At 45.0% G+C, this 120000-nt stretch overlaps 2 protein-coding genes and 2 long non-coding RNA genes across 6 annotated transcripts in view; 2 read left to right on the top strand and 2 right to left on the bottom strand.

Moving 5' to 3' along the window:
* Positions 1 to 5468: 5468 nt before the first annotated feature.
* LOC147018362 (uncharacterized) lies at positions 5469 to 41364 on the top strand. The gene is made up of 3 exons (XR_015062349.1): positions 5469 to 5547; positions 16372 to 16465; positions 40998 to 41364. It is a non-coding gene; the product is annotated as an uncharacterized LOC147018362 (long non-coding RNA).
* Positions 41365 to 41549: 185 nt separating this feature from the next.
* LOC147018363 (uncharacterized) lies at positions 41550 to 45117 on the bottom strand. 3 transcript variants are annotated; one of them, XR_015062347.1, is made up of 3 exons: positions 44965 to 45117; positions 42019 to 42112; positions 41550 to 41787 (listed from the first exon to the last, which is right to left on the bottom strand). It is a non-coding gene; the product is annotated as an uncharacterized LOC147018363 (long non-coding RNA). The 3 variants fall into 3 exon arrangements; XR_015062346.1 differs by lacking the exon at positions 44965 to 45117 and adding an exon at positions 43039 to 43073; XR_015062348.1 differs by lacking the exon at positions 44965 to 45117 and adding an exon at positions 42983 to 43020.
* Positions 45118 to 69854: 24737 nt separating this feature from the next.
* LOC147018364 (F-box/LRR-repeat protein 14-like) lies at positions 69855 to 72851 on the bottom strand. Its single transcript, XM_085897944.1, has one exon. The coding sequence runs from the start codon at positions 72826 to 72828 to the stop codon at positions 71551 to 71553; it is 1278 nt and encodes a 425-aa protein (XP_085754070.1). The 5' UTR covers positions 72829 to 72851; the 3' UTR covers positions 69855 to 71550.
* Positions 72852 to 117320: 44469 nt separating this feature from the next.
* LOC147018365 (protein Wnt-5b-like) overlaps positions 117321 to 120000 on the top strand; it is a 49756-nt gene continuing 47076 nt past the window's right edge. Inside the window, exon 1 of the mRNA XM_085897945.1 lies at positions 117321 to 117359. The gene's annotated coding sequence lies outside the window, so the exon portion shown is untranslated. The remainder of the gene's footprint in view (positions 117360 to 120000) is intronic.

The following is a 120000-nucleotide window of genomic DNA, read 5'->3' on the forward strand; positions in this document are numbered from 1 at the left end:
ACGCACCAAAAGCAATTGCAACAAAAGAAACACAATGCAGATCTACTACCGACTACGCGAGCACACGGCAACACTTACACAGTTTTACTTCACAGACGGCGCCGACAACACATATACTCCAAAGCAAAATAAAAAGGGGCCACCCTCAACGATAAGGGGGCAGACGGGCCTGGGGCCGAGACCGCGTCGAGCCTACCCGTCTGGTGATGAGCCGCAAAATGGCGGCAGCGCCCCGACTCCGCGGACCTCGCTGGCACTGCCTGGAATGGGATGGGAACGGGGCCCCCTTCTCACACTATCTCAGCGCGGGGGGAAGCAGGGGGGGGTTGTTGATGCTCGGGGGAAAGAGGATATCTGGCTGGCTTGGGTCCCGCGACGAGCGACTCCACTGCGACCTCGACCGCATTCCCGGCCTCCCCTCTCCGCAGCTCCCCGACTCTGACACGAGCGCAGACCTCCACAAAGCTCCTTGGCTTCTCCAGACTCTCCGGACCCCGACAGACACTCTCTCGACTGATTTCGCCGCCGCCACAACTCTCCAACTCTTCCGATCCGCTCCGCGCTCGGCGCTTTCAATCTCGTTCCGCCGCTCTCGTCATGACCGTCCCAGGGAGCTCGCCGCCAGAGAGCCAGAGCGCGCGCGACCCAGCAAGCGCGCAATGCAGAGCCCAGAGAGAGACAAAAACCTCAGCGTACGCACACACCAGAGCCTGCACCTCCTCCTTATATCTCGAGCTCCGCCTTGGCTGCTGCGCTGCTGCTGCCACGCTTCGCCGCCGCCCCTTCTTCCAGCAAGCGCAGGAAACTTCCAGAAGAACGGCGTTTTTTCTCCTGGATCGGGGCCTTTCTTTTGCCTTTTCCAGAGCTTTTTGTTCCTCTCGCAGGGTTATTCGTTGGGAGGAGGGGGTGAGGCCGTCGTCCATTCAACCTCGATGAATGCCAGGCTTCTGGAAACCATGTGCTGAGATGGAAATGCGATGGCGGTTGTGGTCGAGGCGGTTGTGATGGTGGTATGATTGGGCGGTTTTGGTTAAAGTGGTTGTTGTGAAAGCGGTTGTGGAGAAGGTGGATGTTGTGAAGGCGGTTCTGGAGAAGGTGGCTGTGGTTGTCGAGATGCGGTTGGTGGTGGTTGTGGTGGTAGTAATGGCGGTTGGTCCAAAATAAAGATAGTAAAAGAAAAACGGCTATCTTGAAGGGTCGCAGCCCGAATGAATGACATTTATTCCCTCTAAACAACGGGTTTGGGCTAACTACACATATACTTACAGAGATATCTCACCTATGGGACCTGAATGGTGGTTTGCGAATTTCCTCAACCACAACAATATATATATATATATATATATATATATATATATATATATATATATATATATATATATATATATATATATATATATATATGTATACAGTGGGGAGAACAAGTATTTGATACACTGCTGATTTTGCAGGTTTTCCCACTTACAAAGCACGTAGAGGTCTGAAATTTTTATCATAGGTACACTTCAACTGTGAAAGATGGAATCTAAAACAAAAATCCTGAAAATCACATTGTATGATTTTTAAATAATTAATTTGCATTTTATTGCATGAAATAAGTATTTGATCACCTGCCAACCAGGAAGAATTCTGGCTCTGACAGACCTGTTAGTTTTGTATTTAAGAAGCCCTCCCATTCTCCACTCATTACTTGTATTAACTGAACCTGTTTGAACTCGTTATCTGATTGAGTGTGGACAGCTGTCTTTTATGCAATCAGACTCCAACCTCTCCACAATGGGCAAGACCAGAGAGCTGTCTTAGGACATCAGGGACAAAATTGTAGACTTGCACAAGGCTGGGATGGGCGACAAGACAATAGGCAAGCAGCTTGGTGAGAAGGCAACAACTGTTGGTGAAATTATTAGAAAATGGAAGAAGTTCAAGATAACAGTCAATCTCCCTCAGTCTGGGGCTCCATGCAAGATCTCACCTCGTGGAGCCTCAATGATCATGAGAAAGGTGAGGGATCAGCCCAGAACTACACAGCAGGACCTGGTCAATGACCTGAAGAGAGCTGGGACCACAGTATCAAAGAAAACCATAAGTAACACACTACGCCGTCATGGATTAAAATCCTGCAGTGCACGCAAGGTCCCTCTGCTCAAGCCAGCGCATGTCCAGGCCCGTCTGAAGTTTGCCAATGACCATCTGGATGATCCAGAGGAGGAATGGGAGAAGGTCATGTGGTCTGATGAGACCAAAATAGAGCTTTTTGGTTTAAACTCCACTCGCCGTGTTTGGAGGAAGAAGAAGGGATGAGTACAACACCATGAACACCATCCCAACCGTGAAGCATGGAGGTGGAAACATTCTTTGGGGATGCTTTTCTGCAATGGGGACAGGATGACTGCACCGTATTGAGGGGAGGATGGATGGGGCCATGTATCGTGAGATCTTGGCCAACAACCTCCTTCCCTCAACAAGAGCATTGAAGATGGGGCGTGGCTGGGTCTTCCAGCATGACAACGACCCGAAACACACAGCCAGGGCAACTAAGGAGTGGCTCCGTAAGAAGCATCTCAAGGTACTTATTTCATGCAATAAAATGCAAATTAATTATTTAAAAATCATACAATGTGATTTTCAGGATTTTTGTTTTAGATTCTGTCTTTCACAGTTGAAGTGTACCTGTCATAAAAATTACAGACCTCTACATGCTTTGTAAGTGGGAAAACCTGCAAAATCGGCAGTGTATCAAATACTTGTTCTCCCCACTGTATGTATATGTATATATATATATATATATATATATATATATATATATATATATATATATATATATATATATATATATATAAACATATATAGAGGGTGTCCCAAAAAAAGTACTCACTCTTTAAATGATAATAAATGCGTTGTTTATTGACTTAGAAACAAGTTTAATGGTTAAATGTATAAATGCCTGTTTATAAATGTTCAAACTGATGACCATCACGTTCCAAACACAGCCGATAACGCGGACCAATACGAAAGCTGCGACGAGATTGCTCGTTCGGTGGGCGCGCGTGGCCGCAATTGAGCTAAAGGCGGTCGCCCGCATGCCGGACATGCGAAAATCTACAACAATATATATATATATATATATATATATATATATATATATATATATATATATATATTTGACTGCAATTAAGGTAGCTTGGTCCTCATACTTGCATAGATTAAAACGTTCTGTAACCATGGACCCGTTGGAGTGAAATTGTCCTGTTTGTGTATTTGCCATGGAAGGCGGTATACAGTGGAATCTGGATAAGTGTATGCTTAAACATAAGCACAAATGAAAAAATGCACACACGGGCCTCCCTATTTGATTCCTCCATTAACAATAAGCACATATAAAAACGTCATTGTAAGGCTTTGAAAACTGAAAATATTATCAACTCAAACACAACAATATTGTCGCGAATTTGCGCCCGCCGGCGTGCGATCGGCCGCTTGACTCGAATGGCAGCCGCCTCACCCACTGGAACGGACAATTCAGTCGTGACCCTCCGGGAACTACCGCCCGGAGCCAGTCACGGGTGGGGGTTTAACCTCACCACAACTCAGTCCGCATTCTACCCGCGCGAAATAGGGTCCGATCGCCGAATGGTCGATTTACATAAGTACTCGCGCGGATAGCGCACCGAGGAGTTGTACCACGCCACAGGTCGAATCCGGACATGAACCGCTTGAGCGGCCCGTTCCGTACTACAGGGATAACCGAGCGGAGTTATCCTCGACCTTGATGGTTCCGATTAATTACCGGGATGTTGAAAACAATCAAAATCAAAATGGGCACGGCAGTGAAACGTCGATCATACACCGTGAAAAGAAGATTGAGATTATCGCATTTTACAACTCTTGTAAGAAGCAGTAGCGGACGTGTAATAAATTCAGACTTCACACGAGGACTTTGCTGTGCATGGTGAAGATTAAGGAAAAAATGGTTCAGAGTGAGAAAGGTTCGAAGAAGATATGGGGCAGAAGACGGGCTTTTTACTCGGACATGGAAAACGAACTTGTTGCGAAGTTTAAAAGGATACGTGCTCGAGGACTGAAAGAAAGTGTATTTAGAATCTGCTTCCGAGGTACGGGCAATTAAAATTGCAATGATTTAAAAACTGACATCTGTACAGCCAATCAGAAGAACAGGTAGCATTATATAATATACGCATGTGGAAAATAAGCGCATATGTGCTCCACCAAATCTAAAAATAGGCGCATACCCTTATTATCTAGATTCTACTACAGTAAATTGCACAGGGGAGAGAGAGGGAAATGTGATTCTTACATGTCTACATTGTACAACCAGGTAAGGCTCAGGCAAGATAAGGAGGGGGGATTGGAGACAGGGAAACTCATAATAGACATGTTGACATACCGTCTGCAGTTTCATAAGCCACACCACCACCCCTGCCCCCAATGGTAGCCTGCACTCTGAGAACAGGAGTTCCAGTGTGGCATTGGCCAGAATGTCATCCTGAAAGGAGTGCTGCCATTGGCGGCCTGCAAGACACCGAATCATTGGTTCAGGCGGTGCCATGAACATCACCTTGCTTGCGAGACAGTGGCGAAAATCTGTGATGTCATTGACCGGTGTTCGGCAACAAACACAGAATACTTGAGGGAGCGGGGTGTGGCCATGGGGGAGATGGGGTAAATGCCGAGCACGAACACCGACGGGCCTGGTGCAGTAAAGAGGTTGAGAGTCGGGCAGCCGAGGTTAGTCAAGAGCAGTCGGGGGTGGAATACAGAATCAGCAGAAGGGTCGGTAACCATGAACCGTAGTCACAGTTGGGACTGTCTAAGGTCCGAGTCTTGTTGCCTGAGACAGGAATCATATCCTTTGAAGTCCTTACTTGCCTCCCATTTGTCTGGAGTGACTGGATGTCCATTGCACCTTAGGTTCCTGTCTTCCGTAGTTATTTCTCCATTTATTGTCAAAATCAATCTTTCATCAAGGATTCTTCATTTGCGTTATCTCATCCCAATAAACCTATGATATTTCAGAAGAGTACACGACTGCCTCATTCACACCTCCCGGGCATGCAAATCATTTCAGAATTTTGACAGGTAATCCCTGGGGTGGGGATGAGTGAGAAGGGTCCTAAGTTGCGATAACATATTTGTAGAAACCAGTGGGATACAGATTAGAATTGTGCTTCCTGCTCGAATATAGTTTCCATTCATTTTGTCTATTCTCAAGGCACATTGCTTTGGCGTGGTGGGCCGCATCAGTGAGCACCCTGTCAATGTGACAACTGGAGTCAGGAGTGGATATCAGACCAAATTAAATTTTTAACAATTGGCATTTGAGTGGGATTTTGATCTATGCCCCATTGGTGTCAGGAGCTCCCACAGGGTTGCATTTTCAAAAATGTATGTGTGAAAAATGCATGTTTGTTGATCTCAGTTTTGAAGTTTTTCCCAATTTTGTGTTTTTAGTGCATGTGTGAAAACAGTTGAAGATGGTGGCCGAGAAAAATAAAATGGTGGTGGTCACCGCCAAAATGCCAAGCAATGGTGAGCACGTGGCTGAACGTGAGCACAAAAAGCGTCCTCGTGAGGATAAAAGTGGTGTTGGCACCATCACACACGGAGTCGGCCCTCCACGGGCTCTAGGAGCGTGGTTCAGGAGATGGGCTCGGCGTAGCTTCGCGCCGTGATGCAAAAATCAATGGGACAAATGGAGAAGAAACTGCCAATATAATTCTCTAGAAATTGCATGAAAGCATTCCAAAAGTAATATGCCCTATTTTGCATGAAAAAGATCACACCAAATATTGAAACTTGTAATATGAAATACAATTCATTTTGTTCTTTAATAAAACTAGATTATTATAACACCTTTTACTTGTATCAAAATATGCCAATGTAACAATAAAAAAATTAAGCTGGCAAGATGGCCACGAGGTATGCAAACTCACCTCTAAGAATCCCAACCCAGCTATAAACTGTCGTCCAGTTGTTTCACAGGCAGGGTGATTCATCAATGTGTGTCGGACGTTAAACTGGGTGTCGCGTCTGCCAGAATTAGTTGGTGGGCAATAAAGATCCCACGGTGTCCTTCGTGAAGAGTAGACAAGCTACCACCATGAGCAAATTCCAAATTCCTGCCCTAACTACTGCTGGGAAGGCAATGGCAAACCACCCACTGAACCCTTGCCAGGAAACTGCTTCGGTAGCATTGACACTCTGAAACAAAGTACATCAAAAGATATATATATATATATATATATATATTTTTTTTTTTGAGAAAATTGTGATCAAGCCTTTCAAAATTTTATATAAATTAAATGTAAACTGCTTAAAGTACAAATTCATTTATCAGGTTGTAACAATTGAAAAAACAATTCTTGTTGCAATTTTCGAATAATTGACCATGTACAAAGTCTCCATTTTCGCAGAAGTTGCAAAATTACACAATTATTGTATGCTCGTACCGAATTAGCATCAAGTATGCTTGAAAAGCACGCACACGGTTATATGGCGAGACGGATGAAGACGTACAACCCTGCAATGCGCCAAAGCTCACAAAGAGAAAAACGCAATTAATCAGCATGAAGTGTGTCACACGCAGACACTTTGATGTTCCAATGGAACCGACAGCCTTGTCGTCGCCAGGGAAACCTGCATTTGCAGTGGATAATTTTGATATAACTACCCACAGAGATAGTGAAATGGTCCGCTGGCTGAGTGCTTTTAAAGGTTTTAATTACAGTGAAATCTGGAAACGGTCAGAAAAATGAGGACATTTCTAAATGAGCGGATGTTTGAGGGTATGTCTGCACAATCTGAAAACGAAAATTTGGGTTATAATAATGACAACACACAAAGGCATTTGCATGAGGATGTGGGGTGGGGTCGGGGGGGGGAGGGAGGGGTCAGGGTGGAATAACAAATGTCTTTCTGCTTAAAGAACTAGCCACCATCATTTCCACCAAACCTGTACATCTGTCATTTATACCACCAACTTTGTGGTCAAAATTGATGACAATCTGTCTGCTGTGGTTTCGTGAACTGTGACATTGATACTTTGTGCATAATGCGGAGTAAAATAAATAAAATGCAAGGATCACCTCACAATATAGATAGCCCTGTGAGGTGATCCTTGTTCTTTCAGCTGTCTGGGTGAAAATGCATTTGCATCATGAAGTATCCTCCACCCAACCCAACATGCTCCACAAGCCACACCACAACTTGCGTCGCAAACAGTATGGTAAGAACAAGTCAACATACAGTATCATCACTTGTATGATTGGTCAAAGACTTCAACACTCCTCAAATAGATTTTTTTTAATTTAATAACAGTGATCAAAGGCTCATGGAGGAGATTCTACATGTATCACATGTAGTGCAAGGACATTGGCAGCTTTAAATAAATTAATGCATAAATTGCAAGGGCATTTGTAAACAATTGGGGTGTAATAACAGGAGCTTATTTCTACTCATCCTCTCTTTTTTACCTGCCTGTGGAACCAACTTCCACATTCTCTTCAATCTCATTCTTCCCTCCCAGTCTTCAAGACAGCTCTTCACCACCATCTCAGATCACCCCCTCTCCCCCCCCCCCCACACACCTCCATTGAAAACCATAAAATATTCTACCCCCATTAACCATACCTAAGTCGACATTTTTCTAAATTTGCAGGTTTTCCTTCCTGAAAATTTGCTTCTGTATCTAGCTTATCCACCCCATGCATCCTTCCCTACCTCTCATTCTTCCCCACATCCCTTATTTGTCCAATTCTCACTCTATTTTGTCCCTCCTCCCTGCTGTTGGTGTGCTTCCCCCTGCTCCCTCTCTCCTATACTGTTCCTTTTGTTCTGTTCATCCTAATCTGTTCTGTGTTCTATCTCCCCTACAAGCCTCGACTTTGTATACAAAAACATTGAAAAATTAAAACATTATTTGGGATTTGAGCAGGGATTTCAGGCTGACAAGGAAATTAAGTGTTCAGATGGGAATGCCAAACAACCCAACCCAAAAGATTTTCTAAAATGTTGCATCAGATTTTTAGAATTGTCTCCCACGCATTTGATCCCTCATGTTGCAGATGCACGGAAAGTGCTGTCAATTCTCAAATACATGTGAAAGATGGCCACTTGAGAATGATCCATACATATATGGCAACAAAAACAAAGACCATGGCACAGTGAAGGTTTCCAAAAATATTTAGAAGCAGCCTCTTTGAAAACAGCATCCATCAATGAAAATGAAAAACAATACTTTTTCACCAAATGCACAAAATTTGTTTATTTGTATTTCAGAGCTGCTTGTCTTATTCGACTGTAAATAATGAATGCAGTCCATACCAACCAATAATTCCAACTTTTTACTACTTCATACAAAATTGGTACACAGTGTTATCGGCATGGCTGGAACTCTACTGTGTTGTAACTCCATCTTCACTGTGGCCAAAATTTTGGCTCGGCCTACCCAAGACTTCAGAGCCCATGAATATATTTTGATTGCTATGATACAGTACCAACAAGTAAAAAAAAAAGACAGAAAATGTCAGAGCCACTGTTGTTTTAGTAATTTTGCTGTATGGAGTTAAAGGGCTTGCTCATATTTATACACAACTAAAATGGGCACCAGTCTACCAATTGGCCATCTTTAATCAGATCAAAAAAATTAAGTGAGGTGCACGTGTATGCCATCATGTACTATGTTTTTCCCAAGTTTGAACAAAATTGGACCATTCACGTCTGAGAAATGGTTGGGGACCCACTTAAGTAACAAAATGACCATCAGTCGGCCATCTTGGATCTCATCTCAAAAAATATGACATGCATATGTCAGCCATCATTCATTATGTGTGCCAAGTTTAAACAACATCGGTAAATGCATGTCCGAGAAATGGTTGAGGACGTGTTCAACATTGGGGTTTAAAAAAAAAAAAAAAATGGCTGCCAGTCAGCCATCTTGGATCTGATGTAGAAAAAACAAGCTCAAATGAGCTAAGATACTCGTCCTCTTAATGATGACGTCATAAAAACGAATATGACGTCATTGTGATGTATCAGGTTTGCGATAAATTATCTGTGCTAATGCCCAGCTTGATTCCCGCAAACAAAATTCAAACAGCTTGCCTAGTTTCGGAGATAATGGTATAGGCGATTCCCATTAGCGGCGATATTATGACATCAACGTTTTTTCTCGGAAGAATTTCCAAAATCAGAGATGGTTACTGCCTGCGTGTGGGCTTTCTGCATATACATGGCAAGTTTCACGAAGATCCGATGAAAACTCTGGGTTGTGAAACAAAAAATGTCAAAAAATAGGAATGACGTCATAAAAATTGATACGACGTCATAGTGATGTTTCATATGTGCGGTAATTCATCTCTGCTAATGCCCTGTTCGATACCTGCAAACAGAATTCAAAAAGCTTGCCTAGTTTCGGAGATAATTTTTTAGGCGATTTCCATTAGCGGAGATATTTTGACGTCATAACTTTTTTATCGGAGGAATTTTCAAAATCGGAGATGGTTACTGTCTGCGCAGGGTATTTTTACATATATATGCCAAGTTTCAGGAAGTTTCGATGAAAACTGCGGGTTGTGAAACAAAAAAGTCCACAAGAAGAAGATAAAGAACAACAACGTGAGTAAGACTTGGAGATCCTCCACAAGGATCTAAAAATGATGTGCTTATGTAAGCCATCATTCCTTGTCTGTGTGCCAAGTTTGAACAACATCGGTGGTTGAGGACGTATTTGCCAAGAAATGGTTGAGGACGTGTTTGACACTGGGGTTTGTTTTTTTATAACTAAAATGGCCACCAGTCTGCCATGTTGAACGATGTGCATATGCTTCCTATCATGTGTTGTCTTTTTGCCAAGTACAAATAAAATTGGTCTATACATGTCCGAGATATGGTTTCAGACCCACGCGTGCACACAAAAATCGATACCAAATCCATAAGCCCCTGTTTCGGATCAAGTCCAACGGGGGCCAATGAAGTCTTTTCTAGTTTTATTGTATTCTTCATTAATGAGGGATATTTATACAGAAACATATATATATATATATATATATATATATATATATATATATATATATATATATATATATATATATATATATATGTGATGGAGTATTCTTTGATTTTCCAAACCTTTGACTATCTCATTGTCCTACCTAAAAAGTTTTGAGGTCAATCCAAAAATCTGCCTTTAGTTATGCCCTGGTTATAGGCAAGGTTTTCCTTAGAAGCTGGATGCACTTGCAGCTTCCGGTACCACTGGTCACACGAATAATTAGAAAGGCACTCGGAAGAGTGTATACCTCTGCCAGGCTGAACAATTTACATTTTTATCCCATTGATATGCCGGATCTGGATCCAGACCTGAACCAAAATTGAATTGGCTTGTTATTGTCATTTAACCAACTCGTCCACAACTTTTTGAAATATCATGCTATATATTGTTTTGGACCCATGCCTCAATGGTGAAGAGTCTCTTAAAATGTATTTTAAAAATTCTCAGATTCGGATCCAGTTTTAACCCATTCACTCAATGGTGAAGACTCACTTTTAGAATTCTAGTGTCCGGATTTGGATCTTCACCAAAATTGAATCAATTCTGAGTTGTCACACATCCAACCTGTCCACCAAGTTTCGTCTGAATCAGTCTCTAACATTTTGAGATATTGTGTTATATATCGTTTTTGGCCCTATCTCTCAATGGTGAAGAATCACATACAATTCTAGAATCCACATCTGGAATTTCACCAAAATGTAATCATTTCTTCGTTGTCACCCTCCAACGTCTCTACCAAATTTTGTCCGAATCCTTCCACAACTTTTTGAGATATCCTGTTTACAGACAGACAGGGGTGAAAATATAGCCACCATCCATATTAGGTGGCGGAGGTGATTATAAAAATAAGTCATTAGACAATAAAAATTAAGAAGTATATAGGAGAATGGATAATGGAAAGAAAAAAACAAAGATTGAAGAAAGTTTTGGATTTACAGGATTAAGACATTAGGCGGGGGCTTGTATAGCATTCCCATTCGAACTGCTGGCTTATGGTACACTGAATCCAGGTTCAAATCACATACACTATATGCATTTGTCCAATGTCAATAATTGTCCCAAGTAATTAATATTAATGTACACCGTTATCTACTTATGCCTTTGTTCTGCATGCGATCCATGTACAAGCTTAGATAAATGCAAACAAAAAAACCCCAAATACTGACACCTCCATGGAGCTATTAATTCAGTCACTTGTGAAACAGAAATTCCTTCAACCCGATTCAAGCACCGATTCAAGCACCGATTCAAGCACCGGTTGCAAGATGTATGATAGATGATGGTACTGATTTGAGGTAGGCCACAGAAATATTGCCATCAAGGATTGATCGCCAATTCATTTTCCAACGCTAATGAAATTTACTGGAGGGATAAAGAAAACATTCTTGATAAGTTGAATGCCTACCATGCATGCAAAAGTCACTGTTTTGAGGGAAAGAACCCTTGGAGCTAGTCGCCAGTTCTGACATTCCCTCGATGAGAACTGTGCAGCAAATCTCTGGTTGATACAAGAAAATTCCTCGATAAACAAAACATTCACCAAATTGGACCAAAAATCAAGAAAACTGAAATTTCTGGGATCCAAGTAATTTCGACTCTTTTTAAATCTGTGAAAGTGAAAGATGTCATTTATTCAACTTGTCGTCTGCAAACTTGATTAAAAAGCCAATGTCATCACAATTACTGGGAGATATTCCTTTACATATAGTTATTAAATACTACTACGGTGACTACTATCAATGATTTCTCGGGCATTCTTTCACAACACCAATAATTATAATTCTTCAAACCTTCTTGTGGAGTCAGTGGGGGAAGGTTGAGCTGACAGGATAGCCTCGAAATATACACACTCGCCTCTAAGCTGTCTATCTTGGGTTCAAATCTCAATCCAACTATAAACGGTCATCGTGGTGTTTCACAGGCAGGACCAGGTATCAATGTGTGTGCTGAGCTGTCCCTCGGATTTATGTTAAACTGCGTGGCCTGTCTGCTGGCATTAGTTGGTGGATGTTAAAGATCCCATGATATACTTCACGAAGAGGAGGTGAGCCATCACCGGCATCCTGAACAAATTATAAATTTCTGTTCAAATCTACAGGGGGCACTGCATCATTGGCACAGCCACACCCCTCATCGTTCTTCCCACCTCCCAGCAAATGATGCTACCCACAGCCATGTGCTGCACATAAAGGATTAAGAAGTGGAAGGTTTTTGGGCCAAATCTTTGACGAATCAGCTGTTCACATCTGACATTCAACCAAAGTTGGCAGTAATTTAGTACACCGGAAATCACTCCCCTGCTATTCGCTGAAGAAAATGTGGCATCTTTAACATTGAGAAACCAATGCTGACAGACAGGACACTCGGCTTACGGTCTATTTGAAAGACACACAAGGAAGTCAGACACAGGTGGAGGCCATTCAGCCCATCATGCCAGCGCCAAATCAACACCACACAAATTTATCAACACCAGATCAAAAGAAGAAAATGCAAAATGTTTATTATTATTTTTTTGATTATTGTTTTTTTTTTGTAGTTTTTGTCTTCCTCCCCCCCCCCCAGGGGGAGGGGGCATTGGCTTGGTTAAAACACACATCAAGCACACAACACCCCTTGACGAGACCCCCACCAACAGCACTCCGTACACATGCACACAATCACACATCAATGCTCAAACTACCTTACAGTCCTGCCAACATCCCTATACCCCTCTACCTCCATAGCTTCCAGGTATCTATGTAATTCTAATTTAAACTTATCTACTTTTTTCTGCTGCCACTACCTTTCCAGGGAGGCCATTCCATGTATTCACTACACTTTGAGTAAAAGTCCTCTACCTTACTACCATCTTAACTCTCCTCTTCTTTACTCTCAGGCTATGGCCCCTGGTCCTAACACTGTTTACTCTGATGAATAATTAATCTGCACTTAATTTATCTATACCTTGTCCGAAACATCTCTATCATATCTCCTCATAACCACCTCCTTTCCAGTGTATAGCCCTGTCTCCTTCAGCCGCTCCTCATAGCTAAGTCTAGCTCGGCCCGGAATCACTCTGGTAGTCCTGCGCTGAACACTCTCTATGGCAGCTGTGTCATTCCTAAGTTGTGGTAGGCTAAGCGCAAGTAAGTTGTTACCACTCTGCACTCCCCCTCTTGGGCTTATCTACAAACTGGGTTAAAAAGCAATCCTGGACTAAAAATCGGAAATCCTCATCCGCTCTGCTCTTTCCCTGTTCCTGAACCCAATCTTTCCCTGGCAAGTTAAAATCCCCCATAATCAATGGTCTTCCCTTACCACATGCCCCTTTGAACTCTTCATGTACTCCTCCTTCCTCCTCTTCCTTCACACCCAGAGCTTTATAAAAGCATCCCACCAGTATCTTACTGTTTTTACAATCTCTAATCTCTTCCCATACAGAATTCTCTATATTAATTCCCTCCCTAATGTCATAATCATCCCTTTCTCTTGATGCATTGCTGTCCTTTACCCAGATTGCTACTCCTCCTCCTATTCTCTCCTTCCTATCACACCGATACACCTTGTGGCCTTCTACTCCCGTCCTCTAGTTACTCTCCTCCTCAAACCATGTCTCACTCACTGCAACTACATCGTACTCCTCGCGATCGACTTTGGCTTCAAGCTTTTCCATCTTCTGATTTAAACTTCTGGCATTGGTATAGAATATATTTAACTTTTCCTTTCCTGAAATTCTATTTTCTTGCCTGGCCTTACTCATCACAATTACTTCATCCGTTCCTTGCTTAATACCTTCTCCACCATCCCCTGACCGAAAAAAGCCTGAATTCCTTCCTAAATTCCCACTGCAAACCTTGCTGCCCCTTTCTATTTAACATTCGGCCATCACTGCTGAAACACTCTCCTTGTCTCTGAAATGATTCCCACTGCTTCTTAAATGTAAAACCTTCCTCCCTACACCATTCTTCCAGCCATTGGTTGAGGTCTATTGCTCTGCTCATTATTTCTATATCGTTTCCTAATCTTGGGAGAATCCCAGAAAACATGACCTCACAACCCTTTGCTTTTAGCCTCTTACCCAATATCCTGTATCTATTTTTCAAAACCTCTGAGTAAACTTTCCCTATATCATTCGGACAGAGGTGTACCACAACCAACTTCTTCCTGCCATGACCTGATACAATATTGTTTACCCTTCCTTCAATGTCCCAAACTCCCGCTCCTTCAAAACTACACAGAATTCTGTGTCTACAATCCTTCCTGCAGAATGAAGAATCTACATATTTAATTGTCTCATTACCCACAAAAACTGTCTCCCATACCTCATTTCGACCAATTTATATTGCTGCACATACATCACCAGTGACACCCGCTGCACCTCCACAACTGCCTGCACCCACTGCACATCCACCACCGCCTGCACCAGCTGCACTTCCACCCCCACCTGCACATGCTGCGCCGTCACCACCACCTGCCCTCGCTGTGCAGTCACCGCCGCTTGCCCCCGATGCACCGTCACCGCCGCCTGCCCTCGCTGTGCCGTCACCGCCGCTTGCCCCCGATGCACCGTCACCGCCGCCTGCCCTCGCTGTGCCGTCACCGCCGCTTGCCCCCGGTGCACCGTCACCGCCGCTTGCCCCCGCTGCACCGTCACCACCGCCTGCCCTCGCTGTGCCGTCACCGCCGCCTGCCCTCGCTGTGCCGTCACCTCCGCCTGCCATCGCTGTGCCGTCACCGCCGCTTGCCCCGTCACCACCGCCTGCCCTCGCTGTGCCGTCACCGCCGCTTGCCCCCGATGCACTGTCACCGCCACTTGCCCCTGCTGCACTGTCACCACTTCCAATATCCTCAGCAACCTCACTGCACAACCGTAATCAACGATTATCTCCAAATTTCTCACATTTTGCTACTTGCTGCAAATTATCTATCTGTTCCTTCAACGTAGTCATGACAATTCTCAAGTGGGCGATTTCCTCACACTTCCTGTAACAGTAAAAACCCTCTGCTTCCCCTCTTGTTGATCTGGCCCACATTGAGCATCTATCACATTTTATGAACTCCTCTTCCTTTCTCCTTCCATCTCTATTCATACCCTTTTTCACACCCGCACTCCCAAGGCCCCAACTGACTTAAATGCTAAACTTAACACGAATTCTCCCCCTGCTTCTTTCAATAAACTAACACAAATACCCACAAAACTGTTATGAACACAATTACATCCTTTATAAGTACAGTCCCACACCCACTGACACAAATCACAATGACAAAATACGCAAAACAACACATACACAAAAAAACACTTGTTTTGTTCTGGTTGAGCTTATCCTCTTCTGAAGTACATCAGGTGACATCCTCACAGTTGTTCAAACCTTGTGATGCAACGCCCTGCTAGATAGGGCCCAGCCAAGGAAAACCTACCACCTTTTCCTGTCAAAGTCATCTCAATGGTTCAATCACCCTCATACCATATACTTTCAATATAGCAGAGGGGCCACCTTAGATTTTGCCTCAAATCCAATATGATGGCCAAAATCCAAAATTACAAGGAAATTTTTGCACAGGAGGAGGCCATTCGGCCCATCATGCCTGCACCACACAAATACCAGATTTCATAAATCGGTCAATACCCCTTCCCTTCATGTGCAGCCTTTTGGCTGCTACTCTGGTACTCATTTCACCGACCTCGGAAGGATGACAGGCTGAGTCAACCCCTGCCCCTGGTGTTAGTTAATTCATCAGCCAACAGGGCTTGAACCCAGGTCCCTAGGATCCCAAGCTGCCACCCTAACTGCCAAGCCAACACCAGGTTATAAACAATACTATATTTATAAATGGTTATAAATTTTATAAATGGCCACCAAATGCCTTCAATTTGATTTTTAAAGTGTTTGTTCAGCTCGGATAGCTATTCTGTGTGTCTGAAATCAATTATTTGCCAACCATATGCTGAACTTATGCACAATATCTCATTTTGGAGTAAATTTGCACTCGATCACAATCCAATATGGTCACCATGATGTCAAATGGCCACCTGGAAGCCTTATACATTTCCTTCTGTTTGCATAGAAAATGACTGTCTCTAAATGTTGTTTATATTGCTTACCCAACCCAACCCCCAACCCAATTACATCCCCAGGTGCTGCACCTGGGGAAAATAAAGTTCATGTTTTAAAATAGTTATTGACCACAAATTTAACATGGCCACCAATATGTAAAAAAAATGGTCGTCAATTTTGTGTCATTTTGCCGCATATCTGTTCGTATAAAATTAATTATTGTACTTGGAGTGCCAACTAACTCCTTAGCACTGTTTTCTTTTACAGTGTCCTTGGGACTGGTGTGTAAAGAAGATAACCAGTTGTTCCAGTGCCAGATAATAAATAGAAGCTTCGCGATCATTGGATAAATACTCAACAGGTACAGTAGTAGCCTGTCGTGTCTCAATATCTGTATGTCGTATATGCATTAGTCTTACAAAAATCATTGTTTCATCATCCCATGTGCTTTCTTCTCTCACCTGAATGCTAAAACACCACCAGAAATTAAAAAAACTGTCTGTTGCTTTTAATCATCTTACAGCAGTATGGCAGCCAGTCCCTTTACGAACACCGGATCATATGACAGAAGCAGGTGTCAGCTTTTGTAATGAGCATTTCATTACGAGGAAGATGTCTCGAGAGTTGATCCAACTTGGTTTCACTCAGTCAAGGAACTTAGAGATGGAAACTGTTGATATGACTATGCTTAGAACCACGTTATTCTGAATTCCAATTAGCTAGATCAAGACTGTGGACGAACATGTCAATGTGGTGGATGGACAAAAGTTTCCGAATAACATTCAGAAAATCGATTGAAACATAAAGAAACCCAACCTGGTCAAATTCACCAGTCAAATCGGGAACTTGTTGCTGGGTCCAGTGATATGAAGAGTGCAACATATCGACTTCCAAGAGAACCAGTAATAAAGAAGGACATATGCTTTGTCTGTGATATGGTGATGGCTGCTGACAGGGAACAGTAGAACAATGGTGGACTTGGACAGTGCTCGGGAGAAAATGCTTTCAAGAAGCTCAAGAGCCAGATGGATTTAAAACTGAATGGTGAGGAGGAGAAGTATCATGCTGCAACCAAGCGATTGCACATTTTGCTCAGTGGAGCATCCTATGATGTCTTCGCCATCGACCTTTACTATCACAAAACATGTTATAGTACCTTAAAATATGTTTATATTATGATCCCAGGACACCCACCACGGATGACATCGAGAATGAAGAGCAAATATTACAAGTTACAGAAAAGTTTCGAAGGTTCTTTGCCCACAAAGTTAAAGGATAAGGAGGCCTACATGATGACGGAATAGCTGTAGGATATAAAGGAGATGAGCCGAGACCATGACCTCGATGATCCACCAATCAGTAACTAACACGTCAACACTAAGACGGAGGCTGATAAAGAAATTTGGTGATTCCATCGGTTTTCATTCGTCTGGTAGGCAGCTTGTTGTATACTCCACTGGTGCCAATCCCATGATTTATTCAGAAGCACCTCTCCTTGGACATGGACTCCGAGAAGATGACTTAACAAAAGCATTTTCAATGTTAATTCGACGTAAACTTTCAGAGAGGGAACCTGCAAAATGGCCTCTCAATGCATAAGATCTCCCTCCAGCAAGACAATGTCAAAACCAGGTACTGGCTAATGCAATTGTATTCGTTTGAATGGGTGTAGAGCTTGTTGATGATTATTGTTTCTTTGTTGGTCTTTAGTATTGCACATCAATCCTCAGTGATATTTGATCAACAATATCTATACAGCAAAACTAATTCATATTACACAGGAGATGTGGATTATGATGCAGGCAAAGAAACGAGATAGTCAGCACATCCCCCAAAGAAGAAGAGGAGGAAGGGCTCCAGACGCACTGAGGACCAGGGAGGGGACTACCTACTCGGGGATGAAGAATGCTCAGAAAAATGACAGCAAGAGTCGATAAGACCAGATTTTTGGCCAACACAAAAACACCAACACAGCCACAAAAGGCCCATCTACATCTTACAAAAACACAGGCAAGGGGAAGGAGGAATCGGGCATGGTGAGATGAGAATGGACTGGAAAAAAATTCTGACATTCCAGATGGATGATATTCATCGGACAATCAGACTGACACCGATTTGGATATCAGTGAAAAATAGATTTCTCGACTAATTCTTGACGTGAGTGGAAGATTCTTAGTCTGAAATTGCCTTGACTTAATATTGCAGAACATTTACCCATTGTGAGTTCTCATTATTTACCATGTAAGTTAAAAATGGAAGATATTAAATTTTTGGACTTTTGGTGACCATATAAGATCATGGCAGCCATACTGGATCTGTGATTGACTGCAAATTCACTCCAAAATGAGCTACTTGTGCATAATTACAGCATATGGTTGGCAAATAGCTGATTCCAGGCACACAAAATAGATATCCAAGCCAAACAAATAATTTAAAAGTCGAATTTAATGGCATTTGGTGGCAATTTTGTATTTTGGCTGCCATATTGGATTAGAGGCAAAATCCATGTTTTTTGGGCAAAAAAAAATAAAAAACTCCACTGCTAAAATGAAAGTATATGGTGTTTGGGTGACAGAATCATTGAGATAACGTTCACAGGAAAAGATGGTAGTTTTTCCTTGGCTGGGCCCTGTCTATGCTTGAGAAGCACCAATCTGACAGTTTATAGTCAGTTTGGGAATCAAACCAAGTCTCGACAGCCTCAAGGCAAATACACTACTGCTGAAGCCATTTGGTGATCAAGCATTCTTCAGGCTATGAAATTAATTTTTTTCAAGTTCTCAGAAGGGGTTTGCTGGCAGACTGTGTGCCCTGCAGAAAACTGGGGGTGGGAGGGGAGGGAGGGGACAGATCATGGAAAGAGCAGATGGTGCAACACCAGAAAGGAGGAGGGGGTGGTAGAAGACAGAGACCACCGACCTGTCTGCAATATGAAACAATATGAATCTGCAAACAGCTTCTTTAAACGGCTTGAATTATGGGCAAGGAATCTGAAGCGTTGGGGTTTAAGATCTTGACATGAAAGGCGCCTTTAACCTTTTGATTTAAAGGTCATTGAAGATTTCAACTATAAATAGGATTGTGTACTTCATAAGAACCAATACTGCATTGATAACTTTTCAAACTTCTGGACTAAATTCAGTTAATCTCTGAATAACCCTCCCTATTCTTGTCATAATAAATCAAGCACATTTCGTTCTGGCGTTGTCCCATTCTGACACAAAGAATAACAAGTGAGCACAATATATGCCCGAACAAGAAGGTATATACAGAATTGTGCTACTACATGGAAAACAGCATCCTGGTTGCCATGGCAACCACTTTAGATGACGAACGGATGTCGCGACACACCGTCTCCACAGTCTGGAGCTATGTACCAAATATGAAACGTGAAAGTTGAAAACTTTGGGAGTTAGAGTGCGGACAGGAACGGACGGACAGACGGACGAACAGTATCACATAATACGTATATATATAAATATATATATATAAATATATATATATATATATATATATATATATATAGATGAGTCTGGTGTTGGCGCAGTGGTGAGGGCAGCGGCTTGGGATCCAAAAGGTCGTGAGTTCAAGCCCCGTTGGGCCACTGAATTAATACACCAGGGGGTTGACTCAGCCTGTCATCCTTCCGAGGTCGGCGAAATGAGTACCAGTATACTGGACCGGTGTATACCCCGGTTAAATAGGTGTACCATATCCCTGTGTCGTAAGAGGCGACCAGGGTTGCGTCAGGAAGGGCATCCGGCGTAAAACATGTGCCAAATCACTATGCGGATCATTCAGATGATCCGCTGTGGCGACCCCTAACGGGAGCAGCCTAAAGAAGAAGAAGATATATATATATATATATACATATATATATATATATATATATATATATATATATATATATATATATATATATATATACATACATACATACATATATAAATATGGCGTATAAAAAAGTACAACTGTGCATGTTCATGATGCAAGAGCTATGCCTTCTTTCAACATGTCCCTTTCGTGGAGCTGTAATTTAACACTTCAACGATTTACCCAATAATTAGTTATCTTTTTTTATCTATGAGATTGCCAGTTCATCGAGAAAACATCAACACAGCCACTAAGGGCCCATTTACATCTTACATAAACACAGGCAAGGGGAAGGAGGAATCAGGCATGGTGAATTGAGAATGGACTGGAAAAAAGGGATGGTTGGGGGTGGTTGGTTGAAAACTCCACCACTCTTGCATACACAATTTATATATGATCGCTTACATTGTTTTGCCTTGACATGTACAACTATAAATTCTCTCCTCCACTGCACACTCACCCCAAACTACGACAACTCCCTCTTTTACCTCCCATTCTAACTCTTCACCATATTTCGAGGCCTCTTGTTGTCTTAATGGTTAAGGTGGCTGGCTGAAGATCCTACGGTCTTGAGTGCGTCTTGAGTTCAAGCCCCTGTCAGGCTGTTGTGTTAACATCAGGTAGCGTTGACTTAGCCTGCCATCCTTCTGATGTCGGCAAAATGAGTACCAGTGTGCTGGTAACAGAGGCATTGCATCAGTGGCACAGCTGCACCCCCAGAAAATGATGCAGCCAAACAGCCACAGGCTGCATACAAAAAATTAAAAAAACATTTCGACTGTTCATCTCCCATAACAGAACATAAGCCCAAATGCCACCTCCTTCCATCAGATTCTTACTCTTATATTTGTTTTTTATTCTTCCATCGATATCCCCAACCCAATTACATCCCCACCACCTATTTGTCCATCATGCACAGCATTCTAGCATTCCTTCAACCCCTGACATTCTTTTACCGGTGTTTTTCCAAACACAAATAATAGTTTCACGTTTAATTATTTCACTGCATGACAATTAATGAGCTACAATGCAGTTTAAGTATCCAGATAAACATAACACTGATATTGCTGCTCTCTCCTTGTATTCATTTGAAGGTGCCTTGTGACTTTGACTTAAATGTGACTCATCAGAATGAGAATTGCAAAACACACACACACACACTCTAGTGCGAATACATAAATCATCAATGGGATGCATCGGCCTTCCATCCAGAACAAATAAATCAACCAGTTCTCCCAGCTGTCAAACAGCTTCTTTAAACGGCTTGAATTATGGGCAAGGAATCTGAAGCGTTGGGGTTTAAGATCTTGACATGAAAGGCGCCTTTAACCTTTTGATTCAAAGGTCATTTTGGCCATGTGCCATGTCTTTGCACATGCCACCATGGCCTTGATCAGCCTGAATGCCTTTGAAATCCGAGACGGACTCTCGTGCTGCTGTGAGACGTGTCTTGAAGCAGCCTCCGAGTCAATTATCCAAATGATGTCAGCGAGACACAACTCAAACCTGCAATGTCCCCCATCTTCTCAGTGGCTTGTCATTAGCATCAGGGATTAATTAAGGGTCTCTATCCTCAGCCCTCCCCCAATGTGCCTGCCCCAAGTGGCATTCCTTTCTTAATTATCTGGAATTTGCATGCAATGGGGATTCGGCTTCCCCTGCTCATTCATTTGGCGGTTAATGTTGTGACTACATTTGCATATTTGTGCGATTTTTACACTAATACTTGCAAGCTGGAGGTGTGCCTCAATTAAGGAAATAGTCCATAAAAGGTCGATCTTCAAACTTATTATGCTCACAAAGAATAATAGTCCTTATTGAGAAAACCCTGTTTTTTCAATGATTAATAAATACATCATTATGGAAGCAAAAAAATCTCAAAAAATTTAAAAAAAATCCAGTTTGTTCATAATGAGAGAATGAGATGATGTTTGTGCAAGGTAAAACAGCAACCACACAAAGGGATTTCTAACAAGGCTACGCCGAACAGCTTGCCGATCTACGTAGGCAGCTGTCTCTCCTTGCCAAATTCTCCTGATTGTTGAGAGGTCGGCAAGGTGCAGCCTTGCCTAATTGTTTCCAATTTTAGCACTCGTCATCAAAACAAAATCTGACCTGGTATGGGCAACTTGAGCAACAACACCACTTTTACTGATTCATAGGCAAAGACAGTAGTTTTTGCACTACTCCTGGGGAGTATTCCTTTAGCAAGTGGATTGCTGTTGCTTGCTAAGCCAGCCTTTCCATATCAACCGCTTTGCGAGCCAGTTGCCAAGCTACTTGGCTGGCAGAGGAAGCGATTGAGAGAGGTGCTTGGCATGTGGTAAGCGAGCTGCCTGCGAATGGAAACACCTCCTCATGTTAGCAAAAAAAGACCATGGTAGTCAAATTCAAAAAGGTTGGTGGCCATTTCAATTTTGCTAATCGCAAAGGATGATATTTAAGCGTGCGTTTCATATTGTAATTGTTACTTCTACTTTTCATCTTCATTCTTTAAAAACTACAAACATGCAAAACGTCTCCACTCCCCTCCCCAAAATGCACATTGGCAGCTCTCGAGATAAGCTTGGCATGGGGCTCCACTTTCTAGCTCTCCATTTATTTGTCTTTCTTTTCCTCTTCCTAATACCCTCTGTAGCCACAACTGACACAATAAATTTGTTTGGAAAAGTTGTCATAGGAGGATTCAATAAAACTGAAAATGACAGTCCAGACAGCATTTGCTCAAATACCATGATAGCACTGTTTACATGGAGACTGCCATGTTGTCAAGCGGTACCGAGCACTCCGATCCGTTGGAGTGCAAGATTCAGCACCTTGAATCAAGTGAGCCACTCGCTAAGGGAACGCACCCCAGGTCTCTTCTCTTTCATTTTCTTCTTCCTCAGGAGACTGGCTACATAAGTGGCCAATAAATAACAAAAAGGAACTGCCTAAGCTAAAAAGGTAACTGTAAATGGTCAAAATAATAGTTCATTAAGCATTTGTAACATCACAAGAGTGAAACTCTTTTGAGAGCAGCAGAAATGCAGCATTCTATCATTCTTCTAAATGGTTTAATCTTGAGCCTAATTACACACTGAAGTGAACAAGTAACACCAACTTAATTACCTTAATTATCTTATATCAGCTAAGTTGGTATTGAGATGCATGAAGAGAAACTAAATGACACAAAATCTCTATAATACACTTGTTCGTCCGTCCGTCTGTGTGGAACATTCCACTTCACCCATTGGTTGGACAGCTGGACTGACACCAACCGCAATATAAACCTCAAAAAATCATACAGCCACCATGTTGGTGTTTTGCGAAGTCAAAGACATCTTCGGAGCTGTCATATTCATAATCGCCATGCCCTCCCTATAAGTTTTCCCTTCAGTGTAAACAATTAAAGCGCCTGTTAAAATGATCATCAAATATTAAAAGGTTGGAGCCGATATGCATCATGGGTCTTGTAAAGGCCACAGTAAGTATAGCCCTCATCCCTCAGTCATTTGGCTTCAAGCCTCTGGATAAGTGTAATTGGAATCTATCCATATCTATATCTATATCTATATCTATATCTGTCTCTGTCTCTGTCTCTGTCTCTGTCTCTGTCTCTGTCTCTGTCTCTGTCTCTGTCTCTGTCTCTGTCTCTGTCTCTGTCTCTGTCTCTGTCTCTGTCTCTGTCTCTGTCTCTGTCTCTGTCTCTGTCTCTGTCTCTGTCTCTGTCTCTGTCTCTGTCTCTCTCTCTCTCTCTCTCTCTCTCTCTCTCTCTCTCTCTCTCTCTCTCTCTCTCGCAACCTGTGGCTGCTGGTTGCATCATTGGTTGGGACGCGGCGATGCCGCTGATGCAGTGTCCCCCTTACCAGTGCACTGGTACTCATTTTGCCGACCTCGGAAGGATGACAGGCTGAGTCAACCTCCTGGTGTATTAATTCAGCGGCCCAACGGGGCTTGAACTCAGGACCCTAGGATCCCAAGCTGCTACCTTAACCACAAAGCCAACACCAGACTTTCAATCCAAGCTATTAAACCACAATGTTTTATGTATATATACAGGTAGTAGACAAAAAAAAAATGGAAACACCAATGTAAAGTCACATAATAGGGTGTTGGGCCACCACATGCGGCCAGCACGGCCTGTATGCATTGTGGCATAGAGTCCACCAGCATCTGGAATTCTGTAGGTGGGATGCGGCACCATTCTTCCACGAGAAAGTCAATCAACTCGCACCTTTTTCATGGAGGTGGAAAACGTTGTCTCAGGTGTCGTTCCAGAATATCCCATAAATGCTCGATTGTATTCAGATCTGGTGACTGAGAAAGCCATGACAGATGGATGACATCAGTGTCATGCTCATCAAACCATTGGGTGACCACACATGCTCTGTGGATGGGGGCATTGTTGGGCCTCCTCTTGCAGCAATGCGAGCCATAATTATAGGCATCCAGGCTTGTGCAGCATTTTTATACATGACCCTAAGCATGCTGGGATGTTATTTGCTTAATTAACACAGGAGCCCCACCGATGTGGAAGCTGTTGCTTGGTGTCTGTAATTTAGCCAGGTGTTTCCATTTTTGTGTCCACTACCTGTACATTGGCAGTGGACATGTTTTTGCCTCAAACCCGGGTTACTTTTTAAATTATTTTTGGGAGCGATCGAGACAGCGGTCCGTTCCCAACTATATTCTCTAAAACGGCTCGACCAGGGACCATAAAAACCATGTCATTATAAAAGGTCTTTGTCCGAGGAATTCCAGGAATCTCCCAAGATCGTGAAAGAAAACATCCATCGTTAATTTATTTTCACAATGTGTATAAAGCAAGTCGCCAATTTGCATTGTGGATGCATTCCTAAAAACAGCGATGACATACGAAACTACATTATTTGGATACGATTTTCCCACAAGTCATGAGCATCAGTGGATTCTACACATTTGTGCTGAATATAGTAAAACATGAGTTTTCGCAACATCTATTCATCTCTCCACTTTAATATCAACTTTAATATAAGCATATGCATATCAGTGGTGTTTCCACAATCCATTGTGACAAAATGGCTGTCAACGACATTGTTTCGCCAATGTGCAGCGATTGAATTCCTCATGAAGGACAACTCAGCTGCAGATATCTACGGCAGATCAAGTCAGGTGTGATAGGCTGCATGCCTATATTTGAGATGCCTGCATGGGCACTAGCAGTATCAGAAAGTGGGTGAAACACTTCAAAGACTAAAACACGGACATCATCGATCAGCCACACTGTGGTTGGTGAAGAAGTGCCACAACTGAACACAATGAGCAAAACGTTGAGGCACTCATCAGTGAGGACCGTAGGGTGATGGTTAGGGAGATCGCAGCGCAGCTTGGCATAGGACGCCATGCTGTACAGGCGATGATAGTGACCTTGGGATATCAGAATTGTTGTTTCCGTTGGGTTCCCCATTTGCTTACGGAGGAACTCAAAAACACGCGCATGGATGTGTCATCACAGTTGACTTGCTACCGAGGGCGATGATTTCCTGCTCCGTATCATGACTGGAGAATAAAGCTGGTGGACTGGTTCCACCATTTCGATGATGATACCACTCTGTTGGCAGAAAGTAAAGAGGACTTAATGAAACTGTCGCAGACAGTGAAGAAGGATAGTGAAAAAACATAAAATAAAGACAAATCTCATCAACCGAGAAGATCAACATGTTCAGATTTGGAGACCATCGTGTGAAAAGTTTCATCTTCCTGGGTTCTAAGATTGAAGTGAGTAGAGAATGTGAAGGGGAAATTAATAGATGGATAGTGATGGGGAGAACAGCCATCTCAGGACTGACAACGAGCTGGGAAGACAAATATGTGACAATACAAATCAAGGGGCTGGTGAATTCTCTGGCATTTCCAGTTGCAATGTATGGATAGTAGTCATGGGCAGTGAAACAGGAAGGAAGGATGTTGACAGTTTTTAAATGTAGTGTTGGAGATTAATTTTAATTCCATTAATTGCAAGAAGAACGAACAAATCGGTGTTTGAAGAAATTAGTCCACCATGTACATTATAAGCACTGATGCTAAAACAGAAACTGTCATACTTTGGACATATCATGCGTGCAGAAAATGAAAGTCTGGAGAAGTCAATCATGCTGGGTATGTTTGAGGGAAGAGAGATAGAAGCAGAGCTTGCATATACCTGGGGTGTGTTCCATTACCAATCAGCTTGAAGAGCGCTCGCCAAGTTGCTCGCTTGATTTTAAGCATTCAAGCAGACACTCCAACGAACCGGTTGATAAGGAACAGCTGGCTTGGCAAGTAATAGCAATCTGATTGGGAATGGAACACACCCCCAATGGATAGGGGTAAAGGCTGCAACCAAGCTGTCTCTGCCAGCGCTTCGAAAAGCAGTGAAGGATAGGGATGTTTGAGCACAAATCATCATGAATGTCACCAAAAATCAGCCACGACTTAACGCAACTCGATAACTGGTTATAATATTATTTATTTCTGATAGGTGCGTGAATCAGCGACTGTTACTCGATACACATCCCATGCGTAAGTACGTCCAATTTTCTCCAAATTTCCCTCTGGCGAGCATTCACCGATGCTAACAAACCTTCGGAATATGGTTATGCATCAAATAAAGGTCACAATTGGGCCGTAATGGTGTCGGTGGCAATATCACACATCACACGTGAAACCATGGCTGGGAGAAATCACATATGAGGCCCCAATATATGTTATAAACAATCCATACACAATCCACATAAAATATTGTCGTGTCCAGGGGGTTAACCCCTAACCTTGACAGATGGCTAAACATCTCCCTTGGAGGCTTTACAGCCGAGAATCGGACATTAATGCGCATGCCGGAAAGAAATGGCGGTGAAGGGACGGAGGCACACGGGTTGTACTCAACCCACGACAGATACACGGACACAAGCAAATGAAATAGAACAAATAATAATTTAACAACAATAATAATCAAATATGTACAATGACAACAATTCAAATTGCATTAATGAAGAAAGAAAAACGGGAGGTGAACTAAATCTAAATGCAATCGAGGCACCTCCACAAAGACTTAAATACAGACGAGGGAACAGAATAATAAAAGAAAAATCCCTCCTTTATCCCAACACTTAGCTGTGTGCCCAGGACTGGGCTTCTCAAGCTTGAAGGTCACCAAAACCGCTTTGTCACTGCACGGGAAAAATGCATTCAAAATGGCGCCGTCGCTCTGGGCGAGAAGACATATAGGAGGCAATTCGGAGACAATTCCCCCGTGATCAGGCCACGAGGCACACTCTTCTTCCCTCCTCAGAAACGCACACTCTTCACAGCTCAGCCGAACAGTTAGCGCCTTGCTCAGCACGCTGCAAATTCACACAGCACGAGTACGAGAATCACGCAGCCTTCATCGTGCCGAGAGGAAAGCAAAGCGAGATCCTCCGTGTAGCCACGTTCCTCCCTCGACTACTCGCCTCCTCCGCGCTCCTGACGTCACGCCCATCAATCATCAGCCTTGGGGTGTGACTTTGCCCGACATCCCCTTGGAGGCGGGGCTTCTCCCAACCTAGTCATGCAGCTCGGCTGCAATGGCCATTGCCGTTATGAAAACGTAATTCTATCATTGCTGGTTGGCAATACAAAAACAAAGGAAAAAAGTCACAGAAGGGTGATTACATATTGTGGGAATTATACTTAATCCCTATCTAATTAGAACCACCACCCACGTGTGGTGACAAGTAACACTGAAGCTCACAGTTTCCCTACTTGGTTACATGGAGATGTATCCTACGCATCCACGGGCCAAGCAACTCTATACAATCATATCTTTCCTTTGAAATTCCTCAATCTATCCCACAAACATAACAATATGATGGCTAGGAAATTGAACAGGCAGTGGGATTCATCATTCATGCCAGAGGACTCATTTAAGCAGCCTTGTTAGCTAAAGATCAATGCCACTTACCTTGGCCTAATCAAGTCGAGACGGCTCTGACCCGTTCATCTGTGGGGGACGCAAAAAGCATAAATTGTCGGGGGGAACATCGGGTTTCCTCCAAATTTCTTCCAGTTTTGTAGCAACTGTTTAAAAAGGTAATTGCACACTGGACAGAATGAAGTGAATTGTGGTTATATTTTTAAGACTGGTAGATGTGCTCCATGAAACGCTGCGCAGAGCTATTTAGACACCTTAACACGGAGTTCGTCCAAGGTGGAAATCCGCCTTGGCGGAAGAAGGCAAGTTAATTCACTACAACCTCCACCGTGTGACCCTTAGTCTCCCTGGAAAGTTTGGTTGAGATTGGATAAGTAACGACTGAATGTACCGTGGTCAAAAACACAAGAGAGAGACAGATACCAAATTGCGTAATTTATTATAATGATTGGAAGTGTGTTTTGGATCATTATCTTGTTGGAAAATGAATCCTCTTCCGATTAAACAATGTCCATGAGGAACTGCATGGTGCTGTCGAATGTGCTTGTACTGTACTTCTCTTTTGTTAGCGTCCGATTGAGTTTAACAGGTTTTCCTTCACCAAAAAAATGAGATGCAACCATAGACAGTCACAGAGCCTCTCGCGTGTTGAACCATAAGCTGAAAATATTTCGTGTCATAACGTTCTCCTGGTCTTCGATTATATGAACTGGCATCTCCTCGATCCAAAAAGTTGAACCTTTGATTCATCAAACCAGAGTAGACTACCTGATTCCATTGTTGTCACCCAATCTTGGAGTAGCCTTGCAAATTTCAGTCTTTTCACCTTAAATTAAGTGGTCTCAGCAGTGGTTTCTTTACTGTAACTCTGCTATGAAGACATGCTGCCATCAGCAATCTGCACACAATGCTGGATGAGATGTTAATGTTCAGGCCTGCTCTCGTTTCATTTGTCAGCTGCTGACTTGATTACCTCCGCCACTGAAGATGAAGGAGGTTGTTTTCACCCTGTTTCTGTCTGTTTGTTTGTGTTCAGGATATCTCAAAAAGTTGTGGACAGATCTGGATGAAATTTGGTGGACAGGTTGGTTGTGTGATGACGAACTGATTAGATTTTGGTTAAGATCTGGATCCGGATCCGACTACTAGAATTTTTAAAGTGATTTTTCACCGTTGAGAGATAGGGCCAAAACCGATATGTAGCACGATATCTCAAAAAGTTGTCGATTAATTCGGATTTAACTTGGTGGACACGTTGGGTGTGTGACAAGGAAAAATTGATTCAATTTTGGTGAAGATCTAGATCCGGATCTGATAACTTTTTAAGTCATTCTTCACCGTTGAAAGTCAGGGCTAAAAATGATATTTAGCACGATATCTCAAAAAGTTGCAAACGGATTTGGACAAAACTTGGTGGACAGGTTGGGTGTGTTGCATGGACGAACTAATTCAATTTTGGTGAAGATCCGAAGCCGGATTTGGATACGAGAATTATTTAATTGTTAAAGTGATTCTTCACCATTGAGAGATTGGGCCAAAAACGAAATAGTACTGTATGGCATATTTCAAAAATGTATTGGGCCCGATATGTTCTCGTGGATCAGGCATTACGTGGTGAAGGTATGCGCTCTACCGAGTGTCCTTCTAGTTTTCTTCTGTCGTGCAAACTGATCAACTTCAAATGCTCGTCCTACCTTGGGGAGGTTCTTCGGGTCTTCCTGGCCTTCTCTTGTCTTTTACCGACCGAGTTGGTTTCTTTAAATTTTAGCAAAGTGTACCTCAGACCATTGGAGGAGATTTTCAGCTTTTCTACCATTTTCTTCATCGTGTGCCCTTCTTCTCACAGAGTTTGGATCTTCACATGCTATTCTGTTTAAAGTCACTTCCTTGGTGCCATTCTGACCTTCAAGCAAGGGAACAAGCTGATGAAAACTAATTTCACATATTCACTAATTCACAACTTTTATTGTGGTTTCTTGTCATTTGTATTAATACTAGTATGTGCCCGTAAAAAATAATAATAAATAAATAAATATTCCAACCGCGCGCAAGAAACAACAACCACACAGGCCGTTTCTTCGCTCTCGCGTGCCCGTACGTGCGTGGCGCGGAAGTTCGCATATCACAGTTACGATGATTCGCAATTTAGGTTTCAATGGCCATAATGATTATTGTTTCCATAATTAAAAAAAAAACATTCAATTAGCGCCAACGTATTTTACCTTTTCGCAATGTCGTCACAAGGAAAAACAAAAACAGAAGAGAAGAGAGACAAAAAATTTACTTCCTGGTTCGGAGCATACCAACACTCTGATGTTACTGAAATTTATGCACCGTCTAATATGAAAACGATCATAACTTGCGGCATTGTGTTTATCTATAAATGCGCATAAGAAATCGAGAAATTATGATAATACACAAAGTCATCATTCTCCGGAAGTCCGTACGTTGTAACCTGTAATGGCAAACGCGGCTGAGCTTCCCTTCCCCATCGGCCACGCCCACGCAACAACGTGTCTCGTCATTGGTTTGATAAATAAATGGCCATAACTTGGGAAGCACTTGTCCGATTAATATCAAACGTTGAAAAGGCACATCCTCAGGTCCCCAGCAATATACCTGGCAAGTTTCAATTCGATCGGACCAGTGGTTGTCGAGAAACAGCGGTCGCAGACACACACACACACACACACACACACACACACACACACACACACACACACACACACACACACACACACACACACACACACACACACACACACACACACATTGCTGGAATTATAGATAGATAACTGATGTTGATTACTTTAATAATTTATTATTCACTGAAGAAAAATCCACAAAATGTTTCCTGTATATTTCCTTTGTGGGAAGTGGATAATACTAACACATGATAATAAACGATGTATACATTTTTTTTTTCAATTTCCTAATTTATTTTATACACTTAAGGATAACTGTGATATTAAATTGACTTTCACAGGAGATCAATCGGCTATGTCCGTGTCACGTGTCTGTTCAACCAGAACTGGCCAGGACTAATCAACAAGAAGAAGAAGAAGAAAATTGTTGTTTCCAGCTGCAGAAAAAAATTAACTCAGGAGTGCAACACAGCAATATTAGTTCAAATGGCCTCATTTCCTCGTCTCAGGCTCGAAAGCATAGGTTCTTAGCCAGGGGTACCTGTACCCCCTGGGGGGGGGGGGGTACGAAACCTCCAAGCTGGATGTACGAGACACGCTGCCCCAAAATAAATTTCAATTCAAAAATAAGGGCACAACAGTGTTTAAAGAAAACAAGAAGCGAATACTTCGATATCGCGCAGCTGGGGGCAGTAAAATTCTAGGTTAAGAATGATGAAACAATTTTGCAGTGAAATAATTTTAACGTAGACACGGTGAATTAGCATGCATGATGGGAAGAGTTGTGACATTGGACAAATTTCTATTTATAGCCCTCAGATCAAAGGGACGTACGCGGCCATAAGTGTGACAGAAGACGTGACAGAAGACACAGGACAGAATAGCCAATTATATAACAGCGCGATGTCGCCGCACTATAAAAAAGGGTTAAAATGTTTTTAATAAAAAATTACAAGGTTTGGGTTTTTTTTCAATAATTTTATTTTAATCGCGAACGTAGTGAGCTTCATACTCAACGCGTGCACATGAGAGAATAGGAAACAACAACAACACAATACCCTGGCAATTTGGAATCCGTGTCGTCGGCTTTGACCCTTTTGCTTCCGGTTTTTGTCATGGGGAATGATGCGACCCGGGAGATAAAGGCATCGTCGGAGACATAAAAGATCCAAATAATATCAGACATGGTGTATATTTCCTCCACTGATTTTAATAAAGATAACTCCCGCATCATCAAAAAAAATTTTTTAATCGTGATTTACATTATTTGATTGCTGATCCCGAAATCCAGGCTGAAGTAACCGGAAATTGCAGCAACTCTGCTATGCACCTGACTGACCTCAGATCTGTCAAAATCATCAGCTGTGCGTCGCTTTACATGTACCATGGTATAATTGGCAAGTATACAGTTGTGAACAAGTTGTATGCACAAATGTCCGAAAAATCATAGCAAAAAGACGGTTTAATTTGATATATTGAAGAAGCGAATGTAAGAAGAATTCTACGTTCGCTTCTAGGCTTTGCCTATTCCATATTATATTCAATTATAAGCAAATATTATATCATAAAAATAGTTGAATGAGCACTTACAATTTTAAAAAATGACAACATGTATTATTTTCTGAAGTAATAACCATTCACGATGGCAGCTTCTCTCAGGGGTCTCTGCCGACTTTCTCAAAGTTAAGTTTCCGGTCGTTATTTTTTTTTTTTGTATACCTTGGTCGAGGCTCGTATGAGAGCTAACACACAACTCACAGCAAGGAGGCATGAGACAAGAGGGGCGGGAGTGGAAGGGACAAGACAGTGGGGAACAGACACATTAGGTGAACTGTGGAAGGGAGAGGGATGGGGATGGGACGGGGAACATGGCGAAGAGAAGATGGACATTACAGGGACTTTCAGGAAGGAAAGCAGGGGAATTGAAGGAAGTGGGCTTGGGTGGATTATCGGGGTAGAAAAGATCGAGGATTTGGATGGGGGAAGATAAGAGGTGGTGGTGAACAGCTGTTTTGAAAGCCTGGAGGGAAGAATGAGAAAGAATAGAGTGAGGAAGTTTATTCCAAAGGCGGGAAAAAAAGAGGAATGAAAGAGTGAAGATGAGCAGTGATTCGTGATTTTGGTAGTTTTACCAGAAGGGGGTTGTTGGCGGACCTTGAGCGCCCTGTGGAAATGTCGTGGGGACAAATCGCAGAGAGAGCAGGGGGGGCAAGGCTGGAGAGGAGTCGGGAGAAGACAGAAAGACCACCGACCAACCTGCGGTGATTGAGTGAGAGGCCCAAAGACTCAGCTTCATTACGGGAGATACCAATGATCCTAAATGCCCTGGTTTTGACAGCGTGAAGCCGAGAAAGGTGGGAGGCAGGAGCACCAGCCCAGAGGGGAGAGCAGTACTCCATCAGGCTACGGACAAAAGCTTTGTAAGTGGTCAGGAACTCAAGAGGGCCGAGGAAGGACTTTGCACGATGGAGGATTCCCAGTCGGCGACTGGCTTTTGAGGCGAGGTTGGAAATGTGACTTTCCCAGGAAAGGTCATGGCAGATAGTGAGACCCAGAAGCTTGAAAGAAAACACTTCTTCCAGAGGATTGTTGAGAAAGTGGATGGGGGGGGGTTTCTAAACGGTCCTTTCGAAGAGACATAGTGAGAGTGTGAGATTTGTCTGGATTGAAAGACATGTTCCACGTGTTGGACCAGTTTGTGATTTTATCCAGATCTGCAGTGAGCGAAGAAGCCGCTGCTTGCCGGTCTGAGGGATGACAGATGGTACGGCAGAGGGTGGAGTCGTCGGCAAAGAGAAATAGAGGATTTTCCAGAGAGTCCGAGAGATCATTGATGAAAACCAGAAAAAGAACAGGGCCCAGAACGCTACCTTGAGGAACTCCAGCCTGCACAGGAAGAGGGGATGAAAGAACTCCATTTAGGGCCACACGTTGACTGCGACAGGAGAGGAAGTCTGTGAGCCATGAGTGGAGATGGCCTTGAATACCATGGGAAGAGAGTTTGGTGAGTAGTGCAGGGTGCCAGACTGTGTCAAAAGCACGTGATATGTCCAGGGATACGGCTCGGATTTCCTGTCTGGCATTGAGGACCTCCATCCATTGATGGGAGAGCAGAAGCAGCATATCCAGGGTAGAGTGACCTTGTCTGAAACCAAATTGATGATTAGAAATCAAGCCATTGGAGAAGACGAAGGATTTCATGTCTGAAGCGATGATGGATTCCATCACCTTGCTGATGATTGGGAGAAGGCTGATTGGTCTGTAGTTACAGGGATCTGTTTTTGCACCTTTTTTATGCAGGGCAGTGATGTTAGCAGATTTCCAAGCAGATGGCAGATGACCTTGGGCAAATGAGAGGGTGAATAGAACAGAGAGAGGGTGAGCAAGAGCAGAAGAGCAGGCTTTGAGGACACGTGGGCTGATGCCGTCTGGACCGGTTGCAGAATCTGACTCGAGGTTTGAAAGCAAGCTCTCCACCTTGTCAGGAGAAAAGGATACAGAGTCCAGGGACAGTTGGGTGCGACTGGGTAAAGTGGGTAGAGATAGTGATGGATTTAGGACACAAGATTTAGCTGCAAACACTGAGTTTAGACATTCAGCTTTATCACGTGTGGAATCAGCAGTGCGGCCATTTGAGGTAAGGGAGGGGATGGAGGGGGAACATACACCAGAAACAGATTTGATTAAACGCCACCAGGATTTTGAGGAGGGAGAGAGGTTTGAGAGTTCAGACTTGAGATGAGAAAGATGTTGTTTTCTGGCTCTCCTGAGGGTAGATACACACTTGTTCCGAGCTTTGTGGAAAGAACTGAGATTGCCCTCAGTTGGGTTTGCTTTCCATGAGGCAAAGGCAAGTTGTTTCAGGTCAACTGCCTCGCCACAAGCTTCAGTAAACCAAGGGCGGGAGGAAGGGTAAGACAACTGAACACGAGAGGGGATAAATCTGTGCATGAAGGAGAGCAAGTTTCTTTGAAAGAATTCCCAGGATGAGTTGATGTTTGAGAAAGTAGTGATAGACCAGTCTGTAATTTTGATGGCTGCTCGGAGACCCTGCCAGTCGGCTTGAGTGAAATGCCAGACTCAACGGCGGTGAGGTGGTTCTCTGATAACAGCCAGAGAGATGTCCACTTTAACAAGGACGTGGTCAGAAGAACCAATTGGAGCGAAGGAAGAGCAGCAGATTTTGTCAGGGAAATTTGTTAAAATCAGATCCAGAAGAGATGGAGTACCATTGGTTGAGATCCGGGTCGGGAAGTTGACGGATTGAGTCAGTCCCAATGAGTCGCAGAAAGCTTTTGCTGAGGTGCCATGGCAGGTGAGAGAGGTACCCACACCTAGCCAACTGGCGTGATTACAATTGAAGTCACCACATAAGAGGAAGAGAGAGTTTGGATGAGAAAATAGAAGATGGTCCATGTTTTCGGATAGTGAGGTGTAGATGGAGTCATCACTGTTTGGTGGACGGTACAGTACACATGTAAACATGAGGTAGGAGTGGAGGGGAAGCCGAAGCCAGAGGTATTCCTGGGGGTGTGGGGGAGTGAGAGCAGTGCATGGAGAGTGAGGAATGGACTCTTTGATGAAGAGAGCAACACCTCCACCAGGACGAGGCTCAGGTCTGTCATACCGTAAGAGGGAGTAACCAGGGAGAGATACTTGGGAGTCAGACACGTCTTGGGAGAGGAAAGTTTCTGTTAGGCAGATAATGTCTGGTTTGTCAGTGGCAACCTGTATGGAAAGATCTGAAAGGTTTGAGCGAAGGCCCCGGATATTTGAGGTCCACACTATTAATGAAGAGGTAGGGGAGGAGGCTTTGAGTGCAAGAGGTGGAGGGGGAGGGTAGGACAAGGGACGAGGGGGGGAGGTAAGGAGGGTTGCTGAAAGAGTGTGGGGTATTGCAGAATAGCGAGGGGAGGGGGCCGAATGAGGAGGAGAAAAGGCTCTGTGGTGCTGGGGGAGAGGGGGGGGACAAGAGACAAGGAAGAAGGCAGTTGAGGATTTGAGGAGATGGAGTGAAGAGATGGAGGTGAGAGGGCAGTGGAGGGAGGCAGGTTGGTGGATGAGAAGGGGGGCAACTTCGAGAAGGAAGAGAAGGGTGGCAATTTGTCATGGTTTAACTGTTTATTTCCTCACCTACATGTTTACTGTGTGTTCCTAGTTCGGTTTTGTTTCAAAAATCGTGCTATTTTGTGAGTTTTCGTCGACCTTGTCTTATCAGGCTCCTTGAGGCCTACCCGTCCTTCCCGTCTCGGTGTGCAATCGTTTATTTGTATTCTCTCCTTACTACCATCAATTCCTATTTTCCCCACTTTTCCCAATGCCCGCCATCTATCCCTCCCAATAACTCACTCTCTTTGGTGTCTTAAATTAAAAAAATTAACAAAAAAAACAACCCTTTCTTCCCCCATACCCACGAGTACTCATCCTTCTTCTTCTTCTTCCTCCTGCTGGCACACCATCTTTCTTCTATTTGAGCTGACCACTCTCACCATTACCTTCACGATTTCTTCCTACAACCATCTACTCTCCAATCTTTCCTAATCTTCAAAAATCCATCAAAAAAGAGACTTTTTTTGTCTTGTATCCTTCCTAACTATACACCTCCTGTAACCACGTGTCTCTCTTCCCTCTTCCTGTTACTTTTCGTTGATCCATCAGTTTCGCTCTGCGTTTACCGTTCCAAATTCACCATATACCTCCACAATTTTACTTCAACCTTTCCTTTTCCAAAACGTACAAAATTCTAAACAAAAAAATAACAACAACAAAGAAATTCACTTTTAACAATACACCTCCCATAACCACATGGTTCTCCCGTAACCACATGATCTGTTTGGAATAACCTCCCACACTCTGTTCAATCCCACTCTTCCCTCCACACATTCAAAATAGCTCTTCTCCACCACCTCTTATCTTCCCCCATCCAAAACCTTGATCTTTTCTACCCCCATTAATCCACCCCAAATGCACCTAATTCAAATTTCCTGCTTTCCTTCCTGAAAGTCCCTATAATGTCCATCTTGTATACCTCGTGTTCCCCACCCCATCCCTCTCCCTTCCACAGATCTCCTAATGTCTCTGTTCCCCACTGTTTTGTCCTCCCCTCTTGTCTCATGCCCCCCTTGCTGTGCATTGTGTGTTAGCTGTGATACGAGCCTCGACACTATACAAAAAAAGTGTAGCTAATTTTAATTTTCTGTCTTTTTTATATAGAATCAAATCTGACTTTCCATGTACAAGAAATGCAAGTGGAATGATGACTACGTTAGTTACGGTTTCACCTGTCTGACGGAAAAAGTTGGAACTCAGCGACCGCAGTGCGTACTGTGCAACACAGTATTTACAAAAGCAAATCTCAAACCTTCAAGACTTAGTGAGCATTTCAACATTCGGCATGGAGGTACAAATTCTGGGCATGACTTCAACAGCTTGAAGATCAAGAGGGAACGATTTGATCGTGGCAGTACCCTGCCGATGCAAGGATTGATGCCGATTGAGAAGCCATTGTTGCACACATCTTATCAAGTTGCTTTCTTGTGTGCTTCAAAAAAAGCCTCATACAATTGCTGAAGAACTGGCAAAAGTAGTGCTGGGGACCGAGGCACAAAAGAAACTTCAACAGGTACCCTTGTCAAACGACATTATCCGTTCCAGGATTGGTGACATGAGTATAGATATCTTTCAGCAGGTGATCGCAGACATCAAAGTTGGTGTTCAGTTCGATGAGTCAATTCGCGTCAGCTTTTGTAGTCAGTTGTTGGTATTTATGCGATACGTGAAGGAGAAAGAAGTGATGGAAGAATTCTTGTTTTGTGAACCGCTGACAACAACTACAAAATCAATCGATGTGTTCAATCTTGTGAAAGATTTCTTCTTCAAGCATGGGATGACTCTTAACGTGCGTGGGTCACTTCGCACTGATAGAGCTCCCGCCATGCTAGAAAACAAATCAGGCTTTGCTACCCTTGTGAAGAAGGAGATGCCCCATGTCACTGGCATGCACTGTGTGTTGCGTCGTCATGCACTTGCCATGAAGACGCTGTCAGAACACCTGAAGAATGCTTTGTCAATTTCTGTGAGTGCAGTAAATTTTATCAGAGGACGAGCCCTGAATCACCGTCTCTTCAAAGTTTTTTGTGAAAAAATTGGAGCTGAACATAGTGTTGTTCTTTTCCACACGGAAGTGAGATGGCTTTTCTGTGGCCGGATGCTTACTCGTGTCTTCGAACTGCATGAAGAAATCAAGCAGTTTCCTTAGAAAGCAGGATAGTGACATTGCTGACCATTTTGAAAATCGTGAGTTCATTTTGTCCCTGGCATACCTGGCAGATATATTCACACACCTAAAGGCCCGGTCACACCTTGACGTTTTAGCCAGCGATGGCAACGTATTAAAATGTATGTAAAACGCTGGCTTACGTTGAACTTTTGATGTTTTTTTTTAAAGATTCGGACGTATTCATAGCGACTTGGTCTTATGTATAACGCATTGGTAACGGACACAGAACGTTTTGTTGTGTTATAGATAACTTATACCAACGAATGCTGAACCTGTTGTCGGTCTACACAACCGATGCCCAACGATAGTCTAACTTAGGCATAGCGCGTTGCACGCATCGCCGACGATGTCGTGACGTAGCCTATTAAAAGGCTGACGCACAACGATTCGAATCATAACTGCCGTAGAAATGGAAGTGTCAACATCGTAGTCACACCTTGGCGATCTTGCCAGCATATGCCGACCTAAGAAAAATGTGTCTAAAACGTTGGGGCACGTCAAATACGGTATGATTAAGTTTGGTATACGTGAGGAGAACGCTAAAGTACGCTATCATACGTCGTAGTAAGTAGAGTACGTCACGAAATTTTAAACATGTTCAAAATTTTACGACGTACTCGGCGTATGACACACGTTCCGCATGCGATGGGGATAAATTTTACACACGATATGTGGACGCGTACACACGTCCACAAAGGCTACTTATAAGCTACTCATAAGTCGAAACACGTCGCGGTAATGTCTTTTTTACGCGAAACTTATTTCTAACTTGTGTTTGACGTGCTTTGAACCAATTCTTTACGTAGTCCCAACACACATCGACGTATGTAGACGTATTCCAATGACGTCTTCCGGTCGACAAAAAAAAAAAATGAATGTGTTTTTAGCTTACAACTGCCATATAAAGACGTGTTCCCAGCGGTTTTGGGAATTGGTATATAAAAATGCTGCTCATAAAAGGGGAACCCAACAGTGTTTTCGAGTCCTTTTTGAGTCGATGTCCATGTCAGCAGTAACAGTATCAGTATTAGTATTAGTATTAGTAGTAGTTTGTTCATGTTGGCAGTAGTAGGTGAGTGTGAGGGGGAGGGTGTGGGTTATGATGGATCGTCCTTGCGTCCGCGTGTCCACGGGTAGGAGACATCTTTTCACCATTGTTCGAAGTTCTTTGCGGCTAATTTTTTATGGGGCTTTTTCAACAATGAGCTATAGCTTGTTTTTACGATTTAGGTCTATTCGTAACGGGTTGGACAAATGCACAATGAACTAATAATGTGCATACAGCGCTTTGATTACTTATAGATACGGTATACCAACGAATAATTATCGTGAAGCCGGCGTTCACAAACTATGCCCAACGATAGCCTAACTTATCCATATCGTGCGGCAGTTTATCTTTGCCGGTGACGTGGGGTTTGCTATTCCTAGGCTGCCACTCAACGATTTAAATGGCTGCATCTCCACTATTGAAAGTAGACGCTTGCGCTCAACAATTGGATTTTTTTTTTACACTCAACGACTTTTAAACGGTACCACTCAGCTATTTTCATTGTTTACAATGAACGATTTAAATTGCTGTCACTCGCCTTTGTTTTTTGACGCTGGCGCTCGGAAATTTTAATCGTTTCTATTGAACGTGCTAAATCGCTCAAACTCCACTATTGAAAGTAGACGCTTGCGCTCAACAATTGGATTTTTTTTACACTCAACGACTTTTAAACGGTACCACTCAGCTATTTTCATTGTTTACAATGAACGATTTAAATTGCTGTCACTCGCCTTTGTTTTTTGACGCTGGGGTTTGGAAATTTGAAGCGTTTCTTCTGAACGTGTTAAAACCCTCAAACTCGACTATTTTAAATAGACGCTGCCGATGGACAATTGGAATCATAGCCAAGCTAGACATCGAAGTGTGAACATCCTCGTCATGCCGAAGAAAAGTTTGAAGAATGCTGAAAATAAGTGTCCTGGCCGTGGCCGTGGACGCTGACACAAGAACGATCCATTATACCGACGTCTTTCAGCCTATGAGTAACTTAAAAGTAACGTCTGTCGATGTGTGGCAACGATCGCGTAACGTGCCAACAACACGTTAATCATAGGTTAGAAATAAGTTTCGGGTACGCTAAACATTACCTCGGTGTGTCTCAACTTATGATTAACTTACAAGTAGCATGTGTTGACGTCTGTCAACGATCGCAGACTGTGCATACAACTTGTGGCCAGCGTAGCGGAACGTGTGAGTCAGACGCCGGCATACGTCATGAAATTTCAAGCATGAAAAAAATTGAGGACAACCAAAAAGTACAACGTTTAAAGCCAACGTACAACGACGTATGGCAGTGTTTTTCAGCGTGCTCTCAATGTTATCAAAACTTACCCATAACGTATTCAACGTGTGCCAGCGTTTTAGAAAAAAAATTCAAAAATCGGCATACGTTGGCTAAAACGTCAACGTGTGACCGGGCCTTAAACGATTTGAACACCTGCATCCAAGGAACGTGGATGAACATGATCACTGCCAGGGAAAAAGGTGTCCGTCTTCACCCAAAAAACTTCCAATTTGGATGAAGTGCATTGAGAATGGAAATTTTGCAAACTTTGCTGAACTTGACGAGGCTGCTAATGCGGAAAAAGAACAATCCATCATGACTGAAGTGAAAGAACATTTGCAGGTGCTGATTCAGTCCTTCCAAGGATACTTTCACCATGGAGAGGTTTCTATTGCACAGAGATGGATATGGGATCCATTTCTTTTCAACCTGGATTCCATGTATGATCGTGATACAATGAAAGATGATCTTGTTGAGCTGGAGAGAGAGAGAGAGAGAGAGAGAGAGAGAGAGAGAGAGAGAGAGAGAGAGAGAGAGAGAGAGAGAGAGAGAGAGAGAGAGAGAGAGAGAGAGAGAGAGAGAGAGAGAGAGAGAGAGAGAGAGAGAGAGAGAGAGAGAGAGAGAGAGAGAGAGAGAGAGAGAGAGAGAGAGAGAGAGAGAGAGAGAGAGAGAGAGAGAGAGAGAGAGATATATAGAGATATATAGAGATATATAGAGATATATAGAGATATATAGAGATATATAGAGATATATAGAGATATATAGAGATATATAGAGATATATAGAGATAGAGAGATATCTTGAAATCTGGAGATCCTCGTGCCATTTGCGACCACCTATTTGTGTGACAGGTTTTTCAACACTCCTACACATCAAAACAAAGGCCAGGAACCGTTTGGATGCAAGTGACGACATGCGTGTGGCTATTTCAAAGAAAGAACCTCGTTTCTGCATCATCATTGATGAAAAACAACATCAAAAGAGCCACTAGAAATGTGTCTGTGTGTACTGTGTCGTATGTTTTTTCTACAAAAGTTATTATCATACTGTAACCTACTTCAACAAAGTGACTGTTCAGCAAACATGATGCATTATGATTACTGTTTCCATAAATGTGTTTTTTTATATTTTTTTGTGAAAATAAAGAAACTTTATTCATTTATTATTGTCGTTTGAAGTCGTTTTAGATGGGGGTATGGGAAAATATTATGAAAACTCAAAGGGTACGGGCACTTAAAAAGGTTAAGAACCACTGCTCTAAAGGATCGAGCGACCACTCTGTACTCTATGTAGTCTCTAGCAGAGACTGTAGACCTCTTCGACATGTAGAGAAAGCCTGATGATCATACAAGATACACAACAACCTGGTTGCCTTTGACAATAGACTTTGACAATCACTCCTGTGCAATGTGGTGTGTTTTATTCATGAACTAGGTTGCCCTTGAAGACCAAGAAGGCGTGTGCATACACATGGCTATCAGATTCCACGATCGAGGGCCGATTATCACAAACATTCCTTTTTCCCCAAGACGGTGAAGGAATACAATGGCCGACCCCTTGATTCTTGAAGTGATGACAGCACCATCCGTCGAAGCCTTTCACTTGTATTTGACAAGAGTCCGTAACTAAGTTTGACGCATCCTGCACAAGAAAACAATTAAGTTCCACAAAAATCTTCAGGATTGATGAAGGAGGCTGACCGACCAGAAGAAGAAGCAGAAGAAGACCATATGCAGATTCATTTACATTTGGTAAACGTTCAATAGATATTTAAATGCAATAGGTTCGATTGCTGACATTGCATCAACCCGATTCCAGTACTGCATTTAAAAAATAATTTTCCCCATGCAGAATGGAAATTAATTAATATACCTCGCACGATGGGTCCTCGGTGTCCGCGGGAATATGCGCTGGGTCATGTACACGCACGTGCAAAAGGAAGGGTGGTCGAATGATCTTGTCAGACCTGAAGGACACGAGGAGGTCATTTGGCCCATCATTGACGTGCTGCACTCGAAAGTTAATTTTTGCTCGAGATGTAAACAACAATCTTCTTGATGTTTTACTTACATCTAAGTAAGGCAATCTTCATCGGGTATCAGAGAATGCGCTAGCACTCTCGATATGGGGATGGCACGGAAGATAAAGTAGGAATAAAATAAAAATCAGTCCCACCCGCAATGTACAAAATTTAAGTTGGAGTATCTTCTCTGAAATCTTGCTTTGGGGACATACAACAGCCCAGCTGGTCTGTTCAGCTGACTGTCTGGGCAGGAATCACTTTTCAGTACTCCAGACCATGGCAAAAAGCAAAAAACTGAGATCGGCCAAAACCAGCAAATTTTCTTCTCGGTCATCGTAATCAATCAATCATCATCATCGTAATCATCATCATCATCATCATCATCACCATCATCATCACCTTCATCATCATCATCATCATTCGGCGTATTTCCGAGCTGCCTCTCTCAATGGCAATGACTCCGGAACCATCCGATAGGGAGTTTTACTTGGTGCAACATGCTTTGTTATTGTAATATCAATCGCTTCAAAGGATTCCACGAAAAGTCGGCAAAACTGGATTCCTTTGCAAAGGAATGGGAATGGAACAGAGGGATGGACGGGGCTACAACTGTCAATCAGCCTGATGATGGCGGAACTGCGAGACACATTACCAATCAGACCGATAGGGGTGTACTTTACGGTGCAATATTAACAGGAAGCCGGTGAGAGCAACAACTCAAACATATTTCTATAAAGTACCTACTATTTACAATGTTAGATCGTCTAATATGGAATAGGCAAAGCCGAGAAGCGAACGTAGTATTCTTCTTACATTCGCTTCTGACTTTACATAAAACTTGTTCACAACTGTATACTTGCCAACAACACCGTGGTACGTGTAAGCGCCGCACAGCTGATGATTTGACGCAATTTCCGGTTACTTCAGCCTGGATTCGGGATCAGCGATCAAATAATGTAAATCACGATTAAAAATTATTTTTGATGATGTGGGAGATATCTTTATTAAAATTAACTTTGGGGAAAAAATAATTGAATAAATAAATAAATAAATAAACGATCACTTCCAGTCAAGAATAAAAGAAAATATAAGTTCCAGAAAGAGTTTCAAAATCACTCCCGGTAATGTTAAATACAAAATAAACACTTCCTGTCATGAAAAAAAATCACTTTCGGAAGAATAAAATTAACTTTGGGAAAAAATAATTGAATAAATAAATAAACACTTCCGGTCATGATCTCCCGGCATGCATCATTCCCCATGACAAAAACCGGAAACAAAAAAAAAAAACCTGAAACAAAACAAAAACTGAAGCAAAATGGTCATAGCCAACGACACGGATTCACAATTGCCAGGGTATTGTGTTGTTTTTGTTGTTTCCTATTCTCTCATGTGCACACGTTAAGTAATATTCACAAGATAGAAATAAAACCCAATCGTGTTTATACACCGCACAGCGTTAAACAACAACCGGAAGCAAAAAGTAACAGCTAACGACACGGATTCCCAATAGCCAGGGGTGTTGTTGTTGTTGTTGTTGTTGTTGTTGTTGTTGTTGTTGTTGTTGTTGTTGTTGTTGTTGTTGTTGTTGTTGTTGTTGTTGTTGTTGTTGTTGTTGTTGTTGTTGTTGTTGTTGTTGTTGTTGTTGTTGTTGTTGTTGTTGTTGTTGTTGTTGTTGTTGTTGTTGTTTCCTATTCTCTCACGTGCAAGCGTTAAGTATGAAGCTCACTGCGTTCGCTATAAACATATGTAGGGTACCATTACAATGTGAGGATGTCTATAAAGTTTGTACTTTGAAACACCAAAGAACCCGAAAACCACTAATACCCACAAAACCCTTAAAGACCCCAAAGACCCCGATAACCCATGAGACCCCAAAAACCGATGAGACCCAACCATCCATCCATTGGGACCACACTCTGTGCAGGGTGTTAGTGCTGCCGAAGCAGTTTCCTTGGCTATTGGGATCAATCCTGGACGGGTCGCCACTCCGACACAGGATACCAGCAAGCTGGCACTCATCGAGGGTAGGGAATGGGAAGGCAGTGTGAGGAGAGGGAATAGGAAGGCAGTGTAAGGGGAGGGAATGGGAAGGCAGTGTGAGGGGAGGGAATGGGAAGGCAGTGTGAAGGAAAGGGAATGGGAAGGCAGTGTGAGGGGAGGGAATGGGAAGGCAGTGTGAGGGGAGGGAATGGGAAGGCAGTGTGAAGGAAAGGGAATGGGAAGGCAGTGTGAGGGGAGGGGATGAGAAGGCAGTGTGAGGGGAGGGAATGGGAGGCAGTGTGAGGGGAGAGAATGGGAAGGCAGTGTGAGGGATGCGAATGGGAAGGCAGTGTGAGGGGAGGGAATGGGAAGGCAGTGTGAAGGAAAGGGAATGGGAAGGCACTGTGAGGGGAGGGAATGGGAAGGCAGTGTGAGGGGAGGGAATGGGAAGGCAGTGTGAAGGAAAGGGAATGGGAAGGCAGTGTGAGGGGAGGGAATGGGAAGGCAGTGTGAGGGGAGGGAATGGGAGGCAGTGTGAGGGGAGAGAATGGGAAGGCAGTGTGAGGGATGGGAATGGGAAGGCAGTGTGAGGGGAGGGAATGGGAAGGCAGTGTGAGGGGAGGGAATGGGAAGGCAGTTTGAAGGAAAGGGAATGGGAAGGCAGTGTGAGGGATGGGAATGGGAAGGCATTGTGAGGGGAGGGAATGGGAAGGCAGTGTGAGGGGAGGGAATGGGAAGGCAGTGTGAAGGAAAGGGAATGGGAAGGCAGTGTGATGGTCAAACTTTAACTTGAAGAAAATTTGAGCATTTACCTCAGGAGTCATCGTTCGGCCAACCGGTTTCTCGAGGTAAATCAACACATTCTCTATGGTTTGTCCTTGCGCTTTATGGATAGTCATACCAAAACTTGACTGAATCGGGAATTTATTTTTTTAATAATTGTTTCGTTGCCAGATCCTGATTTGAGCAAAACTTGATACTGCACACCACAGGTGAATGCTGAGTAAGGTGGCCCTAAAATTTTTGCGCTGTCGTGTTCATATATATATATATATATATATATATATATATATATATATATATATATATATATATATATATATATATATATATATATATATATATATATATATATATATATATATATACACACACAAGATGAGAGTTTTAGGAGTATACTAGACGACCCGTGAACGTGTTGGGCTCCCGTTGTAACAGCAGTTGATAAAAAAATCATTAAAAAAAAAGATAGCTCCAGCGAACTATACCGCCGAGGTTGTTTGCATTGATCAAATTCTCCCAAAGGAGTACTTGACTGAATCGGGAATTGATTTTATCATAATTTTTGTTGCCCGATTTTAACGAAACTTGATACTGCACAACGCGGGAGAATGATGCGTCAGGTGGGCCAATATTTTTGTACTATCGTGTACCGTTTTAGCCGTATTTCGGGAACATACATACATATATACAAGATGAGAGTTTTCGTAATATATAGATAGATAGATAGATAGATAGATAGATAGATAGATAGATAGATGCAGATTCTTCATTTTGCAGGAATGTTTGTTGACATAGAATTCCATGTAGTTTTGAAGGAGCAGGAGTTGGGGACATTTAAGGAAGGGTAAACAATATTGTATCGGGTGTTGACAGGAATAAGTTGGTTGTGGTACAGCTAGGTGCGAATGATACAGGGAAAGTTTACTCAGAGGTTTTGAAAAATAAATACAGGATATTGGGTAAGAGGCTAAAAGCAAAGGGTTGTGTGGTCATGTGTCCGTGATTCTCCCTTGATTAGGAAACGATGTAGAAATTATGAGCAGTGCAATAGACGTCAACTAATGGCTGGAAGAATGGTGTAGGGAGAAAGGTTTTCCATTGAAGAAGTAGTGGGAGTCATTTCAGGGACAAAGGGAGTGTTTCCAGAATGATGGCCGTATGTTAAATAGAAAGGGGGCAGCAAGGTTTGCAGTGGGAATTTAGGAAGGAATTCAGGCTTTTTTCGGTCAGGGGATGGTGGAGAAGGTATTAAGCAAGGAACGGATGAAGTAATTGTGATTCGTAAGGCCAGGCAAGAAAATAGAATTTCAGGAAAGGAAAAGTTAAATATATTCTATACCAATGCCAGAAGTTTAAATCAGAAGATGGAAAAGCTTGAAGCCAAAGTCGATCGCGAGGAGTACGATGTAGTTGCAGTGAGTGAGACATGGTTTGAGGAGGAGAGTAACTGGAGGACGGGTTCCAGGTGTGAAGGAAGAGGAGGAAGGAGGAGTACATGAAGAGTTCAAAAGGGCATGTGGTAAGGGAAGAGTATTGATTATGGGGAATTTTAACTTGCCAGGGATAGATTGGGTCCAGGAACAGGGAAAGGGTAGAGCGGATGAAAATTTCCTAGTTTTAGTGCAAGATTGCTTTTTAACCCAGTTTGTAGATAAGTCCACGAGGGGGAGTGCAGTGTTAGACCTCCTTTTAAGTAACGATCCCAATATGGTGGAGGAGGTGGAGGTCCAGCATGGTTCGAATCTGAGTTTCGCCGGGTTTTTATTCCCGACAATCCGTTCCTTCTAGCCGGTACATCCTTGGCAGTGCCGCTCGACTGCATCCAATCCGGAAAGGTAGTCGGTAGTTGGTAAAGTGATCTAATCCGGTTCGGGCAAGGCGTACCGAGGGCGTGGTTCCCTGGTAGTCAAAACCATTTGGTTAATTAGGTAATTGATTCTAGACAGGAGGACCCTACACCACGTGGTTGAGATATTGGCGTCCACAGTCGGTTAAGCGACCCACTGCGTCATGGAATTATCCGTGAGCGACGGCCTACAATTCCAGGGAGTCTGGTGGGAATCGACGTAGCTTTCCCCCACCTAGTGGTCTTCTCACCCGACCCCGCCGGCCCTCAACAGTATATAACAATGTAAAATTATAATGCACTGAACAATATGGTTCCCAAGGAAAAACATAAACCATTACACACAAGAATATTATAATATGTAAATGATATTGTCACAAAAAGTGCAGAAGTTTAAACCATCCTGATAGATTGGACATTTGATGCACTCCTTGAGTCCTTGGCATGACATAACAAAAGCAAAGAACACATGGATGAGCTCGCTGCAAACATCATGGAAAAAGTACATACAGAGCAGTTTTACAGCTCGATGCAGTATTGCATATCACAAGGCTCTTTCATTCAATAGGGAGAAAAGTTTTCCGAGTTACATTTTTTCAAAAGTACATATGTCTAAAGGAGAGGAGAAATCGAGTAACTGGGGAAAAGAAAGAAAGAAGGGGAAAAGATGACAGACAAAGGAGAGGACGCTGTGTGATGGGAGGATGGCAGTGGGGGAGAAAGGAAATGTTCGGATGCAATTGGAGTAAAGCAAGGGAGGAGAGAAAGGTGCAAAATTGCTCCATTTTGTGTAGTACATCAAAATGTAGAAGCTGTAGCTCATGATATGTATGACACGAACATACAGGATCATGATCACTGCGTCAGTTTGCTAGTATGGAATACATATGTGTAAGGTTGCGAAGCATTTGGGGGGAGAGCAAAACTGGAGGAGAGATTTTAAAAAGACGTTTCACAAGCACAGGAAAAGGCCATTGGGACCATCTTCTCTCTCGTTCTCTCTCGCATGGGTGTACGTGTGGTGGGGGTTGGGGGAAACTTTTAGAAAGGAGGTAGGGTGTGTGAGAATGGAAAAAGGGAATAGGGAGGGAAGACAAAGAGGTACATGACGGGCAAGACACCACCCTTCACAACATCATGGAAACGAGGGGTTTTGTGGAGGGAGAAGGTTGGAAGTTGAGTGACAGGCAAATTGAAATGGACGACACATTCATGCTTGATAAGACCTTCACTTTTTATTAGAATCCGAATATTTCACCCTTCATTTTTCCTTTCCTCTGTTGTGCATTTGTTTCAGCAGAAACCAATTCTTCCCTGCTGTTTTTACAAGTCATACTCCTTCCTGATTGAAAGTTTACATACGGGCTGGTGTCTAGTCTGGGGTCTATCCGCAACCCGACGATCAACTGTCAGTCTGTCACCCAGGCGTTTGGCAGGCAGGCCGTTGTAGTTGTACCAATGAATGCGCTGTTAAGCTGGGGACCAGTCTAACAGAAGTGGTGCTTGGTGGTCGTTAAAGATCCCACGGTGTCTTTCATAAACAGTTGGCCATTGTGTGCTGGCACCGTCAACAAATTACAAATTCCTGCCCGAACCGTGTGATAATGACCAGCTATAGCAAAAGCTCAACGTCATAGAAGTTTAATTGTTAACTTTTGAATCTTACTTAAGGCCCGGTCACACCTTGACGTTTTAGCCAGCGATGGCAACGTATTAAAATGTATGTAAAACGCTGGCTGACGTTGAACTTTTGATGTTTTTTTTTTAAGATTCGGACGTATTCATAACGAGTTGGTCGTATGCATAACATATTAGTAATGGACACAGAACGTTTCGTTGTGTTATAGATAACTTATACCAACGAATGCTGAACCTGTTGTTCGCCTACACAACCTATGCCCAACGATAGTCTAACTTCAGCATAGCGCGTTGCACGCATCGCCGACGATGTCGTGACGTAGCCTATTAAAAGGCTGACGCACAACGATTCGAATCATAACTGCCGTAGAAATTGAAGTGACAACATCGCGGTCACACCTTGGCGATCTTGCCAGCGTATGCCGACCTAAGAAAAATGTGTCTAAAACGTTGGGGCACGTCAAATACGGTATGAGTAAGTTTGGTATACGTGAGTAGAACGCTAAAGTACGCTATCATACGTCGTAGTAAGTAGAGTACGTCAAGAAATTTTAAACATGTTCAAAATTTTACGACGTACTCGGCGTATGACACACGTTCTGCATGCGATGGGGATAAGTTTTACACACGATATGTGGACGCTTACACACGTCCACAAACGCTACTTATAAGCTACTCATAAGTCGAAACACGTCGCGGTAATGTCTTTTTTACGCGAAACTTATTTCTAACTTATGTTTGACGTGCTTTGAACCAATTCTTTACGTAGTCCCAACACACATCGACGTATGTAGACGTATTCCAATGACGTCTTCCGGTCGACAAAAAAAAAAATGAATGTGTTTCTAGCTTACAACTGCCATATAAAGACGTGTTCCCAGCGGTTTTGGGAATTGGTATATAAAAATGGTGTTCATAAAAGGGGAACCCAACAGTGTTTTCGAGTCCTTTTTGAGTCGATGTCCATGTCAGCAGTAACAGCATCAGTATTAGTATCAGTATTAGTATCAGTATTAGTATTAGTATTAGTATTAGTAGTAGTTTGTTCATGTTGGCAGTAGTAGGTGAGTGTGAGGGGGAGGGTGTGGGTTATGATGGATCGTCCTTGCGTCCGCGTGTCCATGGGTAGGTTCATAGGCTGCCACTCAACGATTTAAATAGCTACATCTCCACTATTGAAAGTAGACGCTTGCGCTCAACAATTGGATTTTTTTTTACACTCAACGACTTTTAAACGGTACCACTCAGCTATTTTCATTGTTTACAATGAACGATTTAAATTGCTGTCACTCGCCTTTGTTTTTTGACGCTGGGGTTTTGAAATTTGAAGCGTTTCTTCTGAACGTGTTAAAACGCTCAAACTCGACTATTTTAAATAGACGCTGCCGATGGACAATTGGAATCATAGCCAAGCTAGACATCGAAGTGTGAACATCCTCGTCATGCCGAAGAAAAGTTTGAAGAATGCTGCAAATAAGTGTCCTGGCCGTGGCCGTGGACGCTGAAGCAAGGACGATCCATTATACCGACGTCTTTCAGCCTATGAGTAACTTAAAAGTAACGTCTGTCGACGTGTGGCAACGATCGCGTAACGTGCCAACAACACGTTAATCATAGGTTAGAAATAAGTTTCGGGTACGCTAAACATTACCTCGGCGTGTCTCAACTTATGATTAACTTACAAGTAGCATGTGTTGACGTCTGTCAACGATCGCAGACCGTGCATACAACTTGTGGCCAGCGTAGCGGAACGTGTGAGTCATACGCCGGCATACGTCGTGAAATTTCAAGCATGAAAAAATTTGAGGACAACCGAAAAGTACAACGTTTAAAGCCAGCGTACAACGACGTATGGCAGTGTTTTTCAGCGTGCTCTCAATGTTATCAAAACTTACCCATAACGTATTCAACGTGTGCCAGCGTTTTAGAAAAAAAATTCAAAAATCGGCATACGTTGGCTAAAACGTCAAGGTGTGACCGGGCCTTTACTTAGCGTCTTTCTTATCCGAACACTCCAGACTGTCACGTTAACGTCATGATGTTTTATGTTTTTCCATGGGAACAATTTTGTTCAGTAAATTTTCTTTTGCATTGTCATTGTACTGTCCCCCTGTTGGTTGTTATCTCCATTTGTAGGTTTCAGAAGGTGGGAAGAAGTTCTCCCAGAACTCAAAATCTCTACCTCCTTTTCGTTAAAGGATTGTAACTAACTGCATGTATTTAGACAGCCAGCCAAACTCCATTCAAGAACGATATTGGAGTCAAGGAATAACCTCCTTTGCTCCAGTGTTTTATTGAAGCCACACACAGGTATGAAGTCAATGAAAAAGGAGTGAAACTGAAAAAAGATATAAAATACAGCACAACTACTAACAAACCTCTTTACATTTGTTGTAATGACTGTCTGCCTAACAGCAAGTGCAAGCACTTATATATTGTTACGGTTGTGGAAATTCACAGAACACCATTCAGGCATCCCAGAGATCAGTTATGTCGATAAGTGTGTGTTCAGATTAGATTTCCCCACCGATGTCTAAAGGGCTTTATTCATGTAACTGGGCTGTGATCTTTGAGGTAGAATTATTCTTTTGCTATCTTTATTTTGGAACAACCACTACTTCAACACCCACAACCGCCTTTCAACAACCACGCCATCGCAACCACAGCGCCAACCACAACCACCATCTCAATAACCATGCCATCTCCACCCCAACGCCAACCACAACCACCATCTCAACAACCACGCCATCCCCTCCACAGCGCTAACCACACTGCAACAACAACATCTCAACAACTCCCACCCCGATATCCAATGACGGTTGGGAAACAACAACTAACCCCAGCCGAGATCTGTTGAAATTTTCCCTCAGAAGGGCGAAAGAAAAGAATGTCCGTGATCGGGCCAAAAGAGCGTCAAGAGGAGCCGTGCAGAAACCCCCTGGAATGTCCCCCCCCCCCGGCGCGTGCCGCGAAGGGAGGGCGAGGTGCCGGGGTGATAAAAGGCCGGGCTGAAAACGCCAAGGGTCTGTCTGGGTTCGCCGTGGAGTTGAGTGGAAGTCTGGGAACGGAGTGGAGTTGCAGTTAGTCTGGGTTCGTCGTGAAGCCTGGGAGCGGAGTCGAGCTGCAATCGTATGCAGTCTGGGCATGCAGCGGAGTCTGTCAGTGAGGGGAAAGAGAGTCCCTCTGCTTGGTCTCTCTCTTTGGTCGACGGAGGCGCCGGTGGAGCCGGAGAGGAGTCGCCAGCCGAATCGCCGTTGAAGGCATGGGTGGAGTCCAGCGGAGTGTGGAAAGGGCCACTGAGGGTCGCCGAACCAGAACCCATCGAGTCGTCCAGAGGGCGACAAGGTTGCCTGCACGGTCTTTCGGAGCCTCGCAGTCATCCCGGCTCAGAGGAACATTAAAGGCCTGCGGGCCCTATTCTTACCCTTTTCTTTCCTGGGGTTTTTCTTTGTATGAACGTTGTGGCGCCATGTCCTTAAGTAGAACTGTTAAGTGATATAATAGTGCAAATAATAATAGAACGGTTGTAGGTCTATGTCCTGCTCGTTCCTGCATGGCTTTATTCCTGCATGATTGCATACGTGTTTGATTGCATACGTGTGTAACAAATAAATGTCATTGTGTGAATGTCCACCAGCTCGTTGCGTCCTTTCCCTCAATTGAGCTGCCATATTGCATTCGGGATATTAGCTGGCTTTTAAAAAACCGATAAAGTAATCGGATCCGGCGGGGCTTGGCGATATACACCGCTCGGCAAATCGTGAATGGAGCGAGCTGCCTAAGCGGCTCGTTTCCAAGCAGGTCCCGTTGAGGTGTAAATCCCCGGCATTCTGTCTGCGCGCATAATTAGATAAATCGACAATTCGGCGATCGGACCCTGTCGCGCGCGGACAGAATAGTTGGCTGATTTACGGTGTGATTAAGAACACACCCATAGCTGAATTTCGGCGTTGATCCGAAAGCTGCGACGAGGTTTGCCACGTCCGGTGGGCGCGTGCGGCTGTGAATTAGCTAAAAGCGGTCGCCCGCATGCCGGAGTGGTGAGAATCCACAACACTGGTTTCAGCGAGCGGGATTCAAACCCCTCCGACTCCACACTAAATTAACGGAACCGGATCAAGGGTGTGTGAAGCAACCCTCCGTGTTCCCCCAAATTCTGAGCTTTTAAATTATATCCGATACGCAAAATGGCAGTTCAAGGCGAACAGGCGCAGGAGGGATTAGGAATGGATTTAGAGATGATAGAATCCATGGCTCAGGACGAAATCCCCGTGCAGAACATTCCCATGCAGGTTGAACACCCCCCACAACCAAACCTAGAGTCCGAAATGGGCGCAGCGGCGGGGGCCGCGGTGTATGACACCCCCCTCCCCTCCTCCGTCAAAATCCCTCCCCGGTCCCCAGCAAAACCATGACCGATAATGGCAGATCGGTCCGGCTAGAGTCATCAGGCATCGCACAGATGGTGGAGATGATCAGACAAGCAATGAGTGGAGATATACGAGCGATGAAAGACGAAATGAAAGAAAACGCGACCAACGAAATGAAAGAAATGAAAAACGAAATGAAAGAAAATGCACGCGAAGCGAGCAACAAAATGGATGGAAATGCAAAGGAAATGAAAAACAACATGGATAAAGATATGCAAACACTGCAGGGTGAGATGCAGCGCGTGGGGCGAGGCCTGCAGACGGACATAAGGCCGATTGCATGCAACGAAACACGGACAATGGAGCACAAAATGGCGGCGCCACGTGTTGGAGCAAACGAGCTGAGGGAGAGTGTGGATTGTGTCGGCCCCGCAATGGAGACGGGTGAGGACAAAATAATTCGGGAGACGTGTTGGACGAGACTCATTACTGCAGAGAGACACGTGGAGGTGACTACGATGGAGAAATTAAATGGGGTGACTGAGACGTGTAAGAGACACGTGGAGACGAGAAAGATAATAAAGGAGGTAGAGGCAATGACAAGGGAGACGCGGGAAGTAAAATAAATAACAGAGACACGGGAGATAGAGGGTGAATTGGACGGAAGTAAAGACGAACACACACACATGGAGGTCGTGGAGGACAATGGGGGCGAGCTGGCAGAATGTGTCTTGACCCGGTGCGAGCAGCAGGATAGCCTTCATCAGGAATGAGGGGAGGGAATATTCCCCCTTGAAGCGGATCGCGACCAGGTGAGTCCGGTCGTGCTTTGCGAGTTAGAGGGGGCGAGTGCTGTGAATGGGTACACACGGAGCTTGGGGGGTGTGAAGGCCCCAGGACCCCTTGTGGTAGAGCGAATTCCCAGCATGGTTTCGAAATGTGTGTTTAGGAGTGTGGCGATATGTGTGCTGAAACGCGCGCATAGCGTGGGTGAAAGGCGTTGTCTGAAAGAAACTGCGTGTGTGGAAGAAGCACGATGTGTGGAAGAAACAGCGTGTGTGAGTGAAATGGCATGCTTGAGTGAAAAGGTGCATGCAAGAGAAACACCATGTGTAAAACAAACCACGTGCGTGAGTGAAAAGGTGTGTGTAAGAGAAACACCGTGTGTAAAACAAACCACGTGCGTGAGTGAAAAGGTGTGTGTAAGAGAAACACCGTGTGTAAAACAAACCACGTGCATGAGTGAAATGGCATGCATGAGAAAAACTGCGTGTGTAAGAGGAACCGCATGTGTGAGAACGCGGTATGAGAGTGAGATGACGATCGGTATGCGGGAATACCGAACCGCGTGTCCGAGTGTCATGGTAAGGTGTGTGAGCGTCATGGCACGCAGGGGTGTGTGTGTGGAGTTGCGACCACGACGGTGCCAGACGAGGGACAAAGGCCGAGTAGCTATTTTGGGGACTGTGCCGGATTGGCACGGCAGTGCGCGTGGGGTCCGTGTTGTTTTTCGCACGAGGCCGCCACGTGTGTGCCTGCGCGAGTGAAATCCGGTCGGGAAAGGCACGCGGTAGATGTTAGCCGATCCCGCGGACGGACAGAAGCTAGGCTGGATTATGAATTTGGAACGGATGGGTTCTCCAGGCGAGCATGCGTGTAAAGCTCCATGAGCAGAGCACATGTGCTCGCATGGGGAACCCCTCGAAACGCGAGGCTTGCTTGGGATGCGTAGGGTGACGCCGTGGCTGCATGGTTGGAATCCGGCAGGAGGGGAATCCCTGCCGGATGTTACTGTCCGAGAAGGGACGAGGTGCGCGAAGCGCGAACAGCTGCCATGACGTCACGGGGAAAGAGCGCAGATTGCGAGTTGCCGCGCTGGCGCACAGGGGAAAAAAAAGAAGAAAAAAAGAAAAGCAAGCCTCCCTGTTTCGGGTAAACAGGATTTCCCAGGCAAGGGGTGGAAGACCCCCTTGCTTGGGCACAGGATGGAACTAGTTAGGGGGGTGGGTTAGAGTTAGTTAGACAGGCTTCATGGGGCAGGGACAAGTCCTCATGCGGCCCGTGGAATGATTAGTTAGTGGGAACGTCAGTTGAGATTTAGAGGATGGGAAATGGATTTTTGAAAGACAAAGAAAGACTGTGAATGTGTAGAGGGGACGTAGCTTAGTTACGTAGAGTAAATGGATGTGCTGTATTGTAAGGGATGACGAGGGAGCACGAGTTAGTTAGGGGATTGAGTAAGAAGAATGGCAGTGTTCAGCGATGTGAGAGATGAGAATTGAAAGAAACAAACATGTTGAGTGAGTGAGGGCCAGCGGGCCTGAGTGTATGGAGCGAATGTGGTATGCATGGTGTGATGAGTGATTGGGGGAAGGAGTGATTCCCACCCAAGGGACCCCGGGGTCAGTGTAAAGTGAGTTAGTGGTTTAGTCAAATTGACAAAATGGAGGTCGTTTTGCTGTTGGTGGGAACGTAGGCTCGAAACCCTTTTGGAGGGGTGCAGGAGTCCTGTTGACGGCTGGGAGCGTGGCTGCGAACTGAGTATCGCTTAGTGGGTACCCCGGGCACCGGGCTAGTCGGCCGTGGTAGGCCATGGCCCAAGGGGGGCCGGGATAGCATAGTGGGAACGGGTGGGCCCGCATGATGCGGGGCCCGTGGCACCAATAGCCACGTGGGCAGTCGGGGGCACGGGCACCCGGGGAAGGGGCCCGTGGTACCAGCCTGCCATGTGAGCATCGAGGGGGAGTAGCCAGGGAGGGCACTCCCAAATTATAGGGAGCTGGTAGACTCGGAGACAGTCGCAGGGCCCGGGGGTGCCATCGTTGGAGAATCGGCAGAGGGTAGTTCCTGCCAAGGGAGCCACGCGTCCCAGCCACGAAACCGTGCATGGGCACGGAAGAAAAATTGGAGGGCAAGGCCCAAATTTGAAAGGACACCAACACAGGCGACGGGAGTCTTGGTTGGCAAAACCAATAGTTTAAGCGACATGCGCTTTTGGAAAGCCCCGGGTTAGTTTAGGTGTAATAAATGTTAGGGTAGATAGGGAAGTGTACCCCTCCGCACCAACCATCCCTTCGCTCTCGTTGTGGGGTGCTGGACCCACTTTGGGTAAGATCGCTGAGATCTGAGGAGGCCATTCTGAGGCTTGATTGGGCCTCAAGACAGGACGCTAGCTCTCCCTTATTCCCCTCCAGGAAGGGAACATAGGGGTTGGGAGTAGGCTCGGTGACATGATAGGTTAGCCAGACAGACACGATTAAGGGGGTTTTAAGGATTAAGGGGAGACGAATTTATGAAGGAAAGGAAAAAAATATATATAATAATAATAAAAAAATAAGTTGGGGCTAAATTATTTGTGTTTTGCAAACTAAGGGAGTGGGTATGGACAGAGACAGGCAAAGGCGATAGGTTGGGAGGGAGACAGTAGGGTAGGTCCGAGCCCGCCTTCAGATCGGTCGGCACCACCGCACTCCCTCCACGAACCTCATTAAACGAGACCACAGGCCGGCCAGCTTCATATGGCGGCCTGTTCTGCTACAACGGCCTGTGCCGGCCTTGCCATGCCTTGTCTGCCTGCCTCTGCCTTGACCCCATGCCTGCTAGCCGTTGTTGTTTGCATTTGCCCCATACCATCCATCACCATATGCGCCAGGATCATCGCGCGAGCTGCAGGGACTGCCCTGTAGGCAGCTGCACCACGAGACTGCATTGAGCTGCCCGTGCACCGCTTGCATCCATCCATCCATCTGTTCATTTTTTGCGTTTGCTTGTGTCAGTGCCCATCCAGTGTTCTTCAGGGACTGCCCTGCAGGCAGCCGCACCCGGGGACTGCATTGGTGCAGCCCGTGCACCGTTTTGTGTTCACTGTGCTCATTTCAAGGGGGCGGCTTAAGACTGCATTGGGCAGCCGGCCACATTCCCTGTTCAAACCTGCATTTGTTTCATGAGCCAGAGACTGCATTTGGGCAGCCTGGCTCCCTGCTTCGAAAATGGCCTGTGGGATGGCGCATAGCCACCGGGTTGGAGTGATTTGCCTTCAGCAGCTGAAGACATGAAAAGGATTTGTGACAGACAACGGGGCCTTTTGAACAGGCCCCAAAGACATCCGACCTTCAGCTGTGGGGGCGCTCACCCTCAAAATACCGTTGACATTGCTATGTGCCTTTTTCCCCACAGAGTCCATCAGTCCTGGCCATGGTTTAGTGTAAAATTTGTAAGTTAAGGTAAATTGTTCATGAGTTGCTCCCCCTGCATTTTTGTCATAGCGCCGGCAATTTAGATAAGTCGTCTGTATGAGTGAGTTTGTCAAGTTAGTTACTCAGCCTGTAGGTTATTTACTTTTGGGACACGGATACACCAAATGTCGCACTCAGGGATCCGAAGGTAAATTGTACTAGGGGAGAACTTACACATGAAGGCACAAGAAAATTCGACGACTCAGGACGAGTCTGTAAAAAGGGGAGGAGGTAGTGTTACGGTTGTGGAAATTCACAGAACACCATTCAGGCTTCCCAGAGATCAGTTATGTCGATAAGTGTGTGTTCAGATTAAATTTCCCCACCAATGTCTAAAGGTAATTATTCGTGTAACCGCGCCGTGATCTTTGAGTCAGCCATTATTCTTTCGCTATCTTTATTTTGGAACAACCACAACCGCCTCTCAACAACCACGCCATCCCGACCACAGCGCCAACCACAACCGCCTCTCAACAACCACGCCATCCCCACCACCGCCTCTCAACAACCACGCCATCCCCACCAAAGCGCCAACCACGACACTCCTCAACATCGCCTCATCTTCATCTGCACAAACGCCACCATCTTTTCGGCAGCCACGGCGAATCGCAACGAACAACATCTCTGCCACCAGACGTGGGGACTCCCTCGTTGGGGCGGGAGCCGACGATTCCTGCAACGTCCGCATGGTTGATGATTTCACCCACGTCTGCTCTCTCCGCGTTTCGTGAAGAGATCGGATCATAATCGCAAAAGGGGCGGAGCCAGCGGGGAGTGAGAGGTGAGAAGTGAGAGATCAAACTCACTCACCGACCCCATATAAAGGCACGCTGAACGCCAAGCAAGAAGTCTGTCAGGGAGCTGCGGAGAGTGGAAATCTGGAGTCGAGCTGGCGTCGAGTCGCAGGAAGCCAGCAGCCCGCCAAGGTTCGAGTCCAGTGGAACGCAGTCGGGGTCGTCGGAGCGCAGCCAAGCTCCGACATTCTGCCGTGCCTCGCAGAACTGCGGGAAGGTGGAGAAAGCCGGAGAGAGGTCGCCAACGCTCAGGAACGGGTGGGCTCTTAAAAGAGCATCAACTCTCGAAAGAGCAAAGGCCCGTTCGTTCCTCTGAGGCGTCGTCGACTAGGCCCGAACCACCAGGATGCACGGCGGGGCCTGGGCCAAGCAAGTCGCGCAGCGCCAACTGCCGTGTCGACGAAACGTCGAGGGTCAACCAGCGAGTCACCACGAAGGTGGCAGGTAACCAGCACGGCCTCTCAGAGCTCTTGCGGTCTCCACAGCTCCGTGAACTATTAAAGGCTCATGAGGTCCAGTTCTGCCCCTTTCCTTTCCTGGGGTTTTTCTTTGTATGAATGCCATGGCGCCTTGTCCGTCAAGTAATGAACTGTGAAGTGAATTTGTACATAATTATAGAACGGTTGTAGTTCTTTGTCTTGCTCTTCCTGCATTGCTTTATTGACTACATGATTGCATACGTGTTTGATTGCATACAGTACGTGTATGACTGCTTACGTGTGTACAAATAAATGTCATTGTGTGAATGTTCACCTGTTCGTTGGGTCCTTTCCCTCAATTGAGCTGTCGTATTGCGTTCGGGATATTATCTGGCTTTTAAATAGCCGATAAAGTAATCGGATCCGGCGGGGCTTGGCAATATACACCGCTCGGCAAATCGCAAACGGAGCGAGCTGCTTAAGCGGCTCGTTTCCAAGCAGGTCCCGTTGAGGTGTAAATCCCCGGCATTTCTGTCTGCGTGCATACTTAGGTAAATCGACAATTCGGCGATCGGACCCTGTCGCGCGTGGACAGAATAGTTGGCTGATTTACGGTGTGATTAAAAACACACCCATAGCTGGATTTCGGCGTTGATCCGAAAGCTGCGACTAGGTTTGCCACGTCCGGTGGGCGCGTGGCGGCGATTAGTTAAAAGCGGTCGCTCGCACGCCGGAGTGGTGAGAAGCCATAACAATATATATATATATATATATATATATATATATATATATATATATATATATATATATATATATATATATATACATATATACATATATATTGTTATGGATTTCAGAATCGGATCTGACTAATGTATTCAAACATTTAGGTCCTCAGACAGTTATTTCCATAAATACATGTCCAGGATAGACCCATCCCCTTGTCTTGTGGGATTATAACTTTGATGCATTTGAGAAGGATATAGAACAGCTTCCCTTTCTTATGGATTCCCTTTTCGACACATTCATGCATGTGAGAGATAACCGTTACCCCAACAGAGGCTCGTTCTACCGACTTTCCGTCAGGACACATTGGGTTGGAGGTGGGCGATTTATTTACACTTTGGACTTGCAGGACGTTTGATTAAGCACACCGCAGGCTTTTCCTGAACGGTTCTTCGGACGGTCAAATATCGCTGTGGATCATTGACCTCACCCACGTCTCTTTCATTGATGTTCGAAACCCACCTCTTTCACCAATGTTGACATCCACCTTTTTCCATCAAAGTTCGACACCCATCTCTTTCACCGACGTTGACGTCCACCTTTTTTGATTGACGTTTGACGCCCCATTTGGCAGTTCTATGGATGCTGGCTGGCTCTTATTCATGTCGGGCAGAGCGAGGAAGGAATCATCGCGAGATTGACGGTTGGAAGTGACGTGCAGTGATGCACCAATTGGCAAGGTGGATTTGGCTGAAGTCTGCTTGAGATTTCACCCACACTGGTCGCCAATAAAAAGGATGGGAGAACTGCTTTCCTGTCAGTTGCTCGGTGAGCTGGTGACAGACAGATGGTTGGTGAGCTGGTGAGTTGGTGACAGCTTTACAGCCTTAAAGTCCTGACTGCTGGTGACAGTTGGTGAGCTAGTGAGTTGGTGAAAGCCTTACAGCTTCTCACAGCTGTCTGTTTGTTACGGCTCCTGATAGCTCCTGATGGTGGGTGATGGTTGGACCATTCTTACTGGTTCTGCTCGAGACCTGCTTTTGGCGTACCTGATTCTTGGCATGCCTGGTTACTGGGGGTGATGACGTGATGTCGATTGGTGTTCGAGCCTGTTTGCGGGTGGGTGCATGGCGAGGCAGGGTGCTGGCAGTGGACCAAGGCACGCTCAGACATTTTGAGACATTTTATTGGACGCAAGACGACTTCTGCCTCGGTAAGCCGAGACCGGATTTCTTTTCCCCCATGAATGATCTGTTGGGTACCCTTGTCTCTTATTTAATTGTTAAGTAAGGCATTGTGATAAGTATCTGCTCTTTGTCTCTGTTTTTCTATCAATGCCTGTTTAATTCTTTTTGTTTGAGATTATTTTGATTGATTTGAATTCACCTATTTTCACCACAAAGAAATAAAAAGTTATTTAGCTTATTTATTTTTCCCTTATTAATAAATTCCTTGACGTTTCAACCCGTCTATGCTTGTCCTTTCCTTGCATTGATCCAGCATTGTCCAAACCGAGGTAGACTGGGAGGTAGTTCCCAAACGAATTAACCTGTCATAGTCGACATGCACCAGTGGTAAACGCTGGGCTGTCCCACTTAAGATCTAATCAATATAGGATTGGTGCATCTCCGAGGGCACGCTCCCAGTTCAGGAAGCCACGTGACCTCTAGTTAAACGGCAAATTCAAAGGTGGACACTGGAACTTGTGGTTAACTGATTGGCATTTGTGGTTGTAAAGCAACCCACCATACCACGAAGTTAATTGTGAGCGGTTGCCCCAGGACCGGCTCTTCCGAGGAGAAACGGGGATTAACGCCCTCATAATACATTCGTGGCCGTAACTACGTGTGTGTGTGTGTGTGTGTGTGTGTGTGTGTGTGTGTGTGTGTGTGTGTGTGTGTGTGTGTGTGTGTGTGTGTGTGTGTGTGTGTGTGTGTGTGTGTGTGTGTGTGTGTGTGTGTATATATATATATATATATATATATATATATATATACCCCGGTATATACTACGCTCTCTCTCTCTCTCTCTCTCTCCATAAAGAGCTGTTAGGGCCATCTCTCCTCCGAACACCTGGAATTGAAGGTCGTCACTCCGGATAATTCCGAAGTCGACGGGTCGCTTAATGGAACGTGGACGCCAATATTTCGACCGCGCGGTTCGGGTCTTTTTGTCTGATTCCAATTTACCTAATTAGCCGCACAGTCTATCTATTGGGGAAGCCACACCCTCGGCCGGCATTGTACGAACCGAGTCGCTGTTACCGACTCGGATCCGGCATAACTGAGCGGGAATTACCAAAGCCGCACCGGTCCAAATAACGATTTACGGCACAATCGGCCTCCCTAATTCTCAAGCCCGAACCAAACTGGGTCAATGAAAGAAAACACAGACAACGAACTGGAACATTTAACAGTTATTTATTTACAATATAAGAGGGAGGGAAACACAGAGCAAACTTAATCACGAATATAGATGTAGGCAAATGTACAAGGCAATCACTTAAACGATTTCTACTTATCAGACTGGCCACAGACAGACACACACACACCCAAAAAGAAATGGACCTCGTGGGTCGTTATTTGGCCCTTCAGCTCGGGATGGAAGGCGAGCTGAGGGTCAGAGTCTGGCCGGGTACATGGCTGCCTCGTGCGGTTTCACCGACTCGCACTTGTGGAGCTCAGAGTCCATGGACGGGAACGGGGATCCCCAGCTCGAGCGCTCCAACACAAACCACCACGGTGGGACTCGAACCCACGACCCAGAATCCAACGAGCCCACGATCCTGGCTGCCACGAACGACAATCGACGACACGAGCACCACAAAACACCTCCGCCACGACCACCACCACCACGAGCACCAACACGACCACCGACCACCAAGGAACCACGAAAAAAGACCGTGCTGAGACAGCTCGCCACCCTTCTTATCCCTCCCCCAGGTGGGTGGAGGGATCGCTCTGAGGTAACTCGCCTCCGGATTGGTCGGGGGGCGTCGGTCGATCGGTGTCCTCCCCTCATTGGATGAGGCGAACATTCCATCTGGCTGAGCGGGGTCGGCTCTGAGGTGATCACACCCCCGATTGGACGAGGGGAACATTCCATCTTGCTGGGGCGGAGGCGGACCTGAGGTGATCTCACCCCCGATTGGACGAGGGGAACATTCCATCTTGCTGGGGCGGAGGCGGACCTGAGGTGATCTCACCCCCGATTGGACGAGGGGAACATTCCATCTAGCTGGGGCGGAGTCGGACCTGAGGTGATCTCAATCCCGATTGGACGAGGGGAACATTCCATCTTGCTGGGGCGGAGTCGGCCCTGAGGTGATCTCACCCCCGATTGGACGAGGGGAACATTCCATCTAGCTGGGGCGGAGTCGGCCCTGAGGTGATCTCACCCCCGCCTATGTCCGTGGCCTCAAACACGTGCGTAATGACGCTGTAGGAGTGGAGGGGATTTAATTCAGAAGACTAACTAGAAAGAAACTCACAGCACACACATGAAATTCCCATTAGACATAGGGGAGAGATTCTAACTATCCACATATACTTAACGAAATAACTAAACTTTGGGTTCACTGAATGTGTGAAGGCAAATGGTTTCCAGATTCGTAACAATACGTGTCTGCATTTCATTAAAGAACGTGCATCGAAAAGCGTTCAGCGGAGGAAATTGAAACTTTACCATGTTATTTAACTATGTGATATAGCGGTCACTCTTTTAAGGTCAACATTGGACAATTTTCTAAAATCCTCAATTTTCATCCAATTGAAGAGAAATTTGAGGAGGATTTTCATATCAGCTCACTTAATTCAACCACCAATTATTTGTGAGGTCAACATATACCAAAAGTTCAACATTGGGCAATTTTCTGAAATCCTCAATTTTAATCTGACTGACTTGCAATTTGAACAGGATTTTCATAAAAATGATCATGTGTCACGTGGTCTGGTAGCCATATTGGATCAAAGGGAAAAAAATCTTTGAAAATCTCCAGAGGAGAAACCGCTTAACAAAAATGCAAATTTTAATTTTAAATGCAAATTTTTACTGATTGATCAACTACCCATGGGAAATGTGGTTTGATAAAGATGACGTCATCGGTCACGTGGTCTGGCAGCCATGTTGGATTTTTTAAAAACCTTATAAAACAAAATAGTTGGTTCACACCATGTCCTTTTCAAGACTGTGCAGGGTATGTATTCAATGAATACCATCTAGTTACATCCGCCACCGAAGGTGAAGCAGGTTATGGTTTCACCCCTTTCTGTCTGTGTGTTTGTTTGTGTGCAGGATATCCCAAAAAGTTGTGGACGGATTTGGACGAAACTTGGTGAAAACGTTGAGTGTCTGACCATGACGAATCGATTTGATGTTGGTGAAGATCCGAATCCCTATCTGGAAAAGAGAATTATTTAATTTTAAAGTGATTTTTCAACATTGAGAGATAGGGCCAAAAACCATACAGTCCTGTATATAACATGATATTTCAAAAATGTATTGGGCCCCATATGTTCTCGTGGATCAAGCATTGCGTGGCAGAGGTATGCGCTCTACCGAGTGCCCTTCTAGTTTTAAAAGTTTTCATTCATCACTTCTCAGTCTGAACGGATATAGCCTAGATCAGGGGTCGGGAACGTGTGGCTCGCGAGCCAGGTATGGCTCTTTTGATGATTGCATCTGGCTCGCAGATAAAATTGGAGTTTGAAACTTGGAAAGCCCAATATTTCTCGCAGAAGCTTTACCTATAGTTTGAATGGTGTCGTTCTTCATTCACGTGCAGGGCTGAACTTGGCAGAAGGAGAGAAGAAAAAACACCTCCGAATTGTCTGAAGCGGTTTTTGTTTCGTCCAGTCATGCGGCCGACGCGAGTCGTGATTTCGGTTCCTCCAATGACGTGCCGCCGCCGAGACGCGTCACGGAATTCATCTCGACCAATCACGCGCCACCGCTGAGGCGACTCGTGATTTCGGTTCCTCCAATGACGTGCCGCCGCCGAGACGCGTCACGGAATTCATCTCGACCAATCACGCGCCACCGCTGAGGCGACTCGTGATTTCGGTTCCTCCAATGACGTGCCGCCGCCGAGACGCGTCATGGAATTCATCTCGACCAATCACGCGCCACCGCTGAGGCGACTCGTGATTTCGGTTCCTCCAATGACGTGCCGCCGCCGAGACGTGTCACGGAATTCATCTCGACCAATCACGCGCCACCGCTGAGGCGACAGCATCCCAGAGTCGGCTGGCCGCGCCGCACCTCTCGAGTATGGCAGCCCGTGCGCAGGCCAGCCAGACTCACTTGAGTCAACATCTCCCTCTCTCTCATTTGCTCAAAGCTAACCCTTCGACGAAGAAGATGGCGAAAAGAAAAAAAGATGAGGAGTATCGTACATTTCAGGACGAATGGGCCGAAGAATTCGCCTTTGTGGAGAGAGCAGGTTCTGTGGCAGGGGTCGGGAACGTGTGGCTCGCGAGCCAGGTGAGGCTCTTTTGATGATTGCATCTGGCTCGCAGATAAAATTGGAGTTTGAATAACTTTTTTTTTTCATCATTTTGAAAAACAGACAATTTAAAGATGCATGCACAGCAAGTGAGCCCACTCAAAACTTTGATCTCCACCAGTTAGCTGGCTTCACATCCAGTCTCCTACAGTCATTCAAAGCACGCTTTGGAGAATTTCGTGAGCACACTCGTCTTTTTAAGTTCATCACCCATCCAAACGAGTGTTCCCTGAACACAGCCGACCTGAGTTACATTCCTGGTGTCTCCGTCAGAGATTTTGAAGCAGAAGTGGCTGACCTGAAGGCCTCAGACATGTGGGTGAATAAGTTCAAGTCACTGAATGAAGATTTGGAAAGAATCGCACGACAGAAAGCAGAGTTGGCGAGCAAGCACATGTGGACAGAAATGAAAAAACTTCAACCCTAAGACGAGCTGATTATCAAAACTTGGAACGCGCTTCCTGTCACATACCTCACACTGCAGCGTGTGAGTATTGCTGTCTTGACCTTGTTTGGATCTACGTATGCATGTGAGCAGTCATTCTCACATCTTAAAAACACCAAGTCCAACCTACGATCACGTCTAACGGATGAAAGCCTCAACGCTTGCATGAGGCTTAACCTCACCAAGTACCAACCAGGCTACAAAGCCATCAGCAAATCCATGCAGCACCAGAAGTCCCATTAATGGTGAGTATTGTAACAACATTATTTAAAATAATAAATTCAGAGGCTTATTATACTCACATTTCGTTGAATTCAGTCTTAAAATATATTATATGGCTCTCACTGAAATAGATTTCCAAATATTTTGTTTAATGGCTCTCTGAGTCAAAAACGTTCCCGACCCCTGGCCGAGATGATTTGAGAGTAAAGGAGTATCAAATGAAACCCGACTCCTGTCCCAGTGACTCTTGATAACCATACCTTTCCTCTTTGCTTATTCTGGTTTCTTCTGATGACCCGAATGCAGTATTTTAGTTTTCCGGTTGAAATATATATCTATATTTATATGTGGGGTATGCTTACACATAAGCAGTAAGAAACTGTGCTTGCCCATTGTGTTGGGTTGCTCAGAAGTATTTTTTTTTCATTTATTATTTTAATTTATTAATTTGCAGACGCTTTCCGACGGTTCTGTGATTTTTCCTGGTATATCTGCTTTGATTTCCATAGGCACGTGAAATTATCCTGCTTCCCCATTGTCTCGGGTTTCTCACCTGCATTTATTTTTTCACTCGCAAATACAACCCATCGCTTTACTGACGGGAATATGAAGGGGAAGGGGGGGGGGGGGAGAGAAAGAGAAAGAAGAGGGAGGACGGAGAGAAAGGGGAGGGAATGGGGGATCAAAGGGGGCAATGAGGAAAGGGGGTGGGGAGAGTGATGCCTCACCAGGTGTCGCAATCCCCTCTGCAAGAGGGGTTGGGAGCGAGGAGGATGGGGGACAGAGGAGGGAGGAAGTGAGGATGGGAAGGGGGTTTGGGAGGAGGTAAGTGTGAGGAAAGAGGTTCTTGACTTGCGTTTGGTAGTGGGCCTGTGGAGGAGGGGGGGTAGGGTGTAGTACAGGATTGAATGAAATGGAGTACGTTAAAACAGTATGCAGAGACCACTGGCAGATATCCATTGGCGGTGGAGAGGGGAGGGGAAAAGTGTGAAGGGAGGTCGAGAGAAGGCAGCGTGACGGGAAGGGAAGGCAGCGTGACGGCAGGGAATGTAAGGCAGCATGAGGGGAAGGGAAGGTGGCATGAGGGGAAGGGAAGGTGGTGTGAGGGGAAGGGAAGGGAAGGCGGTGTGAGGGGAAGGGAAGGGAAGGCGGTGTGAGGGGAAGGGAAGGGAAGGTGGCATGAGGGGAAGGCAGTGTGAGGGGAAGGGGAGGGAAGGCGGTGTGACGGGAAGGCGCGGGCAGGGAAGGCGGTGCGAGGGGAAGGGGAGGGAAGGCGGTGTGTGGGGAAGGGGAGGGAAGGCGGTGTGAGGGGAAGGGAAGGGAAGGCGGTGGGTAGGGGGGGCGGTGTGAGGGGATGGGAAGGGAAGGCAGTGTGATGGCTAGGGAATGTAAGGCAGCATGAGGGGAAGAGAATGTGGAGTGAGGGAAGGGATGGTGACATGAGGGGAAGGGAAGGGAGGGGGGTGTGAGGGGAAGGGAAGGTGGCATGAGGGGAAGGGAAGGCAGTGTGAGGGGAAGGGAAAGTGGCATGAGGGGAAGGGAAGGGAAGGCGGTGTGAGGGGAAGGGAAGGCGGTGTGAGGGGAAGGGAAGGGAAGGCGGTGTGAGGAGAATGGAAGGGAAGGCAGTGTGAGGGGGTGGGGGAAGGGAAGGCAACATGTGGGCTGGGGAAGGGAAGGGCAATAAAATGTGCCCAAAACAGCAACATTTTCTTTTTAAGCACCAGGTTCTATGTAAAACCTGGCAAAGACCTGCCTACATGTATGCAGGCACATGCAGCAACCTTTGCACCCCTCTGGATGGCTCACACCGAATCTGATTCCTACATACTACCCTATGGGGGAAACATTTTTAAATTCTAAACTAAACCATCAGACCTTAACAATCCCCAGAGGAGGGGTGGGGAAGCGGGGGTGGGGGAGGGATGGGAGAGAGAGGGAGAGAGAGGGAGAGAGAGGAGGGGTCAGCGAAAGAGAGAGGGATAGGGGTGGGATATGGGTGAGAGAGGCGAGGGGTTAGAGAGGCGAGGGGTGAGAGAGGCGAGGGGTGAGAGAGGCGAGGGGTGAGAGAGGCGAGGGGTGAGAGAGGCGAGGGGTGAGAGAGGCGAGGGGTGAGAGAGGCGAGGAGATGGGTGAGAGTGAAGAGGAGATGGGGAGAGGGAAGAGGAGATGGGGAGAGGGAAGAGGACATGGGGAGAGGGAAGAGGGAAGAGGAGACGGGGAGAGGGAAGATGAGACGGGGAGAGGGAAGAGGAGACGGGGAGAGGGAAGAGGAGACGGGGAGAGGGAAGAGGAGACGGGGAGAGGGAAGAGGAGACGGGGAGAGGGAAGAGGAGACGGGGAGAGGGAAGAGAAGAGGAGACGGGAGGGGGCGTGGGGGATTCCAGCAGATGTGACACCCAGTTTTACGTTTATTGGAGAGACGGCACACACATGGATGACAACAATTTATATTATAGCTTGTTCTGGATTCGACCCCAGACTAGACAGCTTAGAGCAAGCATGGCTCCCTCTCGGCTATCCTGCCATGATGTGGTGATTCATTGCTTTGTAACAACTCAAACATTTTTTACTCATTGTAATCATTTAATTTATTTTGCCTTCCTAACTCCTATCGAACCACTGCATCGTCATCGAAGCTTGAAAAGAGCTCGTGCTTTTTACCAAGCAATCCAATGAAACAGTTGAAGAAACTTTTTGAAATGAAAGGTTAAATTTTTTATTTGTATTTATCTTTGCCGAAGTGACGTGTTATAAAATGAAAGAAGATCGTACAAAAAGGGGGAACGTAGTGAAAAATAAAATTGCACAGTTTCAGTGAGCAGGCCAACGCCAGATTCACCACAGAACACAGGGCCATGCAGGTGAGTGGCCCCTGAACTTTGTTCAAGTCGATCGATATACATTATTTAGTGCCAGTGCGAATATTGTAGAGCACTCGCCAAGTGGTTTAAGCACTGAAAGAAGCACTCCAACTAAACGGTTGATGAGGAATGGCTGGCTTGGCAAGATACAAGTGATCGCTGATCCATCATATTAAGCACCTCCAAATGTCAAATATATCCAAATTGGACAAATAAACACTTTTTTTTTTAGCAGTCAGAACTGTTGCCAAGTTCAATTCTGGGGGTTAAATTTTGAAATTTGGCTTAGTTTAAGGAGATTCTCGACGTTATAGCATGTGCAGAAATGAAATAAGCATTGCAATGTATCCAGCGATTCATAGTTATGATGACAGGCATTCAATGATATGAGTGGGGAGTGAAAAAAAAGTTATGGTTCAGAAATTGTTGTGGCCAATTCCAAGTCAAGGCCTTGTTGAGCAGGTCAAAACAAAAATGGTGAATCAAGACCCCCATCGACTTTGAGGGACAGCAAGGTGTCTGAGGATGTGCACGACAAAGGATATAATTAAATAAGGCCGTTAATTATCTGCAAAAAGGGGTGTTTTAATAAACTCACTCACTTTTCACTCATGCACTCCCTTTACTTGGAGTTCCCTAAGCATGTATGCAAAGTTTCAGGCTATTGGGTTTTATGGTTCTGGAGGACACACACACACACACACACACACACACACACACACACACACACACACACACACACACACACACACACACACACACACACACACACACACACACACACACACACACACACACACACAGATATGATCCTACAGCCCAGAATGCGATGCCTTCACTGGTAACAGTGGAATGTACACATGGGTGGTGAGCAAATATCAGTGATTAAAATGTGGAGCAAGTCGTGAAAAAAACATAATTCAAAAGTTTTCTGAGAACAGAAGTAGCTATTCCATGCCTTGGCCTCCAGAAGAGATATACATTTGTCAAAATGAAGATGGTATATAGTATGTGACAACGAATTTCTCCGAGGACGAGATTTGGGGCGACGCAGGGCCACCCTTGGCCTGGGCGCGAAGCTGGTTTTGAAAGGCTTGGCCACAGAAAGGGCTGGGACATTCCGGACATTCCAGCCATAGAATTGCCACAGGATTAATCTCCCTCCACGGCATTTCCACGCCAACCGCGCTTACAGAGCTGCCAGAGCCCCAAAATACACCTTATTCCTCGCATGCAAAAGGAGTCCCAAAAGAACCAGAGCTTTGTTCATTCGGACCCAAGCGAGGAAAGATACAGAAACGCATTGTACTTCCATTTTCACCTTTATGTGTGAATTGTTCCTCAGAATTCAATCACTCCTAACGTACCGCCAGTATATATGTATCGTGGAAAACGGTAATCAGCGTGGAAGCACGGGCGGGGGGGGGGGGGGGAGGCAAAAAAAGAAAACTGGCAGATAATGCACACAATCATGCAGCCGTATCAGGCTGCTCGTCGCCACCCGCCTGGTGTGCAGATCTCACTGTTTTGTGTTCACAGCTGTCGGTGCGGGTTTGAGGCAGTGCATGAAACCCAACTGGCACGCAATTCTCCGTCTCTCAGGGCACCGGTCTTTAGGTTTGCATCGGGATTAATTCGTCCGGCGGTTTGCGAGAGGACACAACCACTGTGAGGACTTCGGGGTTCCCAATTATCCCTGATTCCCGTCACCTGCATCAACCCACCCTTTCCCCCCTTCTTTCCTTCAGGTGGACTCATCACTCAAGGAGCGACACCATTATGCCTGACGGTGGAAATTTTCTCATTTCACCACAAAATGAAGAACCGAGCACTTGCTCGAGAAACTCAGGCGAAAAACCATTCGGAAGATCAGATATTCATTTTATTAAAATATATGCTATATTAGTTAAACAATTTAACCGTTCCAGTTTACATGTATACTCCCCCCCTCCCCTTTTCTCCTCTGACCCCATTCCCTGCCACATGAAGTAACATGTTACTGTCGACATTTTTGTTCAGTTTTTGCATCCACACATTTCTGACCAACAATCCAGAGAGGCCCCATTCAATCAGTAAGGCCTCGAGCAACGCAGCTTGCGAGCTCTACATACGGTTAACACACCACGGCCGTTTGCATCCTCCGCAGCCGCCAAGGAAAAACAAAAATGAGGTAGATCAAAGAAAGGTTGACAGCAAACGGTTGTGTTATCATTCTTCTGGATAATAATAAGCATCGGTCCAGAAGCGTCGTCCAAATAAGCCATCGCTAAAGATCAAAACAAACTTGACCCGATGATCCTCTCAACCCCATCTCGGAATTCCAAAAAAATTAAAAAAAATCCCACAACAGCAAAACACTGGTGTTAAGAAGCGTTAAACAGAAAACAGAATGATGGAATTCTGACAAGGCTGCAATAAAAAAAAAAAAACATAAAAAATAAAGAAAAAAGGTTTATGGACATCGGTGGGTAGAGAGAAAAAGAAAAATCCATGGAATGTCCACAATGCTCCAATAGACAGAAAAAGAGTTGGGAAGGGAAAAAAGGGGGGGGGGGAGTTACAAATTCCACAGCATGGCTTGGTATGTCTCACCACATGATAGAGACTGCAAAAGCAAGACGGCACTGGATCACCGAGCTGTTGAAGGACCTCTTCAGAAATAAAACAAATAAACCCAAACTCTCGAGTTACACCCTGGTCATGGATCGCAAGTGTGTGCGGACGGCGGCATCTGCTCGTTTGTCTGGTGCAGGGTGCTGTGGATATCGATTCCAAAAAGGTGCGACGCACAGATTTCCCAGGACAACGATCCTGCATAAATCAAGCGGCCAAGGAAGAAATTAATTTACGCCACGTCTGGCGATGGGTCTTCGCAAACCAAATTCGATTCGACAGGATAGCGGTGATCATCGTCGTCCTGGGTATTCCAACCTTTGCATCGTCTATCAATTCTCTTTTTCTGCTAACACTCGCATTCGAAAAAAAAAAAAGGGAGAGAACAAACAAACAAACGAAACAAATGAAACACTTGGAATGAATGAAATGTGATGAATGAATATTACAAAAGAAAACAAAAATGAAGAAAAGCTCAAAAAGCTGTACAGTGCATAGTTTCAGGCAAGCGAGTTCAACGGTCTGCACCTTAATGGCACGGTGTTGTGATAAGACTGTACTAAAAAGCAGCTCATCCTCCAGCACTCCTGCAAAACAACTGTCCATACTCAGAATGGCTAGCCCCAGCTTCATTTCAGTCCTCAAAATATCCCACCATCTTCATCAGGAGACTCAACGAGTCATGCCACGTGGGCTCACTTCGACCGGCTCCAAGGGCCTCTCCAACCCACAGGGCACGTGCACCGCCGGTTGGAAGGGATTCTCTTGCGTTACAGATAAGCAATCACCCGGCATTTTAGCATCTTCCTACACGCAGAGCCAAAATTGCCACAAGGGACATGGCACAACCCGAGAAGAGGCTGGAAAGAATCTGAGCTCAATAAAAAAAAAAAAAACAGAAGAAAATGGCAGGACGACGACATTCGCGTGCTCTCTCGCAGCATCATCTCGGCCGGTCGCTCTCGGTCATCTGCCAGAGACCGAGATTGAGGACCTTGAGGCATGGAAGCTGCGTGATGCGTTCGAGGCCACGCTTGGTGATCCTTGTACAGCCGTAGAGGTCGATGCCCGTGAGCTGAGTCAGATGATCGGCAATGAGTTCCAGTCCTTTGTCGGTGATGCGCGTGCACTGCCCGATGTTGAGCGTCCGCAAGTTTCCCATGTGGCGCACCATGCGGTTGAGGCCCGCGTCGCCGATGTGGCACGAACATAGCGACAGAGACGTCAGGTGATAAAGACCCTGCGCCACGTGCGCCAGGCTCTGGTCACCGACCTTGTCGCAGAAGGACAGGTCGAGGTCGCCGAGATGAAGCGTGCCGGTGGCCAGGTGCACGATGCCCCCGTCGCTGATGTTGTCACAGGAACGAAGATTGAGCGTCCGCAAGCTGGGCATGTGAGCAAGGTGAACCATACCCGAGTCGGTGATGCCGCCGCAGAAGCTCAAATTCAGCACCTTCAGGCGCTCAAGACCCCGGGCCACGTACTTGAGGGCGACGTCGCTCAACTTCTGACAATCCTGCAAGGTGAGCTGCTCGAGGTCTTTGCAGCCTTCTGCCTCCATAACCCCCGTCAAGTGCGCGATGCCCGTGTCCGAGACGTAGCGGCAACTGCGGAGGTTCAGACTCTTCAGACGTCGCAGCCCCCAAGCAATCAGGAAAAGCCCCCAGTTCGTGATGTTAGTACAGCCGGCGAGGTCCAGGATCTCGAGGCCTTTGAGGTGCTGGGCGATGCGTTCGAGGCTGCTGTCGGTGATTTGCTTACAGAGGCTCAAGTTGAGGACGCTGAGCGTCGGGACGTCGTGAACGAACGCGTGACCCAGGCCCACGTCCGTGAGGCTGTAACAACCGCTCAAGTTCAGGCTCTCTAGACTAGGTAGGCCTTGCACCACGTAACTCAAACTACGACGGAGGCTCAGGATTTGGACACGGCCGATCCCGCGGCGCTGGAGGGACGGGAAGAGGGAGGGATTCGCGCGTCGCAGATGCAGCCTTGCCTCGACGCCGCGCCAAACCGAGCGGTGGTACGCGGCGTCCCGCCATGCGACGCACACTTGCGCTGCCCTCCCTTTATCCCGCACGTCCAGATAGCCGAAGATGAGTGCGAGGATCTCGGGGAAGAGGCACGACACGTGAGCGTCCATCACCAACGCCTCCGTGGCCGGCGGGCCCGGCCCGAGCCTCGCCCGTTGCGAGCTGCGCAACGGTGCTGTTGATTGCGTCATCGCGTACGTGTGACGCCAGTGCGTCGAGTACACGTCATCGCGTACATGTGACGCCAGTACGTCGAGTCTCACGCCATTACGCTGAGGCGACGTCAGCTCGCCCGGCCGTATGTAAATGTTTGGAAGTCCGTTTTCGATTTAAGGGGGGGGGGGGTTCAATGACCTTTTGTTTTTAAAATCCTAAAACGTCGTGCGTACGGTCACACACGCTTTGATTTACTTCAAAAAAAAAAACTGGATATCGAAGCCGAAACAACGGTGGTCAGGCAATACACCGCTTATACAAAGCGAATCTATCTCTCTTTGACGAGTTCAAATATCACCGACTTGCGAGCGCTAATCGTTGAATCGAATGTCGTATTCTGGATTTTAGGACCTCATTCGAAAAATTTCAGCACAAACAGATTCGATACGTAATTAAGACGTAGGCCTATTTCACCAAAAGTTATGCTTTCTCTTTAATAATACAGTATTTTATAGAATGATTTCCAGAATATTATTGCTTTAAATCTGTTCTTTCACTGACGTGTGTTTCACTTCAACACACAAAAAGGTTTCCACAAAAAATCCTTTGTCAAAAGCTGCTGAGCCACCCCAGCTGGGGTTTTGTAATTCAAATACAGGTTCTTCATACATCCGTAGAACAGGATGAAATATGCTTTTATGATATGTCGTTTACATTTGCCATCTGTGAATCCCATCGGTGTGCAGAAACCAGAAAGTAACCGGTAAAAAAAATGGCGGGAAAAAAATTTCCAATCTAATTCAAGTGATGTGAGTTGTGGAGCTGATATAACAGCGAGGGATTTGTGGACCAGTTGGTAGGAGGGCCTGGGTGTACAAACACTCCGCCTCTAAACTGTAACCTGGGTTTGAATGTCGGACCCAGCTATAAACTGTCATCCTGGTGTTTCACCGGTGTGTGTGTGTGTGTGTGTGTGTGTGTGTGTGTGTGTGTGTGTGTGTGTGTGTGTGTGTGTGTGTGTGTGTGTGTGTGTGTGTGTGTGTGTGTGTGTTTTCCCTCGGATGGATGTAAAACAGGCATCCCGTCTGCTGGCATCAGTTGGTGGTTGTTAAAGATCCCACGGTGTCCTTCACGAAGAGCATTCCAGTTATCTTTGGCACTGTGGCCCAATATCAAATTCCTGCCTCAACCGACAAGAGGCACAACCATGCTCCCAAGAATGATGCAACCAGTAGCCACAACCTGTATATGAAATGAACTCTTTCACTACGAGAAGGGTACTCGGTAGAGCGCATACCTCCGCCACGCAATGCCTGATCCACGAGAACATAACCGGCCCAAGACATTTTTGAAATATCATGCTTTCCAGTACAATATCGTTTTTGGCCCCATCTCTCAATAGTGAAGAATCACTTAAAAAAAAAAAAAAATTCTCGAATCTGGATCCGGATTCGGATCTTCACCCAAATCGAATCAATTCTTCCTTGTCACACACAAACATGTCCACCAAGATTCGTCCGAATCTGCCCACAACTTTTTGAGATATCGTGCAAGATATTTTTGGCTCGATCTCTCAATGGTGAAGAATCACTAAAAAAAATTTGAGTGGCCGGATCCGGATCTTCACCGAAATCGAATCAGTTCGTCCTTGTCACACACCAAAGCTCTCCACAAAATTTCAGCCGAATCCGTCCACAACTTTTTGAGATATCCTGTACACAGACAAACAAACAGACAGACAAACAGAAAGGGGTGAAAACATAACCTCCTTCACCTTCGGTGGTGGAGGTAAATAATGACTCAATAAACAGATCCTCTCAACTATACGTCATGAAACCTACTTCCATTTACCAAGCAAAGTCATGGCATAAAATATTATAGCTTCTGACATCTCTTTCCTCTTTTCAAACAGCTTGATCTTTCACCATCAATTTAGATTCTCTCTTGCTCACTCAACTACCAGGCTGGGAGGATGGTCTTGCGCGAGACCCTAGAGGTACGCACACTCACCTCTCAGCTATCTCACCTGGGTTCGAGTCTCAACCGAGCTATAAACTGTAATCCCGGTGTTTGACAGGCAGGGCGATTCATCAATATGTGTGACGTCCCTTGGATGGACGTTCAACTGGGCATCCTATCTTCCAGAATTAGTTGGTGGACATTAAAGATCCCACAGAGTTCTTTGTGAAGAGTAAGCAAGCTACAAATTCTGAACAAATTCCAAATTCCGGCCCTGACATTCTGTGTCAGAGTGGCAGCCCATCCAGGATTGTAACCGTTGCCAAAGAAACTGCTTCGGGAGAACCATCGCTCTGTATAGAGTACGGTTTATGATCTGATAACTCAAGTATGGGAATACTGATACTTCTCTGTCAGTAATGGTTGCAGGTCTTAAATCTCAAACGTAGGATGCTGTAAATGGAAGTCAAACCCCTGGGCGCCCACCTGATAGCGGCTCGATAACATAACCGGGGAACCAATGGAAGGCATGGATGACCCACAAAATATGTAACGGAGAAGAAGGTAAATACTTATGGATTTTTCTTTTTTAATGCCGTGAACAAACTTTGGTCATCACGGTTGATAAAGGTTGTGGTCAAGTTTCATCGAAATTGTGTGTTTGGTTTCAGAAAAGAAAGCAAATACATATTTTGGAGGGCAACCTCCACATAGAATCCCTAAGACCCCAATGTTTTTAATGTTGTGAACAAACTTTAGAAGATCACGGGTGATGAAGGCGGTGGTCAAGTTTCATGGTAATTGTGTGTGTAGTTTCTGAGAGGAGAGTAAATACCTCTTTCGGGGGGAAACCCCCCTGTAAACCACCCTAAACCCCGATTTTTTTTTTAATGGTGTAAATGATCTTTGGTACATCACAGGTGATGAGGGTTGTAGTGAAGTTTGATTGGATTTGTGTGTGTAGTTTATGAGAAAAAAGCAAATACCTCTTTTGGGGGGAACCCCCCCTCCCCTCCCCTGTCGACTCCATGAGACCGCGATTTTTTAATGTCATGAATAATCTTTGGTACGTCATGGGTGATGAAGCTTGTAGTCAAGTTTCATCAGAATTGTGTGTGTAGTTTCAGAGAAGAAAGCAAATACATGTTTTCGGGGGCAACCCCCCTTAAACCTCCTCAGACATGGAATTTTTTATGGCATAAAATAAAAAAGACTTTGGTACATCATGGGTGATGAAGGTAGTGGTGAATTTTTATTGGAATTGTGTGTGTAGTTTCTGAGAAGAAAGCAAATATATATTTAGGGGGCAACCCCCATTCAGAATCCCTTGGACCCTAATTTTTTTTTATGTCGTGAACAAAATTTGGTGCATCATGGGTGATGAAGATTGTGGTCAAGTTTCATCGAAATTGTTTGTGTAGTTTCAGAGAAGAAAGCAAATACATGTTTTGGGGGGCAACCCCCTTAAACCTCCATAGAGCCCGATTTTTCTAATGTCATGAACAAACTTTGGTACACCGAGGGTGATGACGGTTGTAGTCAAGTTTCATTAGAATTGTATGTAATGTTTCTAGAAGAAAGCAAATATCTCTTTGGAGGGTTAACCCCCCCCCCCCTCGCCTGTTCGAAGAACAGAGAGCTATAGTGATACCCCCGGCGTGAGCATGAGCGTGAAAATGTTGCTATTGATAAAGTTTAGCTCAAAGTTTTTGGTGCAAGTTATTTAGAAGCTTGCCATTCATTTAATATGTGTACTAGGATCCTGATATTTGGCATGGAGGTTCCTTTGGAGTATATTATTTATTGGTGTCATGAAGTTGAAATTAAAAAATGATTTTAAATTATTTTTTTTTTAATTTCAACCTAAGATGGTGTCAAAGCCACCCAATGCTCGCCTGTTTATACTAGATGCTTGCCATTCATTTAATATGTGTACTGGGATCCTGATATTTGGCATGGAGGTTCCTTTGGGGTATATTATTTATTGGTGCAGTGAAGTTGAAATTAAAAAATGATTTTAAATTTTTTTTTTTTAATTTCAACCTAAGATGGTGTCAAAGCCACCCAATGCTCGCCTGTTTATACTAGATGCTTGCCATTCATTTAATATGTGTACTGGGATCCTGATATTTGGCATCGAGGTTCCTTTGGAGTATATTATTTATTGGTGTCATGAAGTTGAAATTAAAAAATGATTTTAAATTTTTTTTTTTTTAATTTCAACCTAAGATGGTGTCAAAGCCACCCAATGCTCGCCTGTTTATACTAGACGCTTGCCATTCATTTAATATGTGTACTGGGATCCTGATATTTGGCATGGAGGTTCCTTTGGGGTATATTATTTATTGGTGCAGTGAAGTTGAAATTAAAAAATGATTTTAAATTTTTTTTTTTTAATTTCAACCTAAGATGGTGTCAAAGCCACCCAATGCTCGCCTGTTTATACTAGATGCTTGCCATTCATTTAATATGTGTACTGGGATCCTGATATTTGGCATGGAGGTTCCTTTGGGGTATATTATTTATTGGTGCAGTGAAGTTGAAATTAAAAAATGATTTTAAATTTTTTTTTTTTAATTTCAACCTAAGATGGTGTCAAAGCCACCCAATGCTCGCCTGTTTATACTAGATGCTTGCCATTCATTTAATATGTGTACTGGGATCCTGATATTTGGCATCGAGGTTCCTTTGGGGTATATTATTTATTGGTGTAGTGAAGTTGAAATTAAAAAATGATTTTAATTTTTTTTTTTTTAATTTCAACCTAAGATGATGTCAAAGCCACCCAATGCTCGCCTGTTTATACTAGACGCTTGCCATTCATTTAATATATGTACTAGGGATGCAATGAAGTCCAAATGAAATAAATTTTGTTGGTGCACCTTTTTCAAAGACTCAATATTTGTGAAGTCAAAACACAACATATTACTTTTTCTTTTAGAAGCATTTCTCATGGCAAGGCAAGTCGGTAATGTATTATTGCATAATGTTGATAAATACCATTGCACATGCACTGTTATATTTGTGATGCCATCATAATTACAAATAAAAATGATACTGCATGGTAGTTCGACTTATTCATTAATAATGCTGCTACTGTAACATGATCTGCTCTCTGGATGTCACTTTCCATTTTCAGCATTGTATTAATAATATTTTGCATTCTTCTAGTAAAAAATATTATTAGACGAGTCTTTTAAAAACGATAAATGTATAAACAGGCGAGCATTGAGTGGCTTTGACACCAACTCTGTTTTTTTTAATGCCATGAACAAACTTTGGAACATACACAGTGATGAACGTTGTGTTAAAGTTTCATACAAATAATGTGTAGTTTCAGAAAAGAGTTTGAAAATTTTTGTGGATGGATGGACGGACTGACAACGCACCATCCCATAAGCTCCACAGAACTACGTTCCAGGTGAAGTCAGGACTGTCTCCCTGGACATATCTTAGGCATTCAACACAGGCATCCTACTTGGTTTTGGCAAGCTGACTGCCTCCGAGATACAAAGCCATCTTCATGTTGGCTTTCTGACTTCCTCCACATGCACAGTCTTTGTGTTGTTATATCAATGGACTGTTTTCCTCTCTTGCTTTTTGCACATTGGAGTGCACCAAGGCAATTTATTGGGGCCAGTTCTCTCCCTCACATATAGAAACGACCTCTCGGATGCTCCGGAAAACTCTCACTTCCTTTGTGCAGGTAACTCTCCTTGTGCTGTGCAGTACGAGTCCACCATCCCTTTGACAGATAGACAGATAGCAGTTGCATCACTTTCTGCTCATCTGAAATAGATTAGATTTTGGTTTGAGAAATGGAATATGTCTTTCAATTCTGGCACATATTACAGTCTCACCTGGTCAATGTGGAAGGATTTTCAAATGAACTGATGTATTGATATTCATGCTGATTGAAAGAGGTTCATTCTGTTGAACTTCTAGGCCTCTCAATCAGCCACAACCTCTCCTGGCCGAAGCATAAAGCAAAGCTGGCCTCAAAAATCAATTGCAGACTGGGTATCTTCTGGGTTTTTTTTTCCTTGCAATTCCTTCAAAAATCAGAAGTACTCAGCCTATGGCCTTTGTTCGTAACTCAATGGAGTACTGCTCTCCTGGCGATCCTGCTCCACTACTTTATCTGCTGGATTCAGTGCAATTCAAGCTCTTAACATTACTGGCTTCTACCACGATGAGGCCAAACTGAAGTTGTTGCTCTCACATCGCAAACAGGTTGTTTGCCTTTTTAACCTCCACCCACCTGAGGTCGACGGAGACTGTTTTCACCCCTGTCTGTTTGTCTGGTTGTTTGTGAACAAAATATCTCAAAAAATTATGGAAGGATTCAGCCAAAATTTGGCGCAGAGCTTGGGTATGTGACAAGGACAAAATTATTTGATTTTGGTGAAGATCCAAATCCGGATTTGGATCCAAGAAATTTTTGAATGATTTTTCACCATTGAGAGTTGAGTCCAAAAATGACATGTAGTGGGATACCTCAAAAAGTTGTGGATGGATTCATCCAAAACTTGGTGGATGAGTTGGTGAAGTGACAAGAAAAAGCTGATTAAATTTTAGTTCAGGTCCCCATCCAGATCCACCTATCAGTGATATACAGAATGTAAACTAATCAGCTTGGTGGAGGTATGCGAGTGCCCTTCTAGTTTTTACTGCTTCTCCAGTCTAACTCCATTCACTCTCTTAGCCAGTGACCCTCCACAGCTCCTCCAGGAACCACGTGTTCCTCCAATATCCCCATTTTGCTTCATTTTCCCAAATTGACATTTACTGCACACCTTCACTCTTATGTTCTGCTTTTGCCTGTTTGTGCAATTCTCTGTCAGAAGGAGTTCAACTACACACTTACCTCCAAGGTTTCAAGTAGGCATTACACTTCGACCACAATCTCAGGACCGAGGGCCAAATCAAATACATCAGTTTTGAAGGCAGTGAAGACTGCGCTGAAAACGGCAGCTTCGATGGAATGAGATTCGCACGAGGAACCCGGTATCATGCCGTTCGATATGCGTTTGTGACATGGCCTGGCCCTGCAGCTTAGCAGGACTTGTTGACCCCATGCTACCAGGAGAGGAGGACCGAGCTTTGGCGAACTCCCTCTTCCAAAGTTCTGCCCATTGAGGATGAGAGAGACAGAGTTTTGTGAGATTGAGGATTGCATCAAATACAATGGCTTCGATAGGATTCAGAACCAAGCCATAGACGGCACATTTGTTGAGGAAGAGGGCCACGCAAGTGGCACCCGGACTCACGCTGATCAACATGCATTTGGGAAGTGGCCTGGTGCCCTGGCCTTGCCTGATGGCTTGATGGGCTTTGCCAACTATCCTGTCAAGGAATGATGAGACCGAGAAGGAAGAAACCGAGACTTGTCGTACCCCGGAGACAAGACGGGAGGTCACGCCGATCTACATTGTCACCACCTCTGGGACAGAGAGGGTAATGGAACACAGATAAGGAGACAGCTTGGTCCATGAGTCATGGTTCCTTGCTGTGGTGAAGATGCATGCTTCAAGACCAGGGAAGGCTCCATTAAATGGAGCACGGATAAGGAGACTGCTTGGTCCACGAGTGGTGATTCCTTGCTGAGGTGAATATGAATGCTTCAGGACCGGGGAAAACTCCATTCACTCTTAGAGACTCATGATTGGAGGTGACAACTGGTGGAAGTGGCGCGTACAACACACACATGTACACATACATGAATCGTGATTTACACACACACACACACACACACACACACACACACACACACACGGAGGCAGATACTTTGCCACATTTTTCCTCAGCCACATTCTTTCACGAGCTCTGAAGCCCGCCCCCATTCTTCCTCAGGGGCAATGTTTCGTGAGCTCCAATGCCCGCCTTTTTTGAGAGCGCACTGGTCATCATGGTAACCGTGCCCCAGTGGGGCGGGGTGAGCTTGGGGCGGACGGCACCCCGCGGGGATGGCCCAGGGATATAAAAACAAGCGACAGGTACGTTCTGAAGAGAAAAAGTGTAGAGAGAAAAAGTCCGAGGAGAAAAAGTGAGGAGAGAAAGGAGAGGGAAAAAAGCGTTCTGAAGAGAAAAGCGTGAGGAGAGGAAAAAGCAAAGGGCGAGAGAAGCGACCAAGAAGTGGGTGTCTGACCAGCGCCGACGAGACAATTCGCCCTTCCCAGTGCTTCGGTAAGCGAGCGTGAGGTGCACGTGTGGGAGTGAGCAGTGCCGCCAACAAGTGAGGCACGGGTCGATCACCAATAACACCAGGGTCTAAACCCACGACGGACGATCTCGGTGCCCTCCAGACTTCGACTAGCGTTCAAGGCTGCGCCGCGAGAGGGTGCACGGCAAAGCTGGGTGCTGGTGACGGATGTGACATGCACACACGCATTTTCAGGACGTTTTCGCTTCACGGACGACTTTCTGGTGAGCGAGACGATTCTCTCACTCCCCTCCCCCTGAATGATCTGTTGGGTACCCTTGTCTGTGTTTAGCTGTAAGTCAACCCCTGATAAGCATCTTCTCTTTGTCTCTTTCCTGGCATTTTGATTGACTTTTGCTGAGGTAAATAGGGAATGAATTTCAAAGCAATAAAAAGTTCTTTTTATTTATTTATTTTATTATTAATAAATTATTTGTCGATTTCCAACCTGTCCGTGTTTGTCCTTTCCTTCTATTGGTCTAGCATTGTCAAAACCGAGATAGACTGGGAGGTAATTACCACAGATTTGACCAAAAAATCGTCGGCACGCACCTGCGGTTAAAACGCTCGGCCGCCCTCATTAAAATATAATCGAGATAACATTGGTGCTTTGCCGAGGGCGTGCTCCCCACTCAGGTAACCACATTAAACGGAATAATTAGACGGTGGACACTGGAACTCATGGTTGACTGGGTGGCGTTCATGGTTCTAAAACAACCCACCGTACCAAAACGTTAATTGTGAGCGGTGGCCCCAGGTCCGGCTCTACCGAGGACAACCGGGGATTCATCCCCCTGAGTGGCAAGCTGGTGTCTCGGTATCCGTTGCCGCAACAATATATATGTATACATGTGTATACATGTGTATACTAGCTGAAGTACCCGGTAATACCCGGGAAATTTGCCCTATTTTCCTCACGCGAATTAGACTGAGGCATTAGTTGTATGGAGAAAATTAGGAAGGCTTCTTTTATTCCTCAGATTTATGGAAGGAAGGCTTTCCTCATTCCTCATGCTGCCGTAATCCTCAGAGAGGTCATAGTTGAAGGCAGCCTTGAGCCACTCAATGTTTCTAGCAGCAGTGTAAACTGTCCTTGATGTCCTGCCAAAACCCGGACCGAGAAAGCTGGAACTGAGTTTTGTGCTTCTCTCGCCCGTCGGTGTGAAGCTCTATTTGCAATTAGGCGACGCTCTCTCTCTGCAGCCGACTATGCTTGCTGGCTCGTTTATGAGCAGATATATCAGCAGTAAGACGTGTCTGTCTCTCTCTGTGTGTCTGTGTCTCTCTCTATCTCTCTCTCTCTCTCTCTCTCTCTCTCTCTCTCTCTCTCTCTCTCTCTCTCTCTCTCTCTCTCTCTCTCTCTCTCTCTCTCTCTCTCTCTCTCTCTCTCTGCAGCTGACTCCGCTTGCCTGGCTCTTTCATGAGGAGATCTATCAGCAGTTAGCTGTTGCCGTGCGCATGCAGTTCAAGAATTCAAATAATAGGAGGAGAATGTGTATGTTTAAAAAGTCAACGGATACGAACATTTTGTATTTCAAAAAACCCTAGCGTTTTTAACCATGAATTCTTTTGTTACGATTAATACGCCAGCGCACTATTCGAAAGGCTTTTTTTTAATGGGAATTTTATTGTTTTTAATACATATATATATATATATATAATTTAATATATATTTTTTTCAATTTTCTGGAAAGCTACTTAGCGCATCCTGGAGCTGAACGTTAGGTTTATATGTGTGTAAAGTTTCATCAAAATCGGTTCACTGGTCTAGGAGCTTATTGGTTACCAACAAACAGACACAGACAGACAGAAGGACTGCCATTTATATAGTAGATATGTATACATGTGTGTTGTTCGTCTTTCAGCTGCTCCCTTTCGGGGTCGCCACAGCGGATCATCCGTTATGATCCGCATACTTATTTGGCACATGTTTTACGCCGGATGCCCTTCCTGATGCAACCCTGGTCGCCTCTTACGACACAGGGATAAGGATTGGGTTTCACCATGATTCCGGGCTGCCCTACACCCTCTCATAGCACGGCCCAGTGCAGAGCTCCCATCCTCAAGCGACCCTCCAACCCAAGCCTGCGAGTAGCCGGATTACAGGCGCACGCCACTATGCCTGGTATATGTATACATATGTAGATTTTTTTTTTGTGTGTGTATACGTATATACGTATATACGTATATACGTATATACATATATACGTATATACATATATACATATATACATATATACATACATATATATATATATATATATATATATATATATATATATATATATATACATACATACATACATACATACATACATACATACATACATACATACATACATATTGTTGTGGTTACCAAATTCGCAAACCACCATTCAGGTCCCTTAGGTGAGGTATCTCGGCAAGTATATGTGTAGTTAGGCCCAAACCCGTTGTCTAGTGGGAATACATGTCATTTATACGTGCTGCGACTCTTCAGGATAGCCGTTTTTCTTTTACTATCTTTATTTTGGACCAACCGCCATGATTACCACCACAACCACAACATCAACCACCAACCACAACGCCGCTTCACCACAACCGCCACGACCTTCACGTCACACCTCGCAACCGTAGCATCGCCACCGTTCTTGCCCCGCTGTGGGTACCGGTGTTGGACTCGTGCAGGGCGCACGTTGAACAGCGTGTACAAAATCACGGATTTTGTGCTTCAAAAACGGATCAAAAACGACACACGCCCACTTTTTGCCGTCCAATCGGTGAGCGAGGGGCGATTTGGCCCCGCCTCCAGAACGATCGATATATGCAAATTTGTGGATCAAGAAGCCTTCACGCCCACTTTTTCTCGGGCCAATGGGGAGCGAGGTGAAAGGTCAAAGGGAGGGGGTCAAAGGCGAAGCTACGGGGGGATAAAAGGACCGTGTTCGTCAGTCAGTCAGTCAGTCAGTCAGTCAGTCAGTCAGTCAGTCAGTCAGTCAGTCAGTCAGTCAGTCAGTCAGAGCAGAGTGGAAGTCTGGAGCCCGAAGCCTGCAGTAGCTGGAGAAGCTGAAGAGAGTCGAACGAGGAGAGCCCAAAGAAGAGTCCAGGGTGGAGAGTCCAGGGTGGAGAGTCCAGGGTGGAGAGTCCAGGGTGGAGAGTCCAGGGTGGAGAGTCCAGGGTGGAGAGTCCAGGGTGGAGAGTCCAGAGGCGGAGAGTCCAGAGGCGGAGAGGCGGCAGCGGCGAAGGCAGACGAGGGGGTGCTCGCGACGGTGCCGGGAGCTGCACGCCCGAGGAAGGCCGGCAGCGCGACCTGGCCGAGGTGGAGACGCACACCAGGGATAATAAAGATCCTCTATACCCCGAGCATCAGCAACCCCCTCCTGTTTCCCCCCCCGCGCTGAGATAGTGCGACCAAGGGGGCCCCTTTCCCACCCCCTGCCAGGCACTGTCCGCGAGGCCCGCGGAGTGAGGCGCCATCGCCGCTCCGCGTCTCATCACCAGACGGGTAGGCGCGACCCGGTCTCGGCCTCAGGCCCGCCTCATCCTTGGGGGTATTTCTTTTCCTTGGTTTTGGGTATGTGTTGTCGGCGCCGTCTGTGAGGTAGAATTGTATAAGTGTTGCCGTGTGCTCGGTAGTCGGTATTAGCTCTGCACTGTGTTTTCACTTTTATATCTGCTTTTTGTGTAAATGGAATTGTGTTTTCTTTTTTTTGTGTGCATTTGGTGGAATTGTATTTGTGTGCTTCCCGTGTGCCGCGAATAAATGTGCTTTATTGTTGAACTGTTCTCCCGCTTCGCTTCGTCTTTTCCTCCATTGAATCCTCATCTTGCTTCACGTAAAGGGTTGGTAGTGGGCTGAATACGCCCGATAATTAATCGAACCGTCGAGGTCGACGATAACACCGCTCGGTTATTCTGATAGTACGGAACGGGTCGCTTAAGTGGCCCGTGTCCGAAGTCGACCTGCGGCGAGGTGCGATCGCCCGGTCTACCCTCCGCGTGGGTACTTAGGTAGGTCGAATTTGGCGAGCAACCCTATCCCACGCGGGGGCTGATTGGCTCGATCGCGGTGAGACCGAAAGGTCCACCCGTGACTGGTTCCCGGCGTTAGTCCGAGAGGGTCACGACTGGATTGTCCGTCCGGTGGGCGACGTGCCGCGATTCGAGTTACGTGGCCGTCAGCACGCCGGCGGGCGCGAAATCCGCAACACTGGTGTCAGGTCGTGCGATACAAATTCATCGCCCTCCTCGCGGCACTGGTATCGGAGAACAGGAAAACAGGCTCTCCTGTCTCCGGCTAAATTCACGGGAATCGGTCCAGGAGTGAGAGAAGCGACCCCCGATTCCCTCCAAATTACGAGCGAGCAAATTAACCCTTCACGAGAAGCAAGATGGCGTCTCAAGGCGAGCGGGAGCCGGGGGTATTAGAAATGGATGTAGAATGTGTAGGATCCATGGTCCAGGATGGAATCCCCGTGCAGGAAATGTTGATTGTGCAGGAACACGGACTCGCCCAACTGAACCCAGGGCCCGAGGTGGGTGCGGCAGCGGCCGCGGTGTATGACACCTCCCCCCCCTCTCCACCAAGACCCTTCCCCAACCCCTGCCGAAACAGCTCACTTGAGTGCATCCGACATGGCCCAGCTATTCACCATGCTGGCACAAATGAATGCGGCAATGACAAATGAAATGAAAAACGAAATGAAAGGCAATACACAACAAATAAACGAAAAGATGGATACAAAAATAAACGGAATGGAAGCAAACATGAAGGAAGAAATGAAAGCTTCGGGGTGAGACGCAGAACATGGGCCGATGCCTGCAGGCGGGCATGAAGGCCGTGACCAGGGAGCTGGGAATGGCGACTCCACGTGTGGGAGCAAACGAGCTGGAAGGGGGTGCAACGGCTGACAGGCCCGCGGTGGAGGCGGGTGAAAAAATAATTCGGGGGGCGTGTTGGACGAGGGTCGTGACAGAGGAATCGACGGTGACCAAGAGGGAAAAATTAAATGGGGAGACCAAAACGTGTGAGACGAGACACGAGGTGACGACGACAGAAACTTATAAATGTATAGAGACACGGGAGACAGAAAAAATAGAGGAGAGACAACACGATGAAGACGGGGTAAGTGACGCGCACACACACACGGAGGTAGTGGAGGATAGTGAGGTTGAGCTCGCGGAGCGTGTAGGGACCCAGTGCGGGCACCTGGATGGCCTCCTCCAGGAACGAGGGGAGGGAGTATGCCCCCTTGAGGTGAGTCACGACCAGGTGAGTTCGGTCGTGCTTTGCGAGGTTGAGAGGACGGGTGCTGTGGACGGGTGCACGGAGAGCTTGGGGGGTGTAGAGGCCCCGGAGACCCTTGTGGGGACACAAATCTCCAGTGTGGATGAGGCACCGTGTGTGAGTGTCGCCATGTGTGTGAATGAGGCACCGCGGGTGAGTGCCCTCGCGTGTGTGGATGAGGTACGGAGTGTGGATGAGGCACCGCGGGTGAGTGCCCCCGCGTGTGTGAGTGAGGGGCCGTGTGTGGATGAGGAACCGCGGTTGAGTGCCCCCGCGTGTGTGGATGAGGCACGGAGTGCGAATGAGGCACCGCGGGTGAGTGCCCCCGCGTGTGTGAATGAGGGACGGTGTGTGGATGAGGCACCGTGTGTGGAAGAGGCCGTGTGTGTGAGTGAAACGGCCAGTGTGGATGAGGCACCGCGGGTGAGTGCCCCCGCGTGTGTAAATAGTATGGTTTGTGTGAGTAGTGAGGCACACGTGAGTGAAACGGCCAGTGTGGATGAGGCACCGCGGGTGAGTGCCCCCGCGTGTGTGAGTGAGGGACGGTGTGTGGATGAGGCACCGTGTGTGGAAGAGGCCGTGTGTGTGAGTGAAACGGCCAGTGTGGATGAGGCACCGCGGGTGAGTGCCCCCGCGTGTGTGAGTGAGGCACGGTGTGTGGATGAGGCACCGCGGGTGAGTGCCCCCGCGTGTGTAAATAGTATGGTTTGTGTGAGTAGTGAGGCACACGTGAGTGAACGGCCGAATGCAAGGGAGACCGTGTGTGTGAGAGAGCGGTATGTGAGGGAGATGTCGGTTGGCATGCGGGAGCACGCAGCCGCGTCTCCCCGTGTGAATGTGATGGAGTGGACTGTGTGCGTCGTAACACGCAGGTATGCGTGTGTGGAATGGAGACGGAGACGGCGACAGAGGAGAGAAAGCCGAGTAGCGGCTGTAGCTATTTCGTGGACCGTGCCGGGTTCACCCAGCAGTGAGCACGCGGTCCGTGCTGTGCAACGCACGAGACCGCCACGTGCTCGCTTGCGAGAGTGAAGTCCCGGTCCGGAAACGCACGCGGTGGATTTGCCGATCCCGCGGACGGACAAGTTTAGGCAGGTAAATGGATTTGGACCGGACGGGTTCTCCACGCGATCGTGTGTGTTGAGCTCCAACGGGCAAAGCACATGTGTTCGCGTGGGGAACCCCTCGAGACGTGGGGCTTGTTTTTTTTTATGCGCACAGTGACGTCATGGCTGCACGTGGGGTTGGAATCCGGCAGGAGGGGTATCTCTGCCGGATGGTCCCGTCCAAGGGGGGACGAGGAACACGTGCAGCTGCATGACGTCACGGGCAGGTGCAAAGTGCGCGAGCTCTGAGTTGCCGCGCAGGTGCTGCGCATGGAAAAAAAAAAAAAAGCAAGCCTCACTTTCGGGTGCACAGGATTCCTGGGCAAAGGGTGGAAGACCCCCTTTACCTGGGCACAGGATGGAAACTAGTTAGGGGGAAGGGTTAGCTTAGTTAGACCGACTTCATGGGGCAGGGGTAAGTCCTCATGGAGTCCGTGGAATGAATTAGTTAGAGGGATTGTAGCCAGATTTAGGATGGGAAAATGGGAAATGATTTTTGATGATTTGGAGACAGTGACAGACTTGTGAATGTGTAGAGGGGACGTAGTTTAGCTACGTAGCGTTAAATGGAACGTGCTATAGCTTAAGGGACGACGTGGGAGCACGAGTTAGTTAGGGGATGCAGTTAGAAGGATGGCAGAGTTCAGTGGTGTGTGTGTGTTGAAGAGTTGGTGAGTTGTGAGGTGAGTACTTGTTGAGTGAGTGAGGCCAGCGGGTCTGTGTGAGTGGAGCGAATGGGGAATGCATGGTGCGATGAGTGATTTGGGGGAGGAGTGACTCCCACCCAAGGGACCCCGGGGTCAGAGTAAAGTGAGTTAGCTGGGTTAGTCAAATTGAAAAATGGAGGTCGTTTTGTTGTTGGTGGGAAAGTAGGCTCGAGACCCATTTGGAGGGGTGCAGGAGCCCTGTTGACGGGCTTGGGAGCGTGGCTGCGAAAGGTGAGTATCGCTGAGTGGGTACCCCGGGCACCAGGCTAGTCGGCCGCGGTAGGCCATGGGCCCATGGGGGGCCGGGATAGAGTAGTGGGCACGGGTGCGCCTGCTTGGTGCGGAGGCCCGGGGCGCCATTAGCCGCGTGGGCAGTGTTGTGGGCACGGGTGACCCTCGGAAAGGGGCCCGGGAGGCCGGCCTGCCACGTGTGCGTTTCAGGGGAGGTGCCATGGGGGGCACTCCCCGGTGTTAGGGAGCTGGTAGGCTCGGAGGCAGTGTAGTGCCCGGGGGTGCCATAGCGGGAGATTCGGCAGAGGGTCGTGCCTGCCAAAGGGAGCCACGTGTCCCAGCCAGGAGACCATGTGAGGGCACGGAGAGAAAATTGGGGGGAGAGGCCCGAAATTGTAAGGACACCAACACAGGCGACGGGAATCTGGGGTTATAGAACCAATAGTTTAAGCAAGAGGCGCTTGTTGAAAGCCCCGGGGTAGTTTAACAGTTAAATGGTTAGGGTAGATTAGGAAGTGTACCCCTCCGCACCATCCATCCCCTCGCTGTCGTTGTGGGCCGCTGGACCCACTTTGGTTAAAGATCGCCGAACTCTGGGGAGGCCATTCTGAGGCTTCGTTGGGCCTCGACACAGGACGTTAGCTCTCCCTTGTTCCCCTCCGGGAAGGGAACGTAGGGGTTGGGAGGAGGCTAGGTGACAGGATAGGTTAGCCGAACAAGGACGATAAAGGGGGTTAGGGGACGATTTATAGTGGGGAAGTAAAAAAAAAAAAAAAAAAAAAAAATTAAGGGGGCTAAATTGGTTTTTCACAAATTAAGGGAGTGGGTATGTACAGTGACAGGCAAAGGCGATAGGTTGGGAGGGAGACAGGTAGGTAGGTCCGAGCCCGCCTTCCAAGTGGCCAGCACCACCGCACTCCCTCCACCAACCTCCACTGAACGGCAAAGGCTGGCCAGCTTCATCTGCTGGCTGTGTTACTTCAAAGCCTGTGCCGGCCCACTTGATCGGCAGCTGTTGTGTTGCTGCAAGGCCTGTGCCGGCCACTTCGTCTGCAGCTGTGGTACTTCAAGGCCTGTGCCGGCCAGTTCATCTGCCCGCTATGTTTGCCTGCAGCGGCCTTCTTCTGCGGGCTGTGTTTGCCTGCTCACCTTTGCCATGCCATGCCCACTGCCCACGTTCACCAGCCCCGTTCAATTTTTGCTTTGCCCCCCCCTGTTCATTTCCATGTGCGCCAGGATCCGCAAGGCAACAGTTTGCAAGCTGCAAGAACTGCCCTGTTGGCAGCTACAACACGGGCCTGCAGTGGCGGCCCGTGCACCGTGTTTGCGTTCATGCATCCATTCGTTGTGCTCATTGCGTGTGCCACTTGAGCTGGCACGGAGACTGCGTTGTGCAGCCCAAGCACCGTTGTGGTTCACTGAGTTCAGTTCAAAAGGGAAGGCCTTGGACTGCGTGTGAGCAGCCAGCCACGTTCCCTGTCACCTGCATTGTTTGAGCCAGAGACTGCATGCGGGCAGCCTGGCTCCCTGCTAACTGCTTTCTTTTTGCAGAGTTCAATGATCCTGGGCCATGGTTTAGTGTAAAATTTGTAAGTTAAGGTTAAGATGTACTGTACATATGAGTGCGCCCCCGGCATGTTTGTCTTAGCGCCGGCAATTTTATTTAAGTCGTCCGTGTGAGTGAGTTTGTTTAGATAGTTACGCAGCCCTTAGGTTATTTATTTTGGGGACACGAATACCATGAATGTCGCACTCAGGGATCCGTAGGTAAAATGTACTAGGGGAAAACTACACATGATGGCACACGAAAATTTGACGACTCGGGACGAGTCTGTAAAAAGGGGAGGGGGTAGTGTTGTGGTTACCAAATTCGCAAACCACCATTCAGGTCCCTTAGGTGAGGTATCTCGGCAAGTATATGTGTAGTTAGGCCCAAACCCGTTGTCTAGTGGGAATACATGTCATTTATACGTGCTGCGACTCTTCAGGATAGCCGTTTTTCTTTTACTATCTTTATTTTGGACCAACCGCCATGATTACCACCACAACCACAACATCAACCACCAACCACAACGCCGCTTCACCACAACCGCCACGACCTTCACGTCACACCTCGCAACCGTAGCATCGCCACCGTTCTTGCCCCGCTGTGGGTACCGGTGTTGGACTCGTGCAGGGCGCACGTTGAACAGCGTGTACAAAATCACGGATTTTGTGCTTCAAAAACGGATCAAAAACGACACACGCCCACTTTTTGCCGTCCAATCGGTGAGCGAGGGGCGATTTGGCCCCGCCTCCAGAACGATCGATATATGCAAGTTTGTGGATCAAGAAGCCTTCACGCCCACTTTTTCTCGGGCCAATGGGGAGCGAGGTGAAAGGTCAAAGGGAGGGGGTCAAAGGCGAAGCTACGGGGGGATAAAAGGACCGTGTTCGTCAGTCAGAGCAGAGTGGAAGTCTGGAGCCCGAAGCCTGCAGTAGCTGGAGAAGCTGAAGAGAGTCGAACGAGGAGAGCCCAAAGAAGAGTCCAGGGTGGAGAGTCCAGAGGCGGAGAGGCGGCAGCGGCGAAGGCAGACGAGGGGGTGCTCGCGACGGTGCCGGGAGCTGCACGCCCGAGGAAGGCCGGCAGCGCGACCTGGCCGAGGTGGAGACGCACACCAGGGATAATAAAGATCCTCTATACCCCGAGCATCAGCAACCCCCTCCTGTTTCCCCCCGCGCTGAGATAGTGCGACCAAGGGGGCCCCTTTCCCACCCCCTGCCAGGCACTGTCCGCGAGGCCCGCGGAGTGAGGCGCCATCGCCGCTCCGCGTCTCATCACCAGACGGGTAGGCGCGACCCGGTCTCGGCCTCAGGCCCGCCTCATCCTTGGGGGTATTTCTTTTCCTTGGTTTTGGGTATGTGTTGTCGGCGCCGTCTGTGAGGTAGAATTGTATAAGTGTTGCCGTGTGCTCGGTAGTCGGTATTAGCTCTGCACTGTGTTTTCACTTTTATATTTGCTTTTTGTGTAAATGGAATTGTGTTTTCTTTTTTTTGTGTGCATTTGGTGGAATTGTATTTGTGTGCTTCCCGTGTGCCGCGAATAAATGTGCTTTATTGTTGAACTGTTCTCCCGCTTCGCTTCGTCTTTTCCTCCATTGAATCCTCATCTTGCTTCACGTAAAGGGTTGGTAGTGGGCTGAATACGCCCGATAATTAATCGAACCGTCGAGGTCGATGATAACACCGCTCGGTTATTCTGATAGTACGGAACGGGTCGCTTAAGTGGCCCGTGTCCGAAGTCGACCTGCGGCGAGGTGCGATCGCCCGGTCTACCCTCCGCGTGGGTACTTAGGTAGGTCGAATTTGGCGAGCAACCCTATCCCACGCGTGGGCTGATTGGCTCGATCGCGGTGAGACCGAAAGGTCCACCCGTGACTGGTTCCCAGCGTTAGTCCGAGAGGGTCACGACTGGATTGTCCGTCCGGTGGGCGACGTGCCGCGATTCGAGTTACGTGGCCGTCAGCACGCCGGCGGGCGCGAAATCCGCAACAATATATTCCAACTGTACATCTTCGCTGTAATGGTGAGCATCAGCCATTGATTAAGTTTAACACGGATGGTAATACCGCATTATACACAAAGAACAGCAGCCTGTCTGCCACTCAGACGATTGTTCCCACCAATGCAAACCTAGAAACCAGAAGGCACTGCGATCGAGCAGAGAAATCAAAATGTGGGGAGCATGACGAGCGCTCCCCTAAACTCCAATGGACATAAGTCCTGCGCATGCGCACACCAAATCGTCACCTTCAGCCTGGCCACTCTTGTCAAAAGACAGATTTTATGGTCACCATTGGTCAAACATCAAACAGAGCCACCTATATGCACTTCAGGCTCAACTGCCCTTCTTTTGCAAGGAGCATTTAAAATATATTTATTGTTAATTTAATTCTCACAACTTCATTGCAAGTAATGATTTTAAATCTTTGTTGTATAAGAGTATAAATGAGATGTTACAAGTCATACACATATGCTTCACTGGATGCTAGGAAGTATTGTAGTTGTGTTTGTTCTAATAGAGGAGATCAGGGCAAAGTAGCATCCATGGCAAAGTGGTCAACCATGGGTTCCTTGCCAAGAGATTCCTGCCATCTGGCGGAAACTTTGTCAACGATTAGAGCATGGTGTCAACCTTGGCTAGGCGAAATATTGTCACGTAACCGGTTGTTTAAGAATTGTTCCAGAATGTTCATTCATGCTTTTGATGTAAAGAAAGTGTTGTATGAAAGTAAATGACTAATATCTAATTAAGTGCTGTTTAATTTTTATCATAGCACTGATTGAAGGCCATGTAATTATTTAGATTTTCATGCAATCACATACAAATTTGGTTATGTTGTAGTTTTGAAGCAGTGAAATTCCTGTAATGGTATCAAGTGGGGAAAAGCACCCTACATTTTTATTTTTATTTTTATTTTTATTTTTGTTAGTGAGACTTCATTGCCCTGTCATTCACAATGCTGCAAACAATGACATTATGTGGGAAATAAAAATAAATTCAGCATTCTTATATTGCACAATACATTTTCATTTTGATGAAAGGAATGGCTGTGCCATAAAACAATCCATAAACAAATCAGCATGTGAAGAAGGATCGATCTGATGCTCCAAGTGCTTTAAATTGACCCAAAAAGCTCTCGTGTGTGCGGAAAAGGATGATGCTTAATTGTGAATACTTGTATTGTATGTTAAAGTAAAAGTAACATGGCTGACAAAATATCCCTATTATGCCTATATTGCCATATTATTTTAACGTTTTGATTGAAATTGCAATTGTAACGATGTCTTTCCCAAAATGGGGCGCATGGATTAAAGCAAGTATGTTCTCTTGCGCATCCACCACTTTACTTCCATTACATTTGGTCTGACCTCCCAGGGAAAGTTTACTGAAGAAAACCACCTCTGCTAAATACATTCAAAATATAAATTCCATGTTTTATGATGAAATTTGTTGACAAGCAAACCCACTATAATGTGGAATCATATTATCCATTTCTATTCCATGTATAGATTATCAATGTGGCAAAATATAATACCGTCCAACCCGACATTCACCGATTCGCTATTTGCGGACCCTGCGTTTTCGTGATTGATAAAACGCGACCTGCTTCTACATTTGTGGCCCAGTGCTTCATTTATTCGCAGTTTCTTCTCTTTTTTTGCATTTTTGCGGGGTTTTTTTGCAGGCATATTCGCAGTTTTTCATGGGATTTTTGATTTTCCCTTAGGAAACATGAATTGCCGGATCCCCCTTATTCCCATGAAACAATGCCCTGACATTCGCTGATTTGACATTCGCAGAATTTTTTCAGGAACATATCCCCCACGAATGTCAGGGTCTGACAGTATCATAAAAATCTGGGATTCATAGGTTATTTCTTTCTCATTTTATTTTATTTTTCCAATAGTTTTTCCTTAAGGTGGACACTGTGTCCTGGTGTTACCTTTTGTGACCAGCGATCTGCTGATCATAAGCTATAACCTATGGTTAAACGTCCTTCCATAGGGTTAATGCTTATCAGGTAGAAATCCTGGCCACTTTTCCACCAGTCCAAAGCAGCAGGATGTAATCACAACCAGGACACAATAACACATGGCATCGAATTGCTGGCAAAAAGCCAAACATAGCCCGGCATGACCAACCGGTAATGGTCGCACTATTGCAAACTCAGACTGTCATTGCTCAGTCTCTTAACACTTGCGCTCTTCACATGCAAACCTCCAACATCATCAACCTGCAAGGTTTCTCTTTTTCCACATGACAAACCAGGGTTCCACACAGATAGCTTGGACAGACTTCATCAAGTTAGCATTTGTTCGTACCAATCATAATTCACACCCAGTTGACCCTGGAAAATCTCAAGTGGCTTTGTTCCTCGTGTTTGTCCATTTTAATCATTATTGTTGTTAAAGATTATCAATAAGTCATTTTCAGTTTGTAAGTCTGCCTTCTATCTGTGTCATCTTGGGGGAAAGACAGTGAACGAAATGTTGGTCAGAGCACAGCAAGTAGCCACATGATTGTTTGTGCACTTTATTTAAAACCAACCAATCAGATCGCTCATTTGCATCTGGCAGCGATACTGCCCCCACGTGACTATGGTCTACTAAGGCCCGGACAAGTTACAATACCGTCCTGCCTGGATGGACAGAATTGCTTTTTCTGCATTTGCTTCACCTTGTATTTCATTGCAATAAAAAAAAAACATATAACAATTGAAGAAAGCTTCAGAATAGATCAGGAAAAAGGCAAAATGCTTACAATATATGTCGTCAATCTTCTGTAATGCTCATGAACTTGGCAACACCAATGTCTCTGCCTTGAACAATAACGTATTCATTCAATCGGTTTTTCTCAAGCCGACAGAATGAAAACATTATTTTGATTAGATTCGTTTAAGGGTTTGGAAAATTGCAATGACTGGAAGAAATATTGTGTTATAAGAGTTACAAATTATAAATTTGCATTCTACAGGAGGAATTTTATTTCAATGTAGCCTATACCGAAAAACCTCCTCATTCAGGTCTCATACCAACATTTCAGTCTGGTGAGGCCCCCTAGTGAGCCTACAATATAGCATAATCAAGATATTCTAATTCACATTTATGACCACTCGACAAAACAACACTTTGATGACCTATGCCTGCCCATATATATATATATATATATATATATATATATATATATATATATACATATATATACATATATATATATATATATACATATATATACATATATATATACATATATATATATATATATACATATATATATATATACATATATATACATATATATATATATATATACATATATATACATATATATATACATATATATATATATATATACATATATATACATATATATATATATGCCGGTAGGCGACATGGGTGGTTGCGACATAATTGCATACTAGTAGTCATACAGTTTTTGACGGATCGGGCTGAAAATGTTTGACAAAGAGGTTGATTATAATGCGCATAAAAGCCTCGAAGCCCATTTTTGATTTTCGAAAAAAATATTTTTTTATGATTTTTCAAACATTTCAAAGTCCCGTTGCTAGGCAACGGTGGTGTCCATAGCAACGGTGCTCAAAAGCATGGAACTTGATCCTGGTATGAAGCTACCTGTCAAGTTTCATCAAAATCAGTTGACTCCTCTGGCCTCCAGAGCTGTCCATTACATACAAACAAACAAACAAAAAATGATGGTAAATAGACACCCGATTTTTGAAGGACTACTATTTGAAAAATAAAACCGAAATCAAAAATCGGCTCAAGTAAAATTTTCTAAATATCTCGAAGTGTTTAATTCCGAAGTCTCGTTTCTCCACATTCAAAACTGTAGGACAAGTATTGAAAATACCGTATGCAGTTTTTCGGCCGCTGCATAGCAAAGGGTGGTTGCTTAGCAACGAAACTCAAACACGCACACTCCCAGCCCATATGGCACCTGTTCACCAAGTTTCATCGAAATCGGTTTGCTGGTTTGTGCTGTGGAGCCTCGCGTTGCAGAGACACACACACACACACACACACACACACACACACACACACACACACACACACACACACACACACACACACACACACACACACACACGGAAAACCCGACAATAAGGGTACTCTAGCGACCACCCAATATATATATATATATTTTTTTTATATATGTGAAAAGCACAGTGGGTGAGGCGGTGAAGCTGTCCGTCAGTCCGTCAAGACTATTTGCCTTTTAATCACGTGTTGTTTGAATGTTGATTCCTCAAGACCCTTAACACTCCTAAAGACCCCAAAAACCCTGAGGATCCAAAAGACCCAGATAACCCTAAAGTCATTGAACAACCAAAAAGACCCTGAGGACCCAAAAGACCCAGAAGACCCAAAATACCCGAAGACTCTGAAAACACAAAAGACCCCGAAAACCCAATATTCCTAAAAGACTCCATGGCCCCAAGACACAAAAGTCCCCGAAGACCTAAAAGACCACGAAGACCTAAAAGACCATGAAGGCCCAAAAGTCCCCAAAGACACAAAAGACCCAAAATACCCAGAAGACCCCAAAGACTCAAAATACCCAGAAGACCCCAAAGACTCGAAAGAACCAGAAGACCCCAAGGACCCAAAAGACCCAAGGACCCCAAAATCCCTGAGAACCCACAAGTCACCAAAGACCCAAAAGACCCTTTAGACCGCTTATACCTTAAGGCCCGGTCACACGTTGACGTTTTAGCCAACGTATGCCGATTTTTGAATTTTTTTTCTAAAACGCTGGCACACGTTGAATACGTTATGGGTAAGTTTTGATAACATTGAGAGCACGCTGAAAAACACTGCCATACGTCGTTGTACGTTGGCTTTAAACGTTGTACTTTTCGGTTGTCCTCAAATTTTTTCATGCTTGAAATTTCACGACGTATGCCGGCGTATGACTCACACGTTCCGCTACGCTGGCCACAAGTTGTATGCACGGTCTGCGATCGTTGACAGACGTCAACACATGCAACTTGTGAGTTAATCATAAGTTGAGACACACCGAGGTAATGTTTAGCGTCCCCGAAACTTATTTCTAACCTATGATTAACGTGTTGTTGGCACGTTACGCGATCGTTGCCACACATCGACAGACGTTACTTTTAAGTTACTCATAGGCTGAAAGACGTCGGTATAATGGATCGTTCTTGCGTCAGCGTCCACGGCCACGGCCAGGACACTTATTTGCAGCATTCTTCAAACTTTTCTTCGGCATGACGAGGATGTTCACACTTCGATGTCTAGCTTGGCTGTGATTCCAATTGTCCATCGGCAGCGTCTATTTAAAATAGTGGGGTTTGAGCGATTTAGCACGTTCAATAGAAACGATTAAAATTTCCAAGCGCCAGCGTCAAAAAACAAAGGCGAGTCACAGCAATTTAAATCGTTCATTGTAAACAATGAAAATAGCTGAGTGGTACCGTTTAAAAGTCGTTGAGTGTAAAAAAAATCCAATTGTTGAGCGCAAGCGTCTACTTTCAATAGTGGAGATGCAGCCATTTAAATCGTTGAGTGGCAGCCTATGAACCTACCCGTGGACACGCGGACGCAAGGACGATCCATCATAACCCACACCCTCCCCCTCACACTCACCTACTACTGCCAACATGAACAAACTAATACTAATACTAATACTAATACTGATACTGATACTGATACTGATACTGCTGACATGGACATCGACTCAAAAAGGACTCGAAAACACTGTTGGGTTCCCCTTTTATGAGCAGCATTTTTATATACCAATTCCCAAAACCGCTGGGAACACGTCTTTATATGGCAGTTGTAAGCTAGAAACACGTTCATTTATTTTTTTTTGTCGACCGGAAGACGTCATTGGAATACGTCTACATACGTTAATGTGTGTTGGGACTACGTAAAGAATTGGTTCAAAGCACGTCAAACATAAGTTAGAAATAAGTTTCGCATAAAAAAGACATTACCGCGACGTGTTTCGACTTATGAGTAGCTTATAAGTAGCGTTTGTGGACGTGTGTAAGCGTCCACATATCGTGTGTAAAACTTATCCCCATCGCATGCGGAACGTGTGTCATACGCCGAGTACGTCGTAAAATTTTGAACATGTTTAAAATTTCTTGACGTACTCTACTTACTACGACGTATGATAGCGTACTTTAGCGTTGTACTCACGTATACCAAACTTACTCATACCGTATTTGACGTGCCCCAACGTTTTAGACACATTTTTCTTAGGTCGGCATACGCTGGCAAGATCGCCAAGGTGTGACCGCGATGTTGACACTTCCATTTCTACGGCAGTTATGATTCGAATCGTTGTGCGTCAGCCTTTTAATAGGCTACGTCACGACATCGTCGGCGATGCGTGCAACGCGCTATGCCTAAGTTAGACTATCGTTGGGCATCGGTTGTGTAGGCCGACAACAGGTCAGCATTCGTTGGTATAAGTTATCTATAACACAACGAAACGTTCTGTGTCCATTACTAATATGTTATGCATACGACCAACTCGTTATGAATACGTCCGAATCTTAAAAAAAAAAAAACATCAAAAGTTCAACGTAAGCCAGCGTTTTACATACATTTTAATACGTTGCCATCGATGGCTAAAACGTCAAGGTGTGACCGGGCCTTTAACATCATTTAGAACCCTTACACCCTTCAGACAGATTAGACAGCTCAGAGGGTTACACCCTTGACAGTTTAGACCACTTGGACCTTCTTATGTCACAAATTAAATTTCAAATAAATATAATATCAGCAATATTACAAATAAATGTTTGTTTTGTAATTGGTGTACATCATGCCAACACAGCAAATCTGTGACATCAATCTTATAATCATTTGATGTCAAAATGTTTATGATCATTTGATGTCAAATCTGGCAATACTCGTTGCAAAAAAATTATTTTGCGATGAAACAATACCAACATAAACTATAATTAATTTTATTAATAATTGCCACTTATATTCAGTGATTAAGTATTGTCCATTTATCGGGATAGATCTTTTGAAGTCGCATCAGACCTCATAATTCTTATGCACTATATTAAGAACTTGTTTATGCATTGATTTTTTGAAAATATTTTGCAAAATTTTTTATAGAGCTCATGCTGAAGCTTTTTTGGTAAACAACGTCGAGCCTCATGCAAGTGTGACGTTACAGAGGACACAAGGCAGCACACTGCTAGTGGAGCAGTAGGACAACTTGTGGACACAAGGGAATGAATTAACATGAGAGGAGAAGGAAGGAAGCCTTATTTTATACAGATATTGAGGTTCAAAGAATTGGAGCAAAGGGCAATGAATCAACAGCCAAAATGGGGCAAAAGTGAAAACAGTGGGACAATAATGAACATATGCACTACAGCACAGGAAGAGGAAATTCTATGAGGAGAGTGGGAACTGGGTCTCAATGGACGTAGTAAAGCTCAGTCATGGGAATGGAAGAGATCATGAGGTGGCAATGGGCACTGAACTGGTAATCCTGTCGGGAAGAGCTTGAGCCAACCGACTCCAGTTCCACAGGTGAGAAAAGAGGGGCGTGAAAAAATTGGAGAGTTTTGAGTTTAAACTTGGGGGAGGTAATGATAAAACAGATTTTCGTAAAACACGTGTGACCTCGAGTGGCAGACACTGGGTGGAAAGATGAGAGGACAGGAGTAAGACCAGAATAGAGCCAATAAAAGTCTGCAAGGTTATAAGCCTGCCTTTGGTGAGCAAGCCTGTGAGACTATTTAAATTTTCTGATGTGAAATTCCAATGACATGAGCTCCTGATGTTACATTCCATGGCCCCAAGGGTGGTAAGATGGGAAGCAGCAGCCCCAGTACACAGTGGGGAGCCATATTCCAAGGCATTCCAGAAAAGGCTTTGGTACACCATTATGAGCTGAGGACAGCAGAGGGATAACTTGGCTTAATGGAGATTTCCTTTGAAGGGGAGCTTGGATATATCATCTGTGTAAGGTGATAGCCAACAGTGAGGCCCAGGAATTCCAGAGATTACCTCTCCCAAAGGATCACTACAGAATCTAGAACGGCACTTGGTCGAGTGTATAACTCTGCCAGGCTGAATAATTTACATTTTGCATCCCACTGAAAGGCCGGATCTGCACCCGGGCCTAAACCAAAATCTCATCAGCTTGTTCTTGTCACCTACCCAACCGATCCACCAAGTTTTATCATTATCCATCCACAAGTTTGAAATATCATGCTTTATAATGTTTTTGGCCCCATCTCTCAATGGTGAAGAATCATTAAAAAAAAAAAAAAATTAATTCTCCTATTCAGATCGAGATCTGGATCTTCACCAAAATCGAATCAATTCATCCTCATCACACACCCAACCTGTCTGCCAAGTTTTGTCCGAATCTGTCCATATCTTTTTGAGATATTCTGCACGCAGACATTCAGCCAGAGGTGAAAACATAAACTCTCTCCACCTTCGGTGGCGGAGGTAATAAATTGGGGGATTTGGCTGCTGGTCATTATGGAAGGACAAAGTGAGAATGAAGATCTCCTTTGTAGGAAAAGATGTTCCAGGTAAATGGCCAGTCGATTATTTTCTCCAAATTGGTGAAAAGGATGATGCTGCAGTCCACCTTGTGAGGAGAGCAAAGCAACATTAGCCTTCACCAACAAGACTCGTTCAGCATTCTATCCTGCACAGAGTGGAGTATACCTGCAAGTAAAACTTGAAACTAACAGACTTGGTCATTTTTTCAGAAAATATTAACCATGAAGGCATTCTGTGTTCATGGCTGGCATAATGCTTACTCGATGCATGATTATATGTGTGACTGTTAACTTCTGGATAATTCATGTTGCTCTGGTGACCAACTTTGGTGAATGATCAGCTGTGATTGCTAAACATGTTATAGTTTTAGGGATACATGATAGAACTAATCTTTTGATTGCAGTTGCATGAAGACAAGACTTGCTGCTATGGATGAAAACACCGGCCAAACAACAAGAAAGACCCTGGTGGATTCCGAGAAATGCATCATATGCCAACAAGAGAGGGACCAAAAACTTATGACACCAAAAGGGGATGGCTTAAAAACAATTGATAATGCAAGACAAGTTTGGCTTCAGTTATGCAATTACAATTTCAGAGATGCAACTGATTGACTTTCTGAGGTATTTACAGTTAGCCCGCCTCCATCAATTTGCTGGCACGAGGTTTGCCGCACGTGTTATACAAGTACCGAGAAACTTGAGAGATTGAAAAAGGCAAATATGAGGGAGCAGCAAATCCACGCAAGTTCATCTACATCCACATCGACTCTCCCTGCCCGGCCACCAAAATTAACTCCACGAAGCTAGTTGGCACCTGTAAACTGGAATCTATGCATCTTTTGTCAGCAAGAAACAAAGAAAAAAACTGCATCTTAAACAAGAGTTACAAGTTAGTAAGAGGATACTTGAAGCATGAAAATATCACCAAACTTTGAGTGTACATATCGCTTGTGTTAATGACATTCCAGCAGCTGATGGTAAACATCACCAGAGTTGCACTGTCAAATTCAAACTCAAACGGAGGACTCAAATTCAAAGGGAGCCTGGAGCTTAATCAATCAGCATTACATGCTGATAATGTAGAGCTCATGGAGATGTGAGGAAGATATTGTGGCAGAGATAATGAATCCAAGATTCAAATTAAACCATCATTTGCGAATCGGAGGAGCACATTCAAGGATAAGTTAGCTGAAGGTGTTAAAGGTGTGTATGAAATTTTTGTTCTCCATGATCAAGCACGAACAGTCACGTACAGTACTGCTTCCAACCAAGTTCCGCCACATCTCATTATCTTGTATGAAAAAAAAAACCCATCATGACACGGAATTCTTTATATACCTTCATTCAAATCTCAAGAGGACTCATACCTGGCCATGGTCCATGTTGCACGAAGCATACGGGGCAGCATCTTGTCACATACCAAGCCTGATGGGATGGGATTGATATAAGTGAGGATAAAGCAATAGATTGTATACCTGACAGTCTGCACATATTCCTCAACCTGTTGCTAGCATGCCCACGACCCGGAGAATGATGCGCACATTGAGGATGATGACAAGCACAAATCACTCCGACGAAATGGAATACTAAGCATTGCACAGACTATAGTGCACACAGCGACAAATATGTTACTCCAGAACGTGTAGCCATGGGCACCACTCTCCACCAAACCACACGTTCAAAGGAATTGGTAAACTTGTTCCACCAGGCTGGTCATGTCATGAGTTACCACGAAATTATCAAGCTCGACACTGCACTAGCTCAACATACACTGGGAACAATGGACTGTGCTATCATTCCTCCAAACCAGGTCAAGGAACGTTTTGTTCATTTCTCGACAGACAATGTGGACATTAACGAGAACACTCTGGATGGAAAATGAACTTTTCATGCCACTCAAGTTGTGGCGTGACAGACGCCCACCCAAAGCTCATCTACTTATCGGTGGCCGCCTTTCAAAGATAGGAACATTGCATATCCCAGAGGTGATGATGCAATACCTGCACCTAACCGGGGAAATCAGAGAGCCCCCATTCATAGATGATATTTCATTGGATTGGTTCACACCATCGATTGAGAAAAGCCCGTCAGCGATGAAAGCTCAAGCAACGGACATGGCATTCATAATTGCATGGTCATCTCAAAAACCAAAGTCTGCCTGGACTTCATTCAACCAACAGGCTGACACAACCAATCCAAAGCTGGAGTATGTGAAGAGTATTCTGTGATACGATAGATTATGTTTGTCAAATTTAGTTGATACTCAAACACATGCCAAATTCAGATGATTTAACATTTGAATATATCATATATAATTTTATAGCTGATGTTATGTAAAACATTTGAAATTTAAAGTGATATGGCTGATGGATATTCTCTCACTCTCACGGTATGCATTACACAGGAGCATGGCACACATTAATAGGCAATTTCAGGGAGAAATTACGAAAAATGTATGCCATTTTTAATCGGCCATCGGAGGTTCAAAAACTCAAAATTCAGCCAGGCATACACTTTTTTAAACTCAGTAAACATAAATGCATTTAAAAAGCATGGGTTTCGTTCGTGAACACAATTTGCCTCCATCACTTTCAATTTGCAAATATCCGCAGATTACGCAGAGTCCAAAACTTTGTGGATAATCAGAGGGTTCATTGGGGTAGATCAATGGGAAGGATGGGCTGGTGTACCACTTCCTTGAAGCTCTGAAGGGAAGAGCACAACTGAACAGATTGAGAAATGCAGTTCCACAAATGGGAGAAAAGAGGAATAATGGAGTGGAGGTGAACATCAATTTTTGATTTTCGGAATTTCACAAGGAAGAGGTTGTTTATAAGAACACATGTGATCTGGAGAGACAAGGACTGAACTATTGCTTCTGGTTAATTGTGGAAATAGATAGGTATTTGGATGAGACAGTTTGAGAATGTGAGATTTGTCTTGATTGAATGATATGTTCCAAATGTTAGAGCAGTGTATCTCATTCTTTCCATGTCAAGAGAGAGAGAAAGAGAAAGAGAAAGAGAAAGAGAAAGAGAAAGAGAAAGAGAGAGAGAAAGAGAGAGAGAAAGAAAGAGAGAGAGAGAAAGAGAGAGAGAGAGAGAGAGAGAGAGAGAGAGAGAGAGAGAGAGAGAGAGAGAGAGAGAGAGAGAGAGAGAAAGAGAGAGAGAGAGAGAGAGAGAGAGAGAGAGAGAGAGAGAGAGAGAGAGAGAGAGAGAGAGAGAGAGAGAGAGAGAGAGAGAGAGAGAGAGAGAGAGAGAGAGAGAGAGAGAGAGAGAGAGAGAGAGAGAGAGAGAGAGAGAGAGAGAGAGAGAGAGAGAGAGAGAGAGAGAGAGAGAGAGAGAGAGAGAGAGAGAGAGAGAGAGAGAGAGAGAGAGAGAGAGAGAGAGAGAGAGAGAGAGAGAGAGAGAGAGAGAGAGAGAGAGAGAGAGAGAGAGAGAGAGAGAGAGAGAGAGAGAGAGAGAGAGAGAGAGAGAGAGAGAGAGAGAGAGAGAGAGAGAGAGAGAGAGAGAGAGAGAGAGAGAGAGACAGAGAGAGACAGAGAGAGAGAGAGAGAGAGAGACAGAGAGAGAGAGAGAGAGAGAGAGAGAGAGAGAGAGAGAGAGAGAAAGAGAGAGAGAGAGAGAGAGAGAGAGAGAGAGAGAGAGAGAGAGAGAGAGAGAGAGAGAGAGAGAGAGAGAGAGAGAGAGAGAGAGAGAGAGAGAGAGAGAGAGAAAGAGAGAGAGAGAGAGAGAGAGAGAGAGAGAGAGAGAGAGAGAGAGAGAGAGACAGAGAGAGAGAGAGAGAGAGAGAGAGAGAGAGAGAGAGAGAGAGAGAGAGACTTTTATTATAAAAGTATCAAAACACACCAGAAAAATCACACTCCATAAAAACAAATCCAAACGATTTTACAGCAAAAGCAATGCAAACAAGGGTGTCTGTTCATGTCAAAAACCACCACAGAATAATACATATATGCAAAAAGTAAGTGTAAGTACTTTACACTTTTACAAACAGATTCCATCACGAAAAGAAACTCAAAACCTCATCAGTGTACCACTGATCACCCACAATATCCAGGCTCGAAAGATAAGCCTGCTCCATTTTTACTCGTGCCGAAACCATACCTTAAAAGCACAAAAGCACATTTGCATTTTTCCCCTTCAATTTTGCTTTCCTGGTTTTATAAATTGCCAGTTTAGCAATGCCCAACAGAGAACACAAAAACGAGAGGACTGGTTTACTTTTATAATTCCCCCCCCCCCCCCCGATTCCATAAATAAAGACTGGAAAGGAAAAAACAAAATTAAATTTATAGAAAAGCTGTTTAAGGAAGAGAAAGAAGGGTACCAATCTCTTACATTCAATGAAAACGTGGGCAACATTTTCAATCAAATCACAAAAAGGACAAGAAATTGGAACAGAAGAATTAAACTTATGGAGTAATGTCGGTGTGACCAGGGATTGATGCGCTCGTCTCCAATTCAGGTCTCCAGTTCACCCAAGAGTTGGAGAACTATACATTTTGTTCCACACTGGAGTTAAAAAAGCTCCAGCAGGTAAGGTCTCATTCCACCGATTTTTCAACAGTTTTGTAAAACCAGGTATTCATGCTTCCAGACATACGTTGTAGATAGCCGTTTTCCACATAATGTGAAACACACCAATTTCCTCTAAGTTTGAGGAGAACACACCCTCTTGTTTTTTTGAGGCAATTTGAAGTTCAGGGAAATAGAGACGTGAGTCTACCACTTCATCCACCCCAGTCCACCCGATGTTTAGCCTATGAAAGGTTTGAATTACTGCTTTCAAGACATTTTCCACAATACGAGCAGAACGAACACCAGTTTTTAATGAAAGTGAGCTTACAGGTAGCCAGGCATTCAAGGATGGCTGGAACAGGTCTCGCACTCTGTTTATTCCAACACTGGTGAAACAATGCATGAATGACCTGGAGGTTGAAATTCTAGAGAATAAAGGATTCCGAACTCATGGCTCATGTACAAACTTTTGGGCATCGTATGATACCTCTAAACGTTGCACTCTGAGGACTTGCCAAGCATTCAAAAGGCTCTGATGAAAACTGGGGAGCTGAGACATGTCAACGTGTTGCAGGTCGATGAGGAAAAGTTCACGGTCATATTTCAGACCTTCCACTTTTTGCAAACAGGCGTTTGTGAGAGGTCGCCAAGGAACACACTCACTGTACAGTAGGTGCTTCATCGTGGAAATTCGGAATGCCATTATCCGACTTGGGATATGCATCAGATTTTGACCACCCACATTCCAGGGTCTGCAGACCATGCCTGGGCCCAGCCAATGGTGGCCACCCCAGAAAAAAAATCAGTCAGAACCCTCTGAATGCCTGTGACCAAGTATCTCGGAGGTTCAAGTGGGATAACTCTATGCCAAATAAATGGAACCACCAGGTTGTTTATGATTGACACCTGTGTCTTAAGCGAGAGAAGTTGATACAATCTTCTCCACCTTGCCAGTTTCAATTTAATTTTTTCCAGGAAGTTCTCCCAATTTTTTTGTTCATATGCTTCAATTCCTAGAAATAAGCCTAAATATTTAAACCCCTCACTACTCCACTGTATTTCTCCTGGTAAAACAGGCAGGGACGAGGAAGGCGATCTGGGGCCCACCCAAAAAGCTACACTTTTTTTCCAATTTACCCTTGCAGTAGAAGCAAGCTCAAACTGGGTAAGGCAACGAGAGACCTCAGAAACATCTTTTTGATTTGCAATAGCAACACAAATATCATCAGCATAAGCTGAAACAACGACTTTGGAGTTTTGTGAAAGAGAGACTCCTAACACTGAGTTCCAAAGTAAAACTAATAAAGGTTCAACGGATAGATTGTAGAGCATGCCTGATAGCGCACAGCCCTGACTGATGCCTCGCTGAAAGGGGAAAGGGTAACAAAGACTATTATTAACCTTCAGCAAACAAGATGCATTTTTGTACAATAACTTAACATAAGCAATAATTTTTTCCCCAAACCCTGTTGTCCTTAATACATCAAACAAAAAAGAATGGTTAACACTGTCAAAAGCTTTTTCTTGATGTAAAAGTAATAAACCAAAACCAGGAGATGTAGTTTGACCGAGTCTGATAAAGTCTCTCACCAAAAAAATATTATTGTATATGGAATGTTCTGGAACACAGTATGATTGACCAGTGCCAATCAAGAAAGAAATGACTTCCTTTAGACGAGTTGCAAGTGCTTTTGACAATATTTTATAGTCTGTGTTGAGGAGTAACACAGGCCGCCAATTTGCGGTCTCATGCAGGTTTCCTTTCTTTGGAAGGAGACACAAAACTGCCCTCCGGCAGCACAATGGCAATTCACCTTGTTCAACACTCTCCTGAAAGACCTCAAGAGTAGGGCCTAGAATGTCCCAGAAAGCCTTATAAAATTCAGCCGGAAGGCCGTCTAGTCCAGGGGCTTTGCCATTCTTGCTATCCTTGAGCACAGCAGTAAGTTCTCCAAGAGAAATGTCAGGCTCAAGAAATTGTTGTTGGTCTTCAGACAGAGAAGGGAGCTGTTCAAGCATCGCATTCCTGTTCTCCTCATTCACAGCTCTTTTTGCGAAGTTTAGAAAAATAGTCTTGTAGTTCATGCTTGATATCACTCTGGGAGGTCAACAAATCACCACCAGAAGAGCGCAAAGCATGGATTTGTTGAGAGGTCTTGACCGTTTTTTTCAAATTGAAGAACCATTTGTTTGGTGTGTCAAGTTGGATTTTTTTCGTTCCGCAGTTGGACGAATGCACCGGCCGCCCGCTCTTTCACCATTTCAGCCAGAAGGGTCCTTTTCTCCGACAACTGCTGGACATTCACGCTAGACAATCCAGCTTTCTGCTCACAGATAAGTATATCGTTTTTTAAAGCAGATATCACACCAAAAGCGTTGCATGTGCTGTAAGAGCAGTATTGTTGGCAAAAACATTTGATTTGGGACTTTGTGCAGTCCCACCATTGTCTTAAGTTCAAATATGAACCCTTTTGTTACTCGCATTTTTCACATACCATTTTAAAAGCTTCTATAAAATGTGCACTTTGTAAAAGTTTCAAATTAAAAGTCCAATATGCACTTCCACAGACCATAACAATCATGTGATGATCGGAAAAACCAGACGGCCTTATATAAGAGTTTTTTTTTAACAATGTTTACCATTTCATGATTAACATAAAATCTGTCGAGGCGAGCCATCGTCAAAACATTTCTTGATGCACAAACCCATGTATACTGACGGATATTACGGTTTTGTACCTGCCACACATCCACCAGTTTAAACTTTTTAACTAGCTGTGCCAAAGGCCTTGCACTGGGTGGATGAGGCTCACAAGTGTTCTGATCAAGTTGTGGGTTGAGGGTGCAGTTGTTGTCACCCCCCATACACAACAACATGGTTACATCAATGGTGCTTACAAACTCTGCCAACTTGTACAGAAAGGCACCTCTTTCAGAGTTAGCACGAGGACAGTAAACATTTGTCATGCAAATCTTTAGGTTACTCCCAACAAATTGCACAGACAGTAAGTAACCTTTGCAAATTTCCTTACAAGTTATCTCTGAAGGCTGGAGTCGAGGATGCAACACTATTGCCTCACCAGCCTTGGCCTCAACAAGCGCACTCGAGAAAAAAAGACAACTTTTAAAGATTTTACACCACTCATCCTCAGAAGACTGATTTGCATGCGTCTCCTGTAGCATTAGTACATCATTTTTATCTTGTCAAAACGAAGTTTTTGCAAGATATGTTAGTCAGCTTGTATGTTTTTTTTGTTTTTGTTTGTTTGTTTGTCTGTAATCACGTATAAAAAATTCTGCAGAGCACAATCATCATTGGAAATTTTTGTAACTTCGCATATCAGAGGCCTATAGAGGTCCCTTTCAGCACATAAAATTTTGAAGGTCAAGGTCAGAGGTCAAGGTCACTTTGTCGCAAATCAGGGGAGTCAATGAAACCCTTATTTTTTGAGTAATTTTGATCGGATCGTCTTCAAACTTCATGGGAATATAGTTCATGGTCTGGTGCTCAGCTGATTAATTTTTGGTAGCGATTGGCCTTGACCTTCATGTTTGTTTTTTTTGTCTGGAATCACGTATAAATCACTCTGCAGAGCACAGTTATCATTGGAAATTTATGTAACTTCGCATATCAGAGGCCTATAGAGGTCCCTTTCAGCGCATAAAATTTTGAAGGTCAAGGTCAAGGTCAAAGGTCAAGGTCACTTTGTCGCAAATCAGGGGAGTCGACGAAACCCTTATTTTTTTAGTAATTTTAATCTAATCGTCTCCAACCTTTATGGGAATGTAGTATATGGTCTGGCGCTCAGCTGATTAGTTTTTGGTGGCGATTGGCCTTGACCTTCATGGTTCGTGCCTGAGGTCAAACATATTTGACCCCAAGGTCAAATTTTCAAGTTTTAGGAACCATATCGTGTAGTACCTCAAATTGAACACCTCGATGAGTGCTTTCGAGATATGTCAAGCTTGAGACATTATGATGTCATTTGGTGACGTTATGAGGCAAACGCATATTTTCATGGTTACTCTGAAGAACGATTCTCATCGGAATCTCTCGTAGGCAGATATTCCTCAAGGAGTCGCTCCTGGTGGATAGCAGCTCTGTTTACCTCAGTGTAACCTTAAAGAAGTCACACGTGGTCACCTTTTGGCAAGATACGGGTCACTATTTGGTTGTTGTAATTTTTGGTTGCAAGTTGGTAACACTATTGCACAAGCTTTGATAGGCCTTTGAAGGCCCTCTCCTGCATTGAAGTTCCTTGTCAGGGAAATCGTGTTTAAATTTGGGCCCAAGACACTCTATGGGCATGCCAATCTTTGCTGAGAGAGATGAACGCTCATTTGGGCCAATAAATGTTATGTATGCAAGAGAACTGGTGTGGATATGGATCAACTTACATTTGTATAATTGTATTGATGAATTAATTTTAACTTTAATCCACCTTATTTTTTGCCTTCAACCCTCTGTTGGGATGCTTTGGACAAGCAGTGGGCCGTTTACCATTGAATATGGTCTAGATACCAACACACAATTGCCAGCCCTTTCTGAAAGGAGAGTTGGCAATTGCTTTCCCCTCACCTCACCCACTCAAAGCTTGCCCCTCACCCTACCCTCTCTCAGCCCCCCCACCCCATCCACCACCCTCTCAGCCTCTCTCCCCCAATCCTGCACCCTACCATCTTCCCCCCTCTCCCGCACACTTCCCCCTGCCAGCTTTCCCCCATCCTGCACCCTTCCAGCTCCCCCTTGCACTTCTCCCAGTTTCCACCTGACTGCGCAAAGATTTACCCCCCCCCCCCCCCACCACACTCCCTTTATTTGCTCCTTTCCACATTCCTGCACCCTATTAACAACACCCTAACTGTATGAACCTCAAATATCTGGGCCTCCACTCCAACCAGACATCTCTCAATCCAGGCTGCTGCTGATAAACTGGACATCATCTGTTTAACAGTATCGTTCCCCCTACAGGATGTCTCTGACTACTTGGTGTCTATCCCAGGCTATTGCTCCTCCAATTTGAGAGGTCTGAACCACATTCTGGCTGCGGAGTTGCATTTTACATCAAGAACATCATTTCTCATTGGCCTTGTACTGATTCAACACCTCCAAATCCCCAGGAGTACCTTTGGCTGAGATGTCCCCCCTGCTCCCACCTCTTCTTTTTGTGTGTTGTACTGTCCTCCAAATGGTGATGACTCCATCTCTCCATATATATATATATATATATATATATATATATATATATATATATATATATATATATATATATATATATATATATATATATATATATATATATATATATATATATATATATATCCCCCCCCCCCAATGACATGGACAACATTCCAACTCTCTCTTCCTCATACAGTATGTGGTGATTTTAAATGTCACCATGCCATTTGGCTGGGTGTTGATACCTTGCCCCAGCCATGGTACTTCAGCAAAGGATCCCACCAGACTCTCCAGAATCGCAGGCCATCGCACACAAATAACTTTGTAATGCGGCGGGTCGTTAATCGACTGTGAATGCCAAAAATTTGACCATGTGACTTTGGGTCCTTTGTCTAATAAATACCGTTTACTTCATGGTCACGTGATTTAATTACCAGGGGACATGCCCTCGCTATGCCTTGTTCAAACCGGATCACCTTCCCGGATCAGATGTAGCTGAGCGTAACTGCCCGTAATGGCAAGCGTATTGGCTAGAAAAACAGATCGTTGGGGGATAACATTCTGGCTAGGCAAGGATACGAACCATGCTGGACCAATGAAGGAAAAGATGAAAACGAGCTGAGAACATTTCTACACAAGCATTTATTTACAATCAAGTGAGGAAAGGTATGTGGCACAGTAAATAGAGTTAATTGGTATTTACAGCAGGGATAACAAGGAATTTGTGGTATGCGACAAAAGGCAAGCAATTTACAAAAGCAGACACATGTCTCATCCCGTTATATCTTCCCATTATATGTCCATAGTGATCTCACCATGCAGACTTATCCCGTTATGTCTTCCACAATCTTAAATTATGCTACGACAGGTACCATAGACGGCTTTGCGATTCCTGGCGCAGTCGGCCGACCAACACAACCCAGTAGGCTTAGGGGGAGATATGGGGGAGGAATATTGGTGTCTAAGGTGTGGGAGTGGGAGGGGTGGTATCGTGCTATATGTGGGGGGGGGGTGCATTGCCATGCCAGAGGAAAATTGGGATTGCGAGTTAGTAATGCTGCTCTTTTGTGTGTCCAAAAGGGACGAAATGGAGGGGTGGAAAGAGAGAGAGGAGAGAAGATGCGTGAGGCAAAAGATCCCCAACTTAGTCGGGTACAGGTCTGCTTGTGTAGTGTGTACCTCCGTGGGACGCTCCGCTTGAGCATTCCCACTTCGAGAGTCGGTGCGTTATCTCCGGCTTAGTCACTTTGCCGGGGCTCGTGGCAATGTGCGCTCCGCACTGGTCCTCCGGAATAAGCACGTCTCAGTCGCACACCAACAGTGAGTGAAGAGCCAGTAAAAGGCAGAGGCAACGAAAAGCAGCCAACGCAGAGCGGAGATGTGCAGAGAAAAAGGTGGTGAAGATGAGAGGCAAAGAAGAGGGTGAGCGGCTCCATGATCCGCCGATTTTAAGTCCCGGGCGAAGGGTGGGGTGACGACCTGAAGCGACGCACTTTGACCCGAATCCCGCTTCTCTATTGGGCCACAGTGGCCGTAGCCATGCTCTACCAAGCTCCTGGGGCTGGAAGCGGTCATCCGGCATGACACGGCTCGGAGCTCCGTACCAAACTGCCCGGATCACTCTCTTCGTTGCCCATCTTGCAGTGTTCTGGCGACTGGACGAGGGTCATATCAATCCCGCGTGTTTTCCCAGGACAGTCCCGGCGAGATGCGGTTGGTGCAATTAACATCCGTTGTTTGTCCCCGCATCACGGGGTTCGAGTCCAGCCTGAGTTATGCAGCATGCCTCTGTTTAGTGGCGAATTGTATCAATACAGAGGTAGGAGGAGGTGCGGGAATATTTTTCTGGGCGCAGGAGGTGTTGGTGGTCGAAGTGGTGAGCACCAATATATATATATATATATATATATATATATATATATATATATATATATATATATATATATATATATATATATATATATATATATATATATATATATATATATATATCTCTTCTTTTTCTTTCGGCTGCTCCCGTTAGGGGTCGCCACAGCGGATCATCCGTGTGATCCGCATAGTGATTTGGCGCATGTTTTACGCCGGATGCCCTTCCTGACGCAACCCTGGTCGCCTCTTATGACACAGGGATATGGTACACCTATTTTAACCGGGGTATACACCGGCCCAGTATACTGGTACTCATTTCTCCGACCTCGGAAGGATGACAGGCTGAGTCAACCCCCTGGTGTATTAATTCAGTGGCCCAACAGGGCTTGAACTCAGGACCTTTTGGATCCCAAGCCGCTGCCCTAACCACTGCGCCAACACCAGAGTTGTATATGGTGTCCCAAAAAATATATATATATATATATATATATATATATATATATATATATATATATATATATATATATATATATATATATATATATATATATATATATATATATATATATATATATGGTGTCCCAAAAAAATATAGAACTTTTAAAATGCTTCGTTTGATCCTAAAAAAGCAGTAATTTTGTCACTCATGCTTCATTTCTTGTTGCAGAGACCCTGAAGTTTATTTTGATACCAAGCAAGTGCCAGAAAAATGCCAAGACTGACTGTATAACAACGGACGAAAATTTTTGAACTTTGGCACCAGACGAAAAGTGTCATACAGGTACAACGTCTTTACTCGAGACATTTCGGGATCCACTTGCGCCATGCACCAAACTTTCAGACAATAAAGTGCACAATCGCAAAGTTTACCAATGTGGGAACCATCTGTAACTTTCACAAGGGTCACAGTGGTCGAAAGAGGACAGGTCGTAGTGAAGAAAATGTGGAAATGGTGAGACAGGCGGTCGTTCAGAGTCCAAAAAAATCGATTCGACGACTTTCTGCCGAGACAAACATTCAAAAGAGCACCGTTCAGAGGATACTTCGCCAAGACATTCATGCCTTTCCATACAAAATTCAAACGGAAACGGTGCTTACTGATCAACAGAAACGCAAACGACTAGACTTTGCAAATTGGTTCTCAGGAAAGTTGGAGGAAGATGCAGACTTCCTCAAAAAACTTCACATGACGGACGAATGCCATGCTGACTTGTCCGGGGAGGTAAACAAGCAAAACTTTCGGTACTGGGGAACTGAAAATCCTGGTAATGCATCAACTGAACTGGTGCCTCGATCTGTTCTCAAAGTCACCATGTGGGTGGCGGTTGGTTGGTGTGGGATAATTGGTCCATACTTCTTTGAAGATGACCAGGGACGCACTTGCACGGTAAACCAGAGGAACTATCGCGAAATGATTCACGAATTCTATCTGCCTGAGCTACGTACTCAGGCCCGTAGGAGAAACAACCTGATCCAGATGAGAACCCAGTGGTTCCAGCAGGATGGGGCATTTTGATTCCAATCCAACCAACATTTCCAACCAACATTTTGAGGGCCGCTTTATCTCCCTCTACGAAGACGTTGAGTGGCCACCGTATTCCCCTGACCTTACTCCTCCAGACTTCTTCTTGTGGGGGTATCTCAAGGACAGGATCTATGGAAATCCTAGGCCTCAGACTCTTGATCAGCTGAAGGAAAACATCCACCGAGAAATCCAGAACATTCCTCAGGAAACGTTTCCCAAAGTGATGGAGAACATGACAACGCGTTTGCAGGCAGTGACCGGACAACGTGGAGCCTACGTAGAACATGTGGTCGAAAAGAAAACGACGATTCTATACCAAAATTTAAATTTTGGTGGCAATTTTGACATTGGTACAATAAACTTCAACCGTTCAGCTTTCTATCCAGCCATATATCTTTTAAAAAAATATATGTTATGACCATCCTCTTTGCAGATGAAAAGTTGTATATTTTTTTGAGACATCCTGTATGTATGTATATATATATATATATATATATATATATATATATATATATATATATATATATATATATATATATATATATATATATATATATACACACATATTTGATGATGTTAATTAAGGACCATTACATTAATTTCCAACTCAGTTGCATTCAGCTTTTGTCGGATCAGGTCAGGTCAGATTAGATCTGTGACTTGCTACAGGTATCATGTAAACTTGTACGAACCTGATTCATACTCGGTTTGTTGGCGGCTAAACCGTCTCCCCCGCCAGGTTTCCTGGTGAGGAGGGTGTATGATATGGACACCCATTAGGATTAAAAACAAAACCTGTCTTAGGGCGAGGAGCTCCTTGTGAGCCAACGGCCATCCATATCTAGCACCCAACTGTGTCTATGGACATCCTCCTACAGTTGGGTAAGTTTTTTTTAGGAGGTTGGTGGCAGGATTTGCACTCCGGTCACCGTAAAACGCTTCATTCTGCAAAACACACAAACGTAAAGAAAACTGAAAACCCACTCCTTGGGAGTACCACCTGGGCTGCTGCCCTTCACAGGGCAGCTCGCCAGATGACGGGATTGGGGCAAAGTCTTCGGGACCCCCAATCTTTGATGATCAGAGGAAAAGCACGGGGTAACCTTCCTGGGTCAGATTGCGGTAGTGTGTGTCGAGGTGGTGCTGAGGTGTCATCCACCAGATGGCGGTCCCTTCAGGTGGGTGCCTGGAATGTCATATCTCTAAGAGAGGATGATCACCTGCCTCTGTTATCATCTGAGCTCAAGCGTTTGAAAATCGGTATTGCAGCACTCTCTGAGGTTCGGAGACTGGATTGCGGCGAGATCATGGCTGGTGGTTACACCTACTATTGGTCTGGATGCTCTGATGGTTACCATGCCCAATGAGTTGCTGTAGCTGCATCCAAAAAGCTGACACCAATGATAATTGAGGTAGCACTGGCCAACGAACATATTATGAGACAAAGGATTTGTCACTCCTTGGGTGTCGTATCCCTGGTCTCTGTATATGTCCGACTGAGTCGAGTGATCTCACCGTGAAGGACGCATTCTATGCTGTGCTTGAGTCTGTGGTCGGTCAGTGCCCCAGGCCCAGGCAAGATACTCTTCTTGTCTTGCGGGATTTCAATGCATCGACTGGCACTGATAGGGATGGTTATAAGAAATGTGTTGGCCCCCATGGTCTGGAACTCTGAACCAGTGACCCTCCCGATTGCTGACCCTCCAATCAACTATGATCCACCTTCGTTTGTGGAAACAGGCTGCAGTGAACCGCTTGAAATAGGGGTAAAGCTCCTGGGATCTGTGACATCCATGCTGAACTTCTCAAGGCTGGTGGATATGCTGCACTGATATTGTTGCATGCAGTTCTGTGCTCTGCCTGGAACATAGGCATCATTCCAACTGACTGGAAGAGGGGCCTTGATTTCACCTTGATTTCGCAGATTATGCAGTCACCTTTGTGGAGAGTCTGGATATCCTTTTGGGGGCCCTCAAGCTGCTGAATGAGGAGTCGGAGTCGCTGGGATTGCAGGTTTCCTGCGTCAAAACTAAGATCCAGGCTTGCAAAGATATCTTGGATGCAGCTGTCTTGTCTGTACCCGTTTGTGGCGAGGATGTTCAGGTCACTGCTGGCTAAGTGCCAGAGGTCAATGGACGTCTGGGTCGGGCCTGGGGAGTCATGGATTCATTGGATCATGGGGTGTGGCGCTGTCGGTACCTGTGCAGTAGGACGAAAGTCCGAGTCTTCAGGAACTTGGTGCTTCCAGTCTTGCTCTACGAATGTGAGACTTGGACTCTGACCAGGCATCTGAGATGGATACTTTATTCCTTTGGTACCAGGTCTCTTCGGAGAATCCTTGGCTATCACTGGTCAGACTTTGTGTCCAACGAGCGGTTGCTGAGAGAGACTCAAATGAGATTTTTTATCTGCATAGTCCATGAGCATCAGCTGCAGCTGTATGGACATGTGGCCCATTTTCCTGATGCTGATCCTGCTCACCAGATTCTGTCAATGAGGGACCCTTGTGAGTGGAGGAGGCCAATGGGCCGACCACGTGCCTCATAGTTGCAGCAGGTTTCTCAGCATCTCCAGATGGTGATGGGCGAGGCAACGGCCTGGGGGATGGCCAGACGGAGACCCCTTGAGTACTGACGGAAAGTGGACGCAGCAACGCACTGCTCCAGCACATGCTCCCACACCTGACCTGACCTGCACTCTGGGAAGGACACATAACAAACCACCATGACGAACAATGTCAACTCATGCTGCAATGTGAACCACAGACAGCATCAGTCTACCCCCACAAGCTTTTCAAGTCTTTTATATTTAACAAAGTCAGCCACCCCCTCTCCCAAGAACAGAATCAATCCAAGGATACATTTCCAACTTATTAAACATCATCAGCAAGGAATGGATTCAAGCCGCCCCATGAGGGAGTATATAGAGATGCTGTTACCTGTGCAATGGATGCCAAAACAGGGTGGGTGTGTGGCAGGCGCCCCCTGTTGATCAGAACCTTTACAACAAGGGCTGATTTTGCACAGGGGTTCATGGTCATCATTCCAGTTAAGAATTCCTACTTGCGTGTATATCTATATCCACTAACAAGGGGTGATCAGTAATTTGGTCAGTTGACCAGAAAACTATTTTTGTTTTTATAATTTATACTTTGTTAATCTAAATTTACAACTTTTAACAAAATTGCAAAATTGTTTTCTTTGTTTCTCCTTTACATTCCTGTTCAAATACATTTGCCTTAATGCTCGTTTTATTCTTTACTTGCTTATTATTTTGCTTATGATATCCTTCGTGCGCACAATGTGCACAACGCTCACCGCCATGGCATGCTTTGTCATTTTCTTTTTGCTTGTCCGTCTGCTTTTTATTACAATTGCTTTTGTAAATGAACATCTTTAAAATGAACAGTCTGCCATCTCATTAGATTGGTTCGCCTGTACTTTTAAGAGCTTTACATTCAGTGATTTTGGTGGTGCGCTGCAGTTTTGTTGTATCCTGAGAGGCCAAGGAAAAGTATGTAAATAAAAAAGTAAAAAAATTATTGTAACTTCTTACTTATATGTGCACTGCTTGCACAAAGGCATCACACGAGAAAACCCACAGGCTGTCATCCAGCATGGAGTTAATAGTGCTGGTGAACTGGGTGGTGGACAGCCGAGAAGCGGATATATTTATACGAACTCATGAGAACCCCGCGGCGAGGTGCGTTTCGGTTCCTGGCCGTGCTCCTTTGATGATCCGTCAATGCCAAGGTACAATTTCCCCGACATTTTGCGTGGTTTCCATGCTCTCCTAAAACCCCATCCACCAAGGTGTACCCATAAGGGTGGGGCGTCGAGGCGGGCGGTGTGAGCTCTGGATCGCGTCTCGCTGTTCAAGTTTTCTGCACAAAATGAGGATGTTACCCACATGAGAGCAGTAAGCGGTAAGTCCCTGTGGTCGCGTTTCTATGGAAGTCACTGCGGACTGCCTTTTCACCTCCTTTCCTGTATTCATAAAATGTGATCACTTAACTATCACGTCAAATCCTCCGTCTTTTAACACATACTTTGAACAATTTTGTCATTAGACATTTTCGTTCCATCACATGACCTTCCAACAAACATTTGCACGTGTAGTCTTCACTTTTAAAACTCAAAATATCTCATTTATATGTAATTGATCACGTTCTCTATGAGTGCATAAATATGTATATCCATATTATATCCACTTGAACGTATATTGTTTAATGCTATCAATATATCATCACTAAGTTTGAAGCCTGCTTGATAAACGAAATAACTCTATACATGTCCACATAGAGAGGATACGCACACACACAATATGTGTGTGTATATGTATATATATATATATATATATATATATATATATATATATATATATATATATATATATGTATATAAAGATATATCAAGATATGATGACGATTCAGCATTCACTGCAATTGCAATTGCTGTAAGTCTGCAATTAACTGCATTGAAAACTTTCTGATGAATACTTTGCGACTCTGTTGCGTGTATGTGCAGTCCGTAGGAACGAGAGTATAAAGACGAATAAAGAGGTATTCATACTAAACCCTTAATTCTGTGACCAAATTTGCATGTAATAAAAGATTTAATAGGTATGTCTGAAATTTTCACCAATCATATGTGAAAAGCTTTGTATAAAACAGTGAAAAATGATTACATTAGTACATTATGTGAGCTTATTTATATAATGCTCCTTATAACGTCCGTTAAAAAAATGAAGTTTGAGGGCAAAGAAACCAAAGTGACACTAACATGCTACTATGAACACCCAACACACTCAATGTGTTTAAAAGGAACATCAGTTGGTTTGTTTTATTCACGTGTGACGTTTATGACAATGTTATTGCAATATTTCTTAGTTCTTACCACAACATGACTTCTATTTCAACCAAAGTCGCCGCTGGCGATTGCAGTGAAGGTCTGATTATATATAACTTGGATTGCTTCGGACTGTTGGTTCCTTGCCACTTCTAATTACAGTCTACATATGAATTATATGATTTTATAATCCCGTTTACTGATTATAAACCCTTCTCCAACATGGGTCCATCACATCTCGAAGGCAAACAATCAGCGACCTTTGCCGCGTCCGACAACGCAGCGTGATGGCGAATATAGAGTTTCACGTTAACCTCCAGGATAGAACTAGGGTCTAATATGTGGGGGATTGATCAGCTACAATACGTGGAAAATAGGTTGGCTCCAATATGTGGGTATAGCTTGGCTCCAATGCGTGGAAATGGCTTGGGTCCAATATGTCGAAAATAGCTCGGGTCCAATACGTCGAGAATAGCTCGGGGTCCAATACGTCGAAAATAGCTTGGGTCCTATACGTCGAAAATAGCTCGGATCCAATACGTCCAAAATAGCTCGGATCCAATACGTCCAAAATAGCTTGGGTCGAATACGTCGAAAATTGCTCGGGTCCAATACGTCGAGAATAGCTCGGGGTCCAATACGTCGAGAATAGCTTGGGGTCCAATACGTCGAAAATAGCTTGGGTCCTATACGTCGAAAATAGCTCGGATCCAATACGTCCAAAATAGCTTGGGTCGAATACGTCGAAAATTGCTCGGGTCCAATACGTCGAAAATGGCTTGTGTCCAATACGTCCAAAATGGCTCGGGTCCAATACGTCCAAAATAGCTCAGGTTCAATACGGCCAAAATAGCTCGGGTCAAATACGTCGAAAATTGCTCGGGTCCAATACGTCCAAAATGGCTCGTGTCCAATACGTCCAAAATGTCTCGGGTCCAATACGTCCAAAATAGCATTTGGAGTTCAATACGTCGAAAATAGCTCGAGTCCAATACGTCCAAAATAGCTCGGGTCCAATACGTCCAAAATAGCTCAGGTTCAATACGGCCAAAATAGCTCGGGTCAAATACGTCGAAAATTGCTCGGGTCCAATACGTCCAAAATGGCTCGTGTCCAATACGTCCAAAATGTCTCGGGTCCAATACGTCCAAAATAGCATTTGGAGTTCAATACGTCGAAAATAGCTCGAGTCCAATACGTCCAAAATAGCTCGGGTGCAATACGTCGAAAATTGCTCAGATCCAATACGTCCAAAATGTCTCGGGTCCAATACGTCCAAAATATCTCAGGTCCAATCCGTCCAAAATAGCCCAGGTCCAATATGTCCAAAATAGCTCGGGTCCAATACATCCAAAATATCTCGGGTCCTATACGTCGAAAATAGCTCGGGTCCAACACGTCGAAAATAGCTTGCACCCAATATGTCAAAAATTGTTCGGGTCCAACACGTCGAAAATAGCTTTCCTCCAATACTTCGAAAATAGCTCGGGTCCAATACTTCGAAAATAGCTTGCGTCCAATACGTCGAAAATAGCTCGGGTCCAATACTTCGAAAATAGCTCGGGTCCTATACGTCGAAAATGGCTCCGGTCCAACATGTCGAAAATAGTTTGGGTCCAATACTTCGGAAATAGCTCGGGTCCTATACGTCGAAAATGGCTCGGGTCCAATACGTAGAAAATTGCTCGGGTCCAATACGTCCAAAATAGCTCGGGTCCA

The sequence above is a fragment of the Eptatretus burgeri genome, chromosome 10 (genome assembly GCF_056783735.1).
Source record: "Eptatretus burgeri isolate ZD-2024b chromosome 10, Ebu_testis_v1, whole genome shotgun sequence".
Lineage (NCBI taxonomy): Eukaryota > Metazoa > Chordata > Myxini > Myxiniformes > Myxinidae > Eptatretus > Eptatretus burgeri.

Bases quoted from the DNA above. Each gene is read 5' to 3' on its own strand.
- LOC147018364 (XM_085897944.1), bottom strand. From the start codon at position 72,828: ATGACGCAATCAACAGCACCGTTGCGCAGCTCGCAACGGGCGAGGCTC.